Here is a 117,666-nt window from a genome sequence, read left to right as displayed (position 1 = left end):
TATTTCTGGCAGTATTGAACAACCCAATAAATTTTAACTTTAGTTCCCCCTTGGCTGTTTAAGGGAATAATGCAGCAGTTTACCAGAAAATCCCTGCGTTTTGTCAACTTTGGGAGGGTTCTGTATCAGGGCACCTAAGTTGATGCTGAAGAATCTGCCTAGGGCCTTTGAGGACAATCTTTTTTCCAGTGTCTCTTTCCATTGTTTATAACTGAAGCATCAATTTCTGGGCCAGTGTTTTGATGAACTCCTAGAAGAGTGTAATGGGGGAGGCCTAGGTGTTGTTTTAAATACTGGCTGTGTCTTTCATTTTTCATTAGTCTTTTACAACAAAACTTAATGAAACTGTTTTGAAATTTCAAAAAATTTTAGAGGCTTCATCATACTAATTAAAATAGGTATTCATTCTGTTTGATTTGGGAACTCTTGCTTTTAAGTGTACTTTTTTTTAAATTTAAATTTATTTATTTTAATTGGAGGCTAATTACTTTACAATATTGTATTGGTTTTGCCATACATCAACATGAATCCACCACAGGTGTACACGTGTTCCCCATCCCGAACCCCCCTCCCACCTCCCTCCCCATACTGTCCCTCTGGGTCATCCCAGTGCACCAGCCCCAAGCATCCTGTATCTTGCATCGAACCTGGACTGGTGTTTCGTTTCTTATATGATATTATACATATTTCAATGCCATTCTCCCAAATCATCCCACCCTCTCCCTCTCCCACAGAGTCCAAAAGACTGTTCTATACATCTGTGTCTCTTTTGCTGTCTCGCATACAGGGTTATTGTTACCATCTTTCTAAATTCCGTATATATGCATTAGTATATTGTATTGGTGTTTTTCTTTCTGGCTTACTTCACTCTGTATAATAGGCTCCAGTTTCATCCACCTCATTCGAGCTGATTGAAATGTATTCTTTCTAATGGCTGAGTAATACTCAATTGTGTATATGTACCACAGCTTTCTTATCCATTCATCCACTGATGGACATCTAGGTTGCTTCCATGTCCTGGCTATTATAAACAGTGCTGCGATGAACATTGGGGTACACGTGTCTCTTTCAATTCTGGTTTCCTTGGTGGGTATGCCCAGCAGTGGGATTGCTGGGTCACTTTTAAAATGATCTTGTCTGTTTGAAATTTTCTTCATAATGACCATTGTGATTCTAGCTTGTTTTTAGTAAAATCTTACCATCTTCAATTTCCATTCCAGGACTATTGATGTTAAACATAAAGCAAATGAGTGTGCCATAAGGTGGCTCACACAACTCTTTAGATATAAAGTATCCCATTGCTCTTCACTAGGCCTTTGAATTTCTTGGAGCCACACTAATAATCTGGGGCGTGGAGAAAGCACTGAATCCACAGATCTCCCAAAATGGGGAATGATTCCAGATAAATGGGGGACAACCACTGCCACCAGTAGTTCCCAACATGGGATCTGGGATCTGGTGACAAAACCTCACAGGAGTTTCTTTTGGTTTTCCAGGTACCAACTGAGCAGTAGCCTTTATCTGCACAAAACAAGACAAACACCTTAATGTATTGGCAGCAACTAAGAGATGTTCACATGTCCTGGCCAGAAGACAGCCCTGTGTGCACCACCATCAGTTCCCGTGGAACCCTGGACTGGGGAAAGAATTGGACCAGCAAACCCCAAGGAATGGGGCCTGCGATCTGCTTCCACATAAATGGAAAGCTCCAGTTACCAGCAGCAGCTGCCAACATGAAACCTGAGGAAGGATTCACAACAGAACTGCAGACCAAACTATCAGCAGGTTCAGTATGGAATCCAGGGACAGAGCCAAGGGCTGGATTTCCCACCTGGACAACTGTGGTCTGAAAGGTTAGAGGCTGGGCTGCAGGCAGAAGCATCTGCCAGTTCAGTTGGGTTCTGAGTAGAACCATCTACGTGCTCAAACTAACTTGTCCTGAGGAGGAAAGCCAATTAGATTGGGAGCTTGAATGCAAAAAAGCATAGCTTAGCAGAGAGGAACTCGCCAACATCCCTTGGAAGCAGTGAGAAAGGAGTGAACTCAAAATGGGTTATGCGGCACCAGGCCTGAATGTTCTGAATGCCTTCAGAAGTTCACCTGGATCCCACTGCTGCCACCAATCTGTTAAAAAAGAAAAAGTTGACAGAGTAGATTTGAAGGTCTAATTGGCTTTGTTCAAAGATTCAAGAATCAAGGAGCATCTGGTCCAATAAATAGAAGCTCTCTGAGGGGCTGTACAAAATGAAAGGTTTTTATAGACAGAGGAGGGTGGGCGAGGATGTTATTAGCAAAAGATGAGAAAGAATTGTTTCAGGCCAGGTCGTTATTTTGGGGGAAAAGGAATGGCATGGTTCTTATTATGCAAATTACCTAAGTGCTGATCAGGAAATTTAGGATTGTCTACTTAAAGATTCCATTCCTAGGAAAGGTGAAAACTGCAATTAAGTCTTGGTTTGCTGTGTTGTTGGGGCAAATGACTCCATCTGGGGCTTGCTATTTCTCTTTAGCAAGGCCAGTGGTATTTTGTTACAGCAGCCCTAGCAGACTCATACATTTAAGACCTGTCTGCCTCCACTGGACCCTGAACTCCATAATAACTGAAAATATATCTATATTTCGCCACTGAATTCTCAGTTCAATGTCTGACTTCAAATAAGAGCCAAAAAGCCAGTATATCTTTGTTTAATTCATGAATTCATGAATAAGTGAATGAATGAGACAGCGTTATGTTAATTTCATGCTGAAAGCTTTCCATCTTCCAGATTCTTCAATACTCTTCCGTGAGATGAACAGCAGACATCATGAGTAACTATTTAGGGAAGTCAGGAACATTCCAGGAGACAAGAACCCAATAGTGTCACATTCTAGACCATTGAAAGTATTCTGAAATGAGCAACTTCAGTGCAGAAATATTGGGAGCTTATGAGTGAGAAGTCCATAGGGGGTGCTTAGTGGTCTGCTACTCATCCACTCAGTATGAGTACCCACAGTAGCATGGTGCAGACATGCATGGATACTATGCTACCAGAATCCCACAACTCCCCTCTAGGATCCAGGAGTGATGCCTCAGATCAAGGAATCCAGACCTGGCACTGGGTCCCAAGAAGATGTTATGCTCCAAAGAACCGCCTGAGTGAGTTCCAGGGTCAGATTTCCCATATTACCAATACCAAGAGTCTCAAGTAATCTTTAGGGGGTCCTAGAAAACCAGATGCCATCCAGTGTTCATGAGAACTTTCTAGATTGGTGCAAATTGGCCCTCCAGAAAAGTCTAAGGGTCCTATGAGTTGTACCTGGAGTTACAGGGCCTCTGGGAGTTCATATGTGTCTTTGCTTGTATGGAGACTACGTGGATGCTGATTTGAGGGCCAAGAAGGTCCTTAACCCTCCCCAACAGTATCTCTTTCCATTATTAGCTGGCTAAATGCCTAAAATCCTGTTCCTCACTTCACTCTTTGGGGTCAGTATTACTTTATCTGGTTACTTTAAAAAAGTGAACCCTATGCTGCCAAATTACTCTGTATTTTCAGTCATTAACATTTTACTTTGAATTAGTTCACCACTGTTTCCTTAAGGTAAGCTTGACCTGGGTTGGGTCAGAATCAGAGAAAGAGGGAAAAGGTATATATAGGGGAGTTAGTTAGTTAGTGTTAGTTGCTCAGTCATGTCCAACTCTTTGCGGCCCCATGGACTGTAGCCTGCCAGGCTTATCTGTCCATGGGATTTCCCAGGCAAGAATACCAGAGTGGGTTGCCATTTCCTTCTCCAGGGAATCTTCCTGACCCAGGGATAGAACCGGGTCTCCTGCATGGCAGGCAGATTCTTTACTGTTTAAGCCACCAGCATTTGTCCGTAATATATAGGGGAAACAGATCTCAGAAATAAATCCTGTCAATTTCATAGTTTTTCTAGGGCTCAGGCTCAGACCCTGACCACAGATCCCCCACAAGCCTGGATACACCACGAGTCACACACATTGGGATTTTGACTATTCCCATGGCAGCTGAATTTAGAAAAGGCAGAGGAACCAGAGATCAAATTGCCAACATCTGTTGGATCATTGAAAAAGTGAGAGAGTTCCAGAAAATCATCTACTTCTGCTTTATTGGCTATGCCAAATCCTTTCACTGTATGGAGCACAACAAACTGGGGAAAATTCTTAAAGAGATGGGAATACCAAACCACCTGATCTGCCTCTTGAGAAATCTGTATGTAGGTCAAGAAGTAACAGTTAGAACTGGACATGGAACAACAGACTGGTTCCAAATCAGGAAAGGAGTATGTCAAGGCTGTATATTGTCACCCTGCTTATTTAACTTATATGCAGAGTACACGGAGAAGGCAATGGCAAGCCACTCCAGTACTCTTGCCTAGAAAATCTCATGGACGGAGGAGCCTGGTAGGCTGCAGTCCATAGGGTTGCTACTAGTCGGACACGACTGAGTGACTTCACTTTCACTTTTCACTTTCACACATTGGAGAAGGAAATGGCAACCCACTCCAGTGTTCTTGCCTGGAGAATCCCAGGGAGGTTGGAGCCTGGTGGGCTGCCATCTATGGGGTCGCACAGAGTCAGACACAACTAAAGTGACTTAGCAACTTAGCAGCATGCAGAGCACATCATGAAAAATGCCAGGCTGGAAGAAGCACAAGCTGGAATCAAGATTGCTGGGAGAAGGATCAATAACCTCAGATATGCAGATGACACCACCCTTATGGCAGAAAGTGAAGAAGAACTAAAGAGCTTGATGAAAGTGAAAGAGGAGAATGAAAAAGTTGGCTTCACGGGCCTCCCTGTCCATCACCATCTCCTGGAGTTCACTCGGGCTCGCGTCCATTGGGTCAGCGGTGCCATCCAGCCATCTCGTCCTCTGTCTTCCCCTTTTCCTCCTGCCCCCAGTTCCTCCCAGCATCGGGGTCTTTTCCGATGAGTCAGCCCTTCACATGGGGTGGCCAGAGTATTGGAGTTTCAGCTTTAGCATCGGTCCTTCCGGTGAACACCCAGGACTGATCTTTGGGATGGACTAGTTGGATCTCCTTGCGGTCCAGGGGACTCTCAAGAGTCTTTTGGTGTAGTGTTCTCTTAATGTAGCTGTCAAATATATCATGTTTGTTAATTGTTTTGTTTGACTTATCTATCAGTGTCTAAGAGAGTTGTGTTAAAATCTCCCACTATAAATGTGAATTTACCAAAAAAAAAAAAAAAAGTTGGCTTAAAACTCAACATTCAGAAAACTAAGATCATGGCATCTGGTCCCATCACTTCATGGCAAATAGATGGGGAAACAATGGAAACAGTGAAAGACTTTATTTTGGGCGGCTCCAAAATTACTGCAGATGGTGACTGCAGCCATGAAATTAAAAGATGCTTACTCCTTGGAAGGAAAATTATGACCAACCTAGATAGCATATTCAAAAGCAGAAACATTACTTTGCCAACAAAGGTCCGTCTAGTCAAGGCTATGGTTTTTCCAGGAGTCATGTATGGATATGAGAGGTGGACTATAAAGAAAGCTGAGTGCCGAAGAATTGATGCTTTTGAACTGTGGTGTTGGAGAAGACTCTTGAGAGTCCCTTGGACTGCAAGGAGATCCAACCAGTCCATCCTAAAGGAAATCAGTCCTGAATGTTCATCAGAAGGACTGATGCTGAAGCTGAAACTCCAATACTTTGGCCACTGATGCAAAGAACTAAGTCATTTGAAAAGACGCTGATGCTGGGAAAGATCGAAGGTGGGAGGAGAAGGGGACAACAGAGGATGAGATGGTTGGATGGCATCACTGACTCAATGGACATGAGTTTGAGTAAACTCCGGGAGTTGGTGGTGGACAGGGAGGCCTAGAATGCAGCAGTCCACGGGGTCATAAAGAGCTGGACATGACTGAGCGACTGGACTGAGCCGAACTGATGGCAGTGAGGGAGGGGAATACCAAGCTGTGGCAGTTCTCTGGCTATAAAAGGTAAGGAGGAGTAATAAAAGGTCATTCCCTTTATGCTGAACCTTTGTTCCCTTTTCCCATGGCCCATAAATGGTTAATCCCATAGCTCTAAACTGGAGAAGCTTTCTACCTCCTGTAAAGTTTGATTCCTGGAGGCAGATTTTTTTTTTTAATCCTGCAAGTGTCAGATAATTGGAAGGGTGGAGTCATGCTTTAAACCTCGACACACCTTTGTCAGGACTTGTTTGGAAGCAAAGAACTGAAAGAAACAAGGGGGAGAGAAGTGAACATTTTTGAAAGATCACTCAGCTCTAACACACCTTGGCTGGGTCTGGATAAAAAAAAAAAAAGTGGGAACGGCAAACAGTCTAGAAGAAAACGTCAGGAGAAGAAAGAAGGGGCATTTACTCAAAGTTGTTTCCGATTCCTTCAGCATCTCAAACTAGGTAAGTCATAGGAACTTGGTGGTTCTTGCTCTTGTGAGACTTTAATTTGAGGTTTGCCGCTGAGAACTTGAATGTTTGTCGGAGAATCTAAGATGACATCCTTTAATTTCCAGTGTTCTGTTGATGTGATTAATTGATCATAAATGATTAGTTTGACTTATATATTCTACTTAGGGTAGGTCTTTTAAAGGGACAAGAAAGTTTTGACAGTGGGAAAGAGAATAAAAAAGCCAGCGAAGATAAAGTGAACTCTGGTGACAAGATTTCTTTGGTATTGTTTTCAGTATTGTAAAATGACTTGTGTTAAACTGTTTTATTTAGAATATAAAGAGTTTAAAATTCCTTCTCTCTCAATCTCAGTTTGTCTCTCCTTCTCTCTCTCCACCCTTCTCTACTTTCCCTCTCTCCCCTTGATAGCAGAGAACGGCTCAGAAATCAAAGTGTAGCTGAGTGGGGGTTTCTAGAAGTAACCCCTGAGCACCAGTGTGCTCCCCCAGAGTCTGTGCTGGCAGCTTCTGACTAAGCTCAAGGGGTTGGCTGTATATCACACTCTACACTTACCACCCCTAATCTAAAGTAAAGTGAAATATCTGAAATGATATGTTAATCCAGGAACTTCCTGGAGTCTAACTTGGAACAAGAAAAAAAAATTCTGTCACATTTTACAGGCCAATGTAGACCAAAATAAATTCATTTTGGGATGAGAACTACCAGTTTAGGTATCTCACAGACCACATTAACTACTAACTAACAATTTACCACTTTACTTTTTTGAAGTGTTTGCAAATCCTCTAGCGCCTCATTTCTTTGAGAAGCAGCTAATCAGTAGCTTAATAGTTGGATTTGTTCTTTCCATAAAATGTAGGGAGATTTTTTAAAGAAATCTGTTTGGAGAGCGGAATCGTTTCTCTTACCCCCATCTGCTTTCTCTTAGAGCTAAGGCACAAATCTAAGTTGAAACTAAACTAAATGTACAGCCCCCAGTGGAGCCCTTTTGAAAATCAGAGAAGGCTTGCTTTACTCTCAGCCCCTTCAAAACACTCCCACGAATCTGATCAGAGTTAACATGGGGGCACTTAAAGCAAGGAGTCTTGCTTCAAGCTTGGATAGAAACCCAGATTGCTGAAACCGCTCTGACCTAAGAACTAACCACATTTTAAAATTATGCCTGACCAAAAGAAGTTTGCATCTGCCTGGTTTGGCTCATTTGCCATTGTTAGTGGTAGCAGGATTTAACCAAACATGGCTATAAACAAGCAGCTTAATCACCAAGCTAGGGCCCAAGCTCCCCCAGCCCTGGTTATGAAAATGGAGGATGCTAGATGCAGAGGTGGGGGCACCCATTGCTTGCCAGAGGGGTGTAGAGACAGAAGCCTCTGAGACTATCAACCCTAGGGCATGATAGGGTTGATAGGTTGATACCCCCTGCAAACTGCTTGGCCCGTCTGTGTTAACAGGGCAATAGCTAGTGGGTGGTTTTCCCACATTTTGGTTATTTTATTGTTGTTTTAAAATGTAAAGTGTACAGAGATTGGAGTAACAACAGCTATAAGGATACCTGTGATTCCTTAGCAGAGAATAGGGACATTTATTCCTAAAATAGAAAAACATTTCCTTCTCTGTTCCCTTCTTTGTGCTGAAGACCAAGTGTTTCATGAACTGTTATAAGAAGGTCGGTTGAGATGGTTTTCTCTTGGTATCAGCAATTTGGCCTTGTTTGTGCCTGGGTTACACCCCATCATCAATAGGAATAGTTTTAAGTGGATGCGACACCATTTAAATGAAGAGGAAAGGAAAAAAACTCATAAAAGTAGGAAAATGATTCTGAATTGCGTTTTCTTACATAAGAAAATGGCACAGGATCACTTTTATGTCTTCAAAAGAACATTATGAAATAACCACGAAGCAGCCCCTTAGAACTATGAATGGAAATTAACATAATTTTGGAATTGAGAACTTGAATGACCTGCTTATCCTCAGTTCTAGTAAAGTGGCCCAAACATCCCAGAAGTTTAAAATTATGCTCCTTGACTGTGCTTTTGTTAAGTAGTACTTTTGGGGCAAGGTGTTCAGATAAGCACTGCTGGGAGAGGCAGGCTCAGCCACGAGTCTGGGCATGTACTTTCCTTTCCCTTATGTTACACTTTTTTAAAACTCTCGGCACTTAAAATATTTAAGAAGGAAATCCTGTGGGAAAACTGTAGCCCCGTGGGATGATCCCTATCCAGGTTTGTGCCTCAACCCATCATTTTCGCTTTGATAAGTCACAGAAAATTTCCTCTCAGCTCTGGTTGAAAGACATTTGTCTCCTGATACATCCCTGCCACTTCTGACTATTGGTCTGGGTAAAGCCAGCAGAGCTCCTTCCTTATTTCAGGCCCAAGAAATCATTGTGTATGGCCATGGGATGCAGCCATGTAGGAGCTCCAGGCTGAGACAGATGTTGCATCTACCTTCATCCACCCAGGGGCCCTTCTATCTCTAGAGCACTGGCCAGTGAGGGCTCCCCTCCCTCCCATTCTGGAGGGGGGCATCTGATTTCTTAGCAGGCTATCTCCTTGTGCCCTCTGGAAGTTAGGGAACTCTTGGCTTTTTTTGTTGCAGATCTTAAGGCTTCATCATTGGTACCTAAGAAAAAGATAGGGGCTACCTAGAAATGTTTGTTATATTTTTAGGTACAGAAAGAACAAGAAAACACTTGCCAGTTTGGCTGCCTAGACGCTGAGACTCTTATCAAATGGACTGGAGCTATCATCAGTCTGCCTTGATGGCTATAAGTGGAAACGACCCAGCCAATCCAAATTTATAGCTGCCGGCAGCAACTTTCATTTAAGGATGGTAATAAGTGATAACTTGTGGAAAGTTAAAGTTTCCATAGGTTGTTATGAAATATTATCCTGAAAGGAACTGTTTATAACAATTCAGGTGCTGCCATGCTAGGTGGCTCCCCACTGGCAGCCAGGGGCATGTGAACATTTAATCTCCAAAATGCCTCCTGGTTCATAGCTGATGATGAATTAAAAAAAAAAAAAAAAAAAAAAAGAGGTGAGGGGGAGCTTCAGAGATGCCAAAGGCAATTAAGGCTTAAACGGTGGATTTCAAAGAGGGTGTCAGGTTGTATGTAGATTGGTGGGACATAGTCCTACAGGAGTACAGACAGAGTCACAAGTCAGGTTTGGCCCTGTGATCAAGCTGGACTCCACTGTTAAATTGCTCATGGAGCCTCTGCTCTTCGGCTCTGGGAAACATACCTGCAAAGAACTTCTGTGTCTTCTTAGCTGCAGCCAGGAATTTTTCCATGATGCCTCATTCCTTGCCTAGAGCTGCATTTAAAAAACCCCAGTGAGCGGAGTTGGCACATTCGATCAGGCTCTGATGCTAACTGTGCGGATCTTGGTGGATTCCACCAGGTAGTTGACCAGTGGGTCTTGCGTGGTCTTGATTTTCAGTGGGGAGCTCACCCCGGGCTGCATTAGGACTTTTGTCGACCTAGATACTTTTGCCTTTGTGGATGTCCTTCCTCCATTAAAAAAAAAAAAAAAGACAAAAAACTGCATGAAAGAATACAATCCAAGTTAGAGTGTGTTCATTTTTCTGTTGGATTTTAAAAAGAAGTTAAAAATTTTTTGTGGGCCCCTGAAAGTACGATGGGAGTAGGCTCTATGTCCATTGCACCTAGTGGATAAGTAGACCGTAAAGTCACCAGGCAGGAGAAAAAGACTGAAAGGAGAGATCTTCAAGAAAGGGGTGTCCTGGGTGGGAGTAGCTTGCTCCTGAATCCTAAAATCCCAATCTGAACTGCACCCAAAAGATCAAGTAGGAGGAAAGGAAGGTTGGGCAGAGAGAACCCCAGGGAAAGCCAGGTTTCAAGTCCTTGCAGAGCCTGAGACTGGTGACTACAGCCAAAAGCACCCAGTTGGAACAGGGATCCTTGCCTTGGTTTCCTGAACCGTGCTCCTCCCCAGCCCAGCCCAGCCCCACCCCTGCAGTTAGCCTTGCCTCATCCCATCCACGCTTCAGGACACAGTGGACAAGATCTCAGTGATTTTTTCTGCCCAGAGTAAGAGTGAAGGGAGAACGCAGATGACTTGTACAAATCTTTTCCTACATATTTCAATAGATTTTACATTGACTTTCTTGTTGTTTTTTTCCTACATAAGTCTGTAAAGAAACATACTAGGGCTGTTGTGTTAAAGAGAAAATTTCATGTTGTGAAGTATAAAGTTCCACACAAGTATGACCATCATAATGATTTGTATCCTGATTTCAACCCATCAAACATCATTCTCAAATCTGAACTCTAAATAATGACGCATGAATGTCTTCTATTCACAGAACATTGTATAGAACACTGAACACTGTGGGATACATCAAAATGAATTAGCTGAAAGCACCACATGCTTTGGGAGATATTGTATTACTTGGCAAAAAGTGGAAGTTTTATAGTCAAATGTCAGGGTGCCAGATCTATGTAATACCTTTAATGCTCAGCAGGGTGCAACCTGGTCAACTGGACCCTGAAAAAAAAAAAAAAAAAGATCTCAGTACAAAAGAATAGGATCCAAGCTGGAACTATTAAATTACTCCCTAACTAATACAAGAAATGGGAATGACCCTTATTAAAATATATGCACACAAAAGAATTATGCTTTGAATCCTGGGAATCCAGTTTTAGTTCTCAGCTTGAATAGTAGGGACCTACACTTATGAAAAGGGGTGGTAATGGACATGGCTAGTCCTGGTTTCTGGCTTTTTCTGTAGGTGGCGATGATATGGATGTAACCCAGAAGAACAAACGCGATGGCACTGAAGTCACTGAAAGAAGTAAGAGCGTGATAAATGTCATTATAAAAGTGGTAAAAAATTTGGAAAAAGTAAATAATTCATTCCTAATTCTACCACAACTACTGTATGTTTTTTTCTATTTATGTTTTTTGTTTTTAGTTTTTTCTTAGTTTTTTGCTCTTTTTTCACTGTACAATTTTAAATGTATTCTTAAATAGGCTTTATTTTGTCCTTTAAGAAGGCTTTTGTTGATTTTTTTTAATACACTTGTAATTGAAATGTGTTCCATTTTTTCTTCAAAGACCAGAATTGCCATTTCAATGTTACAGGTTTTATAACCAGCATTTGTAATGATTTCATAATATCCTGTTGAATGAATTTGCTAGAGTTTATTCAATCGTGTTCTTATTTAGGGATACAAGGTGATGGAAATCCAAAAGAATAATACCCCCATTACTGGGGCAGAGCTGGAATCACACTGCTGTCACAGCTGCAATCTACACTGGAAACTGACAACAGGCACATGTCTTGTGTGAAACTGCCCAGATGATAAATTCAGAGACATTTAAACTGTCCCCTTAGCAGCTCTAACTCTTTCATCTATCCTGTGACTTTCATATATCTCCAATAAAATAAAAAAAAATTCTGCGTCCACAGACTTGGAACTCTTAAGTTAAGAAATAATTTATTTTTATGTGTCATAGAATCCCAAAAGTCCACACAACAAGAGGTTTCGTGAACGCTCAAGGACTATTATTCAAATCAAGCTGCCATTTTTGTCTCTACAACCATTTCCTTTTATGCAGGTGATGCTGCTTCTGCTCCTTTAATAACCCCGTGTTGCTGCTAAGACAACCAAACTAATAGGAACACGCAGAGTGAAGAAAGAAAGGGTGACGGGTAGGAGCAGTAAGACCCATGTGGGAGGGAGCACTTGCCAGCACACAAAGTGACGCCCCACCATCTCCTTCATCATCTTCTTCATCCTTTTCTTTTCCTTTCTCATGAGCCATACCTTCATACATACCACATATATGCATACACTTGGGCTTGTGCACACACATGCATGAGAAGTGTGATTTCAGAAAACAGGGGGCTCAGCTAAATAGGGGCACCTTGATGTCCAACCCAGAAGGAGGTAGTGGTTGGTGATGGTCACGGTCAGAACACAAAATTGGCCCAGTTATGGTTTCAGAATCTATCCACCCCCCATGCTGCTGTAGAGGAGAGAGTGATTCAGGAAGGCAAGAGTTTATTCTAACTCAGTTTATTCTAACTGGTGTTTTTAAAAAACACAAAAAACTTTTATGACCTCCATAGCCTCACCACCACTTGGCACCTTCTCCATTTCAGGAGGCAAAGGGACTGATTCTCAAGTCTGTCTTGGATATCCACCTGTCCGTGATTTCACCAAGCACCAAATGTGACTTATCAACCCCCTTCCTTCATACATCTCCTCACACTCAGGCATGGCCCTGAAGTTTTTAGAATGAATTATGCGCCCTTGAGATACCCCCAAATTCCCAGAGAAGTTCAAGGTCATTATCCACATCACAGTGGAATCAGCCAGGAAGATGCACTGGCCTCAGCTGGACTGGGTGACTGTTCAGAAGAGACAGTGCAGAGAAAAGTGGCTTGAGGTTCTGACCCTCCTTCAAAGGTGAATCCAGGCCTGGGCTAGATCTAATTGTTAGATTAGAGATATTAATGCACAGTAACTCATTTTTCAAATCAGTGGGTACCTAACTACTTTTGGTCCCAAAGAAATATAAACCTATTTTCTAGGTACATTAAGTCCCATTGTTATTGCACCTATATGTTTTTACAGAAGGTCAGATCAAATCCCTTGAAGCACAAGTGTATAAAAATCTACCTTGAACCTAATTTAATGTGCTGAACTTATGAAAGATGCGAGACCTTGCCAAAGTGGAGGAATTTCAATGCATTATGTAAGATCTCCTCTTTTCTTTGTCTTTTTCTAGTCATCACAGAAACAGTAACTACAAGACTTACATCCTTACCACCAAGTAAGTGACTTATTTTGAGAACTTGCTTCTCACTAAGGCTTATGTGAAGGGCTCCACGTGTAACCTTTCTCATGGGCTCTCACTCGTCAGTCCAGCAAATCCAGAATATCGGAAATCTTTTTTTTTTAACAGCTGTGTTGACTTTAACTTATATCCCACAGAATCCACCAGTTTGAAGTGTGTACTTCAATGGTCATTAGTGCATCCATAGAGTCGTGTGGCCCCTTGGCAACAATCTGATTTTAGAACATTTCCATCTTCTCTCCCCTCTCCCTGGCCTCTAAAATACACAAATCTGGTTTCTGTCTCTATAGATTTGATTGGACACTAAAATACCAGAAATCTCCTCCAGCCTGGGCCTAGGTTAGGAGGAGGGAACCATAGTCAGGCTTCTGTTTGAATCTGCTCTTCTCTCAGGAGGTCGCTGGGGTTAGTGGGTTCTATAATGGAGATCCAAGCCCCCGAGCTAGCCCTGCACCTCCTGGGAATCCTGATTCAGGAGGGGGTGGGAAGCCTCCGCATCCACACACAGGTTGGAGCGTGATGGGCTGCCAGGTGAAACACCATCCTCACAGAGCTGTCACTTGGCCCTCTGACACGTCCAGTGGCTGCCAGGTCCAGGGCACTGGCCAGGCATTCATAAAAGTCCAACCCGGGCCCTGGCCTCAAGGAGTTTTCATCACTTGCTGTCTTTTCTAATATTTAAATTACCCTAATCAGCAACCACCCTGGGAACTTTCTTGTGGGTAGAATATTTGCTCTTGACATTTGTATCCAAAACAAACAAAATGAGATCCGTGTGGTGCCAGTGGGAAAGGGGCCCCAAACCAAGAGGGTCGTGGGTGAGCGGCCAGGGAAGGCGGGTGAGAGGGGCTGCTGAGTGTACTTGTAAAGTCCCCTGCTCCTCGTTTCTGCAGAAGGGGGGACCAGCAATGGCTATGCTAAAACAGGATCTCTGGGTGGAGGGAGCCGGCTGGAGAAACAGAGCCTGACGCATGGCAGCAGCGGCTACATAAACTCAAGTAAGTGCCTGCTGGTGGGAGGGGCCGGGGAAGGACAGATGGGCAGCGAGAGGGATCATTACCACTGTTTGTCACCCATTCCAAATGCCCCAAAGAGCTGTGAGGCCTATTTCAAACGGGATCAGTTGTCATTATATAAATAACATGATTAAGAAGCCTTCCTAGAGAGGTGACTCCTTTCCCAGTGAACTACTAACTCTCTTTAAGTCATTTCTTTTAGAAAAGGGTATCCATGTCTGAGGGTTTACAATTTGAATTAGTAACAACAAAACAACAAAAGAAACTTAAGGATTAGGTTACTGTGCTAAGGAAATCCGGTGACATACAGCCCCAGACTGTGTGAGTTTCCACTGGGCAAGCATCCAACACAGACCCAGTAGATCTCAAAGAAATAATATTTCCTGGTAACTTGCAACTGAAACACAACAAACAAAGCAGGGAAAACACATATACACACACGTTGCCTCTAAAGCTATCGTTTTAAACTTTTTATTTTATATTGGAGCATAGCCAATTAACAATGTTGTGGTAGTTTCCGGTGGATGCAAAGGGACTCAGCTGTACATATAAATGTATCCATTCTCCCCCAGACTGCCCTCCCACCCAGGCTGCCAGATAACATTGAACAGAGTTCCCTGTGCTATATAGTAGGATCTTGTTGCTTATCCATTTAAGATACCACAGTGTGTACATGTCTATCCCAAAGTGAAATGAAGTGAAAGTTGCTCAGTTGGGTCCAACTCTTTGCAATCCCATGGACTATACAGTCCATGGGATTCTCTAGGCTAGAATACTAGAGGGGGTAGCCTTTCCCTTCACCAGGGGATCTTCCCAACCGAGGGATCGAACTCAGGTCTCCAGCATTGCAGGAGGATTCTTTACCAACTGAGCCACAAGGGAAGCCCATCCTAAACTCCCTAACAATCCTTTACTTCCATTCCCCATTCTCTCCCGCTACCCACCCCCTCCTCAACCTGCAACTGGAAGTTCATTCTCTAAGTCTGTGAGTCCAAAGTCATTTTTTAAATCTTGGAATGACACTGAAAAAAGAAGACCCAAGATATGCAAACAGCTGAGCTGCCGAAGAGCTGCATATGTCCTTACCTGTGGAGAAATATTTGCATGTGGGGTTGTATTCCAGTGCACCCAGCAGTGGTCTACAATTACAGGCCAGGTCTTTAGGAAGCATCCTGCTTCTCCACTTCCATGCACTTTGGCTACAGACAGAAAGGACCTCCTTGTCTTTCAGGGTTCTTGAAAAGGGCAGCAGCAGTAATTCCACCTCCATTTCTGAGCACCCTTTCGGTCACGCTCTGCTGAAGGCCTCTGGCCCCTCCACAGAGCCCTCCTTCATTAGGACTGACTAGTGTGTACCTAGTATAACTGTATAACTGTATAACCGTATAACCTAGTATACTAGCGTGTACCTAGTATAACTGTATGTCACCCTGTGAAGTGCTCTGAGGGTCTATGTCTTTCCCCACTTGTAGGTGGGAGCTTGCGAGGCAATGCCTCCACCTCCAGTTACAGGAGGGCCCATTCACCTGCCTCCACTCTGCCCAACTCACCAGGCTCAACTTTCGAGAGGAAGACTCATGTCACCCGCCATGGAACATATGAAGGTACGGGCCCACAGACTTTAAGAAAGAACTACTCTCTCCCCTCAGTAGCTTCTCTCATCCTTTGAATGAATTCATTTATTTTGTCCTAAAGTAGAGCCTCTGGCATGACTTTCCGGTGGGGCTACTTCGCAGGCAACAGGACACACAGGACTTGGGCTCAGGGAAGAAGTCAAGGCAAGACCCCTAGTGTGGGGTTATCCACAAAGGGTTGTTAGCAGAAGTTGGAAAACTGAAGGAATTTGTCAGGGAAGAGAGTTCAAAAGCAGAAGGGAAGACAGATAAAGTTTGGGGGAAATGTAGAAAGAAGAGCCAGATCACACAAAGGAGGAGTCAATTACAATGCCATTTAAGTCAGAGAGAAAGGGGGCAAGCTCATGATCAAGAAAGAGGAGGTGAGAGGAAGACATCTGGGGTCTTCTCCTAAGGTTACTGGAATTCCTGGTGATCTACATAAATCTAGAGTTTTAGTGGAAAACAGACGAGCCAGGTGCAAATGGGTCTAATAGTGAATGAGATGAGTACTGGTGATGAAAAAGCGGAGTACCCTGCTTCTGGATATCCCAGTAAATGATTGTGACCCAGGGCTGCCAAGGGTAGGGAGAACCGTAAATCCAGGCCAGGTGGAGGGGATCACCACAAGCGCACCCTGCTGCTCTGCCAGCACCGGTCTCTTCATTTAACAAGGCCCACCTCCGGAACAAGCCGCACAAGGTCAGAGAACTGCTGGTGCCGACAGCACGTTCATTTGATCAGAGATGGGTCATCGGCATCGGCACTGCATAGGGCAGAGTTGAGGAAGTGAAAACAAAAAGGAAATGAAACAGTTGTTCTTTGTTCAGACCTCGTCCCACCGAAGTAGATCAGTGACCAGAAGGAAGTGCCACAAGGAAGTCCCTTGGGCATAATGTGCTTAAATCCTGGGCTGAACACCCAGGCTGCAGAGGTGCAGAAAGGACCCACTCTCTCGGAAGCTATTTGGGTTTAAGTGGCCATTTGTCCTGTTTGTCCTTTCTCCAGGGAGCTCCAGTGGCAACTCTTCCCCCGAGTATCCCCGGAAGGAATTTGGTATGTCCTATCCTTACTTTCTAAAGAAATGGTTGGTCAACCCTGGCAGGGATGGAGAGGGAACATCATGAGTTAAGTGGGTTCTTCTAGAAGAGTCTGACCTCTGCTGACCTCTTTTTCTTGGCTCTTTGTCCTAAAGCGTCTTAAGGGGATGGATGGTCAGATATATCAGTTTGCCGTCAAAAGTCTTTGCTCATGAAATGGCAAGCTTCTCATACAAGGCTCAGGCTTGGGCAGATAAGCCCTAAGGCCAGGCAACAATCATAGACTTTTCCCTTCCACAGGACCCACAGAGACCTTCCTACAAAGGGGAGTAGGGTTGAGAATGCACAAATATCAAACATCCCAGCACCTCTACCACAGCAGCCTTAAAGGGACACGTTAGGTGGGATCTTAAATCTTGAGTCCACAGTCTTGGGTTTCCACTGTGCATAAGAATTGATGATATGAGTGATTATAATTTCATTTATTTACTTGCTTACAGTGTAAAACCCAAGACAGTCTCTAAAAAAAACTAAAGGAAAGACCTGGGAGTCTTTTGATACAGTTAATCAATGTGATCAACCAGTCCAAATGGATCATGATTACCTTAGTTAACATTCTAAGTGTGAGCCAATTTAACATTCATTTGCTAACTTAACACCCTAAGCACACTGGGGCTTACATAATTTTCTCTTCCCTTTGGCCATGTGGGCATCATTTATTAAACATCCACTATCCATAAAGGTTTCTATCTGGATATAAATGCACTATGAAAACAACCTCCCCCACCCAAATAGGTCTGCCTCCATGTCACAGATATTCAGCATGCCACCTCTCATATATGCCTAATATTGCTTTTCTTTGTTTCTCAGCATCTTCTTCAACCAGAGGACGGAGCCAAACACGAGGTAATCTCTGTCACTGGGTTCAGTTCAATTCATCCAATTAGTATTTTCTGAGCATCTAACGTGTGTCCAGACATGAGCCAGGAAAAGTGAGGAGTAAAGAATGAATAAGCCATGGTTTCTGACCTCAAGGAGCCTGTAGCACCTGGGGGTCTCCTTTGGGAAGGGTGGGTTTTTGACAGCAGACTAGCAAGCGTGTGGAGTGGTTCGCTCTGCTGTGGATTGTCTGAGGGTGCTAGCATCACATCTCATTTCACGTCCAGTCTCCTGGGTGACTTTAACAAATTGTCCTGTAATTGCATTTACACAGCAAAAAAAAAAAAAAGCACAAGCCCCTGTTTTTCATTGTTCCAGGGGACGAAGTTCCCTGCGAGAGTTTTGCACTCTCCACAACTGCTTGTGGATAAGGCCCTAGGAGGGAATGTGGTCCTGGAGAAAGCTGCCCTTGATTTATCCGGTGAAGGTGGCAAGGAGTGTGTCAGGGCAGTGCTGAAGGCAGAATTCCTAGGCCCTGGGCATTCATAAGGGCCAGTCTAAGCCTCCCAGGGGCCTGAAAAGTTAGGCACATACCAACCACGCATAACTTGATAGTTGATTGATGTTGAAACTTAGAATGTTAAATCACACACTTGCTGCCCTAAAGAGGCCAAGATGGCTAAGGAAACACTAGAATTCTCTTGCTATTGGCTGAGAAACCCTAGAGACAGGAGAGCAGCTTGGTTCTGGTAAAGAGGAGTGGGCCCTAGGAAGTTGTTCTGAGTCGCTCAGTCGTGTCCGACTGTCTGCGACCCCATGAACTGCAGCCTGCAAGGTTCCTCTGTCCATGGGATTCTCCAGGCAGGAATACTGGAGTGGGTTGCCATTTCCTTCTCCAGGGCCCTAGAAAAGGGGTCGGTTATTGCCGATTATGATGGCACCTCCAGGCTCAGCCTAGGGTTTTCTGCTCTCAGCGGCTGGTGGGGCGGGGGGCGGGCGGGGGGAGCGCAGTTGTGATCCAGGGTAAGGAGAGGACACCTCTTTCTAAGCAGCACTCATCCTGAGCATACCTAGGTTTTCTGTCCCCGGATCACAGAGCAGCGCAAAGATGAATGTGCAGCCCAGAGCTCAGTGTGGGGCACTGTGAGCCCAGCTCCTTCATTCACAGCTGTTCCGTCTCTTCCCTGTACAGAGAGCGAGATCCGAGTCCGACTGCAGAGCGCGTCCCCGTCTACCCGCTGTAAGTGCTTCCGTCCTGGGAAGGACCCAGGAGTCCAGGGCTCCTGCTGTGTGCACGCAGCTACTCGTGCCATAAACAGCATGTCTAAGGTTGTGACAGGGGCCCAGGGCTGCGTGAAGGGGTGAGGAGCTGAGCAAGTCCTGGTCCCTGCTGCATTGTAGTTCACAGACAATAAAGCACCGGCCATGACACCTCAGGGACAGAGGGAGTCAGGGCCAGAGGAGTCTTCCCGGTTAGCCAGTCACTTGAAAGGAGACTGAAGGAAGGTCTCAGCGAGATGAGTGGGCAGAGACATGGGAGGAAGTTTCAGTACACCTGAAGGAAAAGGAGCAGGAGGGGACTCACGGAGGTCTGACATCCTTCTCACCTTCCAGAGAAGGCAGAAGTGTGAGAGTTCGAACTTGGTTATCTCAGATGTCAGGGATTCCCTTGTCTCTGTTGACCGTGTGGCACTCCTGTTGTGGGTGGGTGGGAGCCAAGAACAAAGACCAGGAAGAGAAAGAGCTGGCTGGGGTGGCTCAGGAATCAGAGACTGGGACTTGTCCCAAGAGCTCAGGGCCTGGGCCGTGGGATCCAACTCCAGGCCTGACACGGTCTCACCTGTCTTTCCAGGCTTGGGGAGGGGGCTGTTGAGCACACCGTCTGGAGCTCTCGGGGGGGTGCCTGGCGGTCCTTCAGCACGTGTCGTCAGCAAATGCCTCCTCTCACACGGTGCCCTTGTACAACGCCACCCTCCTCTTCTCTTTGCCACCTTGGGAGGCACAGCGTGTTTTACTCCACTGAATCTCCTCATGGCAAATCCTATCAGCCAGTGGGTCTGGAAATTAATTCACAGGAAAGCAGCGTAATGTTTAAGAGTTAAGGGCCACACATTCCTTTTGACACTTCAGAGCATACAAAGTCAGAGACCCCACAGCCGAGGCAGCCTCTGCCTGGGATGAGACCACTGCTGAACCATTCATTTCAAGGAGTCTTGTTCTCTGGCTATCCCAGGTGTGAATGCTCCCCCCGATCCAGGATGACAGGGTCTTCCAGCCACAGAATCTTCCCTGCGATGTCTAATTAGGAAATATCTACTGAGGACTTTGACCTCCTTGTAGAGCCCCTAGATTTATGAGGCTATTAACATTACAAAGTGCCAGGTTAATCAGTGCTATAAATTGGCAAAATGCAGAAGTGACAAGGCTAACCAGAAATGTCCCAGCAGGCGAAGTGGACGCTTTCATCCTCCCCAGGGCTCAGGGTGCCGTGAATGTTCACCACTCACGGACTTGGGAAGGAATCCCAAGCCTAATGAAAAACTGGGGGATTCCTTTCAGGGACAGAATTGGATGACGTCAAACGTTTGCTCAAGGGGAGCCGCTCAGCAAGCGTGAGCCCCACCCGGAATTCCTCTAACACACTCCCCATCCCCAAGAAAGGCACCGTGGAGACCAAGGTGGTGACAGCGAGCTCCCAGTCAGGTAAGCCCCTCAGCTCCAGGCTGCTGTGGAAGGAAGGGGATAAGGTGACAGGCGTGCCCGGGCAGGCTTTTCAGGATGTAGCGGAGACTTTGCAAAACCCTGAGCATTGCTCTTCCTGCAGCGTGAAAATGTGGACTGCATCCTCCTCACCTCACCTCCATCAGCCTTCTCACGTGCAGGCCATCATCTGGCTCTAGAGCCTAGAGATTCTCCCAGGAAATTCTTGACATGTCCTGGGAATGTGTTGGCCAGGTTCCCCGAAAGAATAATATTGGGGAAAGTTGTAGTGTTTTCTGTCACCCGATAAACATTTATTATGTACTGCCTCTATTCCAAGCACAGGGCACTGAGGAAAGGCAATGAGCAGGGTAGACTGAGGGGAAGACAAGCAGGATGAGTGTAGTTCAGCACTCATACATTATGTGCCCGCCAAGTGCAAGGTGGGTTCTGTGGGAGGCAGAGAGATGAATCAGCAGGTCCCTAGGGGGAGGTGAGGAGAAGCCGGTTCTGCTATATATGAGGTGAAGCTTTCCTCTCACTACTGAAAAAAACAAAAAAAAAACCCTTGAGATAGTGATCTTTTGTTTTTCAATATAAAACCAAAACCTCAGAGTAGTTTGTGACCTGTGTGGCTAACTCCCACTCAGGTAACAAATAGGCAGAATTGGTTTCAGATTTGAGATGCGCCCAAGGCCACTCAGGGTAACAGCATACCCCTCGAGCCTGGTTGGCACAAAGAAATGTTTAAGGAGCGTTCAACAGGAGAAGGCTGCCACCAGTACAGAGTGGCCTCGGAACTGAGGACTTCCCTTCCTGCGCTGCTGTCTGGAATTCTACCATAAAGGAGTCGTAGGTCCACAGCATCTGTGAAGGGGGGTCAGCAACAGAGAGAGAGAGAGAGACCATTAGTGGGGACAGTGCACTGGGAGGTGGTGAGGGGGACTTAGGAGGAGAAATGGGTGGACCCTAGAGCAAAATTTACCTACCTCAGATTTCATCAAGAGCCAACAAGAATTTCTGACCCAAGAGATCAGGTTTTCACCAGCAACAAGATTTCAGACAGAAGTGGGATGACCAGCTCCTGCAGTTTTCTTAGACTGAGGGAGTTGCCAGGAGTAGGGACCTTCAGGGCTACACTGGGAAAGTCCTGGCAAACCAAGCCCACTGGGCTCCCCCAGCACTGAGAATGGGTTTGTCTCACTGGGGTGTGTGTATGTTTTCAGTGTCTGGCACCTATGATACAACCATCCTGGATGCCAACCTTCCCTCCCATGTGTGGTCCTCCACGTTGCCGGCGGGGTCCTCCATGGGCACCTATCACAACAACATCACAACCCAGAGCTCATCCCTGCTCAACACCAATGCCTATTCTGCAGGATCAGGTATGTGGCTCACGGCTCACAGCCCTCCCTGTCCTGACCCCTCCACATCTCACGCTGGAGCTGAATGGCCCCACCAGCATTTGCCATCCCCATGGCTTCCTAGAAGGGCTTCCTATGGCCAAGCAGCCCAAGATTTTTTCACTGGAACTTCAACATCTATGCTGATTCCTCTGGTGGGTCCCCTATGGAAAGGACTATGTGGTAAAGTGTATCTATCTATAGCTATATCTACATCTATATCATGAGAAAGAACATGAAAACAAATATAAGGATTAACTGTGTGAACTTGAGAGATTATTTAACTACTCTAGGTTTTAAGTGCCCTTTCTGTGAAGCAGTCATGAAGGAGAAGGGCTTGGCTGGAATCGATGTCCATTCAAAGCCCCCCTAACCTGCGACTGCCCACTGGCTATTATGACCCAAGGCACACCATGGACTAATGATTGGTTCCATGCTGCAAAGCAGGAGCCCAAGGTTTTCCTAAAAACAGTAGTGTAACACAGTGCGATGCTGGCCTTTCTTCCAGTGCTTCTCTGCCCCCGTTCTGTGTGGATGTACTCTCACCAACCTTCTTCCCTCCCCCGCAGTCTTTGGAGTTCCAAATAACATGGCCTCCTGCTCCGCAACTCTGCAGCCCGGAATCAGCACCAGCTCCTCAGGTCAGTGCTTGCCAGCCTGAAAAAAATGGTTGCTCTTGCCTAGTGAGGGAAATGGAATGGTTTGTAGGGAAGATGTTCTTCCTGATCAAGAGCATGAGGACTTCCTCCATACACATGGCAGCGCAGAAGCAATAACCAAGGAGCTGCGTTAGAAGGCCCAGAGCCTGCTCTCCATCATAGACGCAGCTCAGTCCCCAAGGAAAAGGGGGCCAGAGGCTGCACTTACGTGCTTATTCTGTGCCTGTCCCTTTATCTAATAGGAGAGGCGGAGAGATGGAAGAAAAGGGACTAAGTGAGGCAGAGCTCGCGACATTTTTAGGTGGAAAGCATTGTTAATTTAGAAAGAACTTAACTGCATCTTAAATGTTGTAGTTCCTTGGGGACTCAAACAATGTTACTGCTTTGCTTCCAATGCAGATGTATAATCTTTTTAAAGTATTTATTCACTCTATTTCCACATACATCATCATAGCCTATATGTAAATAAGTTATCAGCCATTTCTTTTGTTAAAGGAATCTGCCTTCTTTCTGTGATATCACGACTAATATCACATAGTGATGTAGGGCGTTTTTATTTTCCTTGGCCCTCTTAACTTCTAATTTCAACACCTCCGATTAACTAGTGTCCCACAAACCCAGCAGATACCAGATTCAAGCTTTTTTCCTCTTGCCTTTGCTAGTTTACTCTGCAAAGTCCTCACTCAGGAGGGTGGGCTGATGTTGGATTTTGTGCCTCAAACTCCAGATAGGATGGAATACAAGAAGCTGTTAGCTAGGGAGGAATGAGCTTCTACACTGTTAAAAACAGACAACCAACCAGTCTTTGAAATACTACTGGGGGTGAGGGGACTTCTACATGCTTGAGTCAGAAGGAAAAATAGGGTCCTTCCCTGTTAGTGCCTCAACCATTGTGTCTGGATCTGCAGTTCCCATGCTGTGTACCAAGGCACCCTAGGGTCCTGCAGAGGAGGGAACCCCTGGGATATTTGAAATTTTTGAGGCATACCGTAACATCTCTCAGACCCTATGCAAACTACTACTATTAAGTTGTGTGGACCTAAGTTACTCAATAAATGGAGCTTAGGAATTTTCTGTGTGGGGCAGTGGGGGGAAGAAGCAGTGTTTAAAAAATTACCATGTCAGTAAGAGTGTGGGAACTGAGAAGGTTCAGAATCTCTGTCATATGCAAGGGCACTCATCGTGAAAGTGGTTTAGGGGGCTCCTGGGGCTGGCTGCCTTACTTAGAGGGCCTCATCTATGTACCTGCTTTCACCTGTCCTCAATTCCTCTCAGTGTTCGGCATGCAGAACAATCTGGCCCCCAGCTCATCCACCCTGTCCCATGGCATGGCCGCCACCTCCACAGGTCTGTAACTGGGGTTTGGAGCCTAGGGGCTGGGAAGCAACGTTTCTTTGCAGCTATAGCTCACAATAGCCCTTTTCAGCAATGGAATTAGAGGGACCAAAATGTCCCTAAAAGTCAATTGACCTTTGCCACCAAAGAAACAACCCTCCATACACTGACCAGAGATGCCAGTCTCAGTCAAGTGCTGGCTCAGATGTGAGTGAGAGCCTTGCTGGGGGTATGTCCTCTGTGTCCCCACGTCTCACCACTGTCCTTAACTGCCCGCTGTCACTGCATATCAGTCATTTGGCTGACTTTCTAGTGCACCCCTCTGTGCAAACCTGGGGGAGGCAGGGCAGAAGAGGCATGAGCCTCAGCCTTTGCCCGCAACTTGCTTACTGTTTAGTTGGAGGGCTTCTCTGGTGGCTCAGATGCTAAAGAATTTGCCTGCAGTGTGGGAGGCCTGGGTTCAATCCCTGGGTCAGGAAGATCTCCTGAAGAAGGGAATAGCTATCCACTCCAGTATTCTTGCCCAGAAAGTCTCTTGGGCAAAGGAGCCTGGCAGGTTATATAGTCCAGGGGGTCGCAAAGAGTGAACGTCTCACACATATGAAACATCTGGGGATCCTGTAAAAAAGCATGAAGCAAGCAGGTGTTGGTACTGTAGGAGTTCAGAAGGGAAGTAGATGTGTGTGTGTAGGGGGGGAGGGGGTGTGGAGTCTAGGAGGACTTCATGGAGGAGGTGGCCTTTGGAATAATCCTCCAAGGATGAGGATTATATCATACAAAGTTTCATCTAAGTTGTTGTCCCCATGGCTGGAGAGAGTTGATTTCATGATTCATTATTATTCTGTTCATTATTATTGTTCACTATCATCTTCCTCTCCCCTGGGGAGGCTGCCTGTCTGCCAGGGCAGGTCAGCTGCTTCTACACGGGGTGGAGCTGCCTCCCGTGCCCCACTCATTCAGTGGTTCTTGTCTTGCAGCATATGGTGTGAAGAAAAACATGCCCCAGAGCCCCACAGCTGTGAGCACTGGAGTGTCCACTTCTGCAGGTAAGTGCTGTCGCCAGCTACCGGAGGCAGGCCAGCACACAGGAAGGTCTGTTCCTTAGTCACATGCGGCAGGAGGGGACATAACCCATGGGTGGTCTGAGGTCTACAAATGGGACTCACCCCGAGGGCCTCTTGGTTTTTCCAGGAGTGAGCAGCTGGGTGTGCCTCTCACCTTACCTTGGCCTTCCTGTCCAAGGGGGCCATGAAGCTCCACCCTCCATACCTGCCCAAGGTCAGGCCCACACAGCCCAGCCCCCACCACAAGAGCCAGGGTGCCCCCTGGAAGCTGCCACACCCTCCCTACTTTCTGTGGCATCTTTATCAACTCGGGCACATGACACATGGTAGCCTGTTTTCTCCGCTGCTCTGATCCTGGTGTGTTTCCCTCCATTCAACAAGTTATCCATCCAAAACCTGTTTACCAAGCACCTGCTTTGTGTGAGACAGTGTTCTGAGTGCCCGGCGTAGACACAGGGGCTTCCCAGGTGATTCAGCGGTAAAGAATCCACCTGCCGATGCAGGGGATGAGGGTTCTATCCCTGGGATGAGGGTTCTATCCTTGGGTTGAGAAGATCCCCTGAAGGAGGAAATGGCAACCCACTGCAGTATTCTTGCCTGGAAAATTTCATGGACAGAGGAGCCTGGTGGGCTACAGTCAATGTGGTTGCAAAGAGTCTGATACCTAAGCGACTAAACAGGCACGCACTATGCAGACACAGACGAAGAGGCTAGATTCCTATTCTCACCAGGCTGACAGTTCCAGTGGAGGAAGCAGACAACAGACAAGTGGACAAAGTATACAATGTAATTACGAAAATGACACGTAGTTGAAGGACAGACATAGTGAGGTGGTAGAGACAGGGATTTGTGCATGCTGGATGCAGTGGTCGGGAAAAGCTCCCCCAGCATGCCAACACTTGAGACTTTCCATTAGAAATGAACCTACCAGTTAATTAAAGAAGGGCCTGCCTGGCATAGCAACTTTGGCCCATTCACTGAAGATCCTATAGAGTCCAGGTGGGAGGCAGCCCCTCAGGCCAGCCCCCAGTGCTTCAGATGTTGACCCAACCTCCTGATGGCCAGGCCCAGCCACACAGGGGAAGATGTCTCTGGTCCCCAAGATGCTTCTTAGTAATGGCTGTCAGCGTCAGTGAGAGCAGGAGCCCCTCAGACACACCCACTTATCCCTTTCTTTTCCTCCACCCTCCTTTTCTTCTTCTCCTGGTTACTTCTTCCCTTTTCCTTTCCCTCCACCTTTTCCATCCTCATCTTTCCTCTCCAGCCAGCACCACAAATGTCCAGAATGATGACCTCTTGCACAAGGACTGTAAATTCCTGATCCTGGAGAAGGACAACACGCCCACCAAGAAGGAGATGGAGCTGCTGATCATGACCAAGGACAGCGGGAAGGTCTTTACAGCCTCCCCAGCCAGCGTCGCTGCAAGTACGTGGGAGCCCAAGAGACTCAGGTTTTGAAAGAAAGGCAGTGTAGGCAAATGTCCTAGCAAGGTGGTATGAGATGTTTGAGTGATGAAACCATAGTCATTCCATTCAAACGAAAACTGTCTGTTGAGTAATGTCCCGGGGTCTGCCTTGAATGCAGACAAGCTAGGAAAATTCCAGCAAAGAGCTCCGAACAGGGTCTTTGGGCAATAATAAGTTACCTGACCACAGGCCCAGACTGGGGCGGGGGGTTAACCCCAGGAAAGCAGGGCCCTCTTCCTACCAGGCCAACCTCCACCTTTGCAAGTGGGAAAGGATGTGGGTGGGGGAGTGGGGAGAGAAGATCCAGGATCATCACGGGTTGTGTGCACAGCTTCTTTTTCAGAGGACACCCTAAAAAAGGAAAAACAAGCTGCATACACCGACACCTACCTAGTGTCAGAAGCTAACGGTAAGAGCAAATCTGATCGCTGTCCACTTTGGCCGTTCCGTCTGTCATTGATCTGTCTTCCGAGACCTCAGACCTCAGCGTGTGGTCCTGACCAGTAGCATCATCAGACCCAGGAGGATGTTAGAAATGCAGAGTCCTGGGCCCTAACCCAGACCTGCTGTGTCAGAGACTGCATTTTCCCAAACTCCCCTATTGATTCGTGTGTGCTTACCATGGAAGCAAAGACTTCCTGTGGCCCTTACTAGTCCTCCCATGACTTTCAGAACTCATAGAAAAAAGCTTTGCAAACCACTTGCTAGCTTTTTTTCTTCCCAAATACCTGGATTCTGTCCTGGATCACCATATTTCTTCACACGGTGGTTCCTGTAAATCTCTCCAAATCATGGATTTCAGGGAGCTTAATAAAGGAAGAGAAAAGTTAAGCCACGGAACATTTTTGTTTTTTTAATGCAAATGAAATCAATTACAATCCTCTCAAGGTCTAACACTAAGTCTTCTTTTACTTTTTTTTTTCCGAGATACTTAAGTGTTTCTTCTTTGATTATCTGAAGCTAGGTCTTCTAAATTAGCAGTTCCTTACATTTTAGGGGTGGAGGTTGGGTTGTGGAGCCAAAGGACCCTTTTCAGAACCTGGTGAAAGCTGTAAACACTTTTTCCAGAAAATCTCACACACGCCCACAAACTCAGTGATCGTATAGCATCTGGGACTCACTCTCAGCCCTCCTCCCAGCCCATCTTTGCCTTTCTTTTCCTTCCAGTTCAGGTTAGGAACCTGTGTGCAAAGCCTTTTAATCAAGAAATCAAGAGTCATTTCTCACAAGCACATTTATTGTTTGAATGCCATGGTCACCCCTAGTACGTCCTCCAAAAAATGTCTTGGGCTTTAAGGTCACAAAAGTTTATTACAGTGTATTTTTGCCCACTGTGAACTGTTTGCCAAGCCAGGTCTTCATCAACATAATTATTGCAGCATGAGATCCGTGAGGACTGAGTTAATGGTGTTCCTGCACACGGCTGTTCCACGAGGTCCCTGGGGCACACCTGCTTCAAGCCCCACTCCAGGTCTACGCACAGGCTGGACCGTCCTGTGGGCTCCTGCAGTTTAAGGGCACAGCCAAAACAGTGATCTCGGTGTTTCTTTCAGGAGATGTGAAGACTGTGACTGCAAAGGGCAACGGCGCCTCTGCAGGTGAGTAGGAGCTGCGGGTCCCGCAGCAACAGGGTGGAGGAGCTGGCGATGGTGAATGCACCAGATAACAGCCCCCTAGCCTGGAGCCAGTGCACACATGAGCACCCCAGCTCTAGAGTTTCCCCAAAAGCCTTCAAAGGGAGTGCGGTGGAGGGCGGTGGAGGGGTTGGCTGGGGGCCAAAGCAGGGCTGCAGAAGGAGCTCAGCTCAGGAGACATGCTCACAGTCACACTGTACCTGCGGAACGCCCACTGTCTGGGTGCCTACTGCCTGGGTGCCAACTATCTGTCCAGGATCTGTCAACATGGCAGGAGCAATACAGCAGGGCTACTGGTGGGTCTTACAAACCACTCTCCTCCCCTTGCCCACACGCCTTCAAGGTGACCCTAAGATCACACACATCTCCAGTCCCTTACACCTTCCTCACCTGCTCCCATAATCTTGTGAGAGAAGGAAATCAAGGAGTATCGGCCCACTTTAGATATTAAAAACAAAATACACTTTCACTAAAAAGAAAGAAAAAGCCTCCTGGCCACCCTTTAAGTGCTGAGTATAGTTCTAGGCACTGGGGGGATTACAAAGAAAGAGCCTTGTGAACTGAGATGAGATGGGGATTATTCAGATTTGGGCTTAATAAAATGCAGGAGGTTGTGGCAGATCCATGTTCATAATCAAGAATTTTAACCCTGATGCTCTCTGCTACATCCTCTGCTAATTACGCTGCATGCCTTATCTCATTTAACATCCATTTCATGAAGAAAGGTCAACTTTGAACTCCGTTTTATAAAAAGAGGAAACAGGGACCTTCTCCTTAAGGGACCGTAAGGGACTTTAAGGGACCTTCTCAGGCTCACACAGCTCAAGCCCAGGATTGTCAGACCTCTGCTCAGCACCAGCCACCACAGCTCCACGTTTATTCCAGGAGCCACAGGGACCTACCTGCAAGCCCACTCATATTCACTCAGGCCTGCAGGAAATCACCACAAGTTGGAAAATTTGGAGTGAGGGGGGCACAAGCCGCCGGCATTCACCTTACCCTTGCCCTCTCTTCCACAGACATCCATGGCTACGACCACCGCCGTGGTGGTGGAGGTGGCGGCGGCAGTGGCGGTGCCCTTGGCAGTGGGGCCGCTGGTGGAGGGGGCAAGGGCTCGTGGGGGGCAGCGCCTGCCTGGTGCCCCTGCGGCTCCTGGTGCAGCTGGTGGAAGTGGCTGCTGGGCCTGCTGCTCACCTGGCTACTGCTCCTGGGGCTGCTCTTTGGCCTCATCGCTCTGGGTACGTGTGGCAGCTCCCTGCTGCCTGTTCAGAAGGGCAGGAACCAGCAAGTATCCCAAGTGTCAGGTGCCAAGGGGCCCAAGATCATGGGTGCAGACCCCTTGTTCCTGCAGATGAGGAGGCTGGGGCTCCAGGAGGCCCCTGATCAAGGTCCTGTGACTTCTCCGTGGTGGAGCTGGGTCTCTAAGACAGCTCCTGGTTCTCAGGGGCCCAGGGCCCCATGCCAGTAGCATCCTGCTCCAAGCACCTGGCTGCCCTTAATAATCAGGCCAGACCTCTCATAGCCTTTCTACTTTCCACGTTCCATTGACTCTCACACCAGCTCCCTTGCGAGACTTGAGGGCCAGCTCTGTCACCATGGCCAGGCTTCTTCAAGGCTCAGTTCCAGTGTTGAGTAGATCAACCTGCTGGTAGCCATGGCAGACTATCTCCCCAAAAATATTCCAGTAAAATGTCCCTCCAGCGTGAAGAAGCCACCACGGACTCCAGAGCCCCCATTTCAGCCTCCCCTGGAGCACTAGGAGGGCACTGGCTGGCAGGCTCCTGTGCTGATGCTGTCTCTGTGTGTCTGTTCCAGCCGAGGAGGTGAGGAAACTGAAGGCACGTGTGGAGGAGCTGGAGAAAATGCGGGGCCGCTTGTCTTACAATGAGAAGATGGAGAGGAGCAGCCAGGACTCTGTGCAGGGGGCTGCGCCCAGGCTGGGGGAAGGTTTAGGAAAATCTGAGCTTGACGACTACAATCTGGAGGACGTCTGGCAATTCATGAAGGTCAGGCTGATGGCAGAACAGGAAAATGGTGAGCACATCACAGGGGGAAAGGCCAACAGCTCCCAGTCCTGGCTCCTGTATGTGGAGTGTTTAGGGCAGTCCCCAGCGCCCCTCACTCAGCTCTCTTGACAGCTCTGGGAGGGAGGGAGGACCCATATTGGTATCCCATTTTATGGTTAGAAAACTTGAGAGCTGGGGAGCGTTGTCCAACCTGCATACTTTAGAATCAGGTAGCTAGTCCTAGCCTGTTTCGTCCCACCATGCCACTGATCCCCTTCAGGTATGTGTGTGTTGTGCTTGTGTGTGTGTGACACAGAAGATGTGCAGCTAACTCCGGCTTTGCTGTCTCTTGTAGGAAATCTCCGAGGAAGCCCTGGGCCTAAAGGTATCGCAGTGGATGGAGCCCTTTTCCTGCACTTGGAGCCAAGTTTTCTGGAGGGGGGGAATGGGGGGGGGGTGGAAAACTTTTTTTTTTTTTTTTTTCAAATTGAAGGATGAGCAGTGGAAAGATCTTACAGAATCTGTTGGGAGGGCTGAGAACTGGCTCTACCGTCAGAATATCTTAGAATGGGAAGGGAGCTAAAGTTTTGTCTAAGAGAGGCGAGTGACGAGCCCAGGAGACACCGATGGCGATGGAGAGGAAGCCACGCCACACGCCAGCTCACTATGGGACGTCATTTACATGCTGTCCACTGACCTCTAGGAGAGAATGGCCCTTGGCTTCTCACCACATCTCACAGTTTTCATGTCTCTCTAATTTTAGGTGACATGGGAGTTCAAGGCCCTAAAGGTAAATAGAACACGTAAATTTTTACCTTAAATATTAGTGAGGCTTGACAGTTTAAAGCAGTCAGCAAGTGCCAGAAAACACACTTCCCACCCTCCCTGGCCATCCCCCACTTGTCATAGGACCATGAATTGCAGAGCAGCATGCAGACCCTCAGGCTTTTGGGGAAGGGGCAGGGAGTGGGGGAGGTGTGGGCTTCCCAACAGAACAGAGCTACACCTCTGGGGCAGGACTGTCACTGGCCCAATCTCAGGGCTTCCCACAGCAAGGACCCTGAGGAGGCCTGTGGTCTGGACCAGCCCAGGTGGTTCCAAGGCCAGGGGTACACGGACCATTCTGAGAATCGCTATTGGAGATGGCAGGGTCACCCCATCTCTTCTCAGCTTCACCGCCCTTCTCAAGAGATCCCAGTGTAGGAATTGGGGTTCCTCTACTTGGTGGCCTCCAAACTTGAGGATTCCCTGCCCCCCACGCACACTCTGGGCCTCCACCTCTGCACTCCACTCTCCAAGGCTCCGGCTTGCAGGCTGTGAACCCATCCTGACCATTGTCGACTGAAAAATACAGTCATAACCTGAAAGTGGAGAGTTGCTTTGTTTGGTGGGAATGTTTAGGACCCTGAGCCCAGAAAACAGCACGTCAGGATCTCTGAGAGAACTGCTCTGAGGGGGTAGTGGGGGTCAGGCTATATACAAGTTTGCAACAAAGGGAGCAGGCGGTCTGAACATCAAAGACCAGGTATCCAGTTAAGGAAGTGAGCACTCTGTGTATGGAAGCAGGCAAGCCTCTGGGCTCGCTGAATTCATTTCTTTCGTGTGCACCCAGCTGTCTGGGCTCAGTCCTGTTTCCTTGTTCACCTTGCTTCTTGCATCCCCCCAGCTCCTCAGCAATCACCGTGGGCGCGGCAGCATCTGCTGGATCACAGTCTGGGGAGTCCTCACTCACATTTGGAGGCCAGAAATCGCTGATGGCTGTGAAATTTCTTGTTCATTAATATAGGAGATATTTTCATTTCACACCATCATGCAGTCAAATCTGAATCACAGATAAACAATAACTCATTCTTCACTATAAGTATGTCCCACACACTACAAATTTGTTCAGTGTTTATCTGCAATTCAGACTTAACTGAGCGTCCCATATTGTAGTTTGGCCATCCTACCTGAATTCCATCGGAGGCTCCCTTAGGTGATCAGCCTGGGTCCTCTGCTTGACTTTTCTTTCTCCGTTCCCACAGGAGACCGCGGGTTCCCTGGAACTCCAGGTGTGTAGCCTCTGAGGGTGCTGCTAGGGTTGCGGACTAATGGGTCCTGGCTCCTGGGGTCTGGGAGGAAAGCAAGGCTGAGCTATTCTTGTGTGTCCGCAGGTATCCCTGGGCCCTTGGGCCACCAAGGTCCAGAGGGACCAAAGGGACAGAAAGGCAACTTGGGTAAGAATCACTTCTCTGTTCACTTATTCCCTCATTCATTCATTCAGTAAATGTTTTTGTTAGGTACCCGCTGTGTGCCAGGCCCTCTTTTAGGTGCTGGGGAGAGAATGGCGAACAAAACAGAGAACGCCTTTCTACTTTTGGGTGCAGATAAACAATAGACATGATAGATAAGTGAAGTATACAGAGGGAGGAAGTGACTGGTAAAATAGGAGCATAGAGCCCAGGGGCCTGGAAGGGCTGAGGGGTAATTGAAAATAAGGCCGGCAGGGAAGGCCTCGCTGAGAAGGTGCCATTTGAGCAGAGATGTGAAGTGGGAGAGGGAGCAGGCCTAAGATGATCCAGCAGGACCTTCCAGGCAGAGGGGGAAGCTACAGGCCTGGGGCAAGGGTCTAGGAGCTTGGGGAGGAGGAGTAGGAGGAGGGTGTCTGGAGCCCTCAAAAGAGGCCAAGAGTCAAGAGGGAGGGGCCTTGGAGACCTTGCAAGGATATGGCTTTTATTCTCAGTGAACTGAAAAGCTGTTTGCAGGTTGGGGCAAAAATGGGACATGATCCACTTGCATTTTCAAGCTCTCTGACTTCTGCACTGAGTCTGGGCTGCAGAGGGAGAGAAGTAGGGAGATGGGTGTGGAGACTCCAGGCAGGTGTCCTGCCAGTAAGATGCTGCCTAGCTGGCGACTAGCTGAGGTGGGCATTTCTGTCTTTAGGTGAGCCTGGCATGGAGGGACCCATGGGCCAGAGAGGGCGAGAAGGCCCCATGGGACCTCGCGGTGAACCAGGGCCCCCTGGGTTTGGAGAGAAAGGAGACAGAGGTAAGAGGCGATTCCTTCACTGGGAGGACTGGCTGCATCCACACTTCCTCCTCACATGGTTCTCCTTCCCTCTCTTTTTCACTTGCATTAGCTGAGCACCTGCTTTGAGCCAGGGTCTGTGCTGGATCCTGTGGTCTAAGAAAGGAGCATGGGCTGGGATGTGGGTTCAGGCCCAATGGATCCGAGACCACCAGCAGGGTGGGAAGTGTTTTCCACCCTGCAAATGATACCACATGGGCTGAGTGGGCAACTGAATTGAGGGACCCTCTCAGAGTGCTTATTTCTCCCCAGGGGATGCTGGTAAACCGGGTATTCCGGGCCCACCTGGTGTCCCAGGCTCTGTCGGTCCCAAAGGTAAGTCAAGTGACCACACAGTGCCCAGATCTGCCATGTCCAGGAAGGATCTCAGAGGTCCAGGCACTGGGATCCCAGACAGCCCTAATCCACAGCTCCAGGGCTAACAGGCCCAGAGAGGGTCCCCCTCCCCAGAAAAGAATCCCTGGGTGTCAGGATTGGAGCTGTATTTTTGGCTCTGTGGTGAATTTGGGGGTTATGCCTCCATCTCTGTTCAATGACCCTGTTATGTGGCCCCTAAGTGGGTGAAGTCAGACAATTTCTTTGCCAGTTAGGGCCCAGAGGCAAACATTTGAGAGCAATCTGTCTAGACACGCCAAGGGATAGGGCCTTCTCACAGTGCGATGTCCAGCTGGTCCCCTCTCCTCCCTGCCCCTGCCTCAGCCCCAATGCTCAACTGGGAAGGAGCAAGGGGTCTCTTGGTCCTGGCAGCCACAGCTTCCTCCTAAGGAGGACTTCACACTGGGGTCACTCCTGGACCCGCCGACTCTGGGGTCCTGGTGCACACGCGCAGCCCTCACCTGGGGTGTATGCCCCACCCCCTCCACATGCCACTCCGCATGGGGTCAGTGTCCTGGCCTGTACATGACCCATCTGATCATTACTGTCATGTTGTCCTCCTCAGGTTCCAGCGGTTCTCCTGGCCCTCAGGGTCCCCCAGGTCAGTGGCCTTCTTCTCAAAAATAGATGCTATTTCTGAGGCAAAGAGAGGGCGGTTAAATGGAGAAACAAACATTCTTAAAGCCAGAGAAGCAATTCTAAAGAGAGCCTCCTGGAGACACAAAGCTCACTTCTGCCTGTGTGTCTCCTGTGGCTAAGGTCAGGTGCAGTGGGTCCCATGAGACTCTGTTCTTACCCGACTTGGGGCACCAGACCCTCCAGCCCTTCCAGTAGGCGGCTTCCATCCTGCCGTGATCTGAGCAAAGCGCCTGCCTCCCCTCATCCCTGTGGGCCAGAGCTCGTGCTGGGCGTCTCGAGCTGCAGCCCACACTGTCCTGCGGTCCAGCGTCTCTGCCAGGGTCCCCACAAGGGGTTCTCATGCCTGGGCCTGGGAATCGCAGGGGCCAGGAACCTAGTCCAGGATGAAATAGTGGGGACATGGGAGGAGACCGTAAATAGCAGCGCTTGACTTTTACCCCAGGGAGTGTGTTTGTCTGTGCATGTGTGTGCCCAGTAGGTATGTGTGTGTGGATGTAGGCATGTACCCATGTGCATGTCCATCCCTTCCAAAGCTGGGGACACTCATCCACCCATGTGGTTTCCTCTGTGTGCAGGCTCTATAGGTCCCCAAGGACTCCGAGGTGAAGTGGGACTCCCTGGTATCAAAGGTAAGCTGGGGGGAGGGGCTGGAGGGAGGGGACATTAGCTTAGAGATGCAACTCACTCAAGAAGGAGGTCTGGGGCACAGGGAGGGTCTGGTGGACATGCCAACAGCCTGCGCAGGCTGACAGGTGATGTGAGGGGAAGGGGCAGTCAGGACAGTGGGGGAGCCTGACTTCAGACACAGATTCTGCCCCTTCTTGTTCGTCCCACCAAGGCTCTTCACACTTAGGTGACCATCTCCTTTTCAGGTGACAAAGGACCCATGGGACCACCGGGGCCCAAAGGTGTGTTGCTCCTGCTGCTGCTCGGACATCACCACGGCCTGGGAACCCAGATGTGAACTGTGCCCCGGGGTCTTGATGACCAGACCCTAGGGCTGGGAGGGATCCAAGACTCTAGTCCAGCCTCCCAGATAGTGCTGCTGAGGCAGAGAGGGGAAGCAGCACCGGCGTCACAGGGCTGTAGTCGGGTGGTCCTCGGAGTGGCGAGGACACAGCCCTGAGGCCTGTCCCCACTAGACTGGACTCCTTGTTACCCCCAGCACCCATTGGTGAGACAGAAAGGCCTGGGTCAGTTTGCAGGTGGGCCCTGACCCAGGAGAAATCTATCTAGCTTGCTTTCTGGGTCTTTGTTAATGCTGAGTTCTCACCAATATTCAGCTGACGGCAGCTTCCAGATACTATGGGAACTGTTCTGCAGCCAGGGTCCCCCTTGCTGAGTGAATTCTTTTCCTTGCTCCTGACTGATGCTTGCTTTCTCTACCCCTGCCCCCCACCCCATGTTTATTTCAGGTGACCAGGGTGAGAAAGGACCCCGAGGCCTCACAGGTCAGTCCCACACAGGAATCTACTGTTACTTTAAAGACTTTTTATAAATCCATTGGATACTGTAAGTGGGGGAAAAAAATACAGAAGCGTCAGATAGAATCTCTGTCTAAAAACCTTCAGAGGACTTGCAATCTAGACTGGAGTATAAGCCAGCATCAGCAATATATGTTTGGGACAGAAAAGACAGTTTATGATTGTCTCTGATTCTTTTGAAGAATTTAGTTGCCTTTACACTACTCATATCCCTTTCTCCTCTCACCTCCTGCCAGCTTGCACGATTGAAAGGAAATAGTACTAGTGCTTTGGCCACAGGAGGTAGCTTTTTGTTGCCAAGGAAATGAGACTCATACACAGGCCCCTCCACACCAGGCGTGGCCTCTGGGCCAGTCCATGCCTGCTGCCAGGGGTGGGAGGCCTGACTTTAGAATGAAAGCAGACGCTGTGTCCCCAGCCTCCGGTTGGCATGCCAAGTTCCTCTGGTCAGAGAGGTGGCAGGCTTCAGGGTGTCTGGCAGGGTGGCATGCTCTATTATGGTCAAGCTCCTCCATCACCTAGTCCACTTCCTTTGCAGGCGAGCCTGGCTTGAAAGGTTTACCTGGTGCCGTGGGTGAGCCCGGGGCTAAAGGAACGATGGGTGAGTGTCTCAACGCAGCGGGCACCATGGGTCTGCGTCGCTGCATCATCATCATGGCCCTAGAGCTGAGATCCGTCTAGAGCTGTGTCTCCTGTTTAATCTGTCCATGCCTGGCAGAGACTCCACTTACAGGCTATTCCTAGATCTGGGCATCCTTTTGGGGCTCACAGAGCTGCCACTGTCTCTGACAGCTTCTTACTGCTCTGAGGGTGGAGGGCCTTGGCAAGACATGGTCCACCCCCTTCCCTGCCACCCTCCTCCGCACCCCCTCCACCCCCCAGTTCCTGCCTCCAAGGTACTCAGGCCCCTGGGGAGGACGGGCAAGAGCTGAAGTTCTTCAGAACCCGCAGAATTCTAGGCACAGCCCTGATACTCCAGGGCTGGTCTCACAGCCAGATCGCAGAGTTCAGCCCTTTGGCTGACCCTTCCTGAGGGGCCTGTCAGCCAGGACAAGGAAGTTAGCCAAAGACCCCCCAGGTGGCCAGGCATTTGGCAACATGTCCCAGAAGGGTTTAAGCCCCACTGATGGGGATGTGGTGCCTTGATGATCTCATTCATTTAACAAACTATTAGGGAGTGCTGACGGAGTTCAGAATGCTGTGCTGGGCAATAAGATGCTTTACCTCCCTCAAGGGGAGATAAAGCTCGTGTGAGGTGACGAGGGTCATGAGAGGTACAGGGTGCTCTGAGGAAACAGCAGAGAGAGAGGCTTCTTCCAACCAGAAGGAGGGAGGAAGGGGCTCTTCAGATGGTTTGAAAAAGAAAAGAAGATTTTAACCCCAGAGGCAGCCATATGAGTGAGGAAAAACGGAGAGGTGGCAAAAAGCAAGAGCGATCCCAGATGGACATGACTTTGGACAGAGGTTAGAATGATGCCTACAGCAGAGAAGACAAGATCTTAGAGGACGCTGACCTCCAGGCCAACACGCATTGAGCATCTTGTGGGGGACATGCAGTGTGCACCATGAAAGAGTTCTCAGCAGGAAAAGAGGCATTAGGAGCAGAGGACAGGGGAAAGCTGTGCCCAGCAGTGTGACAAGGACAGGGCTTCTTCTGTGTCTCATGGCTGCGGGAGGGGCTGCATGGGCTCCCCCTCCCCCACCTAGGAGACAGCTTGCGAGGCTGTAGGGTGGTTGAAGGAGGAGTCCCAGGGAAGCTCCCAGAGTCACTGAAGAGCTTTGATCTGCTTTCCCAGGACCCGCTGGCCCTGACGGACATCAAGGCCCAAGAGGTTGGTCACGGAGCTGCTCTCCTCACTCTCCCCCCTCCCCCGCCTACCCTTCTGAGCCCCATCCACATCCCAGCAGGCAGCTCCCAGCCCCCCAATCACAATGCCAGGGGTTGTGTATCACAGGGAGGTATGCAAGGCCCGGGTCTCTCCCACTTCCTCCCTTCCATCTGCTGGCAAGTTATTCAGTAGAACCCCAAGAGCACCCAGCTCCCAGGTGCGGGCCAGCCAGCTTGCCTAGAGGGAAAACTCTCCATGTGGCACTGCTCTCTCTAGGGGAACAAGGTCTTCCAGGAATGCCGGGAACCCGGGGCTTACCAGGACCTTCTGGGGACCCAGGGAAGCCAGGTAAAGAGTGGGAAGAGGGAGCTGGCCATGCTGTGTGTGTGTGCGTGTATACCTTTCTGAGTCCATTTTCCTCCAGAAGCTCATCAGGAAAATGCTGGCTGGAGCCGGGCATAATGGCTGTGGGTCCTGACAGCCCAGTCACCACTGGCAACTCAGGAAAAAAAAACAACACCAAAAGCAAGGAGTTCTAGAAAGCGTCAAGGAGTGTCTTAAAAATGGCAGTTTATCACCCACTCAGTTCCTGGTTCCTCTGAGCCCTCCAGACCTCCTCAGGCCATAGCTGGGACAGTCACCAGCGGCCGCCGGTCTGGGAAAAGAAGCTGCTGTTAGGGTCACCACCAAAGGCCCAACAGGAGCAAGATCCCCAGAGCTGCAGGAGGAATAAATCAAAACAGGAAAGCCATAGGGCAGATGGCAATCCTCTGAGGCCAGTGAGGAGCAGGGGGCCCCCTGGCTCCTCTGGCGGGTGCACAGATGGGGAGTGCCAAGGAGATAGCCTAGGGGGCACACGAGAGTCAATGAGTGTGTGAACTTTCTGGGTTTGTAGCTCTCAGACACCAAAAGGTCTGAGACCCCAAAAAGGCTAAGGACCATCCCCCAGTGGAGCGGTGGGTCAGAGAACTGCACATCACCCAGAGGGTGACGAGGACCCTGGAGTCCGGCTGCCCCACACACAGGGTTCATCTCCCTGCACCGCTCCTGGGCTGAGGCAGGGGCTCCTCAGCCCTTCAACTCTCCTTTCATGTCTTGTTTTGCATAGGTCTTACTGGACCCCAAGGACCTCAGGGTGAGTTATTGGGTCACTCCCACCCCTGGCATTCTGCAGAAGCTTCTCCAGTCACCAGAGTGTTTCCACTCCTCCCCTCACCCTCCAGCAAGAATGGGTTCAGGTCATTTTACTGAGTCTGAAGAAACACCTTAGGCAGGAAAAATACTCACAGAACAATCTAGAAAGGCATTCTGGAGAGATGAGGTTAGATCACAAGCAAATTCTGTCTGCCTGAGCCTGGCTCCCTATGGTGCAGGGACCACCACCCCCAACCCCCCACCGACACACACACTCCCCGCCACCCTGTGAGGAGGCTCAGAAGTCCCGTTAGTCCCACAGAGACCACATCCTCCATGGCTCAGCAGGGAGTGGGTGTCATGTCACGCAGAAGGGCCCAGCTTCTCTGGGACAGCCCCAGTGTCCAGTCTGTCCAATAGCTGGATGGTGTGCACCCACTTGGATCTGAGAAACTGTCACCACACCAGGCCCAACTCCTAAAGGAAATTAGGCAAAGGTATAAAATAAAATCAAACAACATCTCTCCCAACAGTTCAGCACACAGGGACTTGTTTCTAATGCTTCCTGGTGGAATTCAGTGGATGAAAGCAAGAGGCAGTGTTATCAGATATAGGAATATATAGGAATATATCTGATATATCAGATATATAGCCCCTCCCCTACTCCCCAAGTCTTCAGGGGATCCCCCACAGCAGGGTCCATGCACCTTTGCCTCTCTCCAGCCCAGCTGTTGCCCCATTTCCTAGAGATGGAGAAGGGCTCAGAGCAAGAGGCTGCCTGAGGGGCCGCTGGGCCCAGGTGGAAGTCAGAGTCAGCTGGGCCTGCAGGTTTCAGTGCGTGATTGCGGCCTTGCTGGGTGACCCAGTGCTAGGTGCCACCACAGGGTGTCTGAGATTTCTGGCCCTTCATCATCTTGACTCACTTGTTTTCAATCACATCAGGAATTCCTGGTACCCCCGGCCGACCAGGAGTTAAAGGTAAGTGGCTTTGCAAACAAACTAGACAGTCACTAGTCATTTTTGCAGGAGGCCCCTCTCTGGCAAGAGCCTGGATCAACAGTGGCATCTAGTGGCTTCAGAGGAAGGCTGTGAGGTTGAGGAGCCAAGGATTCTTCTGATCAACTAAGCCCTGAATCTTCAAGCCCCACTCTGTTTCCCACAATCTAGAACCTCACTTTGGTGCCTGGGTTTCCCCCAGCCTTTGATGAAGGAGGATCTGGAAGGATGCTGCCCCCACCCCTGAAGGCCTTTCCATCCCACCTCTAAAACACCCTGAGGGTGCTCCATCCCCTCACTTAGGCTGGTCCCCCCGTAGTGTGACTCTTCCCTGGGACAGGTTTTATAATCCACATAGACCTCAGTGTAACTGGGACACTGCCACCCCCTTTCTGAGAGGGGGCTTTCATTCAGGAGGGTCTCAGAAGCTACTGAGAGAGGGCAAAGTCAGAGTTCTGGGGGGAGCATCCTCAGGACTGGACCCTACCGCGTAGGGCAACGCTAGCATCCGCCCCCACCCCTGGGCTAGTCCAGGACAGGCATTGCTCAGGGACGGCCCTCTCCTTCTGTCCCGTGAGCCTACCATCCTGAACCCTGACATTCCACAGAGCTGGCCTCTGTCACCGTCACCTTGTGGGGACCTACTTTCCAGAAACTATTTCCAACAACTGGTTGGGGCCAAGGGGTTCTTTCAGGCACATCCTGGCCAAACACATCTCCGGGTCCACAGATCTACTCAGGGAGAGGCCTGGGATTCTCCAGGAGAGGCCCCTGCCTTTCTCCAGGGGCTGTGGCTTTCTGTCCAGTGTGCACAAGAGGTGGACATTGTATCTGATACTGGATTGTGTTCCAACAAAAATAACTCAAGTACTTTTCTTAGATTTGACCCCCAGGGGCTGGCAGGACACAAGTAGAGACCACCCCTCTGCTCCCCCAAAGGGGGAAATCAGCATCACCCCTCTGTGTGTGGATGACTGAATACCCACAGGTCTTGGGAAATGACAAGAAAGTTCCAGTCAAGGACCTTTCCATCCTCTACTTCACTCTCTTGGTTCTCTAGAATCTGTGGGTCTCCAGTCCACAGAGATTCCTCATTGAGATGGCCTTGAGAAAGTGTGAATCTGCCATCCCCCTTCTTGGAAGTCTCCCATGCACATTTGCCCTTTCAACCCTCTGAAACACAAGGCAGAGGAGACATCTGTTAACCTTTACTCAGGATTCCTCAGACCACAGACCGCCACCTCCCACCACCACCACCTTAATTTTGCACGGCCCCTATCCTGTCCTGGAGAATTAGCACCTGAGGAGCATGGGAACTACACTTAACCCTGCAGGCTTACTACCTCTGCTCTTTGACCTCTCAGTACTCTTTCCACCTAAAGAAATTCCCAGTAAGAGCCTTCGATGCCCCTGGTGAGAGAAGATAGACTATGGGAGTGGGAATGACTCCTAAATTGGCATATTCTGGCCTCATCAAAAGGCACACTCTCCAACACCTGCCAGTGAAGCCCCTTTGCAGAGACCCAGCTTCGTCCAAAAGCTATTGTGAGCCAAGAAGACTGACGCTCTGGCCTCCAGGGTCTCCTGGGCACAGACTGGTGCTTAATGCATCCTGCCTGTTCCCCTTCAGTTCATTCAAATGCCTTTAGCCTGAGAGTTAGGAGTGGGTCTCAAATGCAATCAGAAGCCTTGAAAATGATTTATTGAACCACTCTCCTCTTCCTCCCCTCCCAGGTGAACCAGGAGCTCCAGGCAAGATCATGACTTCAGGTAGGCAGGCCCTGCAGAGGGTACTGGGCATCTGTCCTGGCTCTGTCTCCACACCCTCCACATCTACAGGCTCGGTGCTTTGGGCAGAATGCAGTGCTGGGCTCTGCCAGTCAGAGGGAGGAGGGTGGGGAATTTTAGAGGTTGTACTGGCCCAACCTGGCCCACAGCCCAGCCTGGTCCCTGTTCCTCTGAATGAGGAGAGTGGGGCTCAGCGTTGAATGTGCCTTCTGTTTACAGAGGGATCGTCGACTATCACTGTCCCAGGTCCCCCGGGACCTCCAGGAGCCATGGGACCTCCGGGACCTCCAGGAGCCCCAGGTCAGTCTGTTTTCTTGCTTTGCCCCAGGTCAGCATCAGGCTTGCTGATGTTTGACTACAGTAGCGTTCAGTCAAATCTGAAACCTGGGTTGGAACCCGGGGAAGAATAGGAAGAGGCTGAGAAAGCCCCTCCCTGGCAGCCTGGTGAGCCCTGATTACTCCCAGCAAGTATCCCAAGCCCTGTGTGTGCTTTGCTTCCATAGGGCCCCACAGCACCACTTCAGGCTCCAGCAGGTAAATGATGTACTTAAGGCCATGCAGCTAAGAAGTAGCTGAGTCAGGGTTCGGCCCAGGTTCCTCTCAAGAGTCTGTCCTCAAATTGTTTCCTCTTGGAAAACAACTTGATAACATGCATCAGGGGCAACAAAAATGCTAGGAGTCTATTTGAAGCAAACATCCCTAAATTGTCCAACAATAATGAGATGGCTACAAAAATAGGAAGACTTAAAGGAAAGATGTTTAAAGAGGAGAATACTCGATAATGGGCTTCCCTGGTGACTCAGTCAATAAAGAATCCGCCTGCAATGTGGGAGACCTGGATTCTATCCCTGGGTTGGGAAGATCCCTTGGAGAAGGAAATGGCAACCCACTCCAGTATGCTTGCCTGGAGAATCCCTATGGACAGAGGAGCCTTGCAGGCTATAGTCCATGGGGTCGCAAAGCGTCAGACATGACTGAGTGACTTAGCACAGCATACTCAATAATGTGTGCTCGGTGGTTGCAACTACATTTTTATAAGAAAAAACTGTTGGAAGGAAATAAAACAAAATGCCTACAAGTTAAAGAATTATGGGTGATATTTTTCTATTTATCTAAAATGCATGTTATTTTTTTATATCTTTTTCAATTATTTAAAGTGTTTGCGTGTAAGTGAAATACATTATTTAACATGACTAGTGCAAGTATGGACCAGCCTTCTCTCCTGATAAACTCCAGTGACAGAGGGGACACTGTGGGTGTTTAGAAATCTCGAATCATCAGAGGACAGTGTCAGAGTCCTGCCCATCCCAGGGGCCCCAGTGCCTGGCAGAGAAATTTCTCACCAGAACAGACCACAGGGCTGGTCTCAAATTGCTTATTGCTTTCAAATAAGCAAGCTGACCACTTTGGGCCACTGTTCCATGCCTTGTGAGGAAGCCACTTATGTACCTAGGCACCTGCCTTTTCTTCAGTTCTTCTAGAACTCTGACCCTCAAGGTGTGGTAAAACCTATTCTTCCCCAACCCCATTTCCAGGCCCTGTTGGTCCAGCTGGTCTTCCAGGACAGCAAGGTATGTGTCGCTCTGAAAGAATGCATGACCATAGGCTGTGGGGAGAGCTTCCTTCCCAGGGTGGAAATACGCCCATCTTTAAATGAAGTGAGAGAGGTGCATCCTGGGAAGGGAGGCGAGGGGGCCCCCCAACTCATCACAAGGCCCTTGCAAGGCCTCAGCAGCCAGAGGAGACACCTCTTCCCACACCCTTCCATGTTTCTGAGGAGGTAAGGGTCCCCTAGAAAGGGAGATTGAGGCTCCTGAGTCAGGATCAAGCTTAGCAATTTTCACAGGCCTCAGGCTTCTTGTGACCGGATCCTGAGAATCAGGTCACTGTCCAGCAACTTAGCCAAATATCCAGACTGTATCCAAAATACCATCTGGCTCCAGATCCTCCATTTCTTCCTGCGGTGTTTCTGGTTCCCAGCCAACACTCTGGCCCCACCCACACTTGGCTCAGCCCCGCCCATCCTCAGCTCAGCCCCACACTGACAGATTGTTGAGAGTGGTGACCCCCAACTCTGTGTCCTCCCCACAGGCCCACGAGGGGAGCCGGGCCTGGCTAGCGAATTATTCATGGGCAGCAGCAGCTCCATCTCTGAGGTCCTGTCCACCCGTGAGTACCACCGTTTTCTCTGGGACAGGTGATGCGGGGGTGGGAGTGGGGGAGGTGGCCGTGCATGGGGGCCTGCGGCAGCTGCACCCATGAGTCATCATGAGCCCCAATGTAAGGATGACCAGTTCCTCCAAGACACAGTGCTAGCTGAGAGAGAAGAGAACAGCAGGGCTTTATCAGCCATGGAGATGAGTCACAGGGGATGGCGCAGCTGTCAGAGAGCTTCTTCGGATTCCAGGAGGACCAGGGCCACATGGGGTGTCTGCACCCACCCCTGCGGGTGTGATGAGAGGAGTCCTGGACCTCCCCACCCAAAACCGCCACAGGGGTCCCTGGGTTCTCAGCCCCAGACTTGGCCTGGCAGGGCTGACTCCTGGGTCCTCCTGTTCCCCATCCTTTAAAGATCCCAGGCAGAGATGCTGCAGGCTGTCCTCCCGGACACCTTAACAAAGACAACGCCAGCCCTGGTCCGAGGGTTGCCATGTGCCTGCCACTGTGCCTTGGTGTCCCACTGAGTCTGTGCAACGCCCTGGTGATACCGGTCTTGGGCCTCTGGTTTACAGCAGAGGGAACTGAGGCTGAAAGAGCTCAAGATCTTGCCTGAGTCACAAGCCAGCAGTGGTGAGGCAGGACTTGAACTCAGGCTTCCTGACTCCGAAGCCATGCTCCTACTCATCACTGCCACACCGGCAACAGCCACCAGGGAGCGCCACTCAGCCCCACCCTGCTCAGAGCAAAACGCACCTCTAGCCAAGGGTGTCTTGGAGGGTCCCAGACCATGACCCATGACCTGGTGTGGGGTGTGAGTAGAGTTGCTGATGATCCTGGTGAGGGGTAAGGCTGGCAGAGAGAGCAGTCTCATGACAGCTTTTACTCATTTCTGGCTTCTTCTTTCCACAGACGGTATTGATTTACGAGGACCCCCAGGCCCACCTGGACCACCTGGACCACCAGGTGAGCACCTCAGGATCTTTGGAAGGTGGGAAATCTTGGGGACAGGGCAGGGGCTCAAGGCACTTAGTGAGGAAGCAAGGTCCTGGGTTCAGCATTGCCTCTTCCTTACCTTTTTCTACAAGACTGTCCATTCCAGGCCCCCCAGGACCCCAAGGCCCAGCGGGTGAGAGCGGGGTAGGTGGGAGACAATGGGACCAGAGCCCGGGCTGCTTCCTAGCTAGTTCTTAGGAAAGAGCTTCTCTGCTGCTCCTCCTGGGCAGAGGGTTCCTGGCCACCTCTTGGAATTGATAAGTCTTGGGCGGTTCTCTTATCTAGGGGAAGGCTTGCCAGGCCCACCAGGCCCACCGGGATCTCTCCTGACCAGCTCAGGTAATGCTGGGGCGTCAAATCACTCCTGTTCTCCACCTCGGCCCCAGCCCCAACCCCAACACACGCTGCAGTCACGGGCGTGCAGTCTTCCTGACCTACTCTCCATGCTCCCTCCTTCTGGCTTGCTACCATGGATGTGTTTGCATAAACGCCGTGCTACCTGCTGCAGGGAAGGAGGGTGCTGATGTCAGCCCAGCCACCCTGAGAGCCCCTGGTAGCCTGCCTGGGGGAGACAGCTGACTCTGTTGTGGGGAGCTTCTGGCTGATTGGAGAGACCTAATTCCTATCCTCAGGGAGTCCAGTTCTGATAAGGCAGGCAGGACACATGCTCCTGACATGAGATAAATGCTGACCGTAGAACATAGAAGCATACGGAAATAAGTTTAGGGCAAACTTGAGCCCAGGGCTTGTCCCTCGCAGAAAATGCATCTGCCCATGCACCAGGCTGTTCATTCCTTCTTTACTTTTACATATTTTTCTATCCAACTTCCCGACCAACCATCCATCCATCCATTCATTTGACAAATGTTGATCATCTACAGAACGACTGGTGCTGTTCTAGATGCTGCTCCCTCACAAACATCATTGCGTCCACACTCAAAACTGTTTCTTCCCTCAACAGAGACCTTCTTCTCTGGCCCTCCAGGCCCACCTGGCCCCCCAGGCCCCAAGGGAGACCAAGGTGAGAGCAGTGTCTTAGGGGGCCCGGGAGTCAGTGTGCCCGTTTGGCCTGCTGGTGGCCAGAGGAATTTGGACAAGGCTGGACGAGCTGGGGCAGGTCTTCATTCTCCTGCCACACCCCATTAGGAGCTCAGCAGCTTGGAGCAGGGGCCGGGGGTTGGTCAGAAGCTCTGCAAAGCATGTCCACCTCTGCCTTGTCCTGTTGGAGCAGAGGTGTGGGGAGCCCCAAGCCCTGAGTCTGCTCTGGGCCCAGAGCCCTGTCCCGCCCCCTCCTCGGGCCCCTTGAAGTCACAGCATCTGGTTGGGACATGTCTCACAACTGTCTGCTTTCTCCGCCAGGCCCCCCAGGTCCCCGAGGACACCAAGGTACAGGAGAACTGGCCTCAAACAACTCTAGGGGGTGGGGGCTGAACTTCCAAGATCCCTGAGCTTCTGGGGTTTGGTCCAAATGAGTGATCAGAGGGTGTCTGTGGTTGGGAATTGTGTGCCTGCGTGTGCGTGTGTGCACATGTGTCTGTGCGGCAGCTCTAGGTACTGCCCGAGGGCCGGTGCTGACCAGCTGTGTCATAAGTCTTAGGGAGCCTCGGGAGGGAGGTGGTATCTTCGGTGGGGCATGGGGAGAGGGAGGTGGGCACAGCTGACCGTCCCCTCTCTGCTGTGCCCCTCAGGCGAGCGAGGCCTCCCAGGGCTGTCAGGCTCAGGTAAGTGCTGAGCACCGCCGTCCCCCCCACTGGAGCCTCTCCCCAGAGACTCTGCTGGAGCCTCTCCCACCCACTGACTGCACTGTGTTGTTGGCCTCCAGGCTCCGGTTCTCTTGGACTCAACCTGCAGGGACCACCAGGCCCACCCGGCCCTCAGGGACCCAAGGGTGACAAAGGTCAGTGCAGGCAGTGGAGAGTGGGAACAAGGCTGCCTCCCAGAGCCTGAAGAGAGGGCAAGGACTACTTGCTGGTGCTCCAGCCGTGGGAGGAAGAAGAGGCTGAAGAAAGGAGAGCGTGGAGGGAGAAAGGGACGGGGTTGGAGGGATACAGTCTCTGCCCAAGGAAGCTGTGGTATCATTCCAGAAATGAGACTGAGAAACATGGGACAGTTGTTGAGTCACAAGCTGATATAGAGTGGTTGAGCTTAACCAGGGGAGGCTTCCTGGAGGAGGCGATGCAAACAGCTTCTTGTTTTGGATTCCAGGTGATCCCGGAGTCCCAGGGGCTCCTAGCATTCCTGGTGGGCCCTCTCAAGGTAAGACGCCAAGGTGCCCAAAATTCTTCTCCCCGTCTTCAAGTGAGGTTGACTGTGCCAATAAGGATATTAATTAACTAATTCATTCACGAATCCATGATTCAGTGTTAATGAGGTACTTTCTCTACATGCTAGATTCTGAACTGCCCCTGAGGAGGTTACAAGATAGCAGGGGTGGGAGACAAGGATGCCTGCAAGATAAAGATGACTAACAACGCCGATGACAGTGACGGCGAGAACAGAGCTCGGGAGCTAGGGGTGCGGGGGTGAAGAGGGGTGTGTGGGCAGTGCACAGGTTGTCGAAGGAAAGGGAGGACTCAGCCTGGGAGAGCTCCTAGGAGCTCGTTGCCACTGTCCTAGTTCTCCTGAGAAAGACTTTCTCTCCTCAGACTGTGAAGGCATTGCCTGTGCTCCTTGGTTTGACCCCAGAGAGGACAGACCAACTCAGTGGCCTTCTCTCCTGCAGGGGGATTGTCGTCAAGTACCATGTTCATGCAGGGTCCGCCAGGCCCACCAGGGCCCCCCGGGCCTCCAGGCTCCCTCAGCAGCTCTGGCCTGGAGATTCAGCAATACATCTCTGACTACATGCAGAGTGAGTATCCCACATCTGAGTGGGGCAGCATGCATATGTATGTGTGTGCACAGGTGTGTGCTAAGAGTGCAGGTCCATGAGCTCCCTAACTCCCATCTTCTCACACCTGCCCACGCACATAGACTTGTACATGGACATAGAGCCCCAGTAGAGGCTCATATACACACACACTTTTCCATGTGTGCACACACACACACACATTCACCCGTGTACGTGCCCCAGACCGCATCCCTGTACACTCCATGGAGGTGAGGGCGTGATTTCCACACACATGGGCACCAGAGCTTGGTCAGATGTGTCACCGACTGGGGTCTTGCTGGCCCACAGCCCTCAAGATCCACCGGGCCAAGCACAGACTCTGCGTCAGTTTCTCCATCTGTAACAAGGGGAGTCCAGGCTCCCTGCTGGACATGCCTTGGCCCACGAGTGGGTTAAGTGCTCAGGTCACCTCTGTGGGGGAGACGCGCCCTCTTGGGGACAGGCTTGACTTGCTTTCTTTGTTGGCAGGTGACAGTATCAGGTCTTATCTGTCTGGAGTTCAGGGTCCCCCAGGCCCACCTGGTCCCCCCGGGCCTGTCACCACCATCACCGGTGAGACTTTCAACTACTCCGAGCTGGCCAGCCTCGTCGTGAGCTACTTACAGAGTAAGCCTCTTGCTACCCCTGTGATGACAAGCCTCCTCCCAGGTCCACGGTCATTCCTGGAGCCTCGTCTCTTAATTTGCTGTTTGCTTTGCCCTTTTTGTGAATGTGATGTTCAATATTAAATTCATAGTAATCAGGCTGCTGGATCTAGCTTCCAAAAAAGGTTTGTTCAGATTAAGAAAAATAGAAATTATAAATATCCTGCAAATGCCCCATTCATTCATTTCCCCCCAAGGGAAGCAGCTGGGTGACCAGGCCTTTGATTCTGGAGTTATGAGGGCACTGCTTCAGTACCAGCGAAGCAGGTGACCCGGTTTCCTTCCCCACAGCTTCCGGGTACAGCATCGGCACATCCTCCACCTCCATCTCTTCTGAAGACATCCTGGCTGCGCTCCGGCGTGAGTTGCCTGGGGGGGCAGCGGGGGTCGGGGGGCTGAAGGGTGCCCCTCTCTCCTGGCTGACTTATCAGGCACACTTGGCGGTCCCTCGGGACAAGGAGCCACTCTCACTTCACTCCCAGCAGTCAGCTGGACAGAGGGTGTCAGATCTCCCCCCTGAGGGATGAGTGTAGCAGGTACCCCTTCAGCTACTGGCAGCTTGCCAATGTCCCAGCTCACACATCACTCGGGCCGGTCTGCAAGGAGGCCAAGCTGGCCAGTGGTCCATGGCGCCTCCTCTCCTTTCAGGAGATGACGTGCGTCAGTATCTACAGCAGTACCTGATGCCACAAGGAGCCAGTGGAGATTGGTTCCTCCAGTCTCTGGATTATGCAGAGCTGAGCAACCGCATCCTCAGCTACATGTCCAGTGAGTTGTCTGCATCCCTGGCAAGGGGGGCAGGAGGGCCTGGGTGGGCATGCAGGGGCTAGACATCCCTGACCCTCTCCCACTAGGCTGCACCCAACCCAGAGGAGGGGTGGTATTCAGAGTGGTTCAAACCTGTGCCCCAGAGCAGGTCACGGAGCCTAGTGAGGGAAGCCAGAGCGAGTCCCCCGGGCACTGTTCTGCAAGGACCGTGCACACGACTCACATGCACACTTCTCTGGACACACACCCACCTTTGCATGCACGCACACATGCACACGCCCAGCAGGAGAGAGCTGACCTGCACTCTTCCCCAGCCTCAGAGTCCCTCCTCTGCAGTGTCCTTGCCCAGGATCTCACGCCTGCGACTCTGCCAGTCTCTCCCTACTGCCCCTCACCCCTTTCCTGGCCCCTACTTCCATTCAAGTGGCTTCCATCTGGCTTCCTCTCCGATATGGTGTTTCCACCCTCCCTTCCCTGCCTGACCTGCATCCATCACAACTTGAGATTTCGTTCCTCAGGCACTGGAGTCAGCATCGGGCTTCCTGGCCCCCCAGGGCCCCCAGGCTTGCCGGGCACATCCTATGAAGAGCTCCTCTCCTTGCTCCAAGGTAGGGCTGATCAGGGCCATCTGATCAAGTGCTTCAGGGTGGAGGGCAGAGCCCCTCGGTCCAGGCCTAACTGATCCTTGCTCTTCCTCGGTGTCTCAGGGTCTGAATTCAGAGGTATCGTTGGGCCCCCAGGTCCTCCTGGGCCCCCAGGGCTCCCAGGCAGTTCATGGTCCAGCATCAGCATGGAGGACCTCTCATCTTACCTGCAGAGTAAGGAGTGAGGCAGGCGAAGTGCTCTCAGCCCCGCAGGGAGAGATGTGGTGGGTGGGGGGGGCGGGTGGGGAGACTGTGCTCTAAAGTCATGAGAGAGCTCGGGCCAGCAGATGACCAGGTGCCTAGCCGGGAGCTCTGAGTCCCAGAAGAGCTGGGGGAGGGGATGTGATGGGGGTTGAATGAGGCTTGGGACTGGGGGTGGAGGGCAGTGGGGAGCACTTACTCTGGAGGAAGCCAGGACCCAGGTGTGTGGGTCTCCCTCTGCCTCCTTCTAGAGGGGCCCAGGCTGGGAATTCAGTGGTCCTGGCGATGGATCCCTGATCCTTCTCTGTCTCTTGCTTCCTGCTCAGCTGCCGGCTTGTCATCCATCCCAGGCCCTCCTGGTCCCCCGGGTCCCCCAGGCCCTAGAGGGCCCCCGGGCATCTCAGGAGCTCTGGCGACATACGCAGCTGAAAACAGTGACAGCTTCCGGAGTGAGCTGATTAGCTATCTCACAAGTAGGTGCCCCTGATGTCCCTGTCCCTCCTCCGTCCCCTCCCAGTCCGGGCTTCTCTCTGTGAGAGGGTGGCCAGGGTTTGAAGGGCCTGGAGGCTAAACACCTTAGCCACCCCAGCAGGGGAAGTCCGGCTTCTTCTCAGCCCACACTCTACTCAGTGCGAGTTCACATCCTGCTAAAGGGTGTCAAGAACCAGCCCCCCACCCCAGTTCCCACTTCTTCCTCTCCCCCAGACCCAGCTCCCAGTAATGCCGCTTCCTCCCCCCAGGTCCTGATGTGCGTAGCTTCATCGTTGGCCCCCCGGGTCCCCCTGGGCCCCAGGGGCCCCCCGGGGACAGCCGCCTGCTGTCCACAGACAGCTCCTACAGCCAGAGTGGCAGCTCCTCCTCTTTCAGTAGGGACACCTCCTACAGCTCCTCCATGGGCATAGGAGGAGCCAGTGGAGGCTCCCTGGGCGAAGGGGGACCCTTTGGCATGGACATGGGCCGAGGCTACGGGGCCGCAGCCGAGGGTGGCATGTATGGCGGTGATGGCAGATTCGGGACCGGCTTTGCCAGAGGTCTGGATTACAATGAGCTGGCTGTTCGGGTGTCGGAGAGCTTGCAGCGTAAGTGGGGACACGAAGCCTCAGTGCTGTGGGGCTGGGAGCATGAGAGCACCTCCACGCTAAGGAGGACAGTGGTCCTGGCATCAGATGGGCCGGGACTGAAGACGAGCTTAGTTCAAGCGGCCCAGTCAGCACTGCAACCTGTGCTGCAGGGAGCAGAGAAGCTGGGGGTCCTGTTTCCCCTTCTTGCTTGTGCTTCTCAGAAGTGTCCATGACTATGGAAGGGGCTGAGTGAAGGTTGGCGGCTAAGCCCTTTCCCCGTGTGGCTTACCAATACAACTACGTAGTAGTAAAAGGCCTGCAATACAAGCCCTTGGAGGTGGAGACCTGCTCATCAACACAGGAGACAAAAGAAGTTGCAGGGCTCCTTCCTCGCTGCTGCATAAGAGAGTCAAAACTGTACTGGGAGTTAGTCAGAGGGCCCTGTGCTCCCACCTTGAAGAGGGGGCCGGTGACCCCTACTCCCTGTGCCCACCACACACTGTGTTTCACAGGTCAGGGGCTGCTCCAAGGGATGGCCTACACGGTGCAGGGGCCCCCAGGCCGGCCTGGGCCCCAGGGGCCCCCTGGCATCAGCAAGATCTTCTCCGCCTACAGCAATGTGACTGAGGACCTCATGGACTTTTTCCGAAGTAAGGGCAGCCCCCATTTACCTTCCCCAGACTTATCTTGCTGCACAGTCTCACGAACCAGAGTTCCGAAAAACCTCATTAACATGAGATGCTAAAAAGCTGATAAATTCTAAACTTTGTTTTCCTCTTACAAATCCAAACTCTACCATTATCGACAAATCACTTTACTTGCCAAGCACCAGGGTGATCTCTAGTCTAAGGCCCGCTTCTCCCCCTTGCAGCTTATGGAGCCATCCCAGGACCCCCTGGGCAGAAGGGAGAGATGGGCATCCCTGGACCCAAAGGTAAGTGGTGGCTGAAACAGCCACCTGTGGAACAACCACCCCTGTGGGAAGCAGCTCCCTTGCCAGAGCCATGGAGGAGTGCGTGCAGCTCCTCCTGTGGGGAGGAGCCCTGTACTGTGCCCCCACTTAGCCATGCCCCACTGTCCTCCTAGGTGAGAGGGGCCCTGCCGGGCCACCAGGTCCTCGAGGGCACAAGGGAGAAAAAGGAGACAAAGGTAAGGCTCACGGCTATGGTGTGGGTTTCTGGAGGCCTGGGAGACAGGCGGCATGTTCCACAGCAAGCTTGAAAATCTTAGGCAAATGCCCGTTATTACAAGGAGACACTGCCAACAATGCCAATTGTGTAACAATCAACTGAACCACCAGGGGGAAAGGAAGGAGAGGGTCAGTGCAAGGAGGAGAGGGAAAACCAGGCTGGTAATGAAATGGGGTAATCCATTTAAATCAATCGACAGTCTTACAGAAGAGTTCATCTTTCAAGCCAGTTTTGCAGTGGTCACAGTTGCTGTGATTACCCAAGAGAAAGTCCCCAGAGACTGCAAGGCATTTCCTAACTTCCTGTTCACTGGCCCACTTCTAGGTGACCAATTCTACATTGGGCGGAGGAGGAGGAGCATTGCCGTCAAGCCATAAGCAACCCATGGTGGAGCAGCCCCCTGGACCAGTTCTTGCAGTGGCTTATGGCACTTAGGTCAAGACCTCTCCAGAGGGTAAAAGCTGGAGGCTCACTGTCTTACCGACACAGCAAATAGTCAACTAGAACCCTTATCTTAGTCTGGGACAATGTGTATGTCTGCAGAATTCAGTCCAAGACACACAGTCTGAGACAGCTTCACAGGGTGGACTCGGGAGTGGCCACGTGCGGTGTTGTAGGATGAGGCCGGTCTCCCTGCTGTCCAGGCCTGAGCGCCTTGGCTTCTTTTAACACCAGCCTAGGAAAGCCAGATACATAAAAGCTGTTTCAGGTGCCCTTCAGCTTTTCCTTAAAAACAAGCCCAGAAACTGGAAGATGGGATTGGAGTACCACTCGAGGGGGCTGTTTTGGTTAACGTTGCAGGGCTGTGCTCCCAGCTCCTCCCTCTCCTCTTTACCCTGCATTCTCTAGTTGTAACAAACAGAATCAGCTGGTTGAGAACAAACTCTCGCAACTGAAAACATTAAGAAATCTACTTCCCTTGAAGGTGGTGACAGGGTTTCTCCTAGTTATTTCTCACTGTGTATCACGTTTCCACTTACTTAGGAAGTTTGTTTGATTGCAGCTATGCTGTCCCGTAGGTCCACACTAGAGCTGATAGTATGTTACCCTGAACTAGGCTGTGGCAGACAGGACGAGAAGGGCAAGGGGCAAAGAGGAAAGAAGGGGAGGGGAGGGAGAGCAGACTGCCTGCCGGGGAAGCCAGCACCCCTGCTCTGCACCTAGGAAACGCGTGGGGGACTGGGTGCAGTTGGTTTGAAAGCACTTTTCAATGTCTATAAACATTTATGTGGTCTGTTAGATGAAGAGTCGTTTCGATTGCAAAATCTCCAATTAAAGGGCTTTTTTCTTTTTTAACATTATGTTTTAATGTGATCTATCTAACCAAAAAATAAATAAATAAAGCGGGGGGGGGCGGGGAGGGGAAGAAAGGAAAGGAGGCAAAGAAGGAAAAGAAAATAGTTGTTGGTTTATTAAGTTTGACGTTTTACTAATGAAAACTTACTATGCATAATGAATGACTGCATTGTGCCTTTTTCATATTTTAGTTTTACCTAGAGGCTTGACTCAATTTGTTTTTGTAATGGTAGCCTTAGAAGCTCAAGTATTCATATCCCCGTTAATGATTCTTATCTTGATTAACCAAACTTTTGAGTTTTGTCCTAGTTGAGACTTACCCAATCCAAGCTATCTAAAAGTCTTCACAGAATCTGACACCCAAGAGAAATAGGGTAAAAGCCCCAAACTGCTAACTTCTCTGAACAGAACCCAGATATGAGATACGTCCTCAGCTGGATGGAAGTGGGTCTTAGCCTCTTTTGTTTCATTAAAAAAAAAAACAAGTCAAGCATGAGTTCTGCAGTATGCAATGCTCCTGGATTAGAAAGTGACACACGGTGCCTCCCTCCGGCCAAGCTGACTACTCGCCAGATGCTGCTGCCTAATGTCTACTGATTCTCACAGAACATATTAGTGATGAAAAAAAAACAGGTTATTTTTAGCAGAAATGAGTCATGTGGTTTGTGAAATGTTTGAGAAAAATAATCTATTTCAAGGGAAAAAAAGGACATTAAAAGAGAGGTACATATATACACATATGTTGATGGAAATATTTTAAGCACCACTCAAAGGAGAGGTTTGCCTGACAAAAGCCACTCCCTCCAAGTTAGCAGTGAAAAGGACACTCATGTGTGGTGAGTAGACACTCTGGAACAATGGTACCTCTGATTGTCCCGGTCAGACGATCTGGAGAACTGCAAGCTTTAAAATACAGGTAGGATTTTTAAAACTGCTACAAAACATTCTCACGCAGGACAGTCTAGTTTCAACGAGTCTCAATAAAAGACTGCTTCCCAAAGTAGATTAAGAAATAACTTTATTTTTCATTTGTCAATCCCATGATTGAAAAGACATGTTGCTCCCAAACAGACAAGAGGCATTTTCTGAAACAAATTCTTTCTGAAAAATGTAGCTTGTGGAGTTATTACACTGCAAATCAGAGAAGGATCACAAAAAGCTACAGCCAACATTTAACACTGGTATAGTACTCTACCCCAAGCTGAGCAGCAGAAGTTTTAAAGCTGTATCAAAACCATGTCAGCCATTGGGTACCAACAAGAGTGGCATTAACTGTTGTGCCTTCAACTTAAGAAAAGCATTGAAAACATCCCATTTCCTATAAAAGATCATTTCCCAGAAAAGAATGGATTTATTCAATCAGAAGCCTATTAGAACTGGAACTAAAGAGCTCTCCTCCTCCACCTCAGTTGTACATTTTCCTTCAGTCAACAGTATCTCTAGCTAATCATTTGACAGAATTTGGCTTCTCAGAAGAGTCTTTGTCATTTCAGCACAGTGTGGAATGGGGAAAACTGTAGTTACAAGGGAACTAGGAGAGTACAAAAGGACAGTCACTTCTGAAACTCACTGACGCTCAAGAAGTCAGAGGCCCTCTGTGACAGTGAGTCTCATGCGCCTGAGAGCTTTGTGCTTGAGGAGACACTCCTTAGAGGTAGCTCTGGTTCTAGTTTATATTTAATTACAATTTGCTGTATCCTGTCACAGGAAAGTGTTAACATTTTCAGCAAGGTATAAGCACTCCAAATTTCCTCTTTACCCACCCTATAGCTTCCCCACAGAAAAGGGTAAGAAAAAGCTTAACTGACTCCATAGAGTTATAGCAGCTAATTCAGCAATTCACACCTAACCATGGATTGACAGGACTAGGAAAGGCAACCTGGTGCAACGAGCTGCATGAACTAGACCTGCAGAAGTGTGGTGGCCAGCATGTCCACAGCACGCAGGGACGGGGGCAAGGCTGAGTAACTACGGGGCACAGATGGAGAACTGCTTTTACGCATTTCTTAGCACATTCTGTCACAGCAACAAAACCACCAAATCAGGAATGGATTTGACTGTATTCTTCAACTGCAAAGGTATCTTTGCCCCCCCAACCTCCTATGTACACTTCATGGAAGAGAGAAAGACCACTCTTCTGTATGTGAATACAGGGCCTAGCAGGAAGGGGGCAGAGATGGGCACAAACAGCATGGTCTATAACAAAACACTTTTTGAAAAGATTTATGTAACTCTAAGTATTAAAATGAAGGTTTTACCTCTACATATGTATCATTCTGTAGTCCTGCTCCCACATGAATATGGTCTGGTCATTTTTGAAAGAGAACTCGAGTGTGAACAAGGAATCCAAAGGCTAATTTTACAGAGATACAAGAGCTGCTAATAAACTTACCAGAGGGTCAATCCTTCTACTCTGAGCCTCTTTCCTTTATTCAACTCTCTGAATGTCAAGTTGAAAGGAATAAAAAGAACCAAATATTCAGACCAAATTAACTATGGGCCATAAGCCATTCATCACATAGGATATCACTTAAATGATACTGAAAAAATGTCTACTGCCTGAAGTATTCATTTTTAAAAAGTCAATATACTGAAAATCTCAAAGGAGGAAGTGGTAGGAGAACCTTCTTCCTCTCCTTCAAATAAATCATTAAATACACTGGGTAACAGTATACTGTCATTTCTATCATAACAATATAAACAATTTCCATCATCCTGAACATTATAAAGATATATATATATATATATATATATATATATATTTTAAAAGGCTTTCAAAACATTTTTCAGTCCAGCATTTGAGAATAAAGCGTTCAAAGTTTTGTATACAGTAACACATTCATGTGATAAGTGTATGAATTTACAACCATACATAATATATATATGTATATATATTTATATAAAAAACAAACTTGGGCAGAAGTTAAGGCTACCTACAAAGTTGTCCAAGTAAATTATGCTTGTCAAAACAATTACAAAATTAAAATCACATGCATTTTTAAATCATCTATAAACCACTGACAAAATAAGGTTCAGCATTCAAAGTTTTCAAATTAACTGTAAGAAAGTGCTACAGATATTTACATTTTCTTAACATGAATCAGTGTTCCCACAAAGTTTCATTTGCATTTTTCACCAGCCTCAATTGTAACATAACTAAAAACTGACATTTCTACAATTTGGTACCTAGCACTCATTAATAGGCTGCAAACGGCAGGCAGCAAGCTTCATCTACAAATGTGCTGTCTCACAACCTCAAAATATGGTTTGTAATACTGTTTGACCTGACACGTGCTTGAAAATCTAACCCTCAAGAGGGACTAGAGTGAACATTTCATTAATAATTACACATATCAAGCAGCCACAGGATAAAGGTTTTAGGACTTTCCCACTCAAATCATGTAAATAATTTAAACATGGAAAAAACAAAACCAAAATATGAATGACTTTATCTCAAAACAATAAAAAGTCATTTCTGGTATTTGCCTAAATATTTTATTTAAATTCTTCCTTCAAAATTACTCTGAACAAATGCCTCTTTTGAGATTAATTTCAGAAAAATATATTCATAAATATAACTCAGAGCCTGCCGGCCTATGACAGAATTTTAAACAGAAGTTGCTAAGATGGGAGAAGCCATTTAACCAGCTCATGTATTACTTTAGGAAATAAGCTGAGATAGCTAAATCTATCTTTTTTTAATTTGGTGAGTTTTATATTTTCAATTTGGACATCTAAAAGCTACCTTTTATTTTTTCATCTTTCCAACTTATACTTTAGGATGAAAACTTCTATCAAATGGTAATACGAGCAAGATTTAAAAAACAATAATGCTTAATGCTAAGGGTGTTTTGTCCCTGTTGAACCAAAAGGAGGAAATGCTATTTTAGACTGAATTGAAATTTAGTGTTTTAGGCACTATTTTATATAATAAAGCTAGCACCCTTAATTATTAGTTTATGTCTAAACAAGTAATTATTTTAGACAAATTACTGAAATAATTTTTCTCTTTTAAAAGAGTCCAATGCTAACATTTAAAGATAAGAGATTTATTTACTGAATCAATATCATATTTTGAGCAACTCAAAATTTTTTCATGAGAGCTACCAAAAAATTATTCCAATTCTCCACAGTGTAGACAGCTTCAATTATAGATTTTAGACATCACTGAGAAGTTGTCATGTAAAAAGATATTTACTAATACTTAAATGACGTAACAGTTTTCTTTAAATAACTTTCAGGTAACAGTATCTAAATAACACAATTTTTAAGAGCATATACAAAAATCACCTTAGGGAATTACTGTGAGATGCTACTTTGCCAACATGGCCCAGCATCTGTCTTAGTTCCTTCCCCTCCATCGTTACTAAACAAGTAAAAAACACCGAGAAGGTGAGGCAGGTGATTGTCTTCGTGAGCTCTCTGATAGACTACAGCTAAAGATGAAGAGAACAGAATGACGTACTTAAAAAGCCAAACCCAACCACAGTGTGCTTCCCTCTGTTATGATCCAGTGGAATGCAAGCTAGGAATGGGGTAGAATTTGGAAATCCGGCTCTGTGTCGATGGGTTAAGGCATTCAGACTCCCCGGTCATTTTAAAGAACACTTCCTGTTCCTGTAGTTTCCTAGCAAACTCTTCTTCCAGTGTCTTAAAAAGGAAGGGAAAAAGAAATAATGCACTAGTATTACAAACAGAATTTACTCTGAAACAGTCAAGATAAAATTACTTGCCCCAAAGTCTTTGTATGTTATCCTAACGAAGAAGACACTGTTCAACACTAGGACCACATGCTGCGCAGCTCTGGGTTCAAGTCTTGGCTCAGCCACATGAAACTTTAATTACTTCTCTATATCACAGAACCATTTCATTCTTCTGCTGTGAAACAGCGATAACACCATCTACCTCACTGGGTTGTTATGTGAGGATTAAATGTGTTAATAATGTACTTAACCCATATTAGGCACTCAACAGATGGCACCTATTATTAACTACTATCCGTCTCTTCCACATGGAACTTCAGCATTTTCTACGTTTTATTTTGATTACTGATATGCATGTCTTCTCTTCCACACTGAACCACAGATTAAAGATAAGACCTAAGGCAGATTCATCTTTACATACAGTATGGAACAACTATATTAAGTACTTGCTAAGTATCTGAGGTAATCAGTTACTTTATGGACAAAGTGACTCAGGAGAAGTCCTGCTGCAGAAAACAAAGTACAGGAAAAGACAGAAGGACACAGGAAAGTTTCTCAGAGGAAGACTGTGAGCTTGGTTTCAATGGAAAGATAAGAATTTGACAGACAGGATGGGGAAGACACCCCAGGGAGAGTGAGCTGACACAATGCAGAGGCAGGAAGTTGGAGCTGCTGTGAGTAATGGTGATCACAACCAGCACTGGACCAGAAACTGGGAACAAGGTGGCGAGTGGGAGGCAAGTCAGGAGGGCTGACGTGGCCAAAGTGTGGCACCGTGAAGGCTTCAAAGTCCAAGTGAGGTGTTTACATTCTGTTCTGATGGAACTAAAGATTTACCAATACCACTATGACAGCATCAGAGATGCTCCTGAGGATAAACACTGGTGACAGCAGCCAAGGACGGAGAGAGGAAGGGGAACAAGAGGCCAGACGGGCCTCTAGGACATTACTAACAATTTTAAGAAGGAAGACAGCAAAGGGAAAGAAAGATTATGAAATGAGAGTCCAAATTATTTGTTATCTGCCTGAATGTGGGGTCTGATGGAAATGAAAGATAATTCAGGTTTCTAGCCTAGATGTCAGTTAAGAGGACAGGAATATTGGGAAGAACACCCGATGGTGGGTAGGACTGGAGAGAGGGGAAAGGTGAGATGGAGACGAATGAAAAGGGTTACTGAGTTTAGTTTTACCTCCACTGAGTTTACAATCTTTAGTCAACACTGAATAACATTCAACAGGCATGTATTGATCATTTACAATGTGCAGGAACTGTTCCAGGAGCTGGGTATGTAAGAGTAAACAGATACACGATGCCCCTGCCCTCAAGGAGCTCACATTCTGGTGAGAGAAGACAAACAATAAAGAAATGTGTCTGGTGGTGATAAATATTATGAAGAGAAACAAAGAAAGGTGAGGGGACAGAGGAGTGTTCAAGGTGGGCACTGAAGCTATTTTATACAGTCATCTAAAAAAGAAACCTCTGATGAGATGATAATGGAAGGAATAAAATGAGGAGGAATGGAACATTCAGATGGGACATGGGAACTGAGAGCGTGAACCAATAATAAAAACAATAAAATTACAGCAATAACAAACACTCACTGATCCTGACCAAATCTTAAGTGCTGTAAAGAACTGACAAGTACTTTACACACAGCTGTTTACTGTCTTAACAAGGCCAATCAGGGAGGCAGTAACATCCTCATTTTACGCACGAGGAAAACCGGGCTCAGAGGTGTTAAGAGAAAAAATTAACCAGTGTCAGCATTGAGACTCGAACCCAGACTTGCCATCACTTTAGAATTTGTATTCTATACAAGTTGTGGAATTGTCCTTAAATATGCCACAGCTGAAGCGAGGACAATCTGTAAGATCATCATGCAAAGAGCACAGGTAAGAATGCAAAATGGGAAATGTCTACCTTTCAGGTGACTGGATGACAAAGAAAAGTGATTAAAAAAAAAAAAAAAGCACAGAGAAAGAAGAGACTGTCACAAACTTCAGGTGAGACGAGACTTTTAAGAATAACAGGTGGATAATGCCACCGGACTGTGACCACTGTCAACCAGTTCAACTGGGGAGGAATTCAAAGCAACAGCTAGAGTGAAAGGAGGAACTGGAGAAGGGAATTCTCACTTTCATCCCATGTGTACCCTTTGAATTCAGAAACACATGAACGTACCACCTATTCAAAAACGTAACAATAAACAAAATTCAAATTTAAAAGCCACACTATCAGCTCACTTGGTCAGTTCTAGAAAGTTTTATTAGCACATGGTAGGAACTAAATATTATTTCCTTGATTAACTGACTGGATGAATGGAAGAAAGGAATGGTTGAAATGTGTAGCAGGCAGGAAGCCCAAGAGAAAATAAAGGTTTAAGTTTGAAAGCTGAGAGAGAGAATCATATAAGGAATAGAAAAGACAGAGTTCAAATGGTTGACCAGCTGGGCCAGGCTAGCAGGGAGTCAAGTGCACATAAGGAAGATGGCTAGCTGGTTGTGGGGTAGGAAGCCTTTCTTACTTTACTAGACTGTCAATGAACACAGCAAGTAAGAGCCTTATAATCTGGCTCCAGTTCACCCATCCAGACTAAGCTGTCATCCCTTCCTTCTCTCCGTCCCTAATGCCTACACACAGGCACACACTGCCTCTCACCCTACCATGACAGGGAGCCACATGTGATTCCTGTACACATCATTATCACTCTTTCTCTTCTCTGTACTTAAATTGCCCCATCCCACTCCAATTGGTCTGTCCTTCCAGCAAGCTCTTACTCATCCATCAGGCCTCATTTGGCTCACAAGGCACCTCCTCTCTCACGCCTCCTGCCTTCCCCGGGCAGACTGAAGTACTCCCCTCCTCCATTGCTGGTACACTGTGCTACTCTACTCTGTACCATGTACTTCCTTCAGAGAAACGCTCCTACTCATCTGTAGCTGCTCATCAACTAGATTCTGAACCTTTGGGACTTGGACTCCTCATCTCTGTGTCTCCCGTCCCTGACACATATTAGGTAAAAAGCCAACAGCTAGGAGGACGAATGCAAGTGTATTTTAATTAAAGCTTTTAAAATTACCTTTTTCCTAGGTCTCAATTTCTCTCTCCATTCCTTTAATTCTTGGCTGTGTTCCTCATCTAACTCCTTTAGTTTCTGAGTCTCATGTTCAACCAAGAGGTGACATTTTTCATTCTGAAAAGAAAGTTTGAATTAAAAAAATTTCAGATGACATTAGCAATTTTTCACAAATACAATTATCTTCCAAAATAAAAATATATATATATTCATCAAACATAAAGCTACTACTGAGGTTGAAATTCTCTTCTAACAACCAAGGACCAAGAATTATGAAATGAGTCATAGTTTCACTTTTGCACGTTTAGAGGCTAAATCTGTTACCTATCATATAAAAAGAACTTGACTAGAAAGAACTAGTTTGATCCTGATTTCCCATTCTAAGGTTTACTCACAAAACTGACACTTCAGAGGGCACCTTGCAAGCATTTTATCCAATGGTACCAGAACACAGGATTAGAAACTATTTTCTGCTCTAGAAAATTAAGCAAGTATATACGATATCCACAATGTATATACACTACTCTGAAATTGTAAACATTTTAGAAATTATATATTAGGAGAAAATTTCTCATATATTGATCGCTTTTTTCAAAAACCTTGAAGAAAATAAACTATTTATCCTGAAATAAAAAGAATTTTAAAATTCAGAACATAACAAAACAGCCTACATTATTTTCAAAACTTTGTTCATCTTCTTTGCAAAATACACTACAAATTCTCAATAGTACTTTTGAAAGATGCAACTTCTTATATCATAAATTAGCTTCATGGTTATACTAATCATGGCTGTAGGCAATCTCAACAGGTGCCCCTGATACTAAACTGCTCTTCCTTTGGGTCTACAGAGGAAAGAAAGCCTTTAAGTTCTGGGATCCTCTCAGGCCACGTGCAGCGCACTGTGAGTACCTATCACTTGCTTAACGCAGCCACCGGCGCTGCTGGTGCTGCCTCTACTGCCAGCTCTGCTCTCGGGCCTGGAGCTGACCTGCAGCTGGTGCAGCTCGCGGACGTTGGCTTCACACTGCAGCTGAAGATCCCGCATTTGATTTTCATGTTTTTGATGCTGAGCCATTCTCTCATTCTTCTGCCTCTTTTCTTCTTGAGAAGCAAACTATAAAAAAGAAAAACAAGATAAATATGGTTAATAGGCAATGGAATTTCTGCATCTTCCAAAAGTGTAATTAAGGAATTTAACAAAGCTTAAAGTACAATAAACTAAAGCTACAAGTAATAATACGCTAGGACTGATGTAGACAAAGCTGGAGTCCACATCGTGGCTTTGGTGGGGGTAGGGACGTGGGGAGAGATTTCTGATTCAAACCTTGTTTCTCCTATCTGCTTAGTGACCTCAGTTAATTTGTGTGGGGGAACTGTGACTACAGAAGTACAGTGAGGCCGTATGTTTGACTGTAAAGCTGGTCAAATCACCTTATTCCCAGGGCCGCTCTTGGGGTCTATCTAGCCCTGGATCTTGTGCAGGGCATGGGAGACAGCAGCTCTCTGTGGCCAGCACTGGAGAAGAGGGAGCTAGGACACGCCATGTGTGTACAGAGCCATGGTGAACATCAACAACCCCAAAGTGGCCCCAATGTTTACAACACAATTATGTGGTCCTTCTAAAGACCATCCAAAACTTCTACACCTAAAAAAAGAAGAGAGTAATCTGCTTATTTACTTGTTTAATTTTGTCACGGTCCTGATCTGGCGTTGCTGTTGAGTTAATTCTCAAACTCTTCTTAAACATGGCCATTCGAGTCTTGGCTTCGCTACGCTGAATCTTAGGCAGTCTTGCTCTTTCTTGAGTCTGTCTGTTTTTCAACTCCTCAATAAGTCGTTGATTGTAACGCTGCATTTGTTCTGTTTCCTAAGAAAGTTTCAGAATCCAGTGATATTGAGATAATTTAATACCCAGTACCCACAAGTATGCTCAAACATGTCATTTGCTGTTGTTCCCCAAATTATTCTCTCCCTTGTTACACTCTGATCAGTAAACCATTAGGCCAAAAAAAAAAAAAAAAAAAAAAGAAATTTATAAGAAAAACAAAGCTAATAGTAATAAGAGTCTTATGTTAACTCTCTTGTACATTTTTAATTATCTGAATTAAAAAGAAGCCAAAATAGCTACCTTTGAGAGACAAGATGAAGACTATAATGTGTAACAGGTCTTTAAGCACTGTTTATTAGTTACCTTTCTTGGAATTTGTAGAGAAGAAGTTTGCAATAATGATCAACATATATTAATTACTCCAGATTTCATCAAATAAATTTTAGGACAAAAGAAAGGATACTTAAAACTTAATTCTGTAAAAAATATAAGTTTCAAAAATAAACAGCTCTGCAAACTTTAAAATGAACAAAAAAGTGAACAAATTTCTTTTCATTAACCTTCTCATGGCGCTTAAGTAGCTGGTGTCTTTGCATAAAATACTGATCTTTAAGTTGCTGTTTGAGCAGCTGGTGTTTTTCTTGTAAGTGTCGTTCTTCAAGCTCCCAAATCGCAGCTTCTCGAGCTGGAAGGAGAAGGTAATTTTCAAAATGTCACTTTGCTCTTTTCACGAATGTACTCTGGTCCTTGTTTTAATATTTACATAAAAGTGTTCTAATACACTAATTAAAACACAAAAGACGTTCTGAGCTATAAAAGAAATATTACCAATGTAAAGATAATATCCATTACCACTTTCCATTCTGTTCTAATGTCCTGTAAACAAAGAATGCCCCACTCCTAACACTAAAATTCCATTTAATCATCTCAGTGAGAAAGAAAAAATACCCAAGGTATTTGTTCGAGGAAATAAGTGCTTAAAATTCCATTCTATCATATAGCCAATTAAGTATACCATTACAGGGTATAAGGAACACCTAAAATTACTTAGGTATATTTCTAGCATCACCTGGACAAAAAGATGTTTTAGGGATTATATGTTTATTTCACTTCTATTGTTCACTTCTATTGCCATAAAGGAATTCTATGTCCTGCAGTAGTTCTGAATTTTATAAAGTATATTCCTCTTATTTACCTTTTTATCTTTCCCTCTACCACTCTAGCAAAAGAAAGCATTCAAATAATTTCCAAGTATATCTCTGCAATGTTTCAAGACATATTATGTATATACATATGCCACATATTTCATATACCTCTCATGAGCTGCTGCTTGTTATTCAGGCACTCTCTTTCAATATTGGCTAACTCTGCCTTCTGCTGTTGGATGATCTTTTTCAGAGAGCCATCTAATTCTTGTTGTTGCTTCTGAACAAACTCTTGTTCCTAATAGACATAGTTAACCATCAGTTAGTAAGTATCTATGGAGCAAAACATCCAGTTATCTATGTGGCTGTATGTATCAGTGATTAACAAGATTTCTGAACCAAGTTTCTAAAGTTAACTAGATTTAAAAATTATACAGTATAGGCATAACATGTATTTGTCACCCAACTCAAGACCAGAAAGTACTAGCATATTTAATATTGTGAACTCACTACTAAGAATAATACATACAAAAGAAGTCTATATAAACTACTCATGATTAAAATGCCCAATATGCTGACATCTTTGAGAAAAAAATAAACTTACACCTTCTAAAACTGACTATTCAATCCACTAGAGTGTGGCTACAATAAAAATGAAAAAGAATGCCTTTTAGGAAGAGAGGCAATAAAGAACAAACAAGTAAAACAGGAGCTTGGAATTTTAAAGTCTGTATTTTTCTATTAACAGAGTTAGGAAGCAACACCATGGCTATACTAACAGAGAAAGACAGTGTCTGTATCTCCAGCCTGTGCGTAAAAAGAGCCATACTTTAAGGACTTAGTGAGAAATAATGCTTTGCTAGAGAAGCAGGAACTAGAAACAGGAAAGACAGCTACATTTTATAACTCTACAAACAAAATTCCTTATAATCAGAGAATTCCACCAACATGTTTGGGAGTCACTCATTCAACAAATATTTACTGAATACATACTATTTGCTCAAATGCCAAATTTATGCTTTTTTTAAAATCCCTCAATTACTGTATAAGGAAAGGAAAGGTTAAAGGGACTTATGGTTGCTATGCTAGATTATACATTTGTGGATGGAACAGGAACAATACTCATATTGAAGAAATGCAAAATTTTCAAGTAATCAATTGGATCTCTAGCCCTCATTTGGCAGTTACGGTAGCATGTGATTAATTCAAGGGATATTCTTATCAATTTGAGTGTGGATTTAGAGCTGTAGGGTTGAAGCAGCACTTCACCTATAATCCCTTCTCTTGTATATCTAAGAGATGATAAAACCTCAGGATTCGTTTTGGAACCATTTTTCAGGCCTTGGACAGAGTCTGGCAGCATCTGGATCACTACCAGCCTGGTCTTCAATGCAGAGTGAGTCTGGCAGTGTTCCTCAAGATGCTTCTCTTACTACTGATTCTCTGGAAATGAGAATCAGGTCTCACCATCCATGACATCCTGTTAATTTGCTGTCACAAATGCTGCTGTCTCATCTGCATTGTGATTTGTATTTTAGCATGAATACAAATGTACAGCAGAAAGACTAGTGAACTGTTTCTAAGAAGTATAATTGCCAGTAGAGTTTTGTATCGATTATGATCTTTTGTACTGCGGACAAGAAATGTATTTATGTGTCATTAAAAAAAGACACAATGTACATTGTCAGTTTCATAGATAAAATTAATGCTGAGCATTTATACAAAAAAAATTACAAATGCCAACTTGACTACAGTCACATAACTTTATCATAGCAAAAAAAGAAAAGAACTCAATGACTATTACAAAGCTAATTAGATTTATTTAATAAGACTGCAAAATCTCCATCCTATCCTATAAGCAGTTATAACAAAGTAAGTTGTTCAAGCTTCTCTTTTCTTACAGTAAATATCATTTATAATAAAAATTAAACTGATTCTCTAATTTCACTATAAAATTTCTATATGTAAACTTGTTTAATAAACAATATAACCTGCAGATACATCAAAAATTTTATTTTGTTCAGTATTTTTATCATTAGTTTGCATATATAACTTAAAAAATATGTGTGGACAAAAATAATTGGTACAAATTATCATAAATATAAATATTACATTTAGACAAAGAAATCAAGTGTAAAAGATTGGACAAATAAGTACCTATGTGAAAAAAAAAGGTAAATACAGTGAACCCTTCAACAACACAGGTTTGAGTTGCATGGGTCCAAATAAAGGTGGATTTTTTCCACTAAATATGTCCTAAACATTATGTGGTTGGCTGACTGTGCAGATGCGGAACTGTGACGTGGAGGACCAACTGTAAATTTTTACATGAATGTTCGATTGCGTGGAGGGTCAGCACCCCAAAACCCAAATTGTTGAAGGGTCACCTGTATAAACCAGTGCCATTAAAAAAGTGAACGTGATTTCTTGTCAATGTAATTTTTGGTTATATTATTGTATTTGTCTAAATTAAGTAAGAGTTCAGTTCAAAGAAAATCTTTTTCAAGCACTTAATAAATGCTGGGGTCTGTACGACTTACATGGTTACTAAAATCAATAAAAGACAGCATTCCCTTCAAGGAGCTTCCACTCTATTGGTCCCAAATTGGTTTTATCTGTCAGTCCCTATAGCATAGTGGGCCCCTTCCCTCAGTAACATACTTTCAAAAGCTCCAAAGTAAACCACAGAGAACTCAAAGCAAGGAATAAAAGGATCCAGAAATGAAGATTCAAAGTGAATGACAAAGAACTGCAGAAGCATGCCCTGAAGTGGCCAGTATATAAGAGGGAAAAAAGAGCGAAGACTGTTATCTAGAAGCTGGCACAACTAGCACCATGCTCCTCCAGAAGATAAAACGCAGATCAACAGGTAAGAACCGAGGCGCATAAACGATGGAAATGTTTCCTCATCTTCCAAGTTTGCAAAGACACCAACTGCCTTACTGAGCTATGGGCTTGAATAATTAAGCAGAGTGTGGATGATTACACAGCCAAAATATATGCAGCTGATTTTTACATTAAAGCTTAAAAACACCTAAAAGGGTCCCTTATTCATTAGGTATTCTTTATATTGATTTTCAATATGGTTAAGATTTGACTTCCATCACAGTTATCTGTCCTCTTTCTTCAACACCAACATAGTTAACTCCTATTTATTGAGCCCTTAGCAGTAGCAGCAATGTTAGTCACTCAGTTGTGTCTGACTCTTTGCGACCCCACAAACTGTAGCCCGCCTGGCTCCTCTGTCCATGGGATTCTCCAGGCAAGAATACTGGAGTGGATTGCCATTCCCTTCTCCAGAGGATTTTCCTGACCCAGGGATTGAACCTAGGTCTCCTGCATTGCAGGCAGATTCTTTGCCATCTGAGCTACAGGGAAGATCAAAGTCGCTCAGTCGTGCCCAACCCTTTGCGACCCCAAGGACAGTAACCTGCACCACGCTCCTCCGTCCATGGGATTCTCCAGGCAAGAATACTGGAGTGGGTTGCCATTTCCTTCTCCAGGGAATCTTCCCAACCCAGGGATCAAACCCAGGTCTCTCACATTGTAGACAGATGCTTTACCGTCTCAGCCACCAGGGAAGTCCAAAGGGTCCCTTACATGCTAATGAATATATTTTATTATCATAAAAGAAATGAAGATTTAGTATCACTGAGCTTTCATTAAAGTTTCTAACTTCAAAAGCCGAGTATAATACATTCACAGGGGAATCTGTAATTAGAAATTACTTAGGATCTAAAAGAAAAGTGATCTTACATTCCAAAAAGACTGCACAAACTACATTCACTTTAATAAAATAACAATAGATCAATTCTATCACTAGGAGTAACAATTGCAAAATGGACATACAAATTGTAAAATGAGTGCCCTTTAAATGTACAAGTTTTAATTCTGATACGGAATTTTATTAGTCCGATGACTGTAAACGTTAAAAATACAGTTTTGGGTTCTAGGAAACTATAAGGAAGAATTGTGATATGTGGGGCTATTTGAATACAGAATTTGATCATTTTAACTTAAAAGAAAAGTGTAAAATGGTAATGATCAGAAAAGTGTTTGTAATTCATTAATTCCTCCCTCTCATCATAAAATAACATTTTGCTTACTCTTTTAGAAAACGATAGAATCCAATGGCTGTCAATAATAAAGATAAATAAGCAATTTCAGGAGAGGGGGAAGAAGGGGTTGAAATCAAGCTGTATTCTATCTATTCCAGTTGTGTATATCAAACATCACAAACAAAATTATAGTGTTAAATAAGCTACTCATTTCCCTATAGAAACTGTGAGAAAGAATACAGCCTGGAATTCCACACTTAATTTAAAACTACAACATGGAGAATAGCAACCCACTATTCATAATGGGACAATTTGAATAGTGAAAACTAAATGGAACTGAAATCACCACTTTTAACATGGCTTTTCTGACCATAACCATAATTAAAGTATCTACATAAACATATATGCAATCAGAACGTCACTTCACACGAAGATAAAAATCTAATCACAGCATTCATTCAATTTCTCACATGTGCAAAAACACAGAAAAAACTATTGGGAAGACATTTCTTGAAAAAAGATGAAAATCTCATATTAAAATCTGTGGTGGAGTAGACAGAAAAAAGAACACTATAGTAGAAGTGTTCTAGTTCCAGCTCTACCACTAATCTCTTTTGCAACTTTAGGCAAATCACTTAGTCTTCTGTGCTTTGATGTCTTCATCTGTAAAATGGGTACACGCCACCTCCATATTAGGGGGTTGGCAGTGAGAATTGTGAATACTCTTCAAAGAATACTGTACTATAAAAGTTCATGTCAGGTTATTACTATTGACATTGTCATTTATCAATCTTTTAGATTCATAACAAATGAAACTAACAGTGAAAAGGCACATGTGAGCCAAAGAAAAGCAGGTAAAACAGAAGGCATCCTCCTGTAAGGCACGGGGGACTTACGTCCTGCATTGGGGCGTTGAAGACTGCACAAGATGACAACTGAAAAGACTGAATCATGACCTGAGCAACGCCCTGTGGATCAGAATACAACGCGCCTCCCAGGTGAGAACAGAGCTGAATGACTTTTTGTAAATGGCAAGAATAAGTATACAAACGCTGAGTTTCCTGAGGCCTGGAACAAGTCAGTTAACAAAAGGGCCTGTAGAATGAAGGATCTGGACTAGATCAGTGGTTTCCAACCTCTATAGTTTGCTGCTGTTGTTTTTTAAACCAGCTGAACTCTCTTTTTAAAAAATTTGCCTAAAAAAATCTCAGTTTATAAAACAGATGAAACGTGGTACTGCTCTGGAAGTAGGGGTACAGAGCTCTACTGTTCTCATTTCTGAAGAATTCTCAATGTGCTTCTTCCAAACTCAACAGCTCCTAGGAGTACAGTCTGAAGACCACTGGACTAGATTATCAAATGAATTCTAGTTTCATGGCTATATGGTTATTATTCATAGTCTTTAAAAAGTTTAAAATATTAGACTCTATACAGTTATCCAGCATTTTCATCAAAAGCAGTAGCTAAATATAAATACTTTTGAAATCAGTTATTTACTAAATTTGTCATTAAATTTACAGAAAGAAATTTACTACTGATTTTAGCTTTAGTCGGAAAATACAGGCTAGCATCGCAAACTACATGAAAAATCACCTACAAAGTTTTATTAAAGTATTATTAAAGCACTGGATCACCTGATTCAGTCAACACTAAATTCTTACTTTTGACTCTATAATAGAGTCTGACATACTGCCTTTTGGAATTAAACTCCATATCCCTTCACAAGGCAAAACCAAATTGTTGTTATCTGGCATGAAATCTGAAATTATCCAAAAACAGATGTGGGGCCAAGAAGGACTTCCTCTTCAGCTATCAGTAAGACATGGCTAACGACCACTGGGCCAAGCCAGTAAGAGTTCAGACTAGGCACAGAACAGGTAGCTTAAATACGAGGCAGGATGACATGGTTCAGTGTGTGAAACGTGGAGGCAAACGTGCCTAGATGAGAATTCCAGCTCCACCATTAACCAAATGTGTGAACTTGGAGAGTCATTCACCCTCCTGTGCTTTCGTCCCCTCACCTGTAGCATGTGGCTCATACAAGTAACTACCTCCTACGTTGTGAGGCTACACGAGTTCATACAGGTGAAATCAGTACGACCCACAGTAAACACTGCGCCTGCATTATCACCTGACGACTGGCGTGCCTTGGAGATACTGTAGGTTCAGCTCTAGCCCATGCAATAAAGCAAAACACATGAATTATTTGGTTTCCCAAATACATAAGTCATGTTTATGCTATACTGTATTCTATTAAATAAAGTATGCAATAGCACTGTCTGAAAAAAACATACATACCTAAATTAAAAAGTAGTTTATTGCTGAAAATGCTGACCATTACCTGACCCTTCAGTAAGTTGTAGTAGTAACATCCAAGATTTTAGATCAGAGATCACCATAACAAATATAATAATAATAAAAAAGTCTGAAATACTGTGAGCATTACCAAAAGGTAACAGAGAGACATGAAGCGAGCAAATACTGTTGGAAAAACGGTGCTGACAGACTTGCCTAATGCAGGGTTGCATTAACCTTCAATTTGTGGGGAAAAAAAACCACAGTACTGCAAAAGCACAAGAAGCGAAGAACAATAAAAAGAGGTGTGCCTGTAGCAATTCCCATACTGCCAAGACAAAATTTTGACTCACAGGGAAAAAAAAAAAACTAAATTTATTTAAATAGCCTAATTTTATTAAAATTTTAAAGTTCCAAGATATTTTTCTTATTTTTCATGGTGTTAAAATAATTCCTAGTTTGAAATGATGGTGACAAGTAAATGACAGTTTCAAATATCCTGCCTTGACAAAAAATAACAAAAAAAATTTTAATGACAATGCACTGGTCATGGTCCCCAAAGGTTTCTGTTGGTTTCTATATTCCTTTTCATGAATCTATAAAATTCAAAAGGCTGGGAACCAACTTTTTAAATTATATAAAAACCCACATTAAAAAGGAAATTTAAAGCAACAAATAATAAATAATCCATGTCTCTTCTCCCTTTCATTAACATTTGTAACTACAAACTGAGCTCATTTCTCTCTTTGCCTCCAGGCTGAGTACAAACTTAATTAAAAGAAAGATGATCCCAAGTATAAAAGACCTCGTAGAGTAATGTGAGGTAATTCTAGAAAACTCTGTTGAAAATACCAATTTATCTAGTTTTGTAAAAAATTTACCCATTAACAGGTTCAGCCTTATCATAACCTAAAATCAAGTTTACTTAGGTAACAACTGTCTATTTTTGTAACTGCTAGATTCTGAATCAAAAAGAACATACTTAGTATTTAAAATATGGTTTTAAGTAGCTTATATTGTTGAGTTTAACAGTAATAAATGTTTGATCTACCATTTAACATTATCATTTACCAGCTTGTGGAGTCTTATTTCCCTAACCAGGGCTTGAACCTAGGCCACAGTAGTGAAAGCCCAGAATCCTAACCACTAGGCCAACAGAGGATTCCCAAATTAATGGCCTTTTAATATGCATTCTTTTTGTACGCACAAAGCTTATATACTCACCCTCTATATTTTTCTGTCCTAAAAGTCTTCTATCAAACATTGACATTACCACTTAAAAATGTAAGCTTCCATCACGATTAAAATAAGAATACAGTGGATTATACATTAACATACATGTTTACTTCATCTGCAGTCAGCTTTCCAAACATTTCACTGAATTTCATATTAGCAACTTAAATGTCACCATTAGTGTGAATTTAGTACTACATAAAGAATGCCCTGGGACCCTTTGTCTGAGGAGATGTCAACATCATATAATAAGTACAGAATTTACCCTTTTAACCATGGTTTATTGAGCTGTGAGAATAATGCCGCTTTCTGTTTTTAGTAGCATTAAGCTGCTGCTGTTACCTGAGCATGCTGGCTTTGTGCAAGCTCCTCTTTCCTGCGTTTCATGAGCTCTTTTCTCAGCTCTTTGGGTGCTCTCTCCACTTCATTTATAACCTACAGTGTATAAGCATGCAGGAGGTGGGGAAAAATACTTTCTCCACAGCAAGCATTTATGTGAGCAGACAAGCTACAAGTCAGATAAAGCTGTTAAAAAGTTCCTTTCAACATGCATTAGCACAGGTGTTAGTTTGAAGAAAAAGAAATGAAAGGATAGAACATGCTTAATCATAGTGCAGAAAGGGACATTACACCATATAAAGGTTAATTAGCTGCTTAATTATCCCTACATATCATTCTCTCTTAAATTCGAAGGTGATCAGTAAAGAATTACTTGCAGCACTGATGCTGAACTAAAGGTGATAAACCCAACTGACCTTGAAAGATCATAAAATTATAAACGTATCTATTGACATTGTCTATTGACACTGTTTGATATACTGGATATAAGGAAAACTAACACCATTCATTTATAAAACTGCAACATTTCATGATTGGCTTGATAAAACCAATGAGATAATTCTAAATGAAATCCACTTAATGAGATCAAAAGAAAAACAACAGTAAGCCTTAGAATAACACAAAGGAGAAATAAATGCACACTAAGTTTTCTTTGTTTATAAAACACCATTTTCTACATGGTGTGATAAAAATGAACATATTTGAAAACTTTGGGGTTAAATTAGAATAACATTCTCCTTTGCTGATAAATTAAGCCAAAATCAATTGTCAACTTTAAAATCTGTAATATAAAAGCCCTCAAAAAATAAGTTTAGTATGCTACGATTTATTATACCAGATAAATATATTATAAAATAAAGTGTATTTTAGAGCTCCTTCTTTTAATCACTTCAAAATCCGAGATGTGTATTCCACCTAAGAACAAATCTGTAATCCAACTATGAAAGACGGTCATGTGTTTATAAGTAGAAGCACCAAAAGCAACCAGATTCCAAATCACCACATGCCATTTATGGTCTGTGAAACAGACTGATTTTGATTTAACAAGTGTATTTACAATTTCCCATCAGTAATCTCTCATGAAACCAAATCACCATTAAAAAGAAGAGACTCCCCAAATGCAAGAAGTTTAGCAATAAGGAAAAAAATACATAATTATTTTAAATATGCATATCATGATCTCAAACACGTTTGATGGCTAAACCTCTCCTACTCCAAAACAGTAACAATAACTAGAAACATTTTTATCTCTAAAATTAAATTACATATTTACCTACAAAATTTTTAAAATTTAATCTGATATTAGAAAGCAACCTTTTAATAAAAACTATCAAACTATCCATGGTTTTAAGAAAAATTAACATTTGGTCTCAGTAAAGTCATACATCATGGTATATAAAGCAATTCTATATGAAATAAACAGTAACAAAACAGTAATTTTTAGAAATGGAAGCCACATCAAATGGCTATATACCATTTCACTCATCTTTACCTAGAGAAATCAAAGAATGTACAATTAATATTTGATTCTATCCTTTTAAAATCAGATCCTGAAGTTCAGCCAACATGATATTCCATTTTCTGCATTTCATTGTTAAAATCAATGAATCTGAGTACTGGGGACATGCAACAAAAGTGAAAATGTATTCCCTAGTTTGGTTGATGTTAGTTTGCTCCAAAACTAATAAATCTGATCATAATATTGTCCAAGGGGTCTTTCATATCATTAAAAGATAAATTCTCCTCCTACACTAAAGGAACAGAATAAATTATAAAATTATCTCTCAAAACTGCTAGTATGTAAAAGTTCTCTTAGTTTTATTTTAATTGGGGAAGAAAAAGACACATTAATACAATAATAAAAATAATAATAGTAAATAATACCACAAAACAGATTCTATGACAATATGGAACAGTTTCAGGAAAAATGAAAAAATTCATTCTTGTCAAATGACTTTACAGATATTTTCCACCTGTAATTCTTCAAAGTATCTCACACTTTGATAAACTTGGAGATATTATTTCAAATTTCAAGTTATTCAGCTTTTTTTGGACACAGTATCTGAGAAAGGTACTCAAGATAATCAAGAAAAAATAATTTTTAAGCATGAATTAAATATTGCAAATAAATACTAAATTGAAATATTGTTGCCACCTGCAAATAGATCATTGCATGTTTTCTTGAAAAAAACATCACTATGTCAGGACTTAAATGTTGCATTAATAAAGGAGGAATGATAGGTTAAAAGGAAAATGGATTAGACTCCATTTGAAGTCTTGATTCAAGGGTTAGCTGGATATTTAATGTGTGTTTGTGAGCTTGAAAAGGTCATTAAAACCTTTTCTACTCCAGTTTTCTTGGCAGTAAAATTAGGTAACTTCTGGCCTTACTGCTACCCTACATGACTGCTGGGAAGACTGAAAAAAAAAAAAATTAATGAGTGCCACTTAACTAACAAGTATTATTTTTTATTCCTTAAACACATGTACATTGAAAAGGGTTAGTTACACTTACCTCCTTCTTTCGGTTCTTTAACATATTCTGAAATTTGGACAACTCTTTTTCTTGTTCGCCTTTAATGCGTTTGGCTTCATCTCGTAAGCGATTTGTGTGTTCCTGTTCTAGACGTTCAATAGTCTGTTTCTGCTGTTTTTCTAGATTTTCAATCTCCTGATCATATTGTCGTTTCTTGCTCTGTAAAATGATGTAGCTCAAGATCATTTAACATTAATGCTCATATCAACTTATTATACTGAAAATGTTTACTAAGAGCACATATTGATAACTGGCATTTAAACTTAGTGATAAAATACGTACCCTCTGCAATACTGAACAAGTCAAATTCACTAAAATATGTTTTAAAATTTTTCAAAAAGATGAGCATTTTCATTTTTTTCTAATAAGAAAAACACTTTCTTCTATTATATAAGTATAGAATATTCAAAAATTATAGACAATCCAGAAGAATATCCAATTGCTATGAAATACTAAAGTAAGAAAAATTTCAATATTTTTCCTATATGATTTTTGATAAATCAAAGGTCATATTTGAAGTCTATTTTAAGAACATACCATTACTTGTCATTTTCAGACTTACTCTTCCTCATCAAAATTCTTAAAATAAACATCCTATTTCACTGAAACAAACCTTTTAGAATTATAAAGCTATTCTCTCAACAAACATTGCAATGTTAGACATAGGTACTTATTTGTAAAGAGTGTTTTCTTTTAAAAAATTAAAAAGTAAAATATTTTGGAAAATATGGGGAGAGGAGAAACACAGTTTTTGTAAGGTTCTGAAAAAACAGAATATACTGCAAAAATACTCTGTGAAAACAAAAGCTCATTATTTCCTTAGGAATTCTCAGTTAGGACCCAAAAAATGACATCAGCAATGCCAAACTTCACACAAAACAATCCTTACCACTTAAAAAACGTAAGAACTATAATCAACCATGAATCCTATAACATTTCAAATGATCCTTTTTTCTAACCTACATTAAGCTAGATGTTCAACGTAAGTTATTGAAATTTTATATCATGTTAACAATTCCTTTTCCAACTTTGGACACAAAGTAAAAATTTAAAGACTCAGTGACAATTAACCTTGATAAGTCAGCACTAGCTTCTCTAGCAGCTGTGAAAAGGGATGTGGAAGCTTAACTGTAGTAGCCAGAGAGGTAAGCATATTCTGAAAAATCCCCCAAGAAGTTCTAATATTCAACCGATTTTGAAGACAACTGTTCTAGAGCAGCTTAAAATCTTGGATTCTGAGAGGTAAAATTTTAGCAATAAAAAGTTGTCCAGCAATAGACATTTGCAAACCATCTATTAGCTTCATGATTCCAGGTTTCCACGACAGATTTTAATCAAAGAAAAACGAAGACACCCAACACACTGTAAGTCAGGCAAATGGCCAAAAACAGGAAGAAAAGAAAAAGAAAACATCCAGAACACCAAAGAGACAAAGGCCAAAAACACATCACAAAGCCAGAGAAATCTAGTAAACAGAGAAGAAGTTCTAAAACCTTCCAGCAGTGATTTTTTTAAGCAGTAAATTTCTTTATGAACAAAATGGTACAAAATTCCAAGACTTTACCATCATCTCCTGCTCAAAACGTCGGAAAATTTGCTCTCGCTGTTGCTGCAGTTTGCCATTGAGCTGCTGTTGGGCTCTTTGTTCTTCTTTTTGAAGAAATCTTAATTCCCGAAGTTCCTGACGTCTGATAAAATTTAACGGTGACAACAGAAAAAGAGGAGCAAAAATTACACCATTGAAGTAATGCTTTACAAGAAAAAACTTGAAAACTAACATTTTCTTCCAATGGAAAAGTAATAAAACAATAACTCAAAACTAGCCAAGACTACTCGTTTCTCTATTCTTCAGACTCTGCAGAGACCTGAGAAGTCACAAAACCAGCTGAAGTCACGTTGTTTCTCTACTCACCTAAGAAACCTCAACTCTTCGGTTTTGGAGTCACTATCAGTAACTATCTTTGACGTTGTTACACTTACTTCTACACCATCAACAACAAATTTGCGTGTTTTCTTCAATGTTTTCTTTTGTCTTCTTGTTTCCTGAGGAAGATTTATTTTAGTTAGGCGTTATATGGGGAATACTAGAGAAGGAAAACATATTCTTAAAAAAACAAAAACAAGAAACGGAACTAACTGCTATGAAGACTACACATACAAAGCTGAACAGAAAGCAGTAAGACATCTCTGAAACCAGTTATACCAAATACACCTCATCTGATTTTCACATGACTTTACAGATGAAATCAATCTTTTTCAAGTAAAATTATGCATTTTGATGATATGCATGTATAATTCTTATGATACGACATCACAATTAGCCACAAGTGGTAATGACCAATTCACAAAATGAGTAATTAGTACAATCTTTATATGTTAACCATCCTTTCTTCCTCTTTTTAAATTGTAGGTTCTCAGACACCTCTGTTTTTCTGTTCCAGAAACACTTACAATGCCATTAAAAATGAATTCCTGGGGCACATCCCTCAAAAGAATCTAAATCAGCAAGTCTGAAAAGGCTGAGGCTTTTATTTTGAAAAGGCTCTCAGATAACTTTAAAACACTGCCACAACTGAGATTCAAAATTCATTTAATCAACAATAATAATATCACCAGCCCTCCTTCATTTCAGGGTCAGAGATGTAGTGATTTTAGAGTTACTAGAAAGACAGCACCTCCACCACACCACCCAAAGCACCAGATCTGCCAGCTAGCTTCTGCCTGAAATCCTTTATCAAGACCAAACTCTTCATTCCTCAACTGGTATCCAAATGTTTTTTAAAGGCAAAGAGAAATAGCAGAAGTATGTAACACTGGTAAACATGTAAATACTGAGAACAGATAATTACTTAGTTGTGATAGGTGTAAATGGTTAGAAAGCAGAGGGGTCAAAAGGAGAATGAGAAAATACTACATTTAAAAGGCATTAGAATTTTTAAGTTTGTCTTTGGCACTTTGCAGTCTTCACCCTCTTACTGTTCCACTCTAGAGGTTTCCAGTATCCTCACACTGCTCTCCCCTAAGCTCTGGACTATGGCCACCCTATCCAGACATCTTCTAAAACCTAAAGTGGGCATGCTCCAAAATTAACCTACCTCCCTGTAACCTCCAAATTCTCCATTTCTTCAGTTTCTACTAAAGCATCCACAATTAATGTCACCTTAATTCTCACAGAAATATTTGCTTTTTTTTTTTTTTGATAGGCTAACTATAACTATTAAGTCTGTAAATGAACTTCAGAAAAATGGAATTTCAGGCATTGAAACAAAATAAACTGAAAACTGAAGACCATCTAAGCAATACATGTAGTAATAATCTGGGGCATGTAGGCAGGCGGATCAGTCATGCCCTGGAGTCCTATCCCTAAGGTCAGTTCTAAGTTCCTGCTTTTCTGCCACCTGTCAATCCAGAGTCTCTAAGCAGTCTGTGGCTCACTTGTGTCCGAGTTCCATGGGATCTTTTGTTACAAACACTGATTCTCTGGCCTCACTCCATACTTCTACATAGCTCTCCCTAATGATTACCTTTTTAAGCACACTCAGACTGGAGAATTAGGCTCTAACAGCTCCAAGCATTCTGGGTTTTAGTGTTTGGTTTGGTTTTCCCACAGTCATTTACACAGCAACAGAAATGGCTATGACTGAGGAGTTAAGAGGGGTCATCTGCATGGCCAGTAGTAAATCAAGAAATGTTTAAATCCTAAACATTCTTTAAAAGAGATCATTCCTATAAGCCCTCTATTCTTTCAAATATTACTGATTCTTGCTAAAATTATACCAAGAGATGTGCAGTAGGAAAACCCAAATACCAGTATGCAATTTATTATACTATTTATATTGAGTTGGCAAAAATAGGTAGGTACTACCAAAAAATTTAACGATTACATCCAGAATCTCTCTAGTTTTTTTTTTTTAATTGATTGCTCTCATAGCCCTGAAGAATTTTATAGGGTTAATACTACACTGATTTAGTGTTGGTTTGTTTGAAAGCCATCAGTTTTACATAAACTCTCAACTGCCAAAACGACAAAGACAAATCCAAACAAGGACCCATATACACTTACTTGTAAAGATATTGATCCACTGTCTTTAGTTTTGCTTAGGAAGCTAGAAATGGATAGATTCAAGTCAATGCTGCTATTATCAGCAGTGGAACCAGTGCCTGAATCAGTATCATTTTCCTTTTGATTTTCAGATTCTGGTAAGATGGTTTCAGTTTTTGACAAAGCACCTGTTTCTCCTTTATTTTCTTCATCTTCAGGATTGATATTAATACTGGGTATTGGAACAGGCTGAGGTTCACTGGGCTGTGGAGCAGCAGTAACTTGAGGTTCTGCTTTAACTGGCACATCACATGGAATTTCTTTTTGCTCTGTGTCCATCTCAGTAGTGGCTTTATGAACATCAGGAGTTTCACTTTCTAAAGCTTTCTGGTCAGTATCAGTCACTACACTTCTGACCTCTGTTCCTTCAGTGCCACTTGATTCAGTAATCTCAACGTCATTTGTCCCGACTTCCTCACGGGTCTCCAATCGGTTCTCTGAACTGCTGATTAGTTGTTCCTCACCTTCACCGTCTACAGACTTTTTGTCTGTCTCATTAGTTTCAACTCTCTCTTCAACAGAAGCTTTCTCAGTACCACCAGCCTCGGGACCCTCTGTGGCCTTGATCGCTAATGTCTGGCATACGTCACCCACTTCTTTCCCATCGCTACGCTGAGCATCCTCAGCACTGCTCTCAGCTGCCCTCTGAGCAACATCTTCTGCCTCCTTTGTTCCTATCACTTTGCTTGTATCACTGATCCTATCTTTTTCAGTTTTGTCATCTTTTCCCAGTTTCTCTTGGGTGTCTTCCTTTGTAAACTCAAGTTCATTTTCAATTGCCTGAATATCTGCCTCTTTTTCTCCAGTCTCTTCAGAAACTAAATCCATTGCTTGGACAGTAGTATCTTCAATTTCTTCAGAATTTATAATCTTATTTTCAAATATCTGCTGCTTTTCCTGATCTGTTTCTTCTTCAGGTTTCAGATTCTGTTCAGTATTTGTTTCTGAAGTTATCATTATGTTATTTTCTTTTCCTTCACTGACTGAATTAATGTCCACTGGCTCACGGTCTTCTGTGTCAGGAAGATTTTCAAGCTTGGGTCTCTTCTCTTCTCTTCCATTTTCCTCAATTACTGCTGCTTTATTATGAAGTTCAGCCATAGCTTCTAAATGAGTATCATTAACATGTTCATCAGTACCCACCACAACCTTTTCAGGTTCATCACTGGTGGGTTTTTCAGTAAGAATTGTACTGTTAAATTTATCTTCAGAATTATTATGTTCTGTTTTTTCTGAGACAGATTCCAAAATACAAGCATTTTGTGAAAGCTTATCTTCTTCAGAGCTGGCAATACTCAGGTCAGAGGAGGCACGCTTACTGGCAGGTATTGGCTAAAAAAGATTTTATACAGTTTTAGTGTTAAAAATGTAATTTTAAGATGGTGACCAAAACAATATTTCATATATATGTGTGTGTATATATATATATATAAATGATGAATTCATATATATAGTGATTTAATATTTTTATTCAGTAAAATCTGATAAAATTATAAAAATAATTTAAAGAACTGACAAATCTTCACATAATAAATATGACAAAAATGGATATCAAGGAGCAAACTTGAAAGCAAGGATAAAACTCAATAAATCTTCACCTCTAAATTAAAGGTTTCTGTATTGCTACCCAATAAATCAGGCTTCCTTGGTAGTTCCGCAGTAAAGAATCCACCTGCCAATGCAGGAGACACAGGTTTGATCTCTGGATTGGGAAGACCCTTGGAGAAGGAGATGGCAACCCACTCAAGTATTCTTGCCTGGGAAATCCCAGACAGAGAAGCCTCATGGGTTACAGTCCATGGGGTTGCCAAAGAGCTGGACACGACTTAATAACTAAACAACAACCACCCAATCAATTAATTCTTAGACATACATGCAATCGTAACTCAAAATTCAACTCTAAAAATTACCAAAACACAATTTTCTTTTTAAATACTGACCAGAGAATTTTCTGTTTCCTCGTCATCATCCTCCTCTTTGCCATCTTCAACTTCTTCTGTAACTTCAGCCTTTGCCTCTGCGATCAACTCCCGAATTGGTTTGTTGGAATCAACGGTTACAAAAGGATGCTGTTTGATCATTAAAAAGAGCTCACTCAGTAACAACTGAAATGCTTGTGGAGTGAGTTTCATATATATAAAACACATTACTGTGTGGTAAAAACACTGACATGTAAATAGGAAAAATATAAACAACTTCAGATGATAGTACATCTGGGATAAGACGGTGGGGAAGGGAACTGAACAGGAATAGGAGCTGCCTGCAACTCTATCTGCACATGTTTTTTAAGAATCTGAAAAAAGTATGTCAAAAATGATAACACATTACTTCTGGGTAATAGCTTCATGTACTCTGCTGTATGTCTGAAAATTTCAAAATCTAAAATCTAAATTAAAATTAAACCAAGTTTCAAATAAATTACTAGTTCTTAAAAAGTAATAGTATGCTTACATCGCATATAAAACCTCAATAATTACAAAAAGCTTTAAAGCTCTGTTAAAAGTGAATATAAACACCTTTTTTTACATAGTTCTAATGTTTTTAAGAGTAAGAAGATATTTTATTCATCTCTGTACTCTGCACTTAGTGTTTGGCACAGACTGAGGTCTTACAGTGTGGAGGAAGTGAAACAAGAGAAAATGCATTTCAAGGTTATACTTGTTGTACAGACAGAAAGGCAATTTTTCTTGCTTCTTCCTCCAGATAAATAGCAACCTAAAAAACTATAATGGAGGAGTTGTACAATAACTCAGCCCTGGGTGTTCTTTGGAAGGAATGATGCTAAAGCTGAAACTCCAGTACTTTGGCCACCTCATGTGAAGAGTTGACTCACTGGAAAAGACTCGGATGCTGGGAGGGATTAGGGGCAGGAGGAAAAGGGGACGACAGAGGATGAGATGGCTGGATGGCATCACTGACTCGATGGATGTGAGTTTGAGTGAACTCCCGGAGTTGGTGATGGGCAGGAGGGCCTGGCGTGCTGCGATTCATGGGGTCGCAAAGAGTCGGACACGACTGGGCGACTGAACCGAACTGAACTGAACTGAACTGAACAGTAACTGCTTCAAGATCTGTCATTCTACTTGTCTACCTGTACTATTGTTTGACAAAATTTTATTTCAATTGGAGGCTAATTACTTTACAATATTGTATTGGCTTTGCCATACATCAACATAAATTTATATTAAAAAAATAAAATAAAGATTAAAATAAATAAATAAAACATGAAAAAAATCTTATTTCAAATATTACAAACAAGTCCTGCTATAAAACAAAATTATTCAATCACTTCAACACCATTTTTTCTTAAAGTTAGCAATAATTACTGAACATTTACCCTCATTGTAAGAGACACTAAAAAAAAAAAAAATTAATTAGCTCACGGCCCCTGTCACCAAGGTACTTGTTTTCTAGTAATGAAGAAACTGAATGGAAGTGATTGACAAAATGGAAATAACTAAACAAAAAGAAAAGAACACAAACTGAATCAGAAAAGCATAGGAAAAATTACTTAAAAGCTAAATAAATGCCTCTTAGGAAGGGGACCACACGTCTGTAAAGTAAATGTTAACTACTACAATGCATCCCGTGTTTGCACAGGAACACTGAAGGGATCTGATGTGTGTTCATCTTGAAGAGATGCCGCAACAGCTGTATGGTTTGCCACTGTCACACTGCTCTTATTTTACCTGCAACAGCTGAGATGTAGTCCACCTGGAATCCACATTCTTTTCCAAGCATTTCTTTAGAAAGTCCTTAAAATTTGAAGACCTTCAAAATAAAATTTTAATAATGACATTCTATTTTATTTTCTTCTTATTAAAATCAAAACTATGAGAAACCATGGTTAAGTTCTATCATGTATGTAATAGTATTAACTCAACATAAAACTAGTTCATGAGACTATTCATAAGTCATTCATTTATAAATACAAGTCACATGTATGTAAGTAGGCTTATAGTTTTAAGTCATTGAGATACAGTCAAATGTTCATAAGAAAACTAAAAATCACAAAAATTCTTCCATTATATTAACCTCCACAAATACAGATCACATATATGCCTTAGCTTCTCACAGAAAATCCTTTTTCATGTAGAACTCCAATCACTGCTATTTTCAAATTGATGGGGAAAGTTAATTATAAACGTTTATATGATCCTTAAGTCTCGAAAATACACGAGTATCAGTTTTCTATTTCATACAACCTTCATACCATGTACCTAAGTTTAAATACCCTTGGAAATCTAGAAGAATAAAGTTTCAAGTTTTGCTTCTTAAAAAGTTTTGTTTAGGAATATTTTACCATTTTGATGGCTGTGCTAATGTAGGGGGCTCAGATTTTGCTATTTTTAGCAGCACTCTCATTGGATTTAATTCATGATGAGGTGGTTCTATCTCAGCCATTTCTATTAATGTGATACCCAGGGACCAAACATCGGCTTTGTAGTCGTAGGGTCTGTCCTTGGATGTTTCACACATGACTACCTCAGGAGCCATCCTATGAAGACAGAGAAATGAAAATTAAGATGTTTAACTTAAAATGGTGACCACAAACCACATAAGACAGATAGTATAATCAAACGTGGACAAAATTAACATATAATAACTGCTGACAAAACTAATGCAGCAAATCCATAAAACTGAATACATACCAATAGGGTGTGCCAATAAAGGAATCTCTCCTTTGAATTGTCCTTGTGTTTTTAGCTGATACTCCAAAATCCGCTTAAAACAAATAACCATACAAAAGTATTACTGATAGTTTTTAAGCAAAGTTTGCTATATTCAACTTAAGGGAAAAGCATATCAAGTCTTTAATAAGACCACTGTTATTAAAAGGTAAGAAAAATAGAATTGGAGTGACAACCCACTCCAGTATTCTTGCCTGGAGAATCCCTATGGACAGAGGAGCCCAACAGGCTATACACTCCATGCGGTTGCAAAGAGTCGGACACAACTGAGTGACTAAGCACACAAAATGGAAAGAGAAGTAACTTCCCTCTCACCCTAATTTTGACCACGCTCTTTCTACCATATCTCCACCCTCCCCACAAAAACACTGCCACAGAGAAGATTCCATCATTAATACACTTAATACCACCATCTTTATACATCTTCAGATCACAAATTCTCCAGAACTGACCAAAAAAATAGTAATTTTAAAACACTTCTGTCCACTTCAAAATAAATGTCCAGTAGTGCTACATGTTACAATTAAATTGAAGGACAGTTTTTCTATAGTGTGAAAGACAGAAATTACACCAAAGAAGCCTTAAATGACAGCATGCCTGCGTGCTCAATTGTGTCTGACTCTTTGGGACCCCGTGGACTGTAGACTGTCAGGCTCCTCTGTCCATGCGAGTCTCCAGGCAGGAATACTGGCATGGGTTGCCATGCCCTTCTCCGGGGGATCTTCCCGACCCTGCATCTCCTGCGTCTTCTGCATCGCAGGCAGGTTCTTCACTGCTGAGCCACCGGGGAAGCCCAAATGACAGCATATGTCTTGCTAATTTCCTCATAATATTACATCACAAAGAAAAAACTCAGGAATGATGTTTTCTGATTTAAATCACAGGGCACAGCAACATCATAACTTTATCAGTTGTTTTCTCCTTTTCAGCTTAGAGCTTGATCATTAATGCTGCTGCTGCTAAGTTGCTTCAGTCGTGTCCGACTCTGTGCGACCCCATAGACAGCAGCTCATTAGGCTCCTCTGTCCCTGGGATTCTCCAGGCAAGAATACTGGAGTGGGTTGCCATTTCCTTCTCCGATGCATGAAAGTGAAAAGTCAAAGTGAAGTCGCTCAGTCATGTCTGACTCTTAGCGACCCCATGGACTGCAGCCTACCAGGCTCCTCCATCCATGGGATTTTCCAGGCAAGAGTGCTGGAGTGGGGTGCCACTGCTTTAGCAACACAAAATTGCTACTGCGGCATAAATTATCTCATGCCATATACATTTCACTCCTAAAGTTTCATCTGACATGCCACAATTCTCAAAACTGAATAAATCCCAAAGACCTAGTATTTGTATTCATGCCCCAAGGTCTGGCACAGAATACACACAATAAATGGCAGCTACTATCACTAATAATATATGTAATTTTAACCTCTGTGATACTTTGGCAGTAGAACTTTTAAAACTCATGAAATTCTGCCCTGTATTCTAATTATTTGTGTCTATTATATAGTTTTTTTTCTTTTTTTGACCAGGTAGTTCTGCTTAAAACACCTTGGTAGCTGCCTACTGCCTACAGAATGATGTTACACTTCCTAATATGGTGTTATGAGGACTTCCCTGGTAGCTCAGATGGTAAAGAATCTGCCTGCGATGCAGGAGACCCCAGTTCGAGTCCTCGGCCAGGAAGATAACCTGGAGAAGGGATAGGCTACCCACTCCAGTATTCTTGGGCTTCCCTGGTGACTCAGACAGTAAAGAATCGGCCTGCAATGTGGGAGATCTGGGTTTGATCCCTGGGTTGGGAAGATTCCCCTGGAGGAGGGCATGGCAACCCACTCCAGTATTCTTGCCTGGAGAATCCCTATGGACAGAGGAGCAGGCTACAGTCCATGGGTTCACAAAGAGTTGCATATAGCTGAGCGATTAAGCACACAGTCAACTCAGTATTTACTCCATTTCAATGTTTTTTGAGAACCCATTAGCAGTCTTTTTACTTTTTTCCCTCAGAACATGACTGGGAAAGGAGGTCCAAAACCAGACCTAAACCACAAATGTCCACTGCCAACAGTCATACCTCCCTAAGTACTCTTACGAGCAGGCGATAAACTAAGGAGGGACAAGAAGCCACCTTCATTCTTGTGCAAGGGGGAAAATTAAGGTCATTACTAAGTACTGTACAGTTCTACTTACAATAATGTGGCAGATATATGTTGGTCTGTTAAAACAGCATTTACATATTTATTTCCATTTGCAAGAATGTGATCTGATAATAAAAATTTGGTTATTGTAATGTATATATGGCTCCTGAGGATACTACAGTTCTATAATATCTGTGTATACTTAATACAATGTCACAGAAATGGAAGACATTCTATATGCATAAATTAATGAAATAAAGTGCAATTATTTTAAATGTCAACCAACACAAAACTATTCCAGCATCCCAAATCTTCAAAAATATAGTTATTTTTAATGGCATGTATTACTTTATACAAAAATATATTGCTATATTCAAATAAGATTTTAGAACACTTACAGAAAACATGTACCAAAAATAGATCAAAATTATACTATTTCAAAACAAGCTACAAGACTTTAAAATATGATATAAGACATAAAAAAGTAAGATATATCAGCATTTTAAAACTCATGAATGAGGTGACAGAACACAAGAGAAATTAGAAATAAAAAATCATTTTAGAAACAAAGACTAAACTAGGAGGAATGCAAGAGCAAATAAACACAACGAATTCACACCCACTATCACTTCACACCCAGTAGGATGGTTATCATCAAAAATACAGAAAATAACAAGTGCTGGTAAGGAGGTAGAAAAATTGGAACCCCTGTGCATTGCTATGGAAGTGTAAATTTATGCAACCACTGTGGAAAATGGTACAATGGTTCTTCAAAAAATTAAACATAGAATTACCATACAATCTGGGTATCTGCCCAAAAGAAATGAAGGCAGGAACTCAAAACAGATACTGTACACCCATGTACATAACAGCATTATTCATAGAAGCCCAAAGGTGGGAGCAACCAAAGTGTCCATCAATGGATGAATGAGTAAGTCCAATGTGGTGTATACATATGCTGATAACAAAATATTATTCAGCCTTAAAAAAGAAGAAAATTAACACATGAATTTGAATAGGACATATGCTGGAATTCAGGAGAGTCTTGCTCTGTCCTTTGGAAGGGCCTAGAATGAAGGCCAGTCCAGATACTATAAGCATACTTAACACTCAGACTGTGGTCTTAAAATACCATGTCCTACTAAATGATAGAATACAAAACCACACAGACTCTTGCCAAAGAGTCTTTGGATTTATCTGCAAATTGAGGGACATACAAAGAGGAACTTACTGAAGTCATCAGGAGTACCCAGCCAGCAAAATACAAGATAAAGAGAAACTACAGGTCCAACAGCTCAGGTCCCACAGACGAGTGTTTCTCAACTTATTTTTTCACCTGTCCTAAAGAGCCTTTTTAGACATTTTTCCCCAATCCTCTCTCTCCTCATGAAATTTTAATGTCACAGATATACTGTATATTTGTTCATGTACTATCAGTGGGCCTTTGGAGGGTCACAACTATGGTCATACTAAAATTTTCTTTCTTTGAGAAAGCATGCCATGAAAATGCATGCCATAGATAAAACATAAAGAGAAGAAAAGAATGGTGGGGAGGGGGGTATGACCCATAAATCAAAAGAGACTTCAAAGAAAAAGCAGGTTTTAAACATGGACAAGTCTAAACTCTAAAGTCTAGAGATGAATATTGGGTGATAGAGCCATAAAGAAACACAGAGAAGTGATTACTATAAAGTTAGTATACAGGTTACCTGTGGAGAAGAGGACAGTGACTTGAGATGAGGCACATGAGGCAGCTCCTAAGCTGCATGACATACTTCCATTTCTTTATCTAAGTGGTGATTACAAAGCTATTGTGTACAGAGCTACAAGTCAATAAGCTACACAACCCTTAATGTGGTTTCCTGTATCTGTATGTATTTCTCAAAAAAAAAGTTAAAATTTAGTACTTTATCAAAGGAGAAGGCAATGGCACCCCACTCCGGTACTCCTGCCTGGAAAATCCCATGGGCGGAGGAGCCTGGTGGGCGGCAGTCCATGGGGTCGCAAAGAGTCGGGCACGACTGAGCAACATCACTTTTACGCACTGGAGAAGGAAATGGCAACACACTCCAGTGTTCTTGCCTGGAGAATCCCAGGGACGGGGGAGCCTGGTAGGCTGCCGTCTATGGGGTCGCACAGAGTCGGACACGACTGAAGCGACTTAGCAGCAGCAGCAGTATATCAAAGTATACCTGCTTAGAGGTCATGACAAAGTAAAGTGAACTATGATCACTGGTATCAGCATGGCCTTTGGATATATTTTGTCCTTTTAATATCTGTCCAAAATACTCAAATTTAGGCTTCATCACCAGAGGTTTTTTTTTTCATTCATATCTTGCTGCTACTGCTGCTGCTAAGTCGCGTCAGTCGTGTCCGACTCTGTGCGACCCCATAGACAGCAGCCCACCAGGCTCCTCTGTCCCTGGGATTCTCCAGGCAAGAACACTGGAGTGGGTTGCCATTTCCTTCTCCAATGCATGAAAGTGAAAAGTGAAAGTGAAGTCGCTCAGTCGTGTCTGACTCTTAGCAACACCATGGACTGCAGCCTACCAGGCCCCTCTGTCCATGGGATTTCCCAGGCAAGAGTACTGGAGTAGGGTGCCATTGCCTTCTCCGAATTCATATCTTGGGGATACTTAAAAAGGACTGTATCTTCTATCTGTATGTATATATACGGAATTCATTAATTTCCCATCTAAAGTCTGTATTTATTCCTCCTTATGAAATTATCATTTATTCCCTCAGTGCAAAAAAAAAAAAAAAACTATTTTCAACCTTATACTTAATTTAGCATCTTTTTTATACTTAGTTACTTTGTGAGCTTAGCCAAGATACCGTATCTACAAAATAGAATATAAAACTAAAGATGGAAAAAGAAAATGACTAGATATGAGTTTTGGAAATGAAGACAAAACTAAATGGTTTCACATAATGTGTCATTTTCTAAATGTATTTATAAATATTAATTCTACATATAAAAATTTAAGGGAAAAATTATTAGGCAGTCTTTTAAAAGTGTGTCTTTTTAAAAATAACAATCCATCCTTTCCTATTGTTTAAAGAGTCTTTATATTAGGTGCCTATACTTAGAAATTCTGGGAGTTAATGAATAATTATTTGCCCAAGTTTTTTTTTTTTTTTGGCCTCACCTCAGTCTTGCAGGATCTTAGTTCACAGGCCATTGGCAGTAAAAGCACCAAGTCTTAACCACTGGATTGCAAGGGAATTCCCTCCAAGAAGTATTTTAAAAATTGCTGCTGCTGTTTAGTCACTAAGTCGTGTCTGATTCTTTGCGACCCCATCGACTGCAGCTCACCAGGCCCCTCTGTCCATGGGACTTCCCAGGCAAGAATATTGGAGTGGGTTGCCATTTCCTTCTCCAGGGGATCTTCCCAACTCAGGGATCAAATCCACATCTCCTGTTTGGCAGGCAGATTCTTTACCACTGCACCACCTGGGAAGCCTCAATTTAAAAAATTAACATGAAGTAATTCTCCATGTTTCACATATTTTAACGTAATTCTCTTTGTTTCACATGTTAATATTTGAGTCATAACAGAACAATATTAAGTAACAGACATATAGGGAGAAACCTCAAAGCATAAAATCAAATGTTTTATCTAAAAGAATAAACTTACCCAACTTAATATCTCCATCTAAGGTAAAAAGAATGTTGCCAGCCTTTAGATCTCTGTGGATGATCTTATTATCATGTAAGTAGTTCAAAGCCTCTAAAGTCTGCTTACAAACTACTTGTATTTGGGACTCAGTTAATGGTCTCTCAAGCTCTACAACGAAAAGTAAAAAAATAAGCATTTTTGTACAGTGAAAGTGTATCAGCAGGTTATGTACCTTTAATACCTTTACTGTCACTGTTGAAGATTATATACAATGAAATGACTTTTTAAAAAGTATAACACAAATATTACTTTCTTCACATATTATCAGTTCAGTTCAGTCGCTCAGTCATGTCCGACTCTTTGCGACCCCATGAATCGCAGCACGCCAGGCATCCCTGTCTATCAACTCCCGGAGTTCACCCAAACCCATGTCCATCGAGTCGGTGATACCATCCAGCCATCTCATCCTCTGTTGTCCCCTTCTCCTCCTGCCCCCAATCCCTCCCAGCATCAGAGTCTTTTCCAATGAGTAAACTCTTCACATGAGGTGGCCAAAGTATTGGAGTTTCTTCAGCTTCAGCATCAGTCCTTCCAATGAACATCCAGGACTGATCTCCTTTAGGATGGACTGGTTGGATCTCCTTGCAGTCCAAGGGACTCTCAAGAGTCTTCTCCAACACCACAGTTCAAAAGCATCAATTCTTCGGCGCTCAGCTTTCTTCACAGTCTAACTCTCACATCCATACATGACCACAGGAAAAACCACAGCCTTGACTAGACGGACCTTTGCTGGCAAAGTAATGTCTCTGCTTTTGAATATGCTGTCTAGTTCATAACTTTCCTTCCAAAGAGTAAGCGTCTTTTAATTTCATGGCTGCAATCACCATTTGCAGTGATTTTGGAGCCCAGAAAAATAAAGTCTGACACTCTTTCCACTGTTTTCCCATCTATTTCCCATGAAGTGATGGGACCAGATGCCATGATCTTCATTTTCTGAATGTTGAGCTATAAGCCAACTTTTTCACTCTCCTCTTTCACTTTCATCAAGAGGCTTTTTAGTTCCTCTTCACTTTCTGCCATAAGGATGGTGTCATCTATATATCTAAGGTTATTGATATTTCTCCCAGCAATCTTGATTCCAGCCTGTGCTTCCTCCAGCCCAGCGTTTCTCATGATGTACTCTGCATCTAAGTTAAATAAGCAGGGTGACAATATGCAGCCTTGATGTACTCCTTTTCCTATTTGGAATCAGTCTGTTGTTCCATGTCCAGTTCTAACTGTTGCTTCCTGACCTGCATATAGGTTTCTCAAGAGGCAGGTCATCCTGGAATGTGAAGAAAGCATCACTACGAACAAAGCTAGTGGAGGTGATGGAATTCCAATTGAGCTATTTCAAATCCTTAAAGATGATGCTGTGAAAGTGCTGCACTCAATAAGCTAGCAAATTTGGAAAACTCAGCAGTGGCCACAGGACTGGAAAAGGTCAGTTTTCATTCCAATCCCAAAGAAAGGCAATGCCAAAGAATGCTCAAACTACTGCACAATTGCACTCATCTTAACACTAGTAAAGTAATCCTCAAAATTCTCCAAGCCAGGCTTCAGCAATACATGAACCATGAACTTCCAGATGTTCAAGTTGGTTTTAGAAAAGGCAGAGGAACCAAAGATCAAATTGCCAACATCCACTGGATCCTCGAAAAAGCAAGAGAGTTCCAGGAAAACATCTATTTTTGCTTTATTGACTACGCCAAAGCCTTTGACTGTATGGATCACAATAAACTGTGGAAAATTCTCAAAGAGATGGGAATACCGGACCACCTTACCTGCCACTTGAGAAACCTATATGCAGGTCAGGAAGCAACAACATTTAATTTTAAAATTTTATCATGGTCATCTAAGAATACAAAAATAATTAGGCTGATTTAACTTACTGAATGTTACTCAACAATAAGATAAATATACATGTATAAATGTTTGAAATCCACTGACTTTTTTAAAAGTATAATTTAAGATATAAATGTAAGGAACAAAATGGCATTTACCAAGCATCACAGCGTCTACTGCTCCACCAGCACAAAATTCAATGAGGATCTGCAGGCAAATAAAAAGCACATGTCTAACACCACACTGATTCTGAGTCTTTTTCCTTTAAGCTAGCAAAAAAGATAAATAGATAGCTATCAAATAACCTAAGTTACATAAACAATATTATGCTAACAACCATAAAGACTTCCTTTGTAAAAAGAGTTACAAGTGTTGCTATACATTTGAGAAAGTACAAAGGGAACACACTGTGGAAGTATGTGCATTTTGGTTCATTACAACTTGCAGTGTCCCAGGTTCTCTAAAATTACCAGGTACAGAATTTTTATTAAGGGCCATATTATATATCCATGCCCTCACCACTCAAAGACTTTATACTCTCCTTTTTTAAGGTAACTATTGTGAGTTAAATGAACAAGAATATTTTTTAACTTAACTAACAGGAATACATCCTGAAAGATTGCTTTTAGTTTTCTAAAAACTTGGGGAAAACATACACAAAAGCTTCAGATACTAGCTCACTTATCACTTCCTACTGGATGCCTTCCCAAACCTCCCTGGTACACAGCACCATGCATTTTTCCTTCTTAATCCTCATCACAGTTTTCATTTTGTATTTTTATGATTCTTCAATTAATCCATGTCTCTCTCTCCCTCCCACTGTCCCTCATAGTTGTCTAGCTGTTGCTTTTAATTACATAGCTTAACAAATTGTATAGATTCATAGTTTTTTCTCCTCTATAGAACAACACTTTATTTTTTACAGGAGCTTATTTTTTACAATAAGTTGTTTTTCAAATTCATTGTATCATATGAAAAATGATTTGGGAGACAGATCATTATTATCCTACAGTGGAGTAAACAGACTGATAAAGATTAACTGATTTATCCAAGCTCCTGCCTATCATCACCAAAATAAAAAAGGAAAAGTCTTTTGATTTGCAACCAGGTACAGCTTATACTATCTACTCTTCTTTTGTAATACTTTGCTTATTCCTTCAAGGAGACAAATTAAAACTCCATTTTAAAAAGTCCTCTTGATTAAATTAGTATTGGTGCAGAGCAAGTGACTGACTGGTTATTATAAATATTAACATTTTATTTATATATTTATTTATGCCTAACATTTTCTAAAAATGAATAAAATTTTTACATACAGACCTGGCCACAACAAAAGAAACTTTAAAAAAAATTTAAATACTTAAATTTAAATTAAGAAACTTACATAAGATACTTCAAACTAACATTAAAAAACAAATAAATAAATAAAAGAACTGGGGGGAAAAAAAGACTTGAGAGAAAGAAAGAAGTTCCAACTGGAAAAAAATATTAATTCAAAACAAAAAAGGAATCTAATTTCGTTATTTAGGAAATTTAAAATTCTTCACCAAGTTTCTACATTTCGGTCCAATGTCAAATAATCATGAAACAAAGTGTTCTGAAATACACATCTAAACATCTGTTGAAGCTAAGGATATATTGCTATGTTGTTAATCATCCTCTCATCAATGGGTCAATTCTCATTCAAGAAGCATAAGTAACTAAATAGAAGAGGTAGTCCAAAAAAAGATCTACACAACTTATAAATCTCTTCAGGACGATTAACTTATTTTGGCTATTCCTACAGATTAACCAAAAATACTTACCCAAAGATTATTCTCATAGTAGAAGGCATCTAGAAGCTTAACTATATTAGGGTGATCACAAGATGCTAATATATCAATTTCAACCATGTAGTCTTCAAGTTCTTCTTCAGATTTGGTGTCAATCACCTTTGCAGCAGCTAAAACATTGGTCTCTTTATTCTGAGCCTAAAAACAAAAGTATCATTATGTCCACAATTACAATGCATACTTTATTTATAAATATTATTATTTTTTAATAAACTTTATTTTTTCTTTTCAGTTCACAGCAAATCTAAGCAGAAAGTACAGTGCAATTCAGTTCAGTCGCTCATTCATGTCTGACTCTTTGTGACCCCATGGACTATAGCACAGCAGACCTCCCTGTCCATCACCAACTCCTGGAGTTTACTCAAACTCATGTCCATTAAGTGGGTGATGCCATCCAATCATCTCATCCTCTGTCGTCCCCTTCTCCCGCCCTCAATCTTTCCCAGCATCAGGGTCTTTTCAAATGACTCAGTTCTTCACAGCAGGTGGCCAAAGTATTGGAGCTTCAGTTTCGGCATTAGTCCTTCAAATGAATATTCAGGACTGATTTCCTTTAGGATGGACTGGATGGATCTCCTTGCTGTCCAAGGGACTCTCAAGAGTTTTCTCCAACAGCACAGTTCAAAAGCATCAATTCTTCGGCGCTCAACATTCTTCATACTCCTACTCTCACATCCATACATGACTACTGGAAAAAGCATAGCTTTGACTAGACGGACCTTTGTTGGCAAAGTAATGCCTCTGCTTTTTAATATGCTGTCTAGGTTGGTCATAATTTTCCTTCCAAGGAGCAATACTCTTTTAATTTCATGGCTGAAGTCACCATCTGCAGTGATTTTGCAGCCCAAGAAAATAAAGTCTCTCACTGTTTCCACTGTTTCCCCATCTACTGCCATGAAGTGATGAGACCATATGCCATGATCTTAGTTTTCTGAATGTTGAGTTTTAAAGCCAACTTTTTCACTCTCCTCTTTCACTTTCATCAAGAGGCTCTTTAGTTCTTCACTTTCTGCCATAAGAGTGGTGTCATCTGCATATCTGAGGTTATTGATATTTCTCCCAGCAATCTTTATTCCAGCCTGTGCTTCATCCAGCCCAGCGTTTCTCATGATGTACTCTGCATACAAGTTAAATAAGTAGGGTGACAATATACAGCCTTGATGAACTACTTGCCCTATTTGGAACAAGTTGTTCCATGTCCAGTTCTAACTGATGCTCCCTGACCTGCATACAGATTTCTCAAGAGGCAGGTCAGGTGGTCTGATATTCCCATCTCTTTCAGAATTTTCCAGTTTCTTGTGGTCCACACAGTCAAAGGCTTTGGCGTAGTGAATAAAGCAAAAATAGATGTTTTCCTAGAACTCTCTTGCTTTTTTGATTATCCAACGGATGTTGGCAATTTGATCTCTGGTTCCTCTGCCTTTTCTAAAACCAGCTTGAACATGTGGAAGTTCATGGTTCATGTACTGTTAAAGCCTGGCTTGGAGAATTTTGAGCATTACTTTACTAGCGTGTGAGATGAGTGCACTTGTGCGGTAGTTTGAGCATTCCTTGGCATTGCCTTTCTTTGGGATTGGAATGAAAACTGACCTTTTCCAGTCCTGTGGCCACTGCTGAGTTTTCCAAATTTGCTGGTATATTGAGTGCAACACTTTCACAGCATCATCTTTCAGGATTTGAAATAGCTCAACTGGAATTCCATCAACTCCATGAGCTTTGTCCGTAGTGATACTTTCTCAGGTCCACTTGACTTCGCATTCCAGGATGTCTGGCTCTAGGTGAGTGATCACACCATCGTGATTATATGGGTCGTGAAGATGTTTTTTGTACAGTTCTTCCATCTATTCTTGCCACCTCTTCTTAATATCTTCTGCTTCTGTTAGGTCCATACCATTTTTGCCCTTTATTGTGCCCATCTTTGCATAAAATGTTCCCTTGGTATCTCTAATTTTCCTGTAGAGATCTCTATCCCATTCTATTGTCTTCCTCTATTTCTTTGCATTGATTGCTGAGGAAGGCTTTCTTATCTTTCCTTGCTATTCTTTGGAACTCTGCATTCAAATGGGTGTATCTTTCCTTTCTCCTTTGCCTTTTGCTTCTCTTCTATTCACAGCTATTTGTAAGGCCTCCTCAGACAACCATTTTGCCTTTTTTCATTTCTTTTCCTTAGGGATGGTCTTGATCCCTGCCTCCTGTACAATGTCATGAATCTTTGGTCCACAGTTCTTCAGGCACTCTATCAGATCTAATCCCTTGAGTCTACTTCTCACTTCCACTGTATAATCGTAAGGGATTTGATTTAGGTCATACCTGAATGGCCTAGTGGTTTTCCCTACTTTCTTCAATTTAAGTCTGAATTTGGCAATAAACAGTTCATGGTCTGTGCCACAGTCAGCTCCTGGTCTTGTTTTCACCGACTGTATAGAACTTCTCCATCTTTGGCTGCAAAGAATATAATCTATCTGATTTCAGTATCGACCATCTGGTGATGTCCATGTGTAGAGTCTTCTCTTGTGTTGTTGGAAGAGGGTGTTTGCTATGACCAGTGCGTTCTCTTGGCAAAACTCTTTTAGCCTTTGCCCTGCCTCATTCTGTACTCCAAGGCCAAGTTTGCCTGTTACTCCAGGTATTTCTTGACTTCCTACTTTGCATTCCAGTCCCCTATAATGAAAAGGACATCCTTTTTGGGTGTTAGTCCTAGAAGGTCTTGAAGGTCTTCAAAGAACCGTTCAGCTTCTTCAGCATTGCTGGTTGGGGCACAGATTTGGATTACTGTGATATTGAATGGTTTGCCTTGGAAATGAACAGAGATCATTCTGTCATTTTTGAGACTGCATCCAAGTACTGCATTGTGACTCTTTTGTTGACTATGACGGCTACTCCATTTCTTCTAACAGATTCTTGTCCACAGTAGTAGATATAATGTACACAAACTAGATATAACGTAGCAGAAAGTACAAAGAGTTTCCATAAACACCTCTTCCCTATTCATGCACAGCCTTCCCCACTACCAACATTCTGCACCAGAGTGGTACATTTGTTAAAGGTAAGGAATCTCTATTGACACATCATCATTACCTGAAGTGCACTGTTTACATTAGCATGAACGCCTGGTGTGCCTTCTATGGGTCTGGACAAAATACATGATATGTATCCACCATGTTAATATCACACAGAATAGTTTCACTGCCCTAAAAATCTCTATGCTCTGCCTATTCATCCCACTCTTTCTCCTAACCCCTCCCCTGATCTTTTTACTGTCTCCATAGTCTTCTGTTTTTCATACAGTATGTAGCCTTTTCAGATTGGCTTCACTGAGTAACATGCATTTAAGTTTCCTCCACATCTTTTCATGGTTTGATACCTAATTTCTTTTTAGTGCTAAATAATAAAAAAAAAAAAAATAATAGTTGGATACACAGATGTAGCAGGCATGTTTATTCATTCACCAACTGAAGGCATGTTGGTTGTTTCCAGGTTTTAGTAATGATGGATAAAGCTGCTATAAACATCTGCATGCAGCTTTTTGTGTGGATTTAAGTTTTCAACTTCTCTGAGTAAGTACGAAGGAGCAGAATTACTGGATCATATGGTAAAAGTATGTGTAGTTTTGCAAGATATTGACAAACTGTCTTCTAAAGTGGGAAACAGTAGAAACAGTGAGACTTTATTTTTGGGGGCTCCAAAATAACTGCAGATGGTGACTGCAGCCATGCTTGCTCCTTGGAAGAAAAGTTATGACCAACCTAGACAACATATTAAAAAGCAGCGATATTACTTTGCCAACAAAGGTCCATCTAGTCATAGCTGTGGTTTTTCCAATAGTCATGTATGGATGTGAGAGTTGGACTATAAAGTCCAACTTTTTTTTGAGCACCAAAAAATTGATGATTTTGAACTATACTGTTGGAGAAGACTCTTGAGAGTCCCTTGGACAGCAAGGAGATCCAACCAGTCCATCCTAAAGGAAATCAGTCCTAAGTGTTCACTGGAAGGATTGATGTTGAGGCTGAAACTCCAATCCTTTGGCCACCTGATGTGAAGGGCTGACTCACTGGAAAAGACCCTGATGCTGGGAAAGATTGAGGGCAGGAGGAGAAGGGGACGACAGAGGATGAGATGGTTGGATGGCATCATCGACTGGATGGACGTGGGTTTGAGTAAACTCCAGGAGTTGGTGATGGACAGGGAGGCCCGGTGTACTGCAGTCCATGGGGTTTCAAAGAGTCGGACACGACTGAGCAACTGAACTGAACTGAAAGTGGCTATACTATTTTGCATTCCAAACAGCTGAGATTTCCTGACTCCTGACTGAGAGTTCCTGTTGCTCCAATAGTCTAGTAGTCATGTATGGATGTGAGAGTTGGACTATAAAGAAAGCTGAGCGCCGAAGAATTGATGCTTTTGAACTGTGGTGCTGGAGAAGACTCTTGAGAGTCCCTTGGATGGCAAGGAGATCCAACCAGTCCATTCTAAAGGGAATCAGTCCTGAATATCCATTGGAAGGACTGATGCTGAAGCTGAAACTCCAATACTTCGGCCACGTGATGCAAAGAACTGATTCACTGGAAAAGACCCTGATGCTGGGAAAGATTGAAGGTGGGAGGAGAAGGGGATGACAGAGGATGAGATGGTTGGATGGCATCACCGAGTCAATGGACATGAGTTAGAGTAAACTCCAGGAGCTGGTGATGGACAGGGAGGCCTGGCGTGCTGCAGTCCATGGGGTCGCAGAGAGTCGGTCACGACTGAGTGACTGACTGCGCTAAACTGTTGCTCCCCACCCTTGCCAGCACTTGGTTGTGCTGGTGGAGGTTTCTGTCATTCTAATACGTGTGTAGTGGTATCCCCTTGTTTAAATTTACAACTCCCTAATGACAGATGATGTTGAGCATCTTTTCATATGCTTACTGACCATCTGAATACCTTCTTTGGTGAGATGCCCAAATCTTTTGGTTACTTTTTAATCAGACCATAGGTTTTCAAACTGTTGAGTTTTAAGAATTCTTAATATATTTTGAATTACAGTGCTTTATCAGATATGTCATTTGTAAACATTTTCTCCCAGTCAGTGGCTTATTTTCTCATTCTCTGTTATATTTATTTTTTAAGGCAGTCTAAACATAAATATTAACAGATACATGCTAAGTGCTTAATACAGATAGAATTTCAAGTTGCAGGTTCTACTGGATCAGACTGTTAGGGTTCAAATTCTGATTCTGCCACTTAATAACTACGTTGTTTGGGCAACTTACAAAATCCTTCTCTTAGACTTAGCTTCTTCATCAATAAAATGTACTTACAACTCACAAGTTTGTGAGAATTAATATAACAGATATTTGCCAAGGGAAAAAATACATATAAACATTTAATATACTGCCTGCCATTCATAGTAAAAAGGATTCAAAAATGTTACCTGGAATTATTACTATTATTAGTTAATCCTCAAAATGATACCATGATATATTAGCATTCCTGCTTTAAAGGAGGATAAATAAACTTAGAGAGATTAAAATGCTTCCCCAAGGTCAGGAAGAATTAAGAGGCAGAATTGAGATTCAAATCCAGGCTGTTTCCAAAACTTTTTCTTAATCATTACCCTTCCCAGTTTCCCTATATTTCCATCAGTTTAATCATTTTTCATTGTTTTTAGCACTTTAACTTTTCCATTTTCTTTCTTTAACTGAGTAACTTCTCATTTCCATTTATTACAAAGGAAAGGTTTCCAAATGTGTAGTAGAAGTCAAGATCATTATTTTAAAGTTAGGAATCAAATCATAAAATACTAACTAGGTTTTTTAAAAAAGTACATGGACAGAGGAGTCTTGTGGGCGACAGTTCATGGAGTTGCAGAGCTGGACCAGACAGTGACTGAGCACACACACAAAGGTCTTTAAAGGAGATTTTCAACATTATGCATGTTACCATCACTTCAGCAAATCTATCATTTTAGAAGAAAAAACAGCAAACTTTCAAAAGCTAGTAATAAGTGTCTTAATAAATAAATAAATACCCAATTCCATTTTAATAATTTATAAGGAGAAAATTTTATAAAATATATATATATATGCAGAAAACATTCATCAAAGCACTGTTTATAATAAAGAAAACTTAATCAGCCTAAATGTCCATTAACAAAAACCTACTTAAATCATTCAGTATGCCTCTATAATGGAGAATTATGCAACCATTAAAATTAATTGACTAATCAATTAATATTTCTTAAGATAGAACAAAAATCACAATATATTGCTGAATGGAAGAAAGCAACTTACTAAACAGCAGGGATGGGGGAGCCTGGTGGGCTGCCGTCTATCGGGTCGCACAGAGTTGGACACGACTGAAGCAACTTAGCAGTTAGTTGCAGCAGCAGCAAGCAGGAAAGGTATGCAATTTTACAAAAACTACACATACATTTTTACATAGGGATAGTTATATAAGAAATACTTGTAAAGACATCATCCGGGGATGGCAGTTTCATGTGCCTTTGACTTTCTCTGTATTTTTCACACTGTTTACATTTTTAAATGGACATGTATTATTTTTATAGAGGCAATAAGGTACTAAAACATCAGTCTATGGGATATTTCTTAGGGATCTATTACCTAATCTTGGAGATGATGATGGAAGAACAATTAAACTAGGTATAAGCCTCTATGTGGGAATTCTCCTAAGTAGACTTCGCTTCATTTTACCTCCTTAGGTAAAAACAGAGGTAGAAATTAATGCTAATTACTAACAAAGTAACCCTAATGTTTAGGGTTCAGAGAATGGTGGTGCAGTCACTAAGTCATGTCAGATTCTCTGTGACCCCAGGGACTGTAGCCACCAGGCTCCTCTGTCCATTGATTTTCCAAGCAAGAATATGGAGTGGGTAGCCATTTCCTTCTCCAGGAGATCTTCCCCACCCAGGGATTGAAAGCTGGTCTCCTGCATTGCACACGGATTCTTTAGTGACTGAGCTACCAGGGAAGCCCATTATCTTATGTTCTGCAAAGAAAGAAAAACTGCTAATAAACTATGACAGAAGTTTGTCATTTAGAATTTTCACATCATTCCTTTTTAAGAGCTCTTTTGGATAGATCTAGAGAAAAATTGCTATTGTATATTATCTTTGTAAATACAGGAAAAATAAAACACTTCTTCACATTTAACTCTATGAGTCACTTTTTCACTCAGAATTATCTAATGTCTGTGTTTTCACACAATAGTACTCTCTGGCCACGAAAAGCTTTGGTGATACAGCATTTCTTTAAAAAGTATTCCTCTACTACTGTCTCGAAAATTTTCTTTGACGCCAACTACCTCCTATTTTGAAATCATAATGCTGACATTCTCCTCATCTTATCACAGGTGCTAAAAGAAGCTTTTAGATGACAACCAGGACTCACATTCTTTCTTCACAACATTCTTAAATGGTTTACTGACTGAAACATCAATGGGCTGCAACTGTATGATACCAGAGATACAACTACATTCACAACGCACGATGTATGACACACATACCACAACTGCTACCTGGCGAACAATATGAAGGCATCGAACAATAAATCGGGACTTATCCCAGTTTCAGAAATGTTCAAAAGCTGAAGGTCTATCATAACTGGGTGAAACATGGCATTAAGTTATCTACGAAAGACATTTCAGTTGAAAAAATAATACATAGAACTCACCCTCCCCCAAGTCAGGAAATAAGTCAGTGAGAAATGTCCTTCTCTCACCATTTTAATGTAACACTTTGGGAAGAAAGAGAGCAGAGCAACTGTCCTTGAAAAGGAACACTATAAAATACAAGCAGTGGTAAGAGACCAAGGGTATTGTGAGGAGAGTTAAAAAATCGTCCTTCTTTTGCATGCCTCTACCCATGGCAGCAGAGATTTTAAAGATGTATCTTTCACTTGTTAATAGAATGGCATGAAAGAGGAAAAATAATTAATACTAGATAATCTCTAAGGTTCTTTGTAGCAACAAATTTCATTATTCCATTGCCTTGGATATACTGATTAAGTCAGCGATAGTACCATTTGGTTTAATATAAATAATAAATAAATTTTACATTAGAAAATATAGTGCCTCTTACATTACTGATTGAAAATATTCATCACAATTTGGTTTGAGAGAACTCTAAAATTCAAAACTGAAATAAATTGATGTATGCAAAACCATACTTTAAACAAACATAATGCAAATAAGGTGTTAAAAAGAAACACTCACATCTACTACCTAAAAGCATAAAAATTCTAGACAAAATTTTAACTAAACAAATGTTAATAAAAACAAGAATGAAATAAACACTCAGATGTTATTTTAAAGGAGCTATAATTTCAATAGGTAAAGTTTTCAGAAATCAGTGATGATCACTTAAAAATCACTATGTTTTTATCTTCACGAATCACAGGCGCCGAAGAAAGAGATGGCAATGACACAAACTCAGCAACTTGGAGGAAAAGATTCTGCAGAGCTGAAACTCAGATCCCTGAGGAGAGAGTGGTGCTCAGCTGCTGCTGAGTCTCTGAACTTGGAAGAGGGATCTTGTGAGACCAGGGTACCTTTTGAGGAAGAAAGGACTAGCTAATCAGAGCTGGTGTTTGTAAGGGTTATGATAAGACTAGCTCTGTCAGTGTTAGAAAAATTACAAACTGAATCTGGGACAGCTATTGCTGGGGTAAGAAGTTCCACTAGGATGATGGTCAAAGTAACAGCAAAGCAGACAGGGAGCCACAGGAAACAGAAAGATGTAGGCTCTCTCTCCTCCTCCTTGCAGCCTTCCTGTAGTGTTCAATACTTCTGAAACCTAAAAGTGAGCACCTGGCAAGACAGAAACAGTGATCTGCAAAAATCTCAGAACAACGTCACAAAGCAGAACCACAGAAAGGGGTGTTGGGAGCTGAGGATTACAGATGGGAGAACTAAGACACAGTAGTATTAAATATTTGGTTAATAAATATTCAAATTTCCAAAGAGCAGTTTGGGAAAAAAAACAGCACTAGTGAAAGAAGATAGTTTTAGACTGTTTAGATACTATTAACTGTTTTATATTACATGCTAATCCTGGTGACCTTCTCAGAACCCAGATAAGATTTTGGTAGGAATAAGAGTGAATATCAGATAAGAATAAAATTACTCAACATAACTTAGCAAAGATACACAGTTAATTTCCACTATTTATTCTCATTTGTTCTACAGTCACTACAAACCCTGAATTAGTGAATACTGAACCACTGCTCCTAGATGAAATACACACACACATTCCCCCACACAGACTATAACCTTAGATCTCAAACAACTCATTCTGGTAGATTCTGTTTGTTTCACAAAAGAGAAAATGAAGTTCAGAAACATTAGGTGATTTGTTCGAGGCTGTCCCAACAACAGGTGCCAGAGCAAACCCTATCCGACGGGTCCCAAACCAGGAGCCTCTTGCACTGCAGTATACAGCCCCTCCTGTCTCCATCCTCCGGACCTCTCTGTATGAGAGGTGAGACAAGACAGAGCACTACCAAGTTCAAGCTCAGCACGCAACAAGGGCATCTAGGCACTCACATCTTATACAGCTTTGCACGTGTACACAAATAACTGCGAAAGTACGGCATGTACAGGTTTGGGGGCTACAAATAGATTTTAGTAAGTAGATAAATTTGCATATAATGAGGATCTGCTATACAGTATACACTTCCATTAACAGGTGGAAAATATTACAGATATCCTTTTTTAAAGGATTTCTCCACCGCAGAGGACACAGGTTTGATCCCTAGTCAGGGAACTAAGATCCTGCATGCCATGTGGTGTGGCCAAATTAATTAATTTAAATGCTTTTAAAAGAACACATTTTTATGCCATTTCCTGAATTCTGCAAAAAAGAAAAGAATATACTTTATATTCTCTTTATATTCCCAAATGCTACTTTATTTATATTGCTCTGGTTATTTACGGAAAACTTAGTTATTGGTCAGTCAAGATACTAACAACAGAATGTCAATAATAAGTTAATGTTGGTTAAATCAGTAGTTTCTAAAATGTTTTACCAATTCTCAGATAACATAGTTTTCCCATTTATTTCATGGACTTGCTGACTCTGAGCAGCATGAATAAATTGCAACATTTTTTATAATTCTGTGATAGATAAGCTTTAGGACTTTGCAAGGGTTACATAGTTCAAAGGCTGAAAAAATGAGAACACAAAAAGAATTTTTTAAAAATATTTAGAAATAAGACAAAGACATACTACCTCTGGAAATTAATTCAAGAAAAATAAAGGCTTTTAAATGGTAAGGAAGATCATTACCACACAAACATTCTCAATGTTAAATTATAAAAGTAAAGGGACAAAACAAGTTCCTGTAAAGATAAGAAATTCAACACAAATACTAAAATTTTTATAAGGAAAAAAGATAAGCCAGCACATTAAAGCCATTTTTACAATTCAAAGTTTCAGTTACCTCTTTTAAAACATAAATGTATATATGCTAGGAATTTGGACTTCAGGTGGTATTGAGTACAAAATACAATGCAGTATTTAATAAACACCAGGTAACTTCAGTAGCATAATACAGAAGTAGTTACCCATTCTGAAAAGAGACTTACTTTCTTCTTTCATAGAAAGAGAAAAGTGATGACTATATAAAGGGAGAAAAAATGTGAAAAGAAGAACTGTTAAGTGAAATAAAGCACTGTGCAGAACAGTATTTAAAAATATGATCCTTTCCTTTTTTAATTTGAAAACTCCAAACCTACAAAGAAATGTAAACAGACAGTGGCCAACCACACAGCCCTCACCCAGAGTCACCAACTGTTAACTCTGTCATCCTTGCTTTCAAAGCCCTCTCTTGTAGACTGTCTCACTATTTGGATTTGTCTGTTTCCTCATTATCAGATTCAGGTTAAATATCTTTGATAAAAACCACAACATTAGGTGATTATACAGTTCCCAATGAGTAGCACCAGAAAACACAGCTTATCTTACTACTGTTGATTAACCCTAGGTTTGATCACTTAAGATGGTATCCATCAGCTCTCTCTACTGTAAAGGTGCGTTATATGGGGTGGTATCACTCTACTTATGGGGCGAAACCCTGTTCCTCCACACTCTTTCACACAATGATTTTAGTATCCATCAATAATTTTTGCCTGAATTACTATCATATGGTTGCATGAGTTTTTTTGAATTATATCAGTCTTTATGTACCAACTAGTTAGCATTCCTCTAGCAGGTTACTATTTTGTTGTTGATATTTTTGTAGTTCAAACTAACCTGTATTCTTTGGCATGTCCCCATTAATTTTTGACCATATTCTTTGATTTTTTGAGCATATGAGCATAAAGCTCATATTCTTGAGCTTTCTGGTACAATATATCCCGGGCTTCTCTGGGAAAAAATGAGGAGTGGGGAGGATTTCACTTTTCAATTTTATCACTTCTGTACTTCTCTAGTTTAGACCTGGATCAGACATTTCAATGAGTCCTGGTTAGTTTTAATGGGGAATGGTATTTAGAAACCCAGAGCTAGGAGTATTAATTATCATCATTTCTAGGCCTTTGTCGGTGGAAAATAGGAATATGCATATATGTATTGCAGCCATGAAATTAAAAGATGCTTGCTCCTTGGAAGGAAAGTTATGACCAACCTAGACAGCATATTATAAAAGCAGAGACATTATTTTGCCAACAAAGGTCCCTCTAGTCAAGGCTATGTTTTTTCCAGTAGTCAGGTATGGATGTGAGAGTTGGACTATAAAGAAAGTTGAGTGCAGAAGAACTGATGAACTGTGGTGTTGGAGAAGAGTCTTGAGAGTCCCTTGGATTGCAAGGAGATCCAACCAGTCCATCCTAAAGGAGGTCAGTCCTGGGTGTTCATTGGAGGAACTGATGTTGAAGCTGAAAACTCCAATACTTTGACCACCTGATGTGAAGAGCTGACTCATTTGAAAAGACCCTGATGGTGGGAAAGATTGAGGGCAGGAGGAGAAGGGGACAACAGAGGATGAGACAGTTGGATGGCATCGCCGACACAACGGACATGGGTTTGGGTGGACTCCGGGAGCTGGTGATGGACAGGGAGGCCTGGAGTGCTTTGATTCATGGGGTCGCAAAGAATCGGACACGACTGAGCGACTAAACTGAACGGATTGTATGTGTGTACATGTGCACACAAGTGAATGTGTTATATCGTAAGTTCAAACTAAAACCTCTAGTTCAAAAATCAGCATCACAGGGTTCTTCCTTACATTTCAAGCTTTTAACCCCTTTCTCTCAGTTATAACCCTAGTTCTTAAAACAAAACTACATTAACTAATTTGTTCTATCCTATAGTATATATAAAGTATTTTCAGAATTATAACATCAATATCACTACTAGTAATAAACCTATTTAATCAAGTTCAAGCATTCTTTCCTATTCTTTTTATCCTTTAAATATATCCCACTAGTCTTGACCCAGAGGGATGGGATGGGGAGGGAGGTGAGAGGGAGGTTCAGGATGGGGAACACATGTACACCCATGGCTGATTCATGTCAATGGATGACAAAACCACTACAGTAAAGTAATTAGCCTCCAATTAAAATAAATAAATTTAAAAATAAATAAATATATCCCACTAGTCAGAGTACTCTACTCAAAAGTCATTTCAAGCACTTTTCCAGTATGCCTATGTTATCAATTTGATATGCAGTTAAGTTCATCTGTATATACATGTGTGTGTGTGTCAATATATTTTCAGCTTTACAAACAAGCATTCATACATATGCTCAAACAGGCATAAAATTTTATCTGAAAAGACACACAGATATTGTTACAGTGACTGACTTTGGGGAAAAAAACTGGTGGGAAACGTTTTCATTTTTCAATTTTATCATTTTTGTACTGTTCAACCTTCTAACCACATTAGTATCCCCTTGAATTTTTGTTAACAGGTTACCTAAAAGATATAACCTAAAAGGTATTATTTTTATACAGTCTTCTTTATACTCTGTATAATATAATATTTTATATTATATTAATATTATATATTATATTTTATATATTAATATAATATATTATAATATTTTATATAGTCTTTATACTCTGCATAATATAATATAATATTTTATATTATGTTAATATAATATATTATAATATAATATTTTAAGAACAGTATTCAAATTTTTAGAAACAGATAAAATATATTTTAGGGTTTTTTTTTTTTTTCAGGTGGAACAGGGCCTTCCCTGGTGGCTCAGTGGTAAAGAATCTGCATGCCAATGCAGGAGACGCGAGTTCGAACCCTGGGTTGGGAAGACAACCTGGAGAAGGGAATGGCCATCCACTCCAGTATTCTTGCCTGGAAAATGCAATGGACAGAGGAGCCTGGTGGGCTACTGTCCATGGGGTTGCAAAAGAGTCAAACACAACTTAGTGACTAAACGACAAGGGTGAATAGAGCTTCATGTCAATTCACAGAAAAAAATTAAATTCCAGATAAATTAAAATTAAAACTCTTTATACTATTAAAAGTCAAGAAGAAAATATAGATAAATACATATCTAATTCCTGGGTAGGGAAAGTTTTTCTCAGCATGAAAGCGAAGAAGAAAAAAGGCAAAGAAACACACTGACAGATTTTGTAAAATAAAGAACACTATGTCTTTATATCAAAAAAGCAACATAAACTAATTTAACTAAAATAAATGCACCATTATGATAAAGTGCTAATTTTCATAGTACATAAAATGTACTTGCAGATCAACAAGAAAACAAACAGCTCATCAGAGTATCGATAATTCAGTTATTTTTAAAATGGCAATATCTTTAGAAAGCAAAGATATGGAAAATGAAATAAACAGATACTCTTTTTGTCTATCGAAAAAGTAAATATTTTTTAAAAGGATAAAAACTAACCTTGAAAAAGGTCAAGGAACAAAAAGGCACAGAAATAGACCATTGTTAGGCTGTTTAAACAGGCATAACCCACGTACATATATGTTAAGTATACAGAAAACTATCAAGGAACATATACATGAAACTGACGATGGGGAGTTCCCTGGTGGTGACTTTCACTGCCATGGCCTGGATTCAATCCCTGGTCAGGAAACTGAGATCCTGCAACTTGTGCATCGCGGCCAGAAGGAAAAAGGAAAGAAAGAAACCATGATAGTTGATACAGAAACCAAATAGTTACATTTACCGAGAGAAGAGAAGGAGCAATAATTAGAGTGATGGCCAAAGAGACTAACTTTATCCCTAATAAGTTAATATTCCGTACCAATAGAAATTCTTTGCAAAACTAAAAATTAATTTTAAGATAAGTTTATACATTTCTAGAGTTAATTTCACAGTAAACATTAAGGAATGATCATGTATTTTGCCCTAACAATTCTAAGAATTTATCCTAAAGAAATAAGGAATGTCAGAGAGATATATCATGACTATATGGACATTTGACATATGCCGGAGGCACTGAAAAGCAATATGGAAAGGGTGATCTTTTCAGTAAATGGTGTTGAGACAACTAGGTATCTACATAGAAAAAATGAAACTGGACTCCCTATTTCATACTGTAGACAAGAACCAACATCAGTTTAATTACAGACCTAATAGAGAAGACAACACCGTAAACTTTAAGAATGTAACACAGAAGGACAATTCATCACTTTGGGTAAGGAAATTTTCTGAAGACAAAAAGCACCAACTATGTATAAAAAGCTAATAAACTGAACTACACTAAAATCTGAAACATCTATATAAAGAAGGACATCATAAGGAGAAACAAAAGACATACTATAAAGCAAGAGAAAAGAAGGTGCATCACATATACCTTGAGAGGATTAGTATCAGGGAGTACAGGCTCCCATAAGCCAACGAGAAAAAGAACCCAAAAGACTTTAACATAAGCACTTCAGAGAAGAAGAAATCCAAATGGCCAATAAGTATATAAAAAGAAACTCAATCTCATTAGTAATCAGAGAAATAAAACCCCAGTGGGAACAGGAATTGACTGTAAATGGGCACAAGAGAGCTTCAGGTGGTCATAAAAGGATTCTAAAGCTAGATTGCAGTCATGGTTGCACAACTGTACTAATTTATTAAAACTCACCAAATTATATACATAGAATGGGTGAATTCTGTGTTTTATATACATTGATAAAGTTATTTTTTTCATCAGCAACAAATAGGAAAATTCACTGGAAAAAAATACCCAAATACACTCAACAGGCATGAAAAGGTACTCAATTTTTTTCAGTCATCAGGAAAATATAAATAAAACTTCTCACTCACCACAATGGCTAACATAAAATATTAGTAACAGTATCAATAATAATGGCAAGTGTTGCTGAAGATATAGAACAATTCAGAAAACTGCCACCCCTACTGATGGGGGTATAAATTGGTACCACTACTTTAGAAGACTGGCAGTATCTTCTGAATCTTAAAACACACGTAGCCAATAACTTAGAGAATCCATTCCCAGGTACATATCCAATAGAAATGAGTGTAAATGTACATCAAGATGTATAACCATATTCACAAGTCTTATTCTTAATATACAAAAAGTGGAAACAATCCAGAAGTCCACCAAAAGTAGAATGGATAAATTTTAGTACTTCATATACTGCAATACTATAGAACAATGAACAAAAAAGATGAGATGGCTACTACATACAACTAGAGACGAATTCTTACTCATAGTGTTGAATAAAAGATGCCAGACACAAAACACACATATGATTACATTTATATGAAGCCCCAAAATACACCAAAATGCTGCAGTAGTCTAGGTAAGAGAGAATGGCAATTATGACTAGTATTACAACAATAAAGAAAGAAAGGAGGAGACCGATTGAAGAAATATTTATTGGTAAAATTAACAGGCTTGGTGATTGATTGGGTCTGGGGGGTAAGGAAGTAGAAGATGTTAAGAATGACCTCCAGGTCCCTGGTCTATGCAATTGGTAGATGAAGATGTCAATTATTGAATGAGGAACACAGGAGAAGCAAATTTGGGACTGACATCAGGAATTCAATTAATCAATGTTTTTTACTTGCTGTTTAAGGAATCTGTGAGACATTCACGAAGAAGGCAATGGCAACCCACTCCAGTACTCTTGCCTGGAGAATCCCATGGACTGAGGAGCCTGGTAGGCTCCAGTCCATGGGGTCGCTAAGAGTCGGACACAACTGAGCGACTTCGCTTTCACTTTTCACTTTCATGCATTGGAGAAGGAAATGGCAACCCACTCCAGTGTTCTTGCCTGGAGAATCCCAGGGACAGAGGAGTCTGTTGGGCTGCTGTCAATGGGGTCGCACAGAGTCGGACACGACTGATGCGACTTAGCAGCAGCAGCAGCAGCAGTGAGACGTTCAAGTGGAAAGCTCTAATAGATAGCTCGATGGGTAGATCCTGAGTTCAGAAAGGAGATCTCAGGATAGAGACCAAAATTGCATGTAGATGGTAACTGAAGCCACGGGAGAAGATGGGCTCTCAAAAGAAAAGATGAGGGCCTAAATCCAGCCCTGTGGAACCCCAACACTGAAAGTCAGGAAGAGCAAGAAGAGCCAGCAAAAACATCTGAAGAGTAGACACAGGGGTACAAGAAAATTCAGGACTATGGTGACCTAAAAGCCAGCTTTTTAAAGGAAATGATGGTCAAAGGTCTCAAATGCTCCAGAGAGAGGTCAAGTAAAAGAATTAAGTGTCCATTTAACTCTTTTACTTGAATCCTAAGACCACAACAAGAGCCATTTAATTAGATGAGCAGGGAGATGTCAAATAAAAAGCAAGAAAATGTCACAGAACTGAAGAAAATGAGTCTTTAAACTGAAAAGACTAACCAAGAGCCCAGCAAAATGAAAGGAAGAAAAAAAATACCTATGTCAAAGTACATTACCATGCACAGAGGAAAAAATGTAAATTCTAATAGCTATCAAGAGAAAAAGATCACAAGGGACCAGAAAACAAAATGGCAACGGATTTTCAATAGCAACACTTGAAGCCAAAAGGCAATGAATGGAAAAGTCTTTAAATCCTAAGAATAATGTACTTTTGAACTAGAATTCTACAACCAAACTATACATCAAGTGTGACATTACAATAAAGACATATTCAGACAGGCCTAGTTTAAAAAAAAAATAAACCTTCCATGTATCCTTTCTCAGAAGACTACTGAAGGATGTACATAACCAAAACAAGGAGGAAATTCCAATAGCAAAAACAAAGCATTTAAAGCACTGCCAAAGTAGTCTGAGCTCCTAAGATTCTAGAGACGAAAATTATGATTCATTATTGACAGATATTTTTTTAAAAGATCTAGAAATAAAACAGATGCATAGATGGAAAGACCAAGTATTATGGAGATGGTATTTTTTACAAAGTTAATCTATAAATTCAATAAAACTCCTTCAAAAAAGCACAACAGGTTTTCTGTGTAACTCATGCATGCGTGTGTGCAGGCTCTGTCACTTAGTCGTGTCTGACTCTTTGCAACCCCACGGACTGTAGCTCATCAGGCTCCTCTGTCCACAGGATTTCCCAGGCAAGAATACTAGAGTAGGTTGCCATTTCCTTCTCCAGGGGATCTTCCTGACCCAGCGATCAAACTCACATCTCCTGTGTCTCCGGCATTGGCTGCTGCTGCTGCTGCTAAGTCGCTTCAGTCGTGTCCGACTCTATGCGACCCCATAGACGGCAGCCCACCAGGCTCCCCCGTCCCTGGGATTCTCCAGGCAAGAACACTGGAGTGGGTTGCCATTTCCTTCTCCAACGCATGAAAGTGAAAAGTGAAAGTGAAGTCGCTCAGTCGTGTCCAACTCTAGCGACCCCATGGACTGCAGCCTACCAGGCTCCTCAGTCCATGGGATTCTCCAGGCAAAAGTAATGGAGTGGGGTGCCATTGGCAGGAGGATTCTTTACCACTGAGCCACATGGGAAGCCCTTTGTGTAACTCAGTTAGGCTAATTCTAAAATGTACATGAAAGCCCTAACGGCCAAGAATATACTAGACATTGCTGAAGAAGAGGAAAAGGAAGTCTTTCTCTAGCAGAGATTTGTTTTGATGCTTCCCTAATTAAGACAGGGGAAAACTGATAAAGAAACAGACAAAAAGATCAATGAAGAGACTAGACCCCAGAAACAGACACATGCTGCAGAGCGGTGAGGAACAGTCTCCCCCAATGACGAGCCATGGGACAATTGCGTGCCCACTGTAGAAAACAAGGAAATTGGACCCCCTGCCTCATACTATTTGCAAAAATCTTCACTAAGTAGGTTGTAGACATAAATGTTAAAGGCTAAATCATAAAAGCTCTTAGAAGATAAGATATCGGTTTATCTCCATGATCTAAGGTTAGGAAAACTTTTCTCGCCTTTTTTTTTAATTCAAAAATCGAATTGGCTTTATTAGGTGATTTATGAATCAGGCAGCATCCCATCCAACAACTGCAAGGGCGCCCCAGGAAAGAATTTCTCAAATACAACACAGAAAGCATTAACTGAAAAAGAAAAAAACAGACAAAATGAAGTATGTTAAAATCAAGAATTTCTTGTTCATAAAAAGACACCATAAAGAAAATGAAAAGATGGGCACAGAAGAAGAATGTATCTGCAATAGCCATAATCAGCAAATGGTTAAAATCCAGAACACACAACAAACAAACAAGAAAAAGACATCCAAGAGAAACATGAACAGGACACTGAACACAAAAGAAGAAATCCAAGTTACTAACAATCCTATGCAAAGAAACACTTATTAGTAGTCAGAGAAAAGATGAATTAAAACCATAGTGAAAAATTAAACATCAGATTGTCAAAACTTAAAAATTCCAACAATATCAAATGGTGGAGAGAATGCAGAGCAAGGAAAATTCTCATAGGATGCTGGTGGGAGTGTAAACTGGTATAGTCTAGTAAAATTAAAGATACACTACCCTATAACCTAGCAATTCTACTTCTAAGTTAGTCTTGGTGAAATTCATGCATACATGCACCAGTATAAAAGCCAAAAACTGAAAACAACTGATATAGCCAACAGGACAATGGTAAATAACTGGTGATATAATCATATATTGGAATTCTATGCAACAATTAAAATTAACTATAGCTCTAGTGATAAGAAAGACAAATCTCACAAACCTAAAGCTATTCTGAAAGAGGTAAGACACCAAATACACTCAGTACACACAAAAGTTATGATGCTTAGTTATACACTGCTAGGTAGTAAAGTATAAGGAAAGCAAAGAAATGAATAACTTACAGACAGGATAGTGGTTTCCTTTAGTGGGAGAGCAGAATCAATTCAAAAAGGAGGTGAAAAGGATTCTAGAATACTGGCAGAATTCCTTTACTCTGACGGTTGTTAATATTGAGTTCACTTTATTACTGTTTGCTAAATGTACATCTATGTGTTGTACTTTTCAATATAATGATTATATGTTTCACTATTTTTAAAAAAGGCACATGCCCATCTGGGTCATAAAATGAATCACTTTTCATCCAGCACAAGTCAGTAACCCAGCTTCAATTCAACAGATCATTTTATGGCATTCCTTCTTTTTTTTCTGTTAAAAGCAACAGAATTCCAAATGTAAAAAAAAGTGAGGGATATTACATATCTTCATTTATATGTCAAATAATACTATTAAAAAAAGAGAAAATAAATTTAAAATCAGGAAGATCTTTCAAGCAAGAAAGGAACTGTTACAGAGCTATGTAGTGCAGGACTAAGTGGAAAGAATACAACTATATGATGAAAAAATGTTTCAAACAAACTAAATACACAAGACAATTGCCTGTTTAGAAATTAATCTTTGCAAACAGTTATAAGCATATGATAGTCGGAATCAACTTCAGAAACAGCTTTCTGTTGCACACTATACATACCATTGTAAGGTTTGATTGCTTTTTCTCCTACACGGAAGGAAGTTTATAAATTTTTAAATTTTCTAGGGAATCTTGGACAGGAAAAGAGGTTATGAAAAAGACGTAACAAGTGAGATAAGTTTACATTTTAAATTTTCTGTTTTAAAAAGCTCCCAGCTTACTCCTTGGAAGCATAAAATAGTGAGACAAAAACAGAAGATGCAAAGAACTCCCATTCTTCAAATATCACACTAAAATATATACCAAGCCCACAAAAATTATCCTTGACACAGTCTTACAGTGTTAAACTACATGGAGTAAGGCTCTTATTTTTCAGAAAATTTTCAATAGGTATCTCACTATAGGAAGACATATTCACTTTGCAATGTCATGAAAGAATTAAATCACAGAGTATTAGCATGTCAACACAATCTGCCTGTGCCAGAAAATGGTTTTACTATCTTCCTAGGTCCCTCTTCCTGTCCCATCCCATATTTCGTTTTCAAGCTCTAAATATAACGACAGTAATTTTCTGCCATTTCCTGAGCCCTTTTTCGTGTCTTACATTTATTATTTCCTTTAATTCTCACATACTGAGGAGTAAGTTTTACTGATGAGAAAAACGAGACATGGAATGATTAAGTAACTTACCCAACGTCAGAGGTTGCTATTGAGGGAGCCAAGATACAGTCCAACTCCAGAGCCAGTATCTTAATACTACACTGTTTCTATTCAATAAAACATTTATACCATGAAAACTGCCCATAATCACCTACTGCCTTCTAACTACCAGATCCCAGATACCTCGAGGATTTATTACTGCCTTTCCTAGATAACTGCATACTCACACAACATTAATGGGTAAAGGAATCTAAACATTTAGGGAAATCTATGATTTTCCAGCTAAGAAAGAGGAGGTCCAGAGACATTAAGTGTCCTGTCCAAGACCTCAAAGCTCGTTTGCAACAACCAGCAATAAAACACAATTCTTAACTCCCAGAAGCAACTTCCCACTGCACTAAAAGCCCTGTCTACCACACTTCTAAGGAAATGGCAACCCACTCCAGTGTTCTTGCCTGGAGAATCCCAGGGACAGGGGAGCCTGGTGGGCTGCCGTCTATGGGGTCGCACGGAGTCGGACACGACTGAAGCGACTTAGCAGCAGCAGCAGCACCAAACTTCTATACTGTAAGCTCTTGTTGAAATCCACAACCTCCACATTAGGTACTGAAGTTTACTCTGCCAACTTTCACAGCACACAAGAGCATCAACAGCACTCACAAGCAGGTAACACACATTCTTTCATTTCAACAAATATAAAGAGAAATGCACTATGCGCTAAGGCAATAGAATTAACCCAAATGTATATCATAATTTGGCCCCTGGTCTTATCATAATAGCATAAACACATTAACATGTGTGTTAATAGTGCCATAGTAGCAATGTGAACAACGTGTTTTGAAAGCACACAGAAGAGAGGAGACATTTCAGACTCAGAAGGCGGGGCTTTGAGATGTGTCCGAGCCAGTGTAAAGGCAGGGTGGGATGGTGCTTAGAAAGAAGGGAAAATGGTATCACTTCTACCACCAGAGGTTTAAGTTAAAAAAAAAAAAGCAGTAATCATAAACACAGGGTCAGAAGAGCTGAGTTCAAATCTAGGCTGTGACTGGTGTGAATGTGAACAATCTCTGTGTCTCAGCATCCTCATCTATGAAATGGAGATACTAGTGACCTGCATGTCTCCCAGGACTTTGTGGGGGCCAAATTACGTGTAAGTTAAACATAAGTTATTTATACTTCACATCTAGGCAACCCTGTGGGTCCTTCCCCTTAAAAACTGTCTCATAAAAACCTCTCACCCTTCAGATGAAAATATTCCAATGACATCATTCCTATACTCCTTACAGGATAGTAAACATTTAACACAAATGCCCTCAGACTAAAACAGCAAACTTCCTTCTACTGAGATGAATATCTGGGTATAAAAAATATTTGTGTATATATATGTGGGGGGGGCGTGTTTTTTTAATTTCTTAAGCCCTGGAATGGATTTCTAGTCAATGCTTATTATATTTAGAAACTAGTATCAGATGCAGGTTTCCTTCTGGAAATTTTCTATCAGAAATTACATTCCATTTTACAGTATGCTGTCAAGCAACCAACTCAAGAATTGTCTGCAAGTAGCAATCGCTTTGCTCCCATCCCAAGAGACTGGTTATGTATAAGCTATAGATACAACCAAATACATACCCTGGACCCCCAAAGGGAACTATTTTAGTATAAGCATATATATGAATACAAACAGCTTCACAGAAAAATATAAATCCACTTTAAATGAATGCAAACAGCTTCACAGAAAAATAGAAATCCACTTTAAAGTATAATGAGTTTCTGATATGAAAACATTTGAGGGCCAAACCAGACAGACCCCTCCTTTTAATCAAAGAACACCCTCATTTCCTTTAACCTTTAACAGAGTAGACTGTATCCCTTGCCTCTCTTTGGCAACCATTCTTTAAACTACATCCAGGCCCTATTTTGTTCAACCTTAAACCCTACGTCTAAGCTACTCCTCGGATGGTAACCTAAATAAAGTTTCAACGTACGTTTACGAAGTCAAAAGAAGGTCCCAAAGACAGGAACGGGACGCGAGAGCGAGAAATCCTGGTGCCACTCCCGGCCGCCGGCTGATCTCTCAAGTGTAACTTCCCTTTTCTCCCTCTTACCTTGTACACTTTGCCAAAGGCTCCGTCGCCCAATTCTCCTATAATTTCCCAAAACTCCTCCGGGTTCAGGTCCCTCTTCACATGTTCGTACTGCTTCTTCTTCTTATCGCTCCCCAACTTGAAGATCTTACGGAAATTGAAGAAGGACATTTTTCCTCCCCAACAGAGTTCCTCACACTTAAGGATCAAAAACAATAAGAGGCAAAGTTTCTCCTCCCTCGTCTCCCGCGCGAGCCCGGCGGGCGGCGGCGGCGGGCGCGGGCAGTTCGGGCTCCCGCCGCTCCGGCCAGGCGGTCCCGGGGGAAGGCGGGGCGCGACTCCCCCTCCGGCCCACGGGGTGGGGGCGCTGCGCGGGCGGCCCCTCCGCCGAGCCCGGCCCGCGAGCTGCACGGCTAAACGCCTGGCCCCCGGCCAGCCCTTGTGGGGCGGCACCTGCCCGGACGTTCGTCCCCACCCGGCCCGGCCCGACGGGTCCGAGCGGTCCGGACGCCAGCGGCCGAGGCGGTTAGGCCCTTGTCAAAGCGAGTCTCCAGGGGCGGCGGCTACTCCGGGCTAGGGACGCAGCTGGCGGCTCTGAGGCGAGCAGTCGGCTGGCCGAGCTCTCCTACCCCGGGCCGGAAACCCCGGGTCTCCTCTGCAGCAGTCAGCTCCCGCGGCTCGAGGCCCGCGCGTCCCCTGGGCTCTGGGGCGCAGCCGCCGCCGCCTCGCTCCCCCCCGAGCCCACGCAGCCTCTGCCTGGAGCGCGCGCCGACGCCGACGCCGCAGCGCGCCCGCCAGCTCCCCCGGCCGCGCGCTCGGCTCTCCGCGCTCTCGCGCGGAGGTGGCAACTCTGGTCCCGCGCACGCGCGTTGAGTCCCGCAAGTTGGCTGCCCAAAGAGGCTTGCTGGCGCCCTACGCCGGGTGCGAGGTGGATCGTAGAGCGGGCTGCGGGCTGATGGTTCCCCGGGGTTTGCCCTCCAAGCCCCAAATCCTTGTCAGTCCACGACTTTGACGGAGTTGCCCTTTGCGCACGACCCTCTTGGTTGTGCTAGCGGATGTTGCCTCCATTCTGGATCTGGGAAAATGTGTAAAGAGTGAAAGATGAGCTGCCCCGATCTGGACTTTTTCGCTCTCAAACGAGCCCCAGAATAGAGTGGGAGGGAAGAATATGCTATGGCTGTTTGTTTAGGATCCAGAATTTATCAGCTCTCTGACGTTGGGCGGGTAACCTCTCCGAGCCTCAGTTTCTTCATGATGAAGTCAAGGTCCTTAAAGTCCAGATCTGGGGATTGTGGCGAGGGGTAAAGGCAATGGAAAAAATCCCTATGCACTGTGCCTGCGCTGGTAAATGCTCAATTTCAGTTCCGGCTGTTGTTAAAAATGTGCACGTAAAATAGACATAAATATATAAAAGTTAAGCCCACTTCTTAAGTGATGACTAGGGCATTCTTTTGAGGCTAATCTGTCTTCTGGCCACTTCCATAGCCATCATCCTGGTATCACCCTTCATGACTCCATCTGAACCGCCAACTAAGGCCTCCACTACCTGACCTGTCACCTGCCCCCTTGTACAGCACTAGTGGAAGACTACCTACTGTGGGCGCTGGCTAGGATCTGTCAGATGGTGCCTTTCCGTCCTCAGAAGAGAGCACTTCCAAGGCAGTCGCTGATTAGTCATCATGATATCCAGGTACTATACCAACATTCCTGGCATATGATAGGTAAGCCGGTCTCGTGAATGAATGAATGAATGTTATCTGGAGCAGAAGACATATTGCTATGTAACCCTACCAACGGAGAAGGCAATGGCACCCCACTCCAGTACTTTTGCCCGGAAAATCCCATGGACGGAGGAGCCTGTTAGGCTGCAGTCCATGGGGTAGCGAAGAGTCGGACACGACTGAGCGACTTCACTTTCACTTTTCACTTTCATGCACTGGAGAAGGAAATGGCAACCCACTCCAGTGTTCTTGCCTGGAGAATCCCAGGGACAGGGAGGCCTGGTGGGCTGCCGTCTATGGGGTCGCACGGAGTCGGACACGACTGAAGCGACTTAGCAGCAGCAGCAGCAGCAACCCTACCAAATCATTTTGCCCTCCAATCCCAAAGTGACATAACAAAACCCAGCTTCTAATAAGAGGAATATGGTGATTTTGTTTCTCAAGACTCTATATTTTTTTATAGTCTTATAACCTATAATGGAAAAGAATAAAAACGAACATGTATATATAATATATATACATATACCTGAATCACTTCACTGTACACCTGAAAATAGCATTGTAAATCAACTATATTTTAATAAAAATTAAAACTAAAGAATAAGTCGTTATAAGGAATAAATAAAATTAAACTATATACTTTTGTGTTTTGACAAGCATAAACACCTGTGAAAACAATGCCATAATTAATCTATTTTCAATTGCTATCATTTATGTAGGTGGCTTACATGAAAAGATAATATGTGCTCAT

The 117,666-nt window shown here is 43.2% G+C and overlaps 2 protein-coding genes across 3 annotated transcripts; one reads left to right on the top strand and one right to left on the bottom strand.

Moving 5' to 3' along the window:
• Window positions 1-6,134: 6,134 nt before the first annotated feature.
• COL17A1 (collagen type XVII alpha 1 chain) lies at window positions 6,135-52,883 on the top strand. Its single transcript, XM_055560438.1, has 56 exons — window positions 6,135-6,388; window positions 11,150-11,212; window positions 13,156-13,200; window positions 14,118-14,222; window positions 15,713-15,844; window positions 16,862-16,909; window positions 17,764-17,799; window positions 18,965-19,012; window positions 20,332-20,475; window positions 21,699-21,857; window positions 22,445-22,516; window positions 23,810-23,881; window positions 24,847-24,915; window positions 26,198-26,359; window positions 26,732-26,809; window positions 27,954-27,998; window positions 29,054-29,272; window positions 29,850-30,068; window positions 30,396-30,425; window positions 30,804-30,830; window positions 32,065-32,091; window positions 32,194-32,256; window positions 32,963-33,067; window positions 33,359-33,421; window positions 34,047-34,082; window positions 34,696-34,749; window positions 34,993-35,028; window positions 35,536-35,571; window positions 36,143-36,205; window positions 37,401-37,436; window positions 37,710-37,781; window positions 38,542-38,568; window positions 39,510-39,545; window positions 41,298-41,333; window positions 41,571-41,651; window positions 42,887-42,922; window positions 43,443-43,520; window positions 44,421-44,474; window positions 44,790-44,843; window positions 45,466-45,525; window positions 45,864-45,890; window positions 46,193-46,225; window positions 46,327-46,401; window positions 46,710-46,760; window positions 47,227-47,352; window positions 47,860-47,997; window positions 48,327-48,395; window positions 48,684-48,803; window positions 49,322-49,411; window positions 49,511-49,621; window positions 49,975-50,121; window positions 50,389-50,727; window positions 51,222-51,359; window positions 51,581-51,643; window positions 51,796-51,858; window positions 52,224-52,883. The coding sequence occupies exons 2-56, from the start codon at window positions 11,161-11,163 to the stop codon at window positions 52,274-52,276; spliced, it is 4,458 nt and encodes a 1,485-aa protein (XP_055416413.1). The 5' UTR covers window positions 6,135-6,388; window positions 11,150-11,160; the 3' UTR covers window positions 52,277-52,883.
• A 1,312-nt stretch (window positions 52,884-54,195) lies between these two features.
• SLK (STE20 like kinase) lies at window positions 54,196-115,975 on the bottom strand. Of its 2 annotated transcripts, XM_055560928.1 has the most exons (19): window positions 115,216-115,975; window positions 92,638-92,802; window positions 90,991-91,039; window positions 88,967-89,116; window positions 83,164-83,236; window positions 82,815-83,009; window positions 82,201-82,282; window positions 80,452-80,580; window positions 78,473-79,843; window positions 76,322-76,452; window positions 75,974-76,097; window positions 74,389-74,568; window positions 71,877-71,969; window positions 64,117-64,246; window positions 63,364-63,488; window positions 62,654-62,842; window positions 61,964-62,089; window positions 60,979-61,092; window positions 54,196-57,845 (listed from the first exon to the last, which is right to left on the bottom strand). In XM_055560928.1, the coding sequence occupies exons 1-19, from the start codon at window positions 115,363-115,365 to the stop codon at window positions 57,699-57,701; spliced, it is 3,723 nt and encodes a 1,240-aa protein (XP_055416903.1). In that variant the 5' UTR covers window positions 115,366-115,975; the 3' UTR covers window positions 54,196-57,698. The 2 variants fall into 2 exon arrangements, with proteins under 2 accessions (XP_055416903.1, XP_055416904.1); XM_055560929.1 differs by lacking the exon at window positions 71,877-71,969.
• Between the last annotated feature and the right edge of the window lie 1,691 nt (window positions 115,976-117,666).

The sequence above is a fragment of the Bubalus kerabau genome, chromosome 22, assembly GCF_029407905.1.
Source record: "Bubalus kerabau isolate K-KA32 ecotype Philippines breed swamp buffalo chromosome 22, PCC_UOA_SB_1v2, whole genome shotgun sequence".
Classification (NCBI taxonomy): Eukaryota; Metazoa; Chordata; class Mammalia; order Artiodactyla; family Bovidae; genus Bubalus; species Bubalus kerabau.
Note: the sequence above shows the minus strand (reverse complement) of the source record. Positions and strands in the feature narration are given on the sequence as shown.

Excerpts from the sequence above, each read along its gene's own strand:
- COL17A1 (XM_055560438.1), top strand. The coding sequence starts at position 11,161 with ATGGATGTAACCCAGAAGAACAAACGCGATGGCACTGAAGTCACTGAA. Across the intron at positions 15,845-16,861 it reads CCGCCATGGAACATATGAAG|GGAGCTCCAGTGGCAACTCT; the intron begins GTACGGGCCCAC and ends TCCTTTCTCCAG. Across the intron at positions 51,859-52,223 it reads GGGAGAAAAAGGAGACAAAG|GTGACCAATTCTACATTGGG; the intron begins GTAAGGCTCACG and ends GCCCACTTCTAG.
- SLK (XM_055560928.1), bottom strand. The coding sequence starts at position 115,365 with ATGTCCTTCTTCAATTTCCGTAAGATCTTCAAGTTGGGGAGCGATAAG. Across the intron at positions 92,803-115,215 it reads CCTTTGGCAAAGTGTACAAG|GCTCAGAATAAAGAGACCAA; the intron begins GTAAGAGGGAGA and ends TTTTGTTTTTAG. Across the intron at positions 64,247-71,876 it reads CACAAAGCCAGCATGCTCAG|GAACAAGAGTTTGTTCAGAA; the intron begins GTAACAGCAGCA and ends TATGTCTATTAG.